Raw genomic sequence first — 144179 nt, forward strand, 5'->3', positions numbered from 1 at the left:
GTGAGCAACTCCTGGAACATAGAACATCTTCGTAAGTTTTTCCCGTAGGGCGCGGTTGCCGGAACCCGTTCCGGCAACCACCTTTTGTACAAGTCTTGCCGCTGTTGCATGTAATCCTTTGTACAAAGCCGGGCGCAGATCCCGTGCATAAGTAAAATCCCATGTGCTCCGCACAGCTTGTCCATTTCATGCATTAGTTCATTTCTTGCATGCGATTATCTGACACTTTGTGCAGCACCTACAACCGGTAAGCAGTAACGAGCCGAAGAGCTCCATATTATTATTTTCTCTTCTTTCTTTTTCTTTTAAAGGAAAAGAAGGTTCCCTCGCACACAAGTTTGCCGGGGGGAAGGAGAAGATTGTGGTGTGGACCAGGCGTCGTTCAAGCAAAGTTTTGCCTTGCCGGGAAGCAAACAACAGAAAAGCTAAGTTGCCAAAGTTTGAGCAATCACTTTTTTAAATTTTTAGAGTTATCTTCCTCGAACGACCCTGCTTTGTATGGAAAACCTGTGCGCGGAGGAACCTACTCGTGGCTAGTTGCGCCCTTACTTTGTTTCGAGTCCGCTCAACAGCTTAAGCGTGCTGCAACTAGTCGCGACAAGGTTTCTTGTCGGAAGCAGTGCTGCCAGCAGGCTGCTGAAGTTCCGCACTCAGCGCTCGCGGCTCGGGCGCCTGCGCCGACAAGTTCCCTAGAAGCGTAGGGTAAAAACATGCAAAGGAAGGAATCTAGTAGAGGAAATAACATTGCAATTGATAACAGAAATAAAGTTATATTACAAAGATAACTTGTCGCAGCTCTAACAGACTGTTCTCATAACATGACTAGCAGCGACAAGGGAAAAGAAGAAATGGGCGGCCTAATCTATGCGTCCGCCCTCGACTCGCTTGATCTCGCTCACCTTGTCCACAATGGGTGCGACAAGGACCTTGAGTGCATCCAGATCGGCGTCAGGCGGCAAGGATCGGAGGACGTTGGTGAAGTTGAGGCCTGGATTACGGAAGGCTACCTTCATCAGCACCTTCTGGAGAACCCCGGCGCAGATTTTGCGCGACTCGTCGGCCAGCTGCTTCGGGATCCTCTCCCGGAGCCGCTGGAGTGCCGTCGCCACGCCCTTGAAGAACAGGCTGAGCTTGGCGCTGGGTTGAAGACTCTCGTCGGAAGGATACCCGAAGTCCTCCATCCCCAGCTGCGCCAGCTCCTCGTTGATGACTGCGGCAGTGTTCACCAGACCCTCGGTCCAGTGCTCCACTGTGTCCCTGAACGAGTTCTGGGTAACTGCAATGCTCTCCAGCAGCGCCGCGAGCCGCTGCGCCTCGGCCGACTTCACACCCTTTCCCTTGTCGGCTTTCGGGCCCATGGCGGAGGTGGTGGAGAAGGTCGACGGCGTGGTGATGCTGGTGGCAATGGGGGGGGGCGGAGCGCTGCTCTCTCGGCTTCGAGAAGAAGGGGGGGAGCGGCGGAGTTCGTGAAGAAGGAGTAGCAGCAACCAGCGAGGGGGAACGAACTGCCCCTGTTTCCTCTTCTTATAAAGAGGGACGGGGCGGACGTTTCGCCCTTCCTAATAAACAACCACCCACGATCTCTCCCACGATGCCGCATTCAACACGTGCCGTTATGGGAAAGCGCGGTGGATACGGAACAAGATTTGGCGTGGCCCAGCCCGCGTGTGCCCGTGCCCTGTCTTGGGCCTGGCCCAACAGCGCTCGGCACCGTGTCTGGCCCAGGCCCGGGGGCTCCTGTCGGTGTACTAGAACAGGGGTACCCTAGTACCCCGAACTTGTGCACGGGCAGTTGCAGCACCCCGCGGCAAGGCTTGCCGGTCCAACGCCAAGACCCTCCAAGGTTCCCTTGGAGCCATCCAAGAGCAAAGTATATAAGCTAAGGAGACAAGACCCCGGCAAGAGGAGCTTGCCGGGAAGGCCGGCCAAGGCACACCAAGGAACTTGCCGCGACGCGCCACGCGCTCCGGCAAGGCGACAAGGCCCCGGCAAGAGGAGCTTGCCGGGAAGACTAACCAAGGTACCTCGAAGCCCGGTGAGCGACAAGCCTCCGGGCCCGACAAGATAGCTGCAGCGGCAAGGCGCTTGCCGCGGCAGGTGGCCACTCTGCGCCCACGCTCCAGCGCATCCACCAACGTGTCGCTCTGGGGGCCTCTCCGGGCGCGCGTGGTGGGAGGCTGTGCAGCCAGCGGTGCACAGTGGCATGCGAAGCTGACAAGATCGCCATCGTGGCGAACGGTGGCGCCCCTAACGGTCCTTTTCTGCACTGTTCGGGCGACTCAGACGGGCATTTAATGCCCTTGTCCCCTACCATCAGAGTTAGGTAGGGTGCATTGTACAAGCAACTGTACCAACTACCTCGCTTTTTACGTTTTTACCCTCCACTGCGTTGCCACCTGTCGGTGACCCCTTTAGCGTATAAAAGGAGGCCCATGCGCAACGTAGAGGGGGTTCGGCCCCGAGGTTCGATCACTTCGACTCGTTTGTAAACCAGAAAGAGACCACGCTCTCTCGAGAGCAAGAACACAAGATAACATAGCCAGACAAGCAGCAGTAGGAGTATTATCTCTCCGGAGAGCTCCGAAGCTGGGTAAACCGCTCGTGTGCCTCGCCTCGATCTGCTCTTTGTGCGATCTCCGCCCCCCGCCGAACCGAAAGTGGCCCGGTCAGCCGGCCCCATAGGTGTTCGAGGGTCAGTTTCCCCCGACAGTTCTTGAAACATTTTTTGGAAAGACGTGTTTCTTCGAAGAATTCTCCTTCATATGTGTCTCGGTTAATATGACGTTCATAATCTTCTTCATTGGGGGGAGGTGGTCTAACACGTGGCGGCACTTCAATCATTCTGGTAAGAAATTCACAAATATTGAAATGGCACCATGAAAATGTGGTTGTGGCTTGCCTTAGTGCAGATGAGGCTCACAAGCTTCCTGGTGATCCTCAAGACAAGCTTCACCTTCTGAAAATGGTTTTAAACACAACAAGAAAATATCAAGAACACTTCTGAAAATCACTAGAAATTATAGACAGCTTAGAAAAATCTCATCTTTGGTGAGCTGCTAGATTTCTTATCAAAGAACACAATGCAAAAAGAATCAATTCATTTGGACTTATGGTTGAAGAGTTATGGCTGTTTGAAGTGTTCTGTAAATTCAAATGAATTTGAAATAGATTGGGGGGTGACATCGAAGGTCCCTCGGGACAGCTTACCAACCGTGATCATCTCTGGATCACAACACACCACCAAATTGGTCAGCAAACACACCACCAAAGTGGTCACACCACAAACACACCACCAAAGTGGTCTTTCTCAAGAATAACTCGTGATCCTTACGGCGATCACAACCACGACCATCATTTGGTCCCAATTGCCTCGATTGCCTTGCTGCCATCCATGAACAATGCAAAGTTCATCGCTTAGTGTGCAATTTTTTTAAATGTTGACTCATGGTTGGACCTACTATGAGGTGTCCGTAACCGTGGACTCGACTATCGATAGATTACACACTCTGCAGAGGTAGCACACTGTACCCACATCACGGAACCCATGGCCTCGCACTCCCATTCGGGTGGACCAACGGCATTCCGACAAAACCCCTCCATTGCCACAGCACTCTCTCGGCCACTCCGACCCAAATCCCCCAACAGCCTGGTCCTGGATGGCCCCGTGTCTACCAAAGACACCCTGACCACCGTCGTGGTCAAAACACTCCCACTCGGGGACACTCCCACTCGGGGACTCGGTACCATAATCTCATCAACGAGCACACAAGATTATGTCTGCTGACCGGGCCAGGGCAAGCACGACATAACCTTCCCTAGATGGAGGTACCGACCAAAGGCCGTGTCAATGGACGGAATCAAGGCCTTCCCACAAAGGCAAATTTGGATGCACTAGAAAGAAACTCGATTTAGTGGCACTAGGACTTAGTCAACGATATGTTCAAGTTGAGTTATATTCAGGTTTAACTTTAAACTAAAAAAATGACCGGTGTCATAGCATTCCATGAAATGCAAAATATCACATACATCACATAATGACCGATGTCATCCTTATACACACCAAGCATAACGTCAACAACTAAATTTACTTTACTAGCTCAAATGACTCACAACTTAACCAAAGTATTTCGCAACAAGTTTTATTAACTTCTTACGCAAGTATTTCAACCATTATGCTTGGTGTGTATAAGGATGACATGCAACGAAACATTATGACTCGAATGACTACATGCATACATCATTCAGACAACTGCGAATATTCAAAGATACTACGGCTCTGCTGGTGCTGCGGCGTCCTCCCCTGAAGTGGTTTCGGATCCTGAAATGACGTGGTTTACGGAAACCCTCGGGGTTAAAGGTAACACGATGGCGCTGCCTCGAGGGCTCTGCCTCAGGGCCAGGGGTAGGATGAAGCATCGGGGCTACAGGGGTAGCGAGAAGTGAGACCCACTCGGCATAAGTACAGAGAGGGCTCGCGGTTGAGACGCCCGTGATACTTGGGGGAGTAACCGGCGAAATACGGGAGCTAGAACTGACTGGGACATAAGGGGTAAATCCCAGGGAAGACGAAGTAGTGGCGGATCTAGCAATGACCAAAGTAGTGGCTAAAACAGTACGAGTCAGCTCTCGAGCCAGCTCGTGCATCATGAGATAGCTAGCAGTGATATAATGAGCAAGGTGGCTAGCAACACTATCAGACTCTAGATCAATGAGAGGGAAACGGACACAACCGTTGTCGTGGAGAGATGGGTAGTAGTAAAAACCTGGGTGGTTCCGCATTCGGACCTCGTTGTAACGAAGCTCGACAAGGACCTCGAATGCAGCAAACTGGACAGCCTGAGAAGTGGTGGAGGCATAACCGCTCCGAGAAGTGCGAGTGTAAGAGCTGGAATCAGAACTAGTTCGCAGAGTGACCACTGCGTGATAATCATATACTGGATCAGCTAGATGCTCCCGGTACACACAATAGACTGGGTCGTCTCCGACAGGGTACAGCCGATGCCACACGTTGCGAAGGAGGTGCGGTGACATGTACGGCATCAGCTGCAACTGGCACGGATACGGCACCGGAGCCATCTACACCCACAACCATTAGCAGGTTACCATAAAAATATGAACTGAATGCATGTGACTCAATAATCAGCACAAATTACTGCCGACGCTCAACTAAAACTTGTATCTAGCGCATCGTAGCCTAGCATGGCCTACAGTCAGCGCGGCTCTGATACCAAGAGTTGTGGCACCCTGGCTCAGAGCGACCGGTTTACCATACATTGCCAGCCCAGAGACCATGTCTTCTCGCAACGCACAACATCTTGGTATAGAATGACAACCACTTTATTGATGCTAACAGAATAGGGTTACATTACAACAGCTGTCGAGGCCAAGCGACACACTCGGTGCGGCTGAACAATATGTACATTATTTAGTGAACATAAATGGGCCTCGATCTGAACAACTACATGACAGTGAAATAAATTTAAACTAAAAAAATTACCGGGTCATAGCATGCCATGAAATGCAAAATAGCACATGCATCACATAATGACCGATGTCATCCTTATACACACCAAGCATAATGTCAGCAACTCAATTTACTTTACTAGCTCAAATGACTCACAACTTAACCAAAGTATTTCGCAACAAGTTTTATTAACTTCTTACAAAGTAGTTCAACCATTCTGTAAGACAAGTAATATGATTAAACAAGTATTTAACAGAACATTTTCTAACAACTTTTTATCAATCTAAGAGGACAACAACATATCTACCTAACATGCATAATAAAATTATTTCTAACAGCACCTCAAATAAATCTTTTCTTGCTTTATCCACTAAACTAGTTTTAACCATTATGTTAGTCAAGCATAACAACAAATCAGTATTTATCAGAATATAAATAACTCCATAATCATTTAAATGCATGGATTAATCCTTTTATTCAGGTAAGAAAATCACAAATATTGAAATGGCACCATGAAAATGTTGTTGTTGCTTGCCTTAGTGCAGATTAGGTTCACAAGCCTCCTGGTGATCCTCAAGACAAGCTTCACCTTCTGAAAATGGTTTTAAACACAACAAGAAAATATCAAGAACACTTCTGAAAATCACCAGAGATTCTAGACAGCTTAGAAAAAGCTCATCTTTGGTGAGCTGCTAGATTTCTTATCAAAGCACACAATGTAAAAAGAATCAATTAATTTGGACTTATGGTTGAAGAGGTATAGCTGTTTGAAGTGTTCTGTAAATTCAAATGAATTCGAAATAGACTGGGGGGTGACGTCGAAGGCGTCAAGCCCAGGGGTGCCAACACTCGTACCGCTTCGCGCGCGTACTGATTGGCTGACTAGCGGGCCCCGCTAGTCAGGTGGGGAAAGAGGGAGAGGGAAACAGAGGGGGTCGCGGCTTCGCCAGAGCTCTCGCCGGCGAGGAGGGCTCCTTGGCCCAAACGAGAGTGAGGGATGGCAAGAGGGGGTTGTGACGCACCTGCCCGTACCCGTAGCGTAGCTAGGGGCGGTTGGACGGCGTTGGAATCAACCTCGCAAGCGGAGGCAGAACGTGGAGGTCGCCGGAGTTGAGGAAGACGGCGAGCAGAGCCCACTCCAGGGGCTCCAAGCAGGCGAGACGGCCTCACCGGAGATAGGCGGAGGCCCTGGAGGGGTCGCCCAGGCTTGGGAGGGGCAGGAGCTACCGCGGCGACCAGAGGGGATCGCCGGCGAGTTCGATCTCGAGGACAGCGGCCCAAGGCCTTCCCGGCCGGGCTCCGGCTTCCTACTCGATCATGGGGTGTGTGTGAGTGTTGGCTGGTGCTCGAGGAGGCTGGGGTGGGCTCTATATATAGGCGAGCGGCGAGGGTGCTACGGGCTCCGCCGTTGGACACCCGTCCATGGCGCCCGACGACGAGCGGCGTCAGTGAGAGGGGGAGAAGGTGATGGAGGTCACGCAGCCACTGTCGGCGGGCGGATACGAGCACAGGATCAAGAGGATGGCGACGAGCACAGTGCGCTCCATACTGTTGGGCTGGCCGGACCTTGCCCGTGCTCGCTACAGCGAGCTCCGGCGTCGGCGAGCACCAGGGACGAGTTAAGAGCATTGAGATGATGATGGTGGCGAAGTTTGGCATGGTTGGGCAGGCGGGGAAGCGAGCACGCGAGCAACAAAGGCTCAGGCGCGTCACAGAGCACGTCGGCTGCATGCCAGCACGCCTGGGCGAACGCGGTCAGCGCGTGAACTATGACATCAGTTTGATCTAAGCAAAAACCCAATGTCTGGCATGTTGTTCATGGTAGTTTCGAGTGTTACCACGATTTGGTTTGGATCCAGGTGCAGTAGAGAAGTTTTCACACATCAAGTAAGTTTCTGGTCAGTAACTTCGTGATGTTACTGTGGTCAAATGGCTTGGAGTTTGAAGCTGTCTTTGGAGGCTAGTGATAAGTTACTAAGGTAAAGATGCACAAGAAATTTCAGGTCAAATGGAGCAAGTAAAATGGTAGTTGCTGTAGAAACCACCATTTCTGCCCAGAATAGAAAAGATTTTCTATAGCAAAAATATTCCCAAAAATGATGAAATATTTTTGCTCACGAAGGTGCACTAGGGTTCACAGAATATTTGTGAATTATCTCAGATTTTTCTGAGCCCTGAAAATTGGGGTTGCTTTGAAGCAAACAGATCTGGCTTAGGGTTTCAGAGAGAAAATGAATATTTTTCTTTTAAGAAAAATATTCCAAAGATTATTTTTGGGTAGGTCAAAAGTGAAATGATGATTTAGGAGGGAAGTGAAGAACTTGGGTAAAAGCCAAGGATGCCCAAGTGTTGAAGTCCACATGAAAAGATTCAGAAACCTCAAGTTTCAACAATTTTCAAATGAAAATCAAGCAAATAAGAAGGGGCAAAACCCAGGCTGTCACACAAAATTCTGCAACCGATCCAGAGCAGAGCATATGGGAATATGAACCCAATCTATGCATACTCGGGCTGTCCATGTATAACGTTGGGCAATTCAAAAGAATCACGGTCATAAATATGCAAATACATGCATATTTAAAGCTGTAACCCTTTCGAAAGGGAGACGCGTAGTGGTCATGCATACTGATGATGGAAGACACCTACAGCTAGCAAGTTTCATCGGCACGAAGACCGAAACAGAGCAAACGAAGGGGGGAGGAGGACATGTCATTTGTACTCACCCACGAACGCAGGGGCGGAGCTCCTCGAACACTAGACCCTCGCAGCGACGAAAAAACTACACATTTAAATCGAAAGATGAGTAACATAGCAATTTTGTTTTTTCCGTCAACCAAACTAAATATTTACAATAGGACGAGCGGGTTAGGGGGTTCCTCGGTGTCGATGGAACCCTAAATAGCAAGTATCATCGGTGCGAGATACATGTGGCGCTCGGTGTTGAACACTAGATCCACATCCCACAAGTGAAGCCAGTGCCCGACATCCCGCAACAATAGTTCTGGTGGTCGATGATGGTCGAACACCTTGGCAATTTTGTCTGGCAGCCTTTGCACTAAGGATTAAAGCCAAGTTTTGAAAGTTCGAACAACCAAACCGACTTGAGTCAGTTTGGGTGTTTCAAGTTTCAACACTTGGCTTTTAATCGTCATCGCAGAGGATGCAAGACAAATTCGCAATGGTGTTTGACCGCCATCGATGCTGAGAACTGTTGTTGTGGGACACCGAACGCCAGCGTCACTTGTGGGACGTGGATGTAGTGTTTGACACCGATGGCCACATGTATCTCGCACCGACTATACTTGCTATTTAGGGTTCAATCGACACCGAGTAACACCCTAACCCACTCGACCTTGGGTGCCCCCTTTTCCTACTTCTTTTTTCATCTTTTACTTCTACTTCTTTTTTCATCATCATCTTCTTCTACTACTTATTGTTCTTTTCTTCTTCTTCTTCTTCTTCTTCTTCCTCTTCCTCTTCATCTTCTTCTTTTTGTTCCTCTTCCTCTTTTACTTTTTTTTCATCTTTCTTGGTTATTGTTAAAAAAAGAGAAAAACCAAACAAAACTATAAACTAAATGTAACCTAAAATAAACTAGTTAACCTAAACTAACCTAAACTAAACTAAACTAACATAAACTAAAATAAACTAACCTAACCTAACATAAACTAAAGAAACATAAACTAAATCTAAAAAAACTTACCACGACGAGGGGCGGGGCGGCGCGGCCGGGCGGGGTGAGGCCGGGCGGTGCGGTGCGGCCGGGCGGCGACGGGACGGGGCCATGCGGTGCGGTGAGGCCGGGCGGCGGCGGCTCGGGACGGGGGCAAGGCGGCCAGCGACTCATGACGGGGGCCGTGCGGCTGGGCTGGCAGGGCAGGCGGGGCAGCACGACCGGGCGACGGCGGCTCGAGACTGGGGCGGGGCGGTCGGTGTGGGGCGGCCGACAACGGGTGTGGCGCCTGACGGCGGCGGCTCGGGCACGTGGGCGGGGCGACCGGCGACGGGGGTGGCGCAAGGCAGCGGTAGCTCGGGCACGGGGGCGAGGCGGCTGGCGATGAGGGTGGCAATATGGGTTAAGAGCGTCGGCGGGGGTGAGGGGCGGTGACGGCTCGGGCAGGGGAGAGAGTGAGCAGACAACGAGAAGGGTGGGGTGGCGGGGCGCTGGCCGGTTTTTAGTTAGGTCACAGCTCTTCGCCGTCTGCTAGCAGACGGCAAAGAGCCTAGCTAACAGACGTTAGATTGGCCACTTTCCTTGCCGTCATCTAGAAGACGGCAAAGAAGCTTTGCCGTCAGCTAGCGGACGGCAAAGAAGCTTTGCCGTCTGCTAGTGGACGACAAAGAAAGTAGCCGTTCGGTGTTTCTCGCTAGCGGACCATCCTCCCTCTTTGTCGTCTGCTAACGGACGACAAAGCTTCTAAGTCGTCCGCTAGCTGACGACAAACATTATCTTTGGCATCAACTCTTTCTTTGCCATCAGTTTTCCTTTAGCTGATGGCGAAGAGCTTATTTGCCGTCAGCTAGCTGACGACAACGAGTTGGCTGATGGCAATGTTCCTGATTCCATTAGTGACTTTTGCGATGTAATATGACTTTAAATGTATGCATAGACGCATGCTATCCCTTTCTTTTACTTTGCTCTTTCTCCTTGTATAGTTGAGGACCCTACGCATGCTATAAATTTGTCGGGGCAGACACTAGCAGCAAGTGCTTTGGGGACGGGTCGCTTGCAACCTGCTGGTAGTATTGCCATCGGCAAGCTACCCTTCGACGTTTTCAATGCAACCACCTGAACTGTTGAGCGGACTTGAAACAGACAAGCGCACGAATGATTACGGTAGGATTCTATCGCGGGATATCCACGACCAGCTATGGGACTAGGAGGCCCCTTGCTGGTTCGGCAGGGGGACATTGCGTTGCACAAAGAGCAGACCAGCAAACGGCAGCACGACAGAGATCACACAAGCAATTTACCCAGGTTCAGGCCACCGCGAGGCGTAAAACCCTACTCCTGCTTTGGTGAATTGATGGTGGAATGGAGGTGGTGAAGCATAGTACACTTTCCTGGCAGGGGTTGCCTTAGGGCGGTAGCGACTATGCGTGTATGGGGGTCTGGGTTCATCAACTTTCCAACCCTTTGTATTGTTCCCATGGGCCTCCTTTTATAGATTAAGGGGTCACCTCAACGGCAAAGTAGTCATTATGCACTGATATGATAGCAAATAGTGCTATCATAACTAACTTTGCGGGCTGACAGGGCGCATTAAATGCACTTATTAGTGTCACATCACTGGTTGTCTGGCAAGGCTTGCTGGGCTATCTTTCCAGATCCGAGCATGTTCTCTTAACACATCGCAGGATGCGTGTCATCTGTGGGTTTCTTCTGTAGGAAATGGCTGCCACTTAAGCACGTTGTTGGAGTGGCAGTTTTGCTTCCGAGCCCCGGTAGGTCCTGTCGGGGTGTCTTGGTCGTCTACTTCTGGGGGTGGCCTCACCCCTTGCCGGGCTCACCTGCCCGGCAAAGGAGGCCTTCTCTTGGCGATACCCTGTTGTTCTGGTTTGGCCTTAATCTCCCTAAGCTGCATGATGGATCCTCGAATCTCTTGGTTTCTTGTATCCTGGCTTGGGTTGGCGCACCAACCTTGCTCTGTGCCTGTGCACAGTCTGAGTAACAGACCCAGGGTTTGTTGCACCGATAGAAACCCCGGTCCTACCCGAACACGCTGCTGAGCGTCCTCGTGGTAGGGCCTAATAAGTGCACATGCAGGGTTGCTGAAGGGGTCGGCCCCTTGAGGTTTTCATTGCTTCTTCATCAGCCTTGATTTCGTGCTAGTTTCCAGTTTCCCCGTGCGTGGTGCGTAATGCCGCGGGGGAACTTTAATCGTGGCTTGTGGACTGGACTCGCCCCAGGATCACGGGGCGGAAACCGCCATCCCACTTGCTCCCCATCCCACATGCTCCTACCACATGTTCCGCATGCATTGGTCATGGTAGGTGGTGGATGCAGAGGGCACAAGGAGGAGTGCCACGGCTGAAAATCGAGCGTTGATGGTTGGAGTAGAGGGTCGGCCTTGATTCCCAAAGCTGCCAAAGGTGCAGAGAGGCCGCATTTGAGGAGCAAGCTGACCATTTCTTGTGCGAGGGGCCAACCCCCTGGCTCATCTCCTCTATAAAAAGAGACAAAGGAAGTACCTCTCTATACACACTTCTCCTTCTTCTCTGCAATCCTTCTCTCCTAGCCATGGTAAGAGGGCGAGGGTGTAGTGGTGTTCCGGCGGCGGTGACGAGGGCTTCTACTCGGCAGCCCATCCCTCCTCCTCCGAAACCTAAGGTGGAGGAGCCCGCCGCAAGAGGAGGAAGGAGGGGGTGAGGCTGAAGCCGCCGCGGTGCTCAAGGAGGAGGAGGGCGGGGTGGCACCTTGGCTGCTCCCCCAGCGATGGCTCCTCCTCTGATGGAAGGCCACATCAGGGACCAACCTCGAGAGTTCATCATTAGGTTGTCTAAGGCCTTGTGTGGTCATCTTTGTCTTACAACTCCCTTTGTGCGGGAGATGGAGCTCGAGAAACCACGCGCTCTGTGGCTGCACATGAGGGGTTGTGGAAATGGCGGCATGTGGGTTGATGTCAATTTCTCTGCCCCTCACGTGATGTATCTCTGCCGTGGTTGGAAGACTTTTTCCCGTGCCCATGGCTTTTCGGAGGGGCACGTTCTCCAATTCAAATAAATGGAGAGCGGCTTGCCATCTGTCAAGATCTTTGTGTGCTTGGGAGGTCGCTTAGGGGTGCTGCACGGAGAGCTTGACCGACGATGAAAGCTCCTCCTTGAGCGAAAGTGACAAGGAGGACAGTGACGGCGATGACGACGACAGCGGGCGGGGGAGTGACAACTCTGACTCCGGCTGATTGTCGCTCACACCATCTTCATCAGGCGGCGGCACCATCATCTGCTTCTATGTCTCCTCCTCAGCAATGCGATTTGCCAGGGAGTTAGATCGAGGGGTGCGGATGGTGCTACCGGGCTCCTCCAGCAGGTTTCCAACTGGACCCCAGCAGGCTTCCTCTCGGGCTGCAGCTCCATTAGCCCTGCCGAGTCCTGCTAGGCCTGGTGATGGTGGTTGATGGGGCCGCCTTCCGCCGTGCTCTCCATCGTGGCGTTCCCTCACGCTCCCGTTCCTGCTAGGCTACCTCTCCTGGAGCCCGACAGGAGCGGGATGGGCTCCTGCCCAGGCGTTCCTTCTACCCTCCTCGCCATCGATGGCCATGCCTAGGAGGAGAGGGACGAAAAAGGGCATTACGGAGCAGTTCTCTTTTTTCAATCTTAAATCTACAGGCAATTACCAAATTGTAATTCAACTAAAGTAATCCCTCGAGTCCATCTTTGTGTTCTGTAATGCTTGTACTTGTATTAGCATATGAATGAAAAATATGAACCTTGCCGGGAACTCGTGCATGTGTATGTCCATGCCGAGGCGAGATGGCCCTTTAATGTAAATAAACATGTTTTCCCAGGCAGGCTATCCTACCGGCACCCTCTTTGTCTGCCGGAGAGGTACGTCTCCCGGGGAACAGACAGAGGGGCCAGCCTCCCACCAACTTCTTTTATCAAAAAGGTCACTACGACAATATAGGCTGAAGCGATGTTCGACCAAACATGGGAGCACCTTAGTTTCAAGAGGGTGGTGAGGTTTCTCTATGCACAAGTTATAGCTTACAGAACACTAATGGACAACAGGGTAGACCTTACTGTTTGGTTGTCGTGGATTGCTGTGCTGCGGCATCTCCTCAACTCCTTGACGAAGCCAAGTTCATGGCAGGAACCTGCAACTTCATGTAGATGAGAAAGAATGCAGGATGCGATCTTGTCTATATGCATATGCAAATGCTCATGAAATGCTTATGCAGTGATCTTGGTGTGCTCATGCATGCATTCAATCCTAGTTGGCGGCCCCCCTACAATACTTCTTTATTTTCTCTTGCACGGGGTCATTGCCCCGGCTTCGTACTGTAGGCGTCCCGGAAACGGCGGTACCCAGACTTTCCTGGCTGCGGCCGACGGCGTGCCTCCATCAGTGGCCCGGTACGGCCCAGTTCCGGCAGCAACAACACAAGACCCTCGCGAGGGGCCAAGCCTCGCTAGGCGGACGACGCCAAGACCTCCCAGGGGGGCGGCCTCACTAGGCGGGCTCCCAGGGAGCGGAGAAATCAATGCAAGGTGCACCTCGCATGGTTCACATGATGTGAGCCATGATGACCAAGGCCAGGCGGGCGCCAGCGGGCGTAGTGTACCAATTTCCCCTTTGGTGCCAAGGAGGGAAGCGCAGGCGTGGAGTCACGAGGAATCCATATTGGTGCAACAAGACCAAGACCACCGGGACGGCAGGACGCAGGTCATCGCGGGGCACACTACAACGTCACCACTAGAGCCTTTGCAGGAAAAGACTACTTTTGTCGGGATAACTTGTACTAGTTGTCTCCCATTGAATTTTGCCATTGTGGGATCCCTTCCCGCCTACATTTGGGAAGAGGACCAATGCCACTATAAATAGGACTTAGCCACCACCCGAGAGAGGGACCAAATTTCCTCACACCCACTAGCTCATTGATCTCAGGAACACCTTACCTCTTGAGGCTGTTCAACCACTATACTAGTTCATCCTCACCCTCTCGAGGCAATCCACCACAAACCTGAAGTTGGGTATTACACCGCAAGGTGGCCCGAACCAGGATAAACTGCTGTGTCTCTTGTCCCTTGGGTTCATCGAGCTAGGCTATGGAATTATTGAGCTAGCAGGTTAGAGAGAAGGAGTTCTTCATACACACCCCGGTGTTCAAACCTCTCAAGGGTCTACGGAGCCTAGGATCCGACATTTGGCGCGCCAGGTAGGGGTGCGTCGAAGCTCCGCCTTCCCGTTCGCTCCTTCTGCGGCTTCGTCTCCTTATCCAGCTTCCATGGCAGGCTCCGCCCTTCGGCTAGATCGACCAGCGGGCGCGGAGGTGCCGAGGGCCTCCGAGCCTTCACCTCCGCTTTGCGGCGGGTGAGGTGGCCGCCCAAATTCAGGCCGGATCTGCCGCCCCGATATGACGGCGCCGCGGACCTGGCAGGCTTCTTCCAGGCGTATGAGGAGGCCATCTAGGTGGAAGGCCACAATGACAACGACATGGCTAATTGGTTGCCCATGGGCCTCACGGGCGTACCATGCACCTGGCTTCTCAGTCTGCCGGAATCGTCTGTGGCCTCCTGGGAAGAGCTGCACGGCCTCTTCATCGCGCACTTCGCATCATGAGCGCCCCATGCCTTCGCAGCTCTCCTCAGTGGTTCTCAGGTGCTGCCATTGGACCGCCATATCAAGCAGTTTTTTCGTCAAGCAGGGGCCGCCTGCGCGTGACAGGGAACTCCTCCGGGGTCGGCGACACCCGAGGCCGACCTCACTTTTGACTCAAGAGACCATCCTATGACCACTGCAGGCACAAGTGCACTCCCGATGCTCTGCACCCCCACCGTTTGTAACATGTCGGTAACCAAGACTCTCATCGATGGTTGAGCCGGACTCAATGTGCTCTATGTGGAAGCTTTTGGTTTGCTCCATGTATCGCACGGCCGGCTCCGCGCCAGCAAGCCGTTCTTTGGGGTCTTCGACGGCTCCACTAGACCCTTGGGGCAAATCCGCCTCCCCGTCACCTTAGGGACCAGCGACAACTACCGCACCGAGCTCATTGACTTCAACATCACCCGTATCGGCCTCCGGTAGAACGCCATCCTTGGGTACCCGGCCTTAGAGAAGTTCATGGCAGCAAGTCACCTCGCCTGCAATCTCATGAAGATGCCAGGAAGCAGCGGCGTCCTCACCGTGGCCGGGGACACCAAGGATGCACTAGCAGCTCTCAAGCTCGCCTTTAGGGCCGTAGGAGAGGTCCCCGAGGCCCTCGGGGCTGAGCCGGTGAAGGCGCTAGTCAATTTTTTGCGCGCGAACAAGGAGGTGTTCGCATGGGAGCCCAAGGACCTGGCTGGAGTCCCAATGGGGGTGATCGAGCATCACCTGAATGTGTGCCCCAATGTATGCCCAATGATGCAAAAGGCACGGCGGCAGTCCATAGAGAAGTAGTCGTTCATTGTCCAAGAAACCCGCAAGCTGCAAGATACGAGTGTCATTCGGGAGGTGCGATACCCAGAATGGCTGGTGAACCCGGTCGTAGTCCCTAAGAAGGCTGGGAAGGAACGCATGTGCGTCAACTTCACCAACCTCAACAAGGCGTGCCCTCAAGACCCATTTCCACTGCCACGCATCAAAGAGATCATCGACTCCACTACCGAGTGCGACTTGATGTGCTTCCTGGACGCATTCTCAAGGTATCACCAAATCAAGATGGTGGTGCAGGATGTCGAGAAGACGACCTTCCTGACCCCGTGCGGGGTGTACTACTACACCTGCATGCCCTTTGGGCTACGTAACACCGGGGCAACCTTCCAACGGCTCATGCACATCGCTCTGCGCCAGCAGCTCGGGAGAAATGCTGAGGACTACGTCAATGACATAGTGGTGAAATCTCGGGAGCCAAGCACCCTCATTGAGGACCTAGAAGAGATGTTCTCCAGCCAACGCAAGGAGGACTTGCGGCTCAACCCAGATAAATGCATGTTTGGCGTCCCCTATGGCAAGTTGTTCTGCTTTCTGGTGTCACACGGTGGGATCGAGGCAAACCCGGAGAAGGTCAAGGAGATAGAGAGGATGAGCCCACCACAGACCCTTAAGGAAATGCAGAAGCTAGCAGGCAGTGTGACCGTGCTAGGGCGCTTCATCTCCGAGCTGGGGGAGCGCGCCCTCCCATTCTTTAAGTTAATGAAGAAGAAGGGGTCGTTCGAGTGGACTCCGAAGGCCGATGCCGCATTCCAAGATATGAAGAGATACCTCACCAGCCCGCCGATGACGGTGGCGCCGCGCCCACTCGAGCCCCTGATGCTTTACCTGGCCGCCACGCCTCACTCAGCCAGCGTGGAGCTGGTGGCCGTCAGGAAGGAGCACCAGTCCAAGGGCCTGTCACACGACTCTGCATGCTTGGTCAAGGCGATGCAGCCTCAAGGCAGCACTCCTCAGGCCATGGCTACGCTAACAGGCGACCAAGCGCCTGAGGCCCTCTAGCCTCATGAGGCGTCTCAGCCATAGGAGGTCTCGGACTACACCGACGATCCTGCCCTCATCAAGCACCCGGTGTAGTTCATCAGCATGGTACTGCGGGACGCGCGAGCACGCTACCCCATGACGCAGAAGCTCTTGATCGCACTTCTCATCGCCTCGCGCAAGCTGTGCCACTACTTCCGAGGACACCCCATCAAGGTCGTTTCAGCCTACCCACTAGCGAGGGTACTCCAGAGCCCCAATGCTACAGGTAGAGTCACCGAATGGAACATCGAACTACAAGCACCTCAGCTAGAGTTCAGCACCACCAGGGTCATCAAGGGTGCTGCACGCACCGACTTCGTGGCAGAATGGACCGATGCCCCAGGACCAGAGGCAGGTGGGAACCGGAAACTCTCACCAGGGAGCGAATAACCATACGGCTTCGTCATGTACTTTGAAGGCACCTTCACATGGAAGGGTGTGGGGGCTGGAGTCGTGCTCATTTCGCCTACTCAAGACAAGCTCTACTACCCCGTGCAACTCTGCTTCCAACACGGCGAAAAGGTATCCAACAACACCATGGACTACGAAGACTTGATCGTCGGCCTCAAGGTCGCAACCGCTTTGGGCGTGAAGCCCCTCACCACAAAGGGCGACTCCCAGATCCTCGTCAACTTCTCCAACAAAGTGTACGAGCCAAAGGATGAACACATGGAGGCATACCTGGAGGAGGTACGCAAGATGGCGAAGCAATCCCTAGGCCTGGAATTGCAGCATGTGCCGCGTGGCATGAACAAGGAAGTCGATGACATCGCCAAGAGGGCATCCAAGCGCCAGCCTCTGGAGCCCAGTGTCTTTGATGAGCGGCTCTTCAAGCCTTCAACAGCCCCTCCAGTTGCGGAGCCAGCACTGCCTCAGGAGGAGCTCCCGCTAGCACCAGGCTCAGGAGCCCCGGCCTGCGGCCCGACCTTAGGAGCACGCCTGCTGGACCGAAGAATTCAAGGCATACCTGCTTCAGGGGACCCTACCGGAGAAGGAAGAAGATGCTGAGCGCGTAGCTCGGCAGGCCACAGCCTACTGGATTCGGGACGGTGAGCTTTACTGAAAACGAACAAACATTGTTTCCTTGCGATGCATCTCCAGTGAACAGGGGGCGAGCTATTAGCCGACATCCACGATGGAGACTGCGGGCATCACTCATCATCGTGCACCCTCGTGGGCAAGGCATTCCGCAGCGGATTCTACTGGCCCACAGGGCTCAGCGACGCGGCCGAGCTGTTGAGGTCCTATGAAGCCTGCCAGTTCCACGCCAAGAAAATACACCGGCCCGCCCAGGGCCTTTAGGCCATCCCACTCTCGTGGCCGTTTTCGGTCTGGCGGCTGGACATCTTGGGTCCGTTCCCTCGAGTGACCGAGGGCTACCGCTACCTCTACGTTGCAATCGATAAGTTTACCAAATGGGCGGAGGTGGAAGCAGTCCGCACCATTCCGGCCGGCTCGGTGGTCAAGTTCATCAAGGGTCTTGTGGGCCGTTTCGGAGTCCCTAATCGCATCATCACCGACAATGGCTCGTAGTTCACTAGCAATCTCTTCAACATATTGTGCTAACCTTGGAACGTAGATATGCTACACCTTAGTGGCACACCCGAGGAGAAACGGCCAAGCTGAGCGCGCCAACGCGGAGGTCCTGAGGGGCCTCAAGACAAGAACCTTCAAGAAGAAGCTCGAGGCCTGCGGCAGGGGCTGGCTCGATGAGCTCTAGTCCGTGATGTGGTCCGTCCGCACCACCGCGACCAAGCCAACCGGCGAAACTCCATTCTTGCTCGTCTATGGAGCTGAAGCGGTTCTCCCACATGAGGTTAGGCATCGCTCCGAGCGGGTCTTGGCATTTAAGGAGGCACGCTATGATGCCATGCGGGGGATGGACCTCGTGCTGGGGGAGGAACGCCGCCGTCAAGCCTCACTCCGGGTAGCAAGGTACCAGCAGGCGCTGCTGCGGTATCACTACCGTAGCGTCCGCTCCAGGACGCTCGAGGTGGGAGATCACATCCTACGGCGGGTGCTCTCCAAGGAAGGGCTCCATAAGCTATCACCCAGGTGGGAGGGCCTGTTTAAGGTCGCCCCTGATGTCTACTACACAACCTTCTTCTTGTAGATGTTGTTGGGCCTCCAAGTGCAGAGGTTTGTAGGACAGTAGCAAATTTCCCTCAAGTGGATGACCTAAGGTTTATCAATCCGTGGGATGCTAGTATGAAGATGGTCTCTCTCAAAAAACCCTGCAACCAAATAACAAAGAGTCTCTTGTGTCCCCAACACACCCAACAATGGTAAATTGTATAGGTGTACTAGTTCGGCGAAGAGATGGTGATACAAGTGCAATATGGATAGTAGATAATGGTTTTTGTAATCTAAAAATATAAAAACAACAAGGTAGAAAGTATTAAAAGTGAGCACAAATGGTATTGCAATGCTAGGAAACAATCCCTAGGGTTCATAATTACACTAGTGCAAGTTCTCTCAACAATAATAACATAATTGGATCACATAACTATCCATCAACATGCAACAAAGAGTCACTCCAAAGTCACTAATAGCAGAGAACAAACGAAGAGATTATTGTAGGGTACGAAACCGCCTCAAAGTTATTCTTTCTGATCAATCTATTCAAGAGTTCATACTAGGATAACACCTTAAGACACAAATCAACCAAAACCCTAATGTCACCTAGATCCTCCAATGTCACCTCAAGTATCCGTGGGTATGATTATATGATATGCATCACACAATCTCAGATTCATCTATTCAACCAACACAAAGAAGTTCAAAGAGCTCCCCAAAGTTTTTACTAGAGAGTCAAGAAGAAAATGTGTGCCAACCCCTATGCATAAGTTCACGAGGTCACGAAACTCGCAAGATGATCACCAAAACATACATCAAATGGATCATGTCATATCCCATTGTCACCACAGATAAGCACATGCAAGACATACATCAAGTTTTCTCAAATCCTTAAGGACTCAATCCGATAAGATAACTTCAAAGGTAAAACTCAATCCATTACAAGAGAGTAGAGGGGGAGAAACATCATAAGATCCAACTATAATAGCAAAGCTCGCGATACATCAAGATCATGCCACCTCAAGAACATGTGAGAGAGAGAGAGAGATCAAACACATAGCTACTGGTACATACCCTCGGCCCCGAGGGAGAACTACTTCCTCCTCATCATGGAGAGCACCGGGATGGTGAAGATGGCCACCGGAGAGGGATTCCCCCCACCGGCAGGGTGCCAAAACGGGTCTAGATTGGTTTTCGGTGGCTGCGGAGGCTTTTGGTGGCAGAACTCCCGATCTAGGTTTCTTTCTGGAAGTTTGGGGTTATATAAGAGGTGTTGGAGTCGGGAATAAGTCAGGGGGGTCCCCGAGGAGGCCACGAGGTAGGGGGCGTGCCCAGGGGGTAGGGTGCTCCCCACCCTCGTGGTGGCCTCGGGACTATTCTGGCACATCTCTGGTACTCCGTGGGATTCTTATGGTCCAAAAATGATCTCCGTGAAATTTCAGGTCAATTGGACTCTGTTTGGTTTTCCTTTTCTGCGATACTCAAAAACAACGAAAAAACTGAAACTGGCACTGGGCTCTAGGTTAATAGGTTAGTCCCAAAAATCATATAAAATAGCATATAAATGCATATAAAACATCCAACGTTGATAATATAATAGCATGGAACAATAAAAAATTATAGATACGTTGGAGACGTATCAAGCATCCCCAAGCTTAATTCCCGCTCGTCCTCTAGTAGGTAAATGATAAAAAACAGAATTTTTTATGTGGAATGCGACATAACATATTTATCAATGTATTTTTTTCTTTATTGTGGCATGAACGTTCAGATCCGAAAGATTCAAGACAAATGTCTAATATTGACATAAAAATAATAATACTTCAAACATACTAACCAATAAATTATGTCTTTTCAAAATAACATAGCCAAAGAAAGCTCATCCCTACAATATCATATAGTTTGGCCATGCTCCATCTTCGTCGCACAAACTGCTCTCATCATGCACAACCCCGATGACAAGCCAAGCAATTGTTTCATACTTTAGTATTCTCAAACTTTTTCAACTTTCATGCAATACATGAGCGCGAGCCATGGACATAGCACTATGGGTGGAAAAGAGTATGATGATGGAGGTTGTGTGGAGAAGGCAAAAAAGGAGAAAGTCTGACATTGATGCGGCTAATCAACGGGCTATGGAGATGCCCATCAATTTATGTCAATGCGAGGAGTAGGGATTGCCATGCAACGGATGCACTAGAGCTATAAATGTATGAAAGCTCAACAAAAGAAACTAAGTGGGTGTGCATCCAACTTGCTTGCTCATGAAGACCTAGGGCATTTGACGAAGCCCATTGTTGGAATATACAAGAAAAGTTCTATAATGAAATTCCCACTTAGTATATGAAAGTGACAACATAAGAGACTCTCTGTCATGAAGATCATGGTGCTACTTTGAAGCACAAGTGTGGAAAAAAGTATAGTAGCATTGTCCCCTTTTATTTCTTTTTTTATTTGGCCTTTCTTTTTTTTCTCTTTTTTTTGGCCTTTCTTTTTTTCGGGACAATGCTCTATTAATGATGATCATCACACTTCTATCTATTTACAACTCAAAGATTACAACTCGATACTATAACAAAATATGACTCTATATGCATCCCTCCGGCGGTGCACCGGGATGGGAAATGAATCAAGTGTGACATGTATGATAAATTATGCAAGGTGGCTGTGCCACGAACATACTTTGCCACAACCCTGTTCCCCATGGCGTTAGCTTTTTCTGTCCTCGCGGGACGCCCTCGAGTAGGCTCGTGACCTACGCACCCTCTTAAAATCCATGCCCCTCGGGTACTGCGACACGGTGCACTAAGCCACGACGAGCCCATACCTAAGGGATCACGGGGGGAAGAACAAGACGCCCGACCAAATTTTCTAACAATTCCGCAGCTTTAAGACGTCTCTGGAGACCAGTGGCCCCGGAGCCACCACCAAGAGGGCCTCCTCAGATAAATGAAGCATGGCCCTCACGAGGAGGGAAACTACTGCGGGCGTATCAAGCTAAGTTATCCTACCATAACTATTTGGAACATAAGCACCACAACATAACGCCAGAATAATAAACATAGCATAGTAACATAGGTATCATGGTTCACCACACGCCCCATCAGGGCGCTTCACTTTTTTGAAAGCAGGAGAAAGGGAAAGGTTAAACCAAAGTGGTCCCCACGACCGCAGCGGCTCACGAGGCCTTGCTCAAGGGGCCTCCTAGACTCAGCTCAGCTTGAGCCCTCCTCACGCTTCACCGAAGCGTGGCGACGGGACGACCCGCCACCGTTCTCAAAGCGAGCCCGACGGCGTGGCTGCTGGTCGTAGCCACCACTGCAGGTGCTCTCGCTAGAGAAGGAGCCGCCGCCACTGGAAGAACTATGGCTGTCACCAAGGGCGAGCCCGCCCTCAGCGTCATCACGATCGTCGTCAAGGCGAAGCTCGTCGTCGCCGTTGTTGTCTTCAGGGCAGCACCCTGCACGGTGACCGTCTTCCCCAAAAACCCTCACGAAGAGGGTCGCGACGCCGTCATACTTGAAGTGAAAGGTGCACCTCCCGCTCAAGCCGCTTGCGCGGGCGAACGTCTGCCAGCCGCGGGTCAGGACCATGCTGTCCGTGGCGAAGACCTCGACCGCAACCCACGAGGCCTTGCTGCAGCAGCCGTCGACCTGCAACCAGAGGCCATCAAGACCGACGGCCAACAGATCGCCAGCGAAGGAGCGTGGAAGCTGGAGCTAGGTGCCGGCCGGCTTCTCCGACCACATGATGAACTCAGGGAGCACATCAGCCAAGTGGAAGCGCAACCTAGGAGGTCATGCGACCATCGCGCCTCCCCTCCTTGCTAGGGCTACCTCGCCCCAGCGACACCCACCACGAGAAGAAGCGCAGCCGCGGCCGGCCAGGGCATGCCCGCGACCTCTAGGAGCCACCGCAGGGGTCACAGCATGCTTGTGCGGGCGGCCCCGCCCTCTCTTAGGAGAGGCGTGTGAGGTCCCTCCTTGGGGGCCTTCCCCTTCTCGGCAGCAGAGAACTTCTTCATCGACGCCGTGGGAGCTACAGCAAGATGGAGGGACCATGAGGAAGAAGAGTAAGTGGACTGCGAGAAGACAGAGATGAGCAATGGGGCTCCACCCCTTCCCTCATTTATAGCGAGGAGGAGGCCAACCGCCAGCCACTGCTACCTCTTGAGCATTGCGTTGGTTTTCCCGTGAAGAGGAAAGGATGATGCAGCAAAGTAGCGTAAGTATTTCCTTTAGTTTTTGAGAACCAAGGTATCAATCTAGTAGGAGACTACACGCAAGTCCCTCGTACCTACACAAACAAATAACAACCTCACAACCAACGCGATAAAAGGGGTTGTCAATCCCTTCACAGTCACTTACGAGAGTGAGCTCTGATAGAGATAATAATAATAAGATAAATATTTTTGGTATTTTTATGACATAGATAAGAAAGTAAAGATTGCAAAGTAAAATAGATTGGAAACTTATATGATAAAAGATAGACGCGGGGGGCATAGGTTTCACTAGTGGTTTCTCTCAAGATAGCATAAGTATTATGGTGGGTGAACAAATTATTGTCGAGCAGTTGATAGAAAAGTGCATAATTATGAGAATATCTAGGCATGGTCATGTATATAGGCATCACATTAGCGACAAGTAGAACGAAACGATTCTGCATCTACTAGTATTACTCCACACATCGACCACTATCCAGCATGCATCTCGAGTATTAAGTTCATAAGAATAGGGTAATGCATTAGGCAAGATGACATGATGTAGAGGGATAAACTAAAGCAATATGATATAAACCCCATCTTTTTATCCTCGATGGCAACAATACAATACGTGCCTTGCTGCCCCTGCTGTCACTGGGAAAGGACACCGCAAGATTGAACCCAAAGCTAAGCACTTCTCCCATTGCAAGAAAGGTCAATCTAGTAGGCCAAACCAAACTGATAATTCTAAGAGACTTAGAAAGATAACTAATCATACATAAAAGATTTCAGAGAAGAATCAAATATTGTTCATAGATAAACTTTATCATAAACCCACAATTCATCGGATCTCGACAAAACACACTGCAAAAAGAGTTACATCGAATAGATCTCCAAGAAGATCGAGGAGAACTTTGTATTGAGATCCAAAGAGAGAGAAGAAGCCATCTAGATAATAACTATGGACCCAAAGGTCTATGGTAAACTACTCCAACATCATCAGAGAGGCTATGGTGTTGACGTAGAAGCCCTCCGTTCTCAATTCCCCCTCCGGCGGAGCTCCGGAAAAGGCCCCAAGAGGGGATCTCCTGGGTACAGAAGGTTGCGGCGGTGGAAATAGGGTTTCGTGGTGCTCTTGGATGTTTTCGGGGTATATGGACATATATAGGAGGAAGAAGTATGTCGGTGGAGCTATGAGGGGCCCACGAGGGTGGGGGCGCGCCCAGGGGGCAGGCGCTCCTCCCTGCCTCGTGGCCTCCTCGTTGATTTCTTCAAGTCCACTCCAAGTCCTCTGGATCATGTTTGTCCCAAAAATAACTCTCCCGAAGGTTTCATTCCATTTGGATTCCGTTCGATATTCCTTTTCTGCGAAACACTCAAATAGGCAAAAAACAGCAATTTGCACTGGTCTTTGGGTTAGTAGGTTAGTCCCAAAAATAATATAAAAGTGTATAAATAAGCCCATTAACATCCAAAACAGATACAATAATAGCATGGAACAATCAAAAATTATAGTTATGTTGGAGACGTATGAAGCATCCCCAAGCTTAATTCCTGCTCGTCCTCGAGTAGGTAAATGATAAAAACAGAATTTTTGATGTGGAATGCTACCTAACATAATTCTCAATGTAATTTTCTTTATTGTGGCATGAATGTTCAGATCCAAAAGATTCAAGACAAAAGTTTAATGTTGACATAAAAATAATAATACTTCAAGCATACTAACTAAGCAATTATGTCTTCTCAAAATAATATGGCCAAAGAAAGTTATCCCTAAAAATCATATACTCTGGCTATGCTCTATCTTCACTACACAAAATATTTAAATCATGCATAGTCCCAACGACAAGCCAAGCAATTGTTTCATACTTTTGATGTTCTCAAACCTTTTCAATCTTCATGCAATACATGAGCGTGAGCCATGGACATAGCACTATCAGTGGAATAGAATGGTGATTGTGGAAAAGACAAAAAGGAGAACATAGTCTCACATCAAGTAGGCGTATCAACGGGCTATGGAGATGCCCATCAATAGATATCAATGTGAGTTAGTAGGGATTGCCATGCAACGGATGCACTAGAGCTATAAGTGTATGAAACTCAACAAAAGAAACTAAGTGGGCGTGCATCCAACTTGCTTGCTCACGAAGACCTAGGGAATTTTGAGGAAGCCCATCATTGGAATATACAAGCCAAGTTATATAATGTAAAATTTCCACTAGTATATGAAAGTGACAACATAGGAGACTCTCTATCATGAATATCGTGGTGCTACTTTGAAGCACAAGTGTGGTAAAAGGATAGTAACATTGCCCCTTCTCTCCTTTTCTCTCATTTTTTTATTTGGGCTTTTTCTCTCTTTTTATGGCCTTTTTTTCTTTTTTTTTCGTCCGAGTCTCATCCCGACTTGTGGGGGAATCATAGTCTCCATCATCCTTTCCTCACATGGGACAATGCTCTAATAATTATGATCATCACACTTTATTTACTTACAACTCAACTCAATTCTTAGAGCAAAATATGACTCTATGTGAATGCCTCCGGTGGTGTACCGGGATGTGCAATGACTCATGAGTGACATGTCTGAAAGAATTATGAACGGTGGCTTTGCCACAAATAAGATGTCAACTACATGATCATGCAAAGCAATATGACAATGATGAAGCGTGTCATAATAAACGGAACGGTGGAAAGTTGCATGGCAATATATCTCGGAATGGCTATGGAAATGTCATAATAGGTAGGTATGGTGGCTGTTTTGAGGAAGGTATATGGTAGCAGTGAAAGTTGTGCGGTACTAGGGAGGCTAGCAATGATACAAGGGTGAGAGTGCATATAATCCATGGACACAACATTAATCATAAGAACTCACATACTTATTGCAAAAAATTATTAGTTATCGAAACAAATTACTACACGCATGCTCCTATGGGGGTAGATTGGTAGGAAAAGACCATCACTCGTCCCCGACCGCCACTCATAAGGAAGACAATCAATAAATAAATCATGCTCCGACTTCATCACATAACGGTTCATCATACGTGCATGCTACGGGAATCACAAACTTTAGAACAAGTATTTCTCAAATTCACCACTACTCAACTATAATGACTCTAATATCACCATCTTCATATCTCCAAACAATCATCAAGTATGAAACTTCTCATAGTATTCAATGCTCTTTTTATGATAGTTTTTATTATACCCATCTTGGATGCCTATCATATGAGGACTAATTTTATAACCAAAGCAAATTACCATGTTGTTCTAAAGGACTCTCAAAATAATATAATTGAAGCATGAGAGATCAATAATTTCTATAAAATAAAACCACCACAGTGCTCTAAAAGATATAAGTGACGCACTAGAGCAAAATTATCTATCTCAAAAGATATAAGTGAAGCACATAGAGTATTCTAATAAATTCCAATTCATTTGTGTCTCTCCCAAAGGGTGTGTACAGCAAGGATGATTGTGGTAAACTAAAAGGCAAAGACTCAAATCATAAAATATGCTCCAAGCAAAACACATATCATGTGGTGAATAAAAATATAGCCTCAAGTAAAGTTATAGATGAACGAAGAAGAAAGAGGGGATGCCATCCAGGGCATCCCCAAGGTTATGCTTTTGGTTGTCCTTCAATTTTACCTTGGGGTGCCTTGAGCATCCCCAATCTTAGTCTCTTGCCACTCCTTATTCCATAATCCATCAAATCTTTACCCAAAACTTGAAAACATCACAACACAAAACTCAACATAAAATCTCATGAGCTCCGTTAGTATAAGAAAACAAACCACCACTTAAGATATTGTAATGAACTCATTATTTATTTATATTGGTGTTAAACCTACTATATTCCATCTTCTCTATGGTTCATACCCTCCGATACTAGCCATAGATGCATCCAAATAAGAAAACAACACATGAAAGACAGAATCTGTCAAAAACAGACAAGTCTGTAGTAATCTGTAGGTTTCGAATACTTATGTAACCCCAAAAATTATGAAATAAATTTCTGTATGTGAGGAATTTATCTATTAATCAACTTAAAAAATAATGAACCTAATCGCGCTCTCCAGTAAAAAAATGGCAGCAAATCTCGTGAGCGCTAAAGTTTCTGTTTTTTACAGCAAGATCGCAAAAACTTCCCCCAAGTCTTCCCAAAGGTTCTACTTGGCACAAACACTAATTAAAAACATAAAACCACATATAAACAGAGGCTAGATGAATTATTTATTAGTAAACAGGAACTAGGTTGCCTCCCAACAAGCGCTATCATTTAACGCCCCTAGCTAGGCATAAAAGCAAGAATAGATCTAGGTATTATCATCTTTGGTATGCAATCCACACGTGGCTCTCATAATAGATTCATAAGGTAATTTAATTTTCTTTCTAGGGAAGTGTTCCATGCCTTTCCTTAATGGAAATTCGAATATAATATTCCCTTCTTTCATATCAATAATTGCACCAATCGCTCTAAGGAAAGGTCTACCAAGAATAATGGGACATGTACGATTGCAATCAATATCAAGAACAACGAAATGCGCAGGCACATAATTCCTATTTGCAACAATAAGAAAATCATTAATTCTTCCCGTAGGTTTCTTAATAGTGGAATCCACAAGATGCAAATTTAAAGAACAATCATCAAATTCATGGAAACCTAACACATCACACAAAGTTTTTGGAATCGTCGGAACAATAGCACCCAAATCACATAAAGCATAGCATTCATGTAACACCCTCGATGCGACTATAGCTCCCACGTGTCGAGGCACGACTTAGAGACATAATCGCATTGAAGGCATATGTCGCAAGTTAGGCAATCTTCACAACATCCCATGTAATAATAATAAAAGGGGAGATAACATAGTTGGCTTACACTCGCCATGTCAATCAAGTACATAAATAACATTTCATCATCCAAACACTCATGGCCCGACTACGGCGCCAAAATAAAAGAGAACCCAACATGCCACAACGGTCCCAATCACCCCCAACTGGGCACCACTACTGATCATCGGGAAAGGAAACGTAGTATCGTTGAGAGTCTTCGTCGAACTCCCACTTGAGCTCACACGCGTCTCCTGGAGCGGAATCATCAGGCCCTACATCTGGTGTAATAGTAATCTGTGAGCCACAGGGACTCAGCAATCTCGCACCCTCGCAATCAAGACTATTTAAGCTTATAGGTGTGGCAAGGTAAAATATGAGTGGAGCTGCAGCAAGCGACTAGCAAGTATGGTGGCTAACTTATTCGCAAAGGAGAGCGAGAAGAGGAGGCATGGCACGAGCGAGAAACTAGCGAATAACCTGCGCAAACATTACTCCAACACCGTGTCCACTTCCCGGACTCCACCGAGAAGAGGCCATCACAGTAACCCACTCAGTTGATTCATTTTAATTAATTAAGGTTCAAGTCATCTACAACCGGACATTAGCAAATTCCCATCTGCCCATAACCACGGGCACGGCTTTCAAAAGTTCAAATCCCTGCAGGGGAGTCCCAACTTAGCCCATGAAAGCTCTCACAGTCAACGAAGGAATAGACCTCCTCCCAAGACATTCCGATCAGACTCGGTATCTCGGTAATTCAAGACACTTCGACAGGTTAAAACAAGACCAGCAACACCGCCCGAATGTGCCGACAAATCCCGATAGGAGCTGCACATATCTCTTTCTCAGGGCACACTCAGATAAGCAATCCGTACAACTAAAACCAGCCCTCGAGTTTCCCCGAGGTGGCGCTGCAAGGGGCTCTAGTTTGGACCAACACTCAAAGGAGCACTGGCCCGGGGGGGTTAAAATAAGATGACCCTTGAGTCTGCAGAACCCAAGGGAAAGAAAAGGCTAGGTGGCAAATGGTAAGACCAATGTTGGGCATTGCTGGAAAAGCTTTAATCAAGACGAAATATCAAGGGGTTCCCATTATAACCCAACCGCGTAAGGAACGCAAAAATCCGGGAACATAACCCCGATATGACGGAAACTAGGGCGGCAAGAGTGGAACAAAACACTAGGCGAGAGGCCGAGCCTTCCACCCTTTACCAAGTATATAGATGCATTAAGATAACATGGCAATATAATGATATCCCAACAAGTAAATAAAAGATGTCCCAACAAGGAACGGCCTCCAATCTTCACCTGCAACTAGCAACGCTATAAGAGGGGCTGAGCAACGCGGTAACATAGCCAATCAATGGTTTGCTAGGACATGGTGGGTTAGAGGTTTGACATGGCAATTTAGGAGGCTTTCAAGCAAGTGGTAGGCATCGTAGCAATGGCATAGCAAAAGAGCGAGCAAACTAGCATAGCAAAGATAGTAGTGATTTCGAGGGTATGATCATCTTGCCTGCACAGTTGTCAGAGTTGACTGGATCCTCAAAAGAAAACTCAACGGGCTCCTCGTTAGCGAACTCGTCTCCCGGCTCTACCCAAACAAGACAAACAAGCAACAAGGATACAATCAACCACGTGCAAACTCAAACAACACGATGCAAAGATGATATGCTATGCGGGATGCGATGCGGGATGCAAAATGCAAGATATGACAGGAAATGCATGAAGCTGGCCTCAACTTGGAAATCCAAGTGTGCCACTGGAAATATGGGATGAAATCGCTTGAAAACGATATAAAGAACGCCGGAATCGGAGTTACGGTTTGGAAATGGCAAGCGATTCAAAATTGACACCGGTCTGTGATTTACAGCAAGTAGGCATCTAAATGCAACGAAATGAACATGCTACAGCATCCAAACATAACAACAAAATACATGGCAGGGATGCACACAAGATGCTTAACAAAAGTCTAGCACTGAGCTACGGCCCATTCATCCATTAAGAGGTTCAAACAAGCATGGCAAAAACGCAAATGGAAAACAGATTTCAGACTTAGTGAAATTAACACTTGTCTGAAATTTCAGATCATATAGCCCTCTTCGGAGCAACAAAACAACATGCTACAGGACCTGAACATGAAAAAGAAAGACATGGCATGGAGCTACTCAACAAGCTTAACAAAAGTCCCTTAGTGACCTTGAGCCAAAAGGGATCACAAAATATACTAACAAGCACACAAACATAGCAAAAACATAATCAGTTTTCAGACTTAGTGAAAACTGGGACTTGCTGAAACATAACTCACGAAGGCATGTTTACGAGCTCGATGCACTCACCACGGTGCAAGTCATGGCAAGACAAGCATACATCCATCAAGAAGGCACAAAATAAAAGCTAGACATGGCAAGAACAATGGCATAGCATGCACGGGTCAACTACAATAACATCGGCAAAATCGCAAACAAGTTGACGATCTGCCCAGATTCGCAATGAAGCAAAAGTAGAGCTCGATTGACTCAAGCTAGGGTGCTCCAAAATTGCAAACAAAGACATGGATGGATAGAGCATAACAAGATTAACAAAACTCCCTTACTGATCATCCTCAAAAGAGGCATGGATCACTAGGAAATAGCATGAACATATGGCATCATGAACTAAATAATCCCAGACTTAGTGAAAACTACTAAGTCCCTGAAAACAGATTTACCGGGTGCCTCACTTTGCAAGCTTGCACAAGTCACCACACACATCACAAAAATGCATGGGTTGAACCTATGGAAAGAAGACAAAATCCTTAACAAAATATATGAAGGACTCACGGGCATATCATGCACACAACAATCATGGCAAAAATGACAAAAGTCCAAGATGAACTAGCAGATTTGACAATTAACTCACGAAGGCCTCTTCTAACAGCATTTCGGGCATCAAGATGAACTCAAATGAAAATGATGCAATGGAATGAAATGATGTACTCATCGATACGAACATTTTGATATGCTATATGTCCAAATCGGAGTTACGGATGCGGAGATATCACAGGTCAAAGTTGGCATAAAAATGATGGGAGAGGGGGAAAGTCAACCCTAGGGTTTTTCAGATCTGAGATCCGAAATTACTGTAGCAAGGCACGCGTCCCGAGGTTCGTCGATCGGAGAGGAAGAAGACCGGGGCGGCCGGATCTCTCGCCGGAGATCGCGGGGAGCCGCCGGAGATGGTGCGCCGGCGAGGGGAGGACGCCGGGGACGCGGTGGCCGCGGGCGGCGGCTGATGGGGTTATGTACCTAGGGTAGGGTCATGGACCTGATCTAAGTACCTTACCCAAAGACACCCTTAGAAGAAGTCGCCTTCCAGTCGACCAACGAGAGTCACACTCGACTGACTTGAAGGACTCGACCACGAAGACTCACTCGACCACCAGAAGGCCAAGAGGCACTCTGCACTGCAACGGCCTGTAATCAAGTAGACTTTATGATAGTAAAGGCACTTTATGTGGGGCGTTACCAGTAACGCCCCAGACTTAACTCACCTTAAACCCTCTCCTACGTGGGCTGGCTGGGGTCTTGGCGCACTCTATATAAGCCACCCCCCTCCACAGGCAGAAGGGTTCGGCACCTTGTAACTCATATACTCATAATCCACTCGACCGCCTCCGGGCTCCGAGACGTAGGGCTATTACTTCCTCCGAGAAGGGCCTGAACTCGTACATCCTTTGTGTTTACAACCTCTCCATAGCTAGGACCTTGCCTCTCCATACCTACCCCCCACTCTACTGTCAGGCTTAGAACCACGACAGTTGGCGCCCACCGTGGGGCAGGTGTTTTAGCGATTTTGTGGAGAAGTTGCGATTCTTCCGAGTACTTTCATCATGGTGTCTGCTGGAGTTTTGGTCGAGGGTCAAGAGATCCGTCTCGGCACTCTCACCTTCATCGCCGACGACTCCGCATGGCTCCAGGAGGCTCCACTCGACGTAGATGCGCTCCCCGTCCGCGGTGCGACGCATTTTCGCGCTTATGTCCGCGGCGTTCTGCTGCGGCAACCGTCGACCCAGTATCGGTCGGCTCCTCCATCGTCCACCCTCCCGGTCTCCCGCCAGCGCAAGCGCTCGGGCCGGTCGAGGCTTCAGCGATGGGTGAGGCACGCGGTGGCTCGTCAATCGGCCACCACCCAAGTTGCGGCAATCGAGCCCGACGAACCTCTCTACGGCTTGTTCGACCTGTCGACTGGCTCCGTAGAGACTGCATCCGAGTGCGGTAGCAGTGATCCAGCGGCGGAAATCTTGATGGTCGACGGGCCCCACAGTCCCCCTGGCTTCGCCCGTGGTGGTGGAGCAGGTGACGGCGGCGACCCTACGCGAGGCTACGAAGAGTACCAACCCGAGCCACTCGACTCTCTGCAAAGAGAGGAACTTCGCCGCAGGAACGAAGATCCCCTGCGTATTCCCATCACAGGAGAAACCCCCGAGGCTCGTGCCTTGGAGGAGGCGCGTCTGGCCAATCTGGCCGAGCGCACTCGACTGGAGAACCTTCAGCGAGCACTCGACGAGCGCGCGCGGCAACGAGTTCCCGACAACAGTCGACGTCAACTCTTCCCGCCGACTCAGGTATATCGAACCCCAATTCAGAATTTAGCAGCTGCGACCCGTATAGCAGAGTCCATCCAACCTTCGCAGTCGGAAGCTGGCAGAGGTTTGCTGCAGATCAGGGATCTGCTCCGGGCAGCAGGAGATCAGAATTCAGCCGTGTCTCAGTCGCGCAACAGAATTCACAGTCGATCCGTCACTGTGAATACGGTTCAGTCGGCTCATAGCCCCAGATCGCCTCCGCGGCGTGAAGGGCGCGAGAATCGACGAGATCAATATGGCGACAGACTCGACCGAGATGATAGGCGTCGAGTGCCCTATTCCCCTCCGAGGGGTGGGTCTTACGCTCCTCGGCAGCCAGATGATAGGCGTCAGTACAGTACGGGGCGTAGGGTTCCAGTCGACCCCAGAGAACCAGGCTTCGACGCGCGATCCATTATCGTGCAAGGGTTGGTTGACCGGAACAGAGCCCATCGAGGTGGACTCGACAGAGATGCACCCACAAGCAGTCGAGTGCATGTTTCTGGTCCTGAATGTTTCAGCAGAGCTATCAGAGCCGCAGTTATCCCTCCCAATTTCAGGTTGGCAACAGGAGTCAGCAAGTTCACTGGTGAGTCTAAGCCTGAAACTTGGCTTGAAGACTACCGAGTGGCAGTTCAGATTGGTGGTGGGAACGACGAGGTGGCCATGAAGCATTTGCCCCTCATGTTGGAAGGTTCTGCCAGGGCATGGTTGACTCAGTTACCTCCTAGCAGCATTTACACTTGGGAAGACCTGTCCCGAGTGTTCGTCAGGACATTTGAAGGAACTTGCAAGCGACCAGCTGGATTAACAGAGTTGCAAGTCTGCGTGCAGAAGGCCAATGAGACTCTCAGAGAGTATATTCAGAGGTGGATCACTTTGCACCACACTATGGAAAATGTGTCTGATCATCAGGCAGTCTGCGCCTTCAAAGACGGCGTCAAGAACAGAGAACTGAGTTTGAAGTTTGGTCGAACCGGTGACATGACCTTGAGTCGGATGATGGAGATTGCTACCAAATACGCCAACGGCGAAGAAGAAGACCGACTCCGAAGCGGCAAGCACAAGCCGAGTCAGTCGGAAAAAGGAAACACCAGTCGGAAACAGAAGCGGAAGGCTGAACCGGCAGCTCCTGGAGAGGCTCTGGCCGTGACTCAAGGAAAGTTTAAGGGGAAACCAAAAGGATCCTGGAACCCCAAGAAGGTAAAGGATAAAGAAGGGAACGACGTGATGGATATGCCATGTCACATTCACACGAAGAAAGACGAAGAGGGGAATATCATTTACCCGAAGCACACCACTCGCCAATGTCGACTCCTGATCCAGCAGTTTCAGGGAAAACAGTCTAAGGACAAGGAGAAGGAGTCGGACAAAGCTGAAGACAAGGAGGACAGTGAGGAAGGATATCCGCATATCAACTCCACTCTGATGATCTTTGCAGATGTGGAAAGCAAGAGTCGACTGAAAGTCATTAACCGAGAGGTGAACATGGTTGCCCCAGCGAAAGCAAATTATCTGAAATGGTCTCAAACACCCATCACATTCGACCAATCTGATCACCCGACTCATATTGCCACCCCTGGGAGGCAAGCTTTGGTGGTCGATCCAGTTGTCGAAGGCACTCGACTGACAAAGGTGTTGATGGATGGTGGAAGTGGGTTGAACTTATTGTATGCAGACACATTGAAAGGTATGGGCATTCCGATGTCCCGACTGAGCACTAGTAACATGAGCTTTCATGGAGTTATACCAGGGAAGAAGGCCGAGTCACTCGGCCAGATAGCTTTGGACGTGGTGTTTGGTGATTCGAAGCATTTTCGCAAAGAAAAGTTGACGTTTGAGGTCGTGGATTTTCAGAGTGCATATCATGCCATTTTGGGGAGACCAGCTTATGCACGGTTCATGGCTCGACCATGCTACGTGTACCTCAAATTGAAGATGCCCGGCCCCAAAGGAGTGATCACTGTCACCAGTGACCGGAAAAAGGCAGAAGGGTGCTTTCAGAAGGGCTCCAAGATCGCCGATTCCCAGGTGACAGCGGTCGAGTTCGAAGAATATAAGCAAAACGCAGACCCGAGTGACTTGCTGCGATCCAAGAAGCCCGCCACAGAGTCTGCATTCCAGTCGTCTGGGGAGACGAAGCCTGTTCATATTCACCCGACCGACCCCGATGCAGCTCCGACCCGCATCTCCACAACACTCGACCCAAAATAGGAAGAAGCGCTCATCCAGTTCCTCCGTGAGAACTGGGACATTTTCGCATGGAAGCCCGCTGACATGCCAGGTGTTCCCAGGGGACTGGCTGAGCATCGCTTAAGAGTCGACTCATCTGCAAAACCAGTCAAAGAGCATCTTCGGCGGTCCGCCGTCCAGAAGAGAAAAGCCATTGGTGAAGAAGTGGCTCGACTGTTGGCGGCAGGATTTATCCGAGAGATATACCACTCCGAGTGGCTCGCTAATGTCGTCATGGTTCCTAAGAAGGACAAGTCGCTCCGAATGTGCATTGATTTCAAGCACATCAACCGGGCCTGCCCGAAAGATCATTTTCCTCTCCCTCGCATAGATCAAATTGTTGACTCGACCGCGGGATGCGAGAGGTTATCTTTTTTAGATGCTTACTCCGGGTACCACCAGATCCGTCTGTACGGACCCGACGAGGTAAAAACAGCTTTCATCACTCCATTCGGGTGCTTCTGCTATATCACCATGCCATTCGGCCTCAAGAATGCCGGAGCCACATTTATGCGAATGATTCAGAAGTGTCTACTCACTCAAATCAGTCGGAATGTGGAAGCATATATGGATGATATCGTTGTCAAGTCGCGAAAAGGTTCCGACCTGCTCGCTGATCTCGCCGAAACATTTGCCAACCTCAGAAGGTACGATATCAAGCTCAATCCATCAAAGTGCACATTTGGAGTTCCTGGTGGCAAGTTACTCGGTTTTCTCGTTTCCGAACGGGGAATCGACGCTAACCCAGAGAAGATTGGCACTATTCTCCGAATGAAACGCCCTGTGCGAGTGCACGATGTCCAGAAGCTTACTGGATGCTTGGCCGCATTAAGTCGATTCATCTCACGACTCGGTGAAAAGGCATTGCCTCTTTACCGACTGATGAAGAAGACAGACAAGTTCGAGTGGACTCCAGAAGCTGATGCAGCGTTTGCCGAGCTAAAAGCTCTGCTCTCCACCCAGCCGGTGCTTGCTGCTCCAATCAGCAAAGAGCCTCTGTTGCTCTATATCGCAGCCACAGGACAAGTCGTCAGTACTGTGCTAACGGTCGAGCGGGAAGAAGAAGGAAAAGCCCTCAAAGTTCAGCGCCCAGTGTATTATTTGTCTGAAGTCTTGACTCCATCCAAGCAGAGATATCCTCATTATCAGAAGCTTGTATATGGAATATACATGACCACAAAGAAGGTTGCTCATTATTTCTCTGATCATTCCATCACAGTCGTCAGCGACGCTCCACTATCAGAGATTTTGCACAACAGGGATGCAACTGGTCGAGTGGCCAAATGGGCGATTGAACTTCTTCCCCTTGATATCAAGTTTGAGGCAAAGAAAGCCATTAAGTCCCAGGCAATAGCAGATTTCCTCGCCGAGTGGATTGAACAACAGCAGCCGACTGAAGTTCACTCGGAGCATTGGACCATGTTCTTTGATGGCTCTAAGATGTTGAATGGTTCCGGTGCTGGGGTTGTCCTGGTTTCCCCCAGAGGAGATAGGCTCAGATATGTGCTCCAGATTCACTTTGATTCCTCCAACAATGAGGCAGAATATGAGGCCCTCTTATATGGGTTGCGCATGGCCATTTCACTCGGCGTCCGTCGCCTGATGGTCTATGGCGACTCGGATTTAGTGGTCAATCAGGTGATGAAAGAGTGGGACGTGAGAAGCCCAGCCATGACTGGATACTGCAGTGCAGTGAGGAAGCTGGAAAAGAAGTTCGAGGGGTTGGAGCTCCATCATATACCCCGACTGAAAAATCAAGCAGCTGATGATCTAGCAAAGATAGGTTCCAAGAGAGAAGCCATTCCGAGTGGTGTGTTCTTGGAGCATATACACACTCCGTCAGTCAAAGAAGATCCTTTCACCGAAGAAACTCCACAGCCCAAGAGTGCCACAGATCCGACTGAAGTTGAAGTCCCAGCGGTGGTCGACTTGATCATGGAGGTTTTGGTGGTCATTCCCGACTGGACGATTCCGTATGTCGCATATATCCTGAGAAAAGAGCTTCCGGAGGATGAGGAAGAGGCTCGACAGATCGTCCGTCGATCTAAGGCCTTTACCGTTATCAAAGGACAATTATACAGAGAAAGCGCGACTGGAGTTGGTCAGAAGTGCATAACACCAGAAGAAGGTCGACTCATCCTCAATGATATTCACTCGGGGACCTGTGGTCATCACGCGTCCTCTCGGACCATCGTGGCCAAAGCATACCGAGCCGGATTTTACTGGCCAAAGGCGAATGAGATGGCAAAAGAAATAGTCGATAAGTGCGAGGGATGTCAATTCTACTCGAATATGTCACACAAGCCTGCGTCAGCTCTGAAGACCATCCCACTCTTCTGGCCTTTCGCAGTATGGGGATTGGACATGGTCGGTCCTTTGAGAACAGGACGAAGTGGCTTCACGCATGTACTGGTGGCAGTCGACAAGTTCACCAAGTGGATCGAGGCTAAACCAATCAAGAGCCTTGACACCGGTACTGCTGTTAGCTTCATCAGGGAACTAATATTCAGATATGGAGTCCCACACAGCATCATTACGGATAATGGGTCAAACTTTGACTCAGAGGAATTCAGAGCTTTCTGCAACTCCCAGGGCACACGGGTCGACTACGCTTCAGTCGCCCATCCGCAGTCAAATGGACAAGCAGAGCGAGCTAATGGACTGATTCTTAAGGGATTGAAACCTCGACTGATGCGTGATCTCAAACACGCGGCTGGAGCTTGGGGCGATGAACTTCCCTCAGTACTCTGGGGACTGCGGACCACACCTAATCGGTCGACCGGAAGAACTCCATTCTTCTTGGTCTACGGAGCTGAAGCAGTCTTGCCGAGTGATCTTCTCCACAATGCTCCTCGAGTTGAAATCTACAACGAAGCAGAGGCTGAACAAGCGCGGCAAGACGCAGTCGAACTTTTAGAGGAAGAAAGGGAGATGGCTCTGATCCGCTCGACCATCTATCAACAAGATTTGCGTCGTTTCCACGCCAGAAATGTGAGAGGTCGAGCCTTCCAGGAAGGAGATTTAGTTCTCCGAGTGGATCAGCACAAACCACACAAGCTTGCTCCTTCTTGGGAAGGTCCCTTCATCGTCACCAAGGTTCTCCACAACGGGGCGTACCGTCTTTACAACGTCGAGCATAATATCGACGAACCCCGAGCTTGGAACGCGGAGCTACTCCGCCCATTCTACACTTAAGTTTTATCACTCGGATGAGTTGCAATAAAGTACTTTTGTAGTTCATGGACCTCAAAATAATAGTGTCATAGTCCCTCCATAATTTCTGTCACTTTTTATTTTTGTCCACATAAAATTCCCCCTCAGTGGGTGACTTAGCTGCGAATCCGTTTCGCCTAAGTTTGTAAAAATCCTACCGAGAGGTGAGCCAGACTCCCACTCGGAGGCTTAGCCGCGAATCCGTTTCGCCTAAGTTTATCAAAATCCTACCGAGTGGTAAGCTAGCCTTCCACTCGGAGGCTTAGCTGCAGTCCAAGGACTCGCCTAAGTTTATCAAAATCCTACCGAGTGGTAAGCCAGCCTTCCACTCGGGGGCTTAGCTGCAGTCCAAGGACTCGCCTAAGTTTATAAAAATCCTACCGAGTGAAGAGCAACCCTCTCACTCGGGGGCTTAGCTGCAGTCCAAGCACTCGCCTAAGTTATAAAAATCCTACCGAGTGAAGAGCAACCCTCACACTCGGGGGCTTAGCTGCAGTCCAAGCACTCGCCTAAGTTATAAAATCCTACCGAGTGAGGAGCAACCCTCTCACTCGGAGGCTTAGCTGCAGCCCTGTGCTCACCTAAGTTATAAAAATCCTACCGAGTGAAGAGCAACCCTCTCACTCGGGGGCTTAGCTGCAGTCCAAGCACTCGCCTAAGTTATAAAAATCCTACCGAGTGAAGAGCAACCCTCTCACTCGGGGGCTTAGCTGCAGTCCAAGCACTCGCCTAAGTTATAAAAATCCTACCGAGTGAAGAGCAACCCTCTCACTCGGGGGCTTAGCTGCAGTCCAAGCACTCGCCTAAGTTATAAAAATCCTACCGAGTGAGGAGCAACCCTCTCACTCGGAGGCTTAGCTGCAGCCCTGTGCTCGCCTAAGTTATAAAAATCCTGCCGAGTGGAGAGCAACCTTCTCACTCGGAGGCTTAGCCGCAGTGCTAGCCTAAGTTATCGAAATCCTACCGAGTGAAGAGTAAAACCTCTCACTCGGGGGCTTAGCCGCAGCCCAGTGCTCGCCTAAGTGGACTAAAGAATAAGTCGATTGCAGTAAAGGCGCCTTGCTTTGAACCTGCAAAAGACATTTCGAGCCGAAGGCAATCGTATTCAAGCACCAAATTCAAGTTTGAATCGATATCTAAAGCAACCGAAAGTGCTCAGGCGTCAAGCCCGTTAAGGTTTGTCGGTTACAATTCCACTCGGCATACCGAGGCAAATTTAAAGCGTCGAGCCAGAAGAAGTTTTTTACCCCTCCGGTGGAGGGCTGGAAGGTGCAACGAATTCATCAAGGTCAATTCCGTCGGCGATCCGAGTGGCAGCTGCAAGGAAAGTTTCCATAAAGGACCTGAAGTCGTGCTTCTTGGTATTGGCCACCCGAAGGGCCGCCAGCTTCTCTTCTCGCGCATCTTTGCAGTGAACTCGGGCCAGACACAGAGCGACATCTGCACCACACCGAGCCGAGGACTTCTTCCACTCCTGCACTCGACCAGGGATCGTGTTCAAGCGGGCCATCAGCGACTCAAGGTCATTCTGAAGTGTCTCCTCAGGCCAGAGCATCGAGTCGATGCGCGACGTGGCGGCCTTCAGCTTTGCGAGATAGTCCACGACAGCTGCAACACGGGACTCCAGTCGGAAAACTTCCATGGCAACTTCGTCGTTCACCGGAGAATTGACGGGGTCGAGGTTTGGCTCCAGCCGGCTAGTTTCTTCTTCAAAGTTTTGACAAAATTCTGCAAGGGTGATCACTAAGTCAAGGGGATGGTCGAATGGAAAAATCACAATTGGAAATGTCTGCCAAGCATAGAGGTTTACCTTCAAGCATAAGAAACAGCTTCTTGGCAAGTCCACTCAGGAAGGCCTCCAGATCAGTTTTCTTCCCAGTCAATTTGCTGACTTGGTCGGTCAGGGCAGCTTTATCAGTTTTCAGTCGACTGACCTCCTTGTTGGCAATCCCAAGAGCAGCTTTCAGATTGGTATTGTCTTGTTCAAGCTTGGTGACTGAAGCTAACTTCTCGTCAGCAAGCTTGATCTTCTCAGCTAGCTCAAGGTCTTTCTTCTGTTGGGCCTCCCTTACCTTACCTGCAAGTTACAGCAAGATCAGATTTTGAAACAAGCAAGGGGAAAAGCAGTCGTCAGGGTCTCACCAAACATACCTTCGGTCTCCTCCTTTGCCTTTGTCAGCTTCTCCTGAACCAGCTTCAAGCTCAGCTCGACTTGAGTATGCTTGTGTTCCAGCTCTGAGTAGCGAGTCACAAGATCACAAGAGTTCTGCGAAGAACCAATCGACTAAATGTCAAATATAATTCACTTCCGAGTGAAAAAGGGAAAAACACACGTTTCTAAGACTACAACCGAATACAAGCATTCGACCGTAGTCTCGGGGACTACACCCAGTGGGTGCACTCAGCGTGCCCCCACTAATCCTGTTGAAGACAAAGTCGACCAGTCGACCTCAAAAAAAAGTGCGAGATGCATTCTCTAAGACTGTGATCAACTGCAAGCAGTCGACCACAGTCTCGGGGACTACACCCAGTGGGTGCACTCAGCGTGCCCCCACCGGTTTGTGAAATCCAGTCGACCAGTCGACTGACAGAAAGATTGACATCATAAAGCCTAAGGCCGACTGCCAGCAGTCGACCTTAGCCTTGGGGACTACACCCAGCGGGTGCACTCAGCGTGCCCCCGCTAACTTGGAGTTTATTCGACACACCCACTGGGTGACTACTATAAATTCCAGAAAGGAAAAGTTTTTGGTAACATATCCAACAGAACAAACAGTGGTCGACTGACCTGGACATTGCTTTGGAGGGCAGAGCTGGCGTCATAAGCTGCCTGGCTCGCATCTCGGATGGTCTTCAACTGCTCCATCATGATTCCCGCCTGGCGTATCGCCTCCTTCGCTGCGCCAGCTTGGTCCTCTGGGACGTGGTGCGTCGTGAAGAGGGAGGGCTGTTGAGCACTCATCAGTGGATTTGCGAAGGACACCGTGTGTCGAGTGGTGTTCTCTTCCTCCACAGTCAGAATCTCAGGCGCCGTCACATCCTGAGGCACCTTACTGGCGGACGCTTTCCGACTCCTCCTGCGCTTCAGCGGCTCTTCATCCTCATCATCATCAGGAAGATTGATAACAGTATTGGGTGGAGCTGCGGAGAAGAATCAGGATCAGAGATCGCGAGTCAGTCGACTAAGAACGGCGTTAAGAATACAGTACCTGGGTTCGAAGTTGCTGCGTCCTCCATCTCGTGGTCATCGGCCCGGGCCGAGGTTTCAGAAGTAGCAGCACTGCAACTCCAAAGGATCAGTCGACTAACTTCAGCGTCGACCAGAGACAGAGTTCACACAAAATAAGAAAATATGAGCAGCACGGTTACCCTGATATGGTGGGGATGGACACCTTCATCTTCGGCAGGAGCTTGATCGGCTTCGACGAGGCCGCCCTGGGCTGCTTCGGCGCCTTTTCAGTCGGCACCGGAGAGGTGGTCCGAGGGCGCTTGGTCGACTGAGTGGCGGTCGCAACCCCCTTACCACGTTCGGTCGAAGGGTCGTGGACAAGCTTCGACCGCCTTTCTGAGCGCGGTGGTACGACCTCCTCCTCCTCTTCTTCCTCGTCCTCGACGTCATCTTCATCACCGTCATCATCATCATCGTCGTCATCATCCTCTGCAACATCCGAGTCCCATTCCTCCTCTTCCTGACTCTCGCCCCCGCTCGCCTCGCCCTCCTCAGTCGAAGCTTGTGCCCCATTGGGCATCGAGTACAGCTCGGTGAGGGCCTAGCAGATGTCCAGACAAGGATCAGTCGGTCAGTCGGCAGGGTAAACAGAAATGAATGCGACAAGAGCGCAGTGGAGAGCAGGGCAAGTGTACCTTGTTTGGGTCGCTGTTGTGGTCGAGTGGAGGAATCCTTCTGGCTCCGCGTGGGTTATCCTTGTTTCCGGTAACGGCTGCCATCCATCTTTCCAGAGTGACGTCGTCGACTGCTTCTGGATGGACTCTAGTCTCGTCTTCGGTCCCACAGTACAACCACATGCAGTGGCTCCGGAACTGAAGGGGCTGGATGCGACGCCTGAGGAAGACCTCCAGGAGGTCCATGCCCGTCACTCCCTCCCGAACCAACTGCACCACGCGCTCCATCAACATCTTCACGTCAGCTTTCTCCTCCGGAATCAGCTTCAGAGGGGAGGGCTTGTTCACTCGGTCCATGGTAAACGGAGGGAGTCCACTCGACTGCACTGGCGTCGACTGGGCCTGGCAGTAGAACCAAGTCGACTGCCAGCCTCTGACGGACTCGGGAAAAGTCATGGGCGGGAAGGTGCTCTTATTCCTCACCTGGATCCCCAGACCCCCACACATTTGGACGACTCGGGTTCTCTCGTCACCTGGGCTCGCCTTCTTCACGGTCTGAGAGCGACACGTGAATATATGTTTGAACAAGCCCCAGTGCGGTCGACAGCCCAAGAAACCCTCACACATGGACACGAATGCAGCAAGATAGGCAATGGAGTTTGGGGTAAAGTGGTGAAGCTGCGCTCCGAAGAAATTCAAGAAGCCATGGAAGAAAACACTCGGCGGCAAGGAAAACCCACGATCAACATGAGTAGCCAAAAGCACACACTCACCCTCTTCTGGCTGAGGCTACCACTCCTTCCCCGGAAGCCTCGCAGCTCCGTGAGGGATCAAGCCCTCGTTGGCCATGTCGAGGAGGTCCTTCTCTGTGATGGTCGACTGGATCCAGTCTCCTTGGACCCAGCCCTTCGGCAGGCGGGATCTGGACGAGGACCCTCCGCGGCTGGTGGATCTCCCCTTCGCCTTCTCCGACGCTGACGCCTTCTTTGCGCGCTCCAGCGCCGCCGTCTTCTCCTTGGCCATGGTTGCCGGCGAGATGCGCAAAGGGAAGTGGTGCGGGGGCGAGAGCGAGCACGCTGGGCGGAGAAGAAGGAAGCAGAGAGAGGGAGAGAATGCTGAGGCGCAGCACAGAAATCCTCGCCGGGCACATTTATAAGGTCCCTTCCGAGTGGATGACAGGTGGGCCCGTCGATCTAATCATATCTGGGAGCAGTTATGCAGACGGGATACGTGGCGAAAAAGGCGGCGCGGAGATCGAGGCGTCTATGCCCCGTCCCATCCGAACGCCGCGGTCCGCCCCGCTTCGCGCGCGTCCCCAAATTTCGCATCCCGCGGAATCCGCGAACAACAAATCAGTCTGTCAGACGCGGTGTTTCCGGCGATCCGTCGCTCGGAGATCGTCGAAGCCCGAAAGATCACTCGACGCAAAAATAGAATGGATCGAGTCGACTGAAGGCAAATTGCTCCCTGTCGACGGAGAGATTCTTTGGTCCAGGACAACGCACGACCAGGGCACAAAGGTTAATCGGAAACAACATCAACTCCTTCCTCACTCGAAGCCTCAATCCATTCGGGGGCTAATGATGGGGTTATGTACCTAGGGTAGGGTCATGGACCTGATCTAAGTACCTTACCCAAAGACACCCTTAGAAGAAGTCGCCTTCCAGTCGACCAACGAGAGTCACACTCGACTGACTTGAAGGACTCGACCACGAAGACTCACTCGACCACCAGAAGGTCAAGAGGCACTCTGCACTGCAACGGCCTGTAATCAAGTAGACTTTATGATAGTAAAGGCACTTTATGTGGGGCGTTACCAGTAACGCCCCAGACTTAACTCACCTTATACCCTCTCCTACGTGGGCTGGCTGGGGTCTTGGCGCACTCTATATAAGCCACCCCCCTCCACAGGCAGAAGGGTTTGGCACCTTGTAACTCATATACTCATAATCCACTCGACCGCCTCCGGGCTCTGAGACGTAGGGCTATTACTTCCTCCGAGAAGGGCCTGAACTCGTACATCCTTTGTGTTTACAACCTCTCCATAGCTAGGACCTTGCCTCTCCATACCTACCCCCACTCTACTGTCAGGCTTAGAACCACGACAGTGGCTGGGCCGGGCGGCGGGCGGTGGCGCGCGCCGGTGATGCAGCGAGGCGGCGGAGAGGTGGCGGAGAGGCGGCTGCCGACGATGGAGCTCCGGGCGGGGCGGATCGGCGACGAGGAAGACACCGCGGGGCGGCGGCGCGGTTCCACGGGCCAGGGGGGCGGCTATGGGCCCGAGCGGGCTCCGGCGGCGGTGGGAGGCGCAGCCACTCAGGCTGCGCCACGTGGCGGCGGTGGGAGGCGCCCGGACATGTCCGTCGGTGGGCGCTTTGTTCGGCGGCGCGCGGGATCCAATTTCCTAGGGTTTGAGGAAGGGGATCCGCGAATTTTCGAGGGGGGGTGTTTAAATAGACATAGAGGGAGTTAGGAGAGTCCAAATGAGGTGCGGTTTTCGGCCACGCGATCGTGATCGAACACTCTAGATGATGGAGCAGAGTTTGGTGGGTTTGGGGCCAAATTGGAGGGGTGTTGGGCTGCAACACACACGAGGCCTTTTCGGTCCCTCGGTTAACCGTTGGAGTATCAAACGAAGTCCAAATGGTACGAAACTTGACAGGCGGTCTACCGGTAGTAAACCAAGGCCGCTTGGCAAGTGTCGGTCCAATCCGGAAATGTTTAATCCCCACACACGAAAGAAAGCTAGAATTGACCACCGGAGGAGAACGAAGCGCCGGAATGAAAAACGGACAACGAGGAAAAAGCTCAAATGCATGAGATGAACACGTATGCGAATGCAATGCACATGGTGACATGATATGAGATGCATGACAACAAAAACAACACACGGAGACGAAGACCCGAACCCGAGGAAATAAATATAACTTAACGCCGAAAACAGCAAGAGTTGGAGTACAAATTGGGAAAGTTATATCCGGGGTGTTATAGTCTGCCCAGCCTGAGTGGAAGAAGCAAAAAAAGAAGAAGAAGAAGGATCATTTGTTCTCATACCACCGTTGACTGCCCGTAGTAGACAGCGGTCTCGGGGACTACACCCAGTGGGTGCACTCAGCGTGCCCCCACTGGACCAAGATCTCACTCGACACGACCCATCTACAATCGAGTGGAAGAGCTACATAGCTACGAAAAAACACCCAGTGGGTGTACAGATGCAAGGCACAGACCCATGATAGATGCACATTAAAGGTTCCAAAACGGACATATTACGAATAATAAAGTAGCGGTTTTCAGGTAGCATATCCTAATAGAGCAAGGATCAAGCTGGAAAATCTAATCAGAAATCAACTTACAATCCCACTTACTCAGACATTGCTTGGAGGGCAGAGCTGGCGTCGTAGGCGCCCTTGCTGGTGTCATACACCACCTTCAATCGTTCCATCATCAGACCCACCTGGATCATGGCTTCCTTGGCAGCTCCTACTTGGTCCTCCGGGATGTGGTGCATAACAAATGGAGTGGATGATGGAGCAGATGACGTGGCCGGTGGGGTTGGAGCTTGAAGTTGCTCAATCGAACCAGAAGTATGAGCAGTCGACACCGAGGGTTGGTCAGTCGACAGAGGATCGGCAAAAGAGACAGTGCTCGTACTGGATCATCAAGTTGTTGAACTGCATGCTCAGATGTCGGGCGAGGTGCTTTGTTGGCAGGTACCCTCCTACTCAAAGCTCTACCCCTTCTCCCTGTACTCCATTGAGGTACATCCTCATCGTCATCATCTGGAAGCTGGATAACATTTGTCGGCACTGCAAAACGCTCAACAGTAAGATCTTAGTCGCCCAACAGAAACAGTTGATAGAGTAAAAGCATGACTGTGGAATCATACCTGCCCAAGAAGCGCGTCTGCGGTCTCCGCATCACCCCGCTCCTCGTCAATGTCCATAGATGTTGCAGAAGTAGCAGCACTGAAAGTTCCCAATTTCACTCGGTCAACCAAGTAAAGAAGTTCACAGTGGTAACAAAAAGACACGGAAAAGAAACACTTACGTTGAAGCAACGGGCACGGGCACCTTGATCCTGGGCAGGGCCTTCCGAGGCTTCGGTGGAACAACTTTGGCCTGCTTCGCTGCCTTCTCTGTTGGCTCTGGGGTTGAAGTTCGAGTGCGCTTCGGAATCTTCACGCTCGGCGGAACTGCTTTGCCACGTCCTCCCGCAGGGTCTTGCGACTGTTTGGAGCGTCGTTCAAAGCAGGGCGGCGAATCGACTTCATCGCTACTACCAGAGTCCTCACTGTCATCCTCACTGTCATTTGCATACTCATAATCAGCGCTCTCACCATCACTCTCTACTCCTTGGAGCTGCTCCCCGTTCGGCATTGAGTACATTTTGGTGAAAACCTACAAGACACAAGTTACAAGTATCAGTCGGATTCAAGAACAATTGTGTACTGAAAAAACACTCAGTAAATCAAGCCTGACCTCGTCTGGAGCATTGTTGGCATCAAATGGCAAGATTCTTCTGGCTCCATGAGGGTTGTCTTTGTTGCCAGTGATGCTTCATAGCCATTGAGCCACCGTCTCCTCGGCGACCTCCTCCGGGTGGACCCGAGCGGTGTCATCGATGCCCAAGTACATCCACATTGGGTGGTCACGAGCTTGGAGAGATTGAATGCGTCGACTGAGAAACACCTCCAGCGGTTCCATGCCAGTCACACCCCCCTGGACTAATGCAACGATCGCGCCGACTAACATGGACACCTCACCCTTCTCTGCCGCGGTTACTTCCAGTGAAGAAGGTCGGCGGAGTCTATCTAGAGTGAAAGGGGGAAGGTCGGTCGACTGACCGCGAGTTAGGATGTATTTGCAGTAAAACCAAGTCGACTGCCATCCTCTAACTGACTCGGGAAAGGTCATGGGGGGAAGTACTCCTACCTCTCGTTTGGATCCCTAACCCCCACACATTTGGATAACGTGCATCTTTTTGTCATCTGGGCTGGCTTTCTTCACCGACTGAGATCGACAAGTGAAAATGTGTTTGAACAGGCCCTAGTGTAGCTGATACCCAAGGAAGTTCTCGCACATTGAAACAAATGCGGCAAGGTACGAGATTGTGTTGGGAGGAAAGTGGTGGATCTGAGCACTGAAGAAGTTCAAAAAAACTGAAAGAATGGATGTGGGGGCAGGGAGAAACCTCGGTTGACGTGGGTGGTGAGGAGGACATGCTCACCCTCGCGCGGCTGGGGCTCAGATTTCCCCTCTGGCAACCTCCGGGATCCATGAGCAATCAAGCCATCGTTGGCGAGATTTTCTAAGTCTTCCTTCACGACGGTAGAGCGGATCCAGTCCACCTGGATCCAACCAGGGGGCAGACCGGACCGCGACGATGACCCCCGAGCCGTCTTTTTTTCCCTTCATCATCGCCTTCTTCGCACGCTCCAGAGCCGTGGTCTTCTCCTTCACCATGGCGGCGGAGCTCGAGAGGAACAGGCGAAGGCGTGGGGGCAGGAAGAGGCGAGGCAGAGAAGCGGCGAGAAAGGGGAACGAATGGAGTGCACAGTACCTCGCATCGGCAACGCCGCTTTTTATGGGCCCGCTTCCGAGTGGCTGACCTATGGGCCCGAGCAATCCTATCGCATCTCTTAACAGGCGCTGGCTCGATACGTGGTGAAAAAGGCGGCGCGAAGAACGAGGAGCCCCTATCTACTCGCTCCGCTTACTGCGCCACTCCCCGTCCCACGCGCTTCTCCAAAATTTCGAACCCCGTGAGATCCGGAGACCGCACAGTCGACCGCATCAAAGATATCATGTTCCAATTTACTCAAAGATTAGCATCATAATTCCCTCGGTGATCTCAGAAGCCAGAATTGATCAAGGCGACTGATGCAGGGTTAAAGTATCAGTATGCTTTCAAGACCTTGATGAAACGCCTTTGAAGCATTGAATCAGGTCGGAACCAACTTCACCCTTCTTCACTCGGACCTCAATCCATTCGGGGGCAAATGATGATGACATGTACCTAGGGTAGGGTCTTAGGCCTGGCCTAGACACCCTACCCAAGGACACTGCCCTAAAGTCAGGGACATACGGAGTTCAACAGAAGATACTGACTGAAATCACCATGAAGTGTAATCCACTCAACGCAAGATTCCACTCGATATCCCAATTCCACTCTGCCATATTAACATCACTCGACCATATAAAGAATCACTCGGAGTACAGAAGGCCTAAGGTCACCCCAGGATGGCAACAGTCAGGCATTCACTCCGTCGCCATAAACATCATTAATAGCAGGTGTTACCAGTAACGTCCCAGTCTTAACTCACATTGAACCATGTGTAACCGAGGGCTGCGAGGGGCCTGGCGCACTCTATATAAGCCACCCCCCTCCTCTGGCACAAGGGTTCACACCACCTATAACTTTCACACATATCCAGTCGACAAGCCTTCCAAGGCACCGAGACGTAGGGCTTTTACCTCCTCCGAGAGGGGCCTAAACTTGTAAACTTGTGTGTCGCCGTAGCTAAGACCTTGCCTCCTCTTATGCACCTTATACTCTTACTGCCAGACTCATTCCCATGACAGGGGGCGCGTCCATTCATGAGGGGCGGGGGGAAGAGGAGGTTTTGGTGCGGGGGGAAGGGGCGATGATGCTTCTGCTTCTACCAAAAGATCGATAGCGAACGCTGATCTACTAGATAAGATGGATGTTACCGAGGATAGTAAAAGAAGCCCGATCAATCAGGGGGAGAAAAAGAAGATAATGAAGACCTTGTGTCTAGTGCAAAGAAAATTCTGGACCTTACTAATGCCGTTGTGAGTGCAGCAGCCATAAATGCAACAAACGCACTTTCGGGTAAGGAGATTGTACCGCTGGGTGGGAAGGGTGTTCCACCACTTCCACCAGTTTATGTATCTCCATGGAAAACTAAACCAAGCCCCCGCAATTTCTGTGTGATACAAACGCAAATTAACAAGTGGGTTGAAGGTTTAACAAGGAGTTTGGATTTTCATGGATGTTTTGCAATAAACAACGAAGGAAGAAGTGGGGACCATATTTGGTTTCATTCTAAACTTAGTTCACGGACAATTCTAGTTTTCTAGCACATGCTCCCTCTATTTCAATTTATAAAGCACACATGCAATCCGAGATGTAACTTTGAACATAATATTTGAGTCATGAATTACCATGACAACTTCTTCTGAATATGAATTTAATGATGTAATGTAACACATATAACCCACATTTCATTGATCAAATTGATGGTCAAAGTTGACTCTAAAAATTGTTTCCACCTTATAAAATGAATGGAGTACGTGTTACACGGTGAATATTTGGGGCCGCTATACCAGTTTATTTTTGTTTCAGGTTTTTCCTTTTTGAAACCGCTATATATTAAATTATTGTTATGACGATATTACAAATAAGGTGACATCAAGACCAGCACCACCTACTGGGGAGAAGAATACACCCTGCCCCCGAAACATAGCATACCTATTTAATTCCCCCCTCCTAAATACACAGATTAACAATTATATAGAGTTTACAAATAGTAAGTTGAGAAAAATGTGGTGAAGACTGTCATATCTGCCCAACTTGGAAAGAGGCTCTTCAGTTCTTTCGTGCTATCAACAAGAAACTGGTCTAGTACAGCCACATCGATTCTCAGTGGTTCGGAAGAGTTTGCCTGCAATTATTTCAGAAAGCTGCTTATTATTTCAAGTAAATGAACTTTAAGCTATACGTGTCAGTATAATTTACTTCAGTCACAAACGAAACAATACTCCGTTTGTTTTGCTATATGTCATGTTTATTCGTAATTGCTGTTTCACGATAATTGTTTTTTTTGACTGTGGTTTCACGATAATTGTGCCCATCAATTAGATAAAGAAAAAGGGTTGTTAATTAGGAGTACTACTACAGGTCAGTTGGACAGGTTAAATAAATTGGACAGTTTGGTTGACAGGTAAAGTGAAGTGGAGGAAGCACCTACTACTATGGGTGATGACGAAGCCTATATCATTACCTCTAACCAGAAAGACCAATTCTCATTACTTTGTCCAGTAAGTCGACAGATATATGATGGTGGTCCACCGCTTACAGTTTGAGGAGCTGATGAAGGTAACCACAATAAAGTATTAGCCTCTTGATAGCTAAAAGAAGAAAAAGTAAATGAATAGCAGGGAGTAAATATAAGCACCTGGAAGTGTGTTGTCAGCAAAAGACCAATTCGATAATGGACCAGTAATATTGAGCGAAGTGGTCCAAACCTCTGATAATGAACTGACACATATAACATATTAAAAAATGGAAAAAAAAATGTGACATCATGGTTTAAAGATTGCTTTCTTTAGTTTTTATGTTTGGCACCATGGTAGTTAAATTTTTACCCAAGTGAGAGCTGTAGATGCATCCGTCGGTTCCAATTGTTACTTGATGTCTTCTGAACAACTAGCTGGGGAAAATGCTGGTGGTGCTTTCTAATCTCTTCAGTCTGTGCAGGAAACTTCAAACTTCCAGAGAACAAGAAAGGGACAGGATATAATGCCTGCAAAATAAGACAAACTCAAGCAAATACTAAGAACAAAGGATAGCAAAATCTTTCATTTATGCATGTATTCTAGAAAATATATTCAACCTCCTACACTACTTATTGGTCATCCTATTTGTGATGAATGATCATCCTGTCCTGTTTATCACAAATTTTCTACATTAACTAGGGGTCCCTCATGCAGGCCCAGATAATGCTCCACCACAAAAGGCAAAGCATATTTACTAACCTAACAATAGATTGCTGCAATAGAAGGTACTTGCAAGGATTTGCCTGGATGTCACATTATCAATGTTTTCGAGAAAATTTACTTACCACCCACGTGCTTCTATCAGATCGATATTTTTCTTTTAAGGATAACTCTGAGTTATCTTTTAGCCATTTTGCTGCCTCAGGTGCGTTGTTGAAAACAAACTCCAACGAATTAGCATCAACCACAGAGAAACCATAGTTTGACTCCACAATGTTACTAGCATCTGAAAATGTCATCAAACATGCAGCATAAAGGAATACTATCATAGTTCCTAAGTTCAACATCTGGTCGACAGACCACAGATATCCATAAGCTAAGGTAATTCTTCATTTCTTCTTGCATCCATATTAAAGCATAAGAGTGCAGACGTAGAATACCAGGAGACTCTTGTTATGATAAAATAAAGCATAAAAACATGTAGCCCACAAGCTGACAGAAGGGTTTTTGTAGCAGATATCTTATATGCAGAAAATTATTGTCCCAGCAAAATATTCATGGGCGTTTGAAAAGTCAGTTGAGTTTTCAATCACTAGAACTTTTTGAAAGAAAAACTTGATATCAGTTCTTGATTGAGACACGCCATGTTTTCAGTTTTTGATTTAGTTCAAGAAGACCAAATGATAATCAAAATCAAAACATTGCTTAGTAGCAACCAAATACAGATATGCCTTCTGAAAGGAAATAAACCTTCCTTCTTACAGTGACTCAACTAGTATTATACAGTCTTCCTTAGCTTTAGGGTTTGTAGTCTCCCCTTATTCTGTCGCAAATCTCCCTTTCCACTGTATATACTCTGTGCTTGCAGATCCATCACCCTCGAGCCGCTACGATCGTGGACTGGATCTGGGAGATATGGGAGCTGGGAAAGGGAGGTGGAGAGAGGGAGGTGGGAGGCACGATGGCCACCTGCAGGCGCGTTGCAGGGAGTGGCAGTGATGGCTCAGGGAGTTGCGGCAGCAGGCTGATGGAGGGTGAGAGCCGGCAACAGGTGGTGGGAGCAGCAATGGCGGAGTAGGCAAGCGAGCTGGGGTTTGTGGAGACAGGACTGAGGGAAGAATGGACCGCAGGGGCCTAGAACCGGCGGGTAGGGCCGTAGCCGAGTTTTTTAGGGTCCCAGGGAGGCTTCCGAGGGCCAATGCGGCGGGGGGGGGGGGGGGGGGATCTGCCGTCTATCCGTGGTGACAGTCAAAGCATCATGCGGTTAGAACAAATTACATGAACGTGAATCCCTCGGTACATTTTCCTTCATTTTACTGTCCGGGCCACTCACACAGTTTTCAGTTCAAAAAACTATACAACCATTGATGATTATTTTTCTGATGATTCCAGTAGCCCACAAAGAAACAAACCTGTGACAAAGGTGTGTTGAAGCACAACTCGTTTTGGTGCTCCGGTGCTGTAAGGAAATACTTGGGATGAAACAGCCATAGCAACCACTGTAATTTGCAAAAAGCCATGCAGAATGGATGCTTTGGCCAACCAACAGCTAACAATAGGTGCTAATGGACCAAAACACCAACCCACTACCAATCCAACCATGGCTCCAACAATAATATCAGGAACAAAATGTCCTGCAAAAGACCATATCATGATTAAGTAGTCCCTAATATCAATAGATGACAATTGCTAGAGTTAACGACCAGGCATCATAGCAAAGATAACAGCATTTTCAAGCTTATGATATCAGATTAAATTTCCCTTGTGTATCAAACAAAATCAATTGGCATGCGGCTGATCAATGGAATTATGGTTTTCAACTATTCCCAACAAACTTCGTGAATGGCAACAACCTGGAGAAATTCTAAAGTGAAATCAGATAGAACCATAAAATTACTAACCATATGGTTTTGGAAGAGATCCCATCATTCCCATCTTTTCAATCAAAAACTGGATAAGGAACCCTCCATAGTAAAGACAATACAGGAGACACGGGATCATTGGTATCACATATCCAAACAATGACCTGCACATTATTTGTCAATATCACAAGCATAAACAGATCCTAAAAGCATATAAAACAATAACATCACGGAGATCAACATTTCAGTAAGCAAATATATGGTTCGCAAAAACTACTTTTGTGTAAACATCACGTATAGTTTTTTTTTCTCGAGAAAACGCAAAAGACTTTTGCGTTTCATTGTATTGGAAAGAAGGGGTTTGGTACAATCCTCCTAGGAGGCAGATTTACAAGGTGAGTACAGGCACACTAGTGGACATCCCAGGTCTGTGGCAAGATGGCCCGGAGCCCTAAGGCTCCAGCTCTGGCCCAGAGTGCGGCCTCTTAATCCTAGCAGTCAGGGAGGTAACCGATGGTGGTGCGCCCTCAAACATGCATCCATTGCGATGCTTCCAAATCATCCAAGGGACGAGCAAGGCAGCGGAGGCCAATCCCTTGTGCATAGGTTTAGGGGTGTCATGTCTTGCAGAGCGCCACCAGTCGTGGAGAGTGGCATCATCATTGGGCAGCAGGCAGGAGAGGCGCAGCCATGAGAGGATCTCGTGCCACACTTCGCGGTTGAAAGGGCACTCCAGGAGAAGATGATGAATCGTCTCCGGAGCCTGATCGCAAAGTGGGCAACGCTGTGGGTGCGGCAGGTTGCGTCGCGCTAGGCGGTCGGCCGTCCAGCACCGGTCGAGGTTGGCAAGCCAGTGGAAGAAGCGCACCCGAGGCGGTGCCCAGCACTTCCAGGTAAGCTTCCAAGCCTGGCATCTGGTGGAGCCATGAAAAGTGGCAAGGTATGTGGACTTGGCGGAGTACTCGCCGTTCGCGGTCCACTTCCAGCGAATGCAGTCTGGTGCGTCGCTGAGGGAAGTTTCAGCGAGCATGTGCCAGAGGCGTAGGTATTCTCCAATCTCCGGGATGCCAATCATGCCGTGGATGTCCGTGGCCCATTGGTTCGCATGAAGGCCGTCCGCTACAGTTCTGGACTTGCGACGCCGTTTGGGGATGAGAGCATAAAGGAGAGGCGCGATCTCGCGGATCGCACGCCCGTTTATCCATCTGTCCTCCCAGGAACAGGGTGTGTTGGCCATTGCCAATAGTCATGGTAGTGGAGGCGAAGAAGAGCGCGCGCTCCTCGGGCGCGAATTGCAAGTCAAGGCCGCTCCAGGCCCTGCTATCATCGACTCGGCTGAGCCATTGCCACCGTATGCGAAGGGCGAGGCCGGTGCGCTCGAGGTCGTGAACGCCGAGGCCACCGAACTGGATAGGCCGACAGACGCGCCGCCAGTTGACGTGGCAATTGCCACCATTGGCCTCGGCGCGGCCAGCCCAAAGGAATCCTCTTTCAATCTTCTCCAAGAGTTTGATGGTCTTCTTTGGCGGCGCAAGCACAAGGAGCTGATGTATGGGGATCGCGCTCAAGACAGCCTTGACGAAGGCAAGGCGGCCGGCTTTGTTCATGAGCCAAGCCTTCCAGAAGGGTAGCTTCCCAGCGACCTTGTCGACGACGGGTTGGAGCTGGGCAGCAATGGGGCGACGCAGCGTGGGCGGGATGCCCAAGTAAGTGAGCGGGAATTCGACGATGGGGCATCCCAGGTGCGCGACAACATGAGCAGCGTCCACGGTGTCACAGCGGATGAGGGCCGTAGCGCTCTTCTAGAAGTTCACGTGCAGGCCGGAGGCGCGCCCAAAGAGCTGCAAGATCTCCTTCACCGCCGCAATATCATCTGGCGAGGGGTGGCACTGGCACAGGAGAATTACGTCGTCCGCCGCGTAGAGGGATATGGTAGGAATGGTGCGCGCGGGTGGAGCTGCTGCATGACCCGGAGCTCGACCATTAGGCAGAGGTCGACGAATGGGCGCGCATCGACGCGGCTAGGCCTCGATCAAGCTGCCCGAGATCACCTTGGTGATAGGCGTTGGGGACGGGTCGGCGGGTAGCACGCGGCCAACAAGCGCGGCAATGGCCGTCAACACGGCATGAGAGAGGGGCACAGCAAAGACCCCATCGTATGCCTTCATGGCCTCGGCGGAGATCACTTGATCGGTGCCGATGATGCCAAGGGTGCGCAGTATCTGGACCTGCACACAGCGCTCAGCGGTGGGCGGCACGCCGGGCTTGGCCTTCGCAACGGTGGCAGATCGTCCGCGGCGCGGCGAGAAGTTCAGGGGCTGCCGGCATCGTTTGCGCGCAGGGTTGGGGAGGGCAGAGCAAGTCTGCTTTGTTGCCGCGGCGAGGAAGTCTCCAAGGGTCCAGGAGCTGACAGGGGCCGGCTGTCTGGTTCGTTGCAGAGTGATTGGCGGCGTGGCAAAACGCCCTGCGCTACGCATGTGAGGCGCATGGGACACAGGGGTGGATTGCGGCGTCGACGGGCTTGAGGAAGCGGGCCTGCTGGCATGGGCATCAGGAGGCGTGGGCCTTTGCAATATGCGTCTGGGTTCCTGGGCCGCGGGGGAGGGGTAGCCCAAGTCAGCGTCCCCGATGGCGGCGGCAGGAGGGGGCGAAGGCACGATGAATGGAACCACACGACCCGCGTCCCGCATAGCCGAGGAGGGAACGCGTATCCGGGTGCAGCCGCTCAACCCAACAGCCAGTCCCAAGGATGTGCTCGGCCGTGGACAGGTGCCATGCCTGAGCCGGGATGCCGCGAAGCTCGAGATGCACAGAGAATGCAAAGCTCCCAGTAGTGGCGCGGGCGAGCTTGCACCAAGGGCGGAGCAGCAGGGTAAAGTGGGCGGCGTTGATGAGGTGGTCGCCGGCCATCCGGTCCATGATCAGCCGCGAGGAGAAGATGATGAGAAAGTCCTCCGAGGCGTGCTTGTGTACAGTGAAGTCGCTAGGCTGCAGGTCGAACATGGCATGCAAGGTTGCCTCCACGTCGGCCGAGGAGACAGAGGGCCTGGTGCCGGTGATGGTGGCCACCATGCCGCGCGCAAGCACCTCCTTCATCTCGATGGTGACACGCGCCGGCGTAGAGGCGGGCGGCGGGGGCGGCGATGGGGTGTTGCGCGGCGGAGCGGCGTGGCGGGGGAGTTGGGGGGGGGGGGGGGTTGCACGGCAAGGTGTCCGGCCCACGACGGTGAGCCGACGGAGGCTGCGCACGGTGGTCACCGGGCAGCAGCGTCTCGCAGCAGCTGGACTCGTGGCCGGAGATGAGGCAGCGACGGCAGCGCACGGGGTTGGTGCAGGCCCGCACCCGGTGTCCGGCCTCCAGGCACCTGAAGCACAGGCCGGCGACTTCCTCGGGCGACGGGCTGCGACGGCGGCGATGGGAGGGAGGAGTGGCCGCGCGTCGCGCGCGCGAGCGACGGTTCCTCCGCCGCGGCTGCTGGAATCTATCGGCGTCGAGCACGGGGCCTCCATTGATGCGATGGACCTCCGAGCGTGGTCCCAGGCGAGCGGCGGCCAGAACGCGAGCGGCCGGCGTAGTCGAGCGGAACAGCACCAGGGCCGGGCGCGGCGCGGCCGGCGAGGGGGGAGCGCGGGGCCGGCGGGGTGCTGACGACCTCGCGGTAGGAGCGCGAGTCAGAGGACTCGCCCGCAGAACCGCTCTAGCGGATGCGACCGTCGGGGCTAGAGTCGCCGGAACGGGCATCGGCGGAGGCCATGGCCAGGGAGGAAGGGAAGGGTAGGAGGGAAGGCTACCGGCGAGGATTCGACGGCGGCGAGGCTGGTGGTGGGCTAGGCTAGGCTAGGGAGCGGGTAGGGGAGCATGAGCGGAGCGCCATCTCTCACATTCAATAACCATGTCTTCATGACTCGGTTCACATCACGTATAGTAACAATGGTAAAAAAAAGTTAGCATCCCCATGTAGATTACTAGATGAATATGAGGTGGCTGCATTTTGACATAGAATAAACATCAAATGAAGAGATGACGAGTGGTGATTGTCGCCATTCATTATATCTAAGATCTGAGTTTACAACTGTCATTAGTGTTGAGTGCTCGTCCACTAGTTGTTGTTCTTTGCTGATCCTTTTCGGCATCTAATGTGAACGGCTTTCTGCGCAGCCCCATCTGCATACACGATGACTTTTGCATATTTGTCTCGTGTGTGCTTCCTACCTTCTAGCTCTCTAAATATTCTGCTGTGTCCACCAAATCCGTTGCTCTTCCGTGTTTCTCATGCCATGCGAGTCCACCAAACTTTTGTGTCAGCCTTCTTTTTCTGGTCCTGGTCCTTTCTATACAACTTTCGTGGCCTACATGGTCCTTGTTGTTTTCTACAGGAATTTAGTGGCTTCTTTCTATGCCCATTCTCTTGCCGCCAAGCTTCTTATGCCGCCGGTTTTCTTAGGTTATGATTTTGTGTGCAATGTTTCATTCCTTGATGTGTCATCTTCTTTTGACACCCATCTTCTCTTGATACTTGCCTTGTATCTTCTACTGATGTGGTGTCTTCCTCTAATGCGCTATCTTCTTAGTTATCCCCTTTGGCTTGACTCAAACAGATTTTGAAGACTCTTCATGCTACGACAACACTCTCAGCACACGGATTTTGGATTATCATTTTCGGGAAAATCTAAATAGTAGACGTACGCACAAACATTCTCCCGTGCAACGGCGCAGAGATATGTGTGCCTTCAATCGTGCAGCTAGAGACAGCATACCGCGGGCACACATCGTGTGATTGGGGCCACCCTATTGACGAGGGGGTTTATCTTTCCCTCAGTTGGGTAATTTGTCCCTTCAGGTGAGCGCCCGACTTGCCCAGCCGCACTAAGCTTTCTCTTCTGTTGCAGCGGTTGGTTTTTGCAGGTGGTGCTTGGTTTCCCAAGGTAGCCAAATTCGTAATCGCCGACGAGCTGACGAGGAGGGGGTGGAGGGGAACCTGGGGTTCTCAAGCGAGCACCTGCTGGTTGTGCTCACATCACCCTGCCTCAAAGCGTGGACAGCTGCGATATTTGGCAACGGATTGGCACAAAAATGTCATGCTCGGCAAACATATCGGCAAGCTTGATTCAACTAATCTGGCAACTATGGATAACTAACTAATATGGCAACTAATAGCAACCAATCTAGCCACTTCATACAATTAATCTGGCAACTGATAATAATTAATCTGACAACTTCATACAACTAATCTGGGAACAGGGCGGGAGCTGGGACGGAAAGATTGGGAACTAATCTGACAACTAATATGACAACTTGATAACAAATAATGTGGCAATTAGATAACACTAATCTGGGAACTATGTTTTGCTCCAGCAGAGCCTTTTCATTTTTTTTAAATTTTCTCTGCTGCCGCCAGAATCTGCATTTGCCTGAATGTGCTCGACCAGAGCTTCTTTTTCTCGTCCTTTGTGTGTTTTGTCTCATGTCCCCAGTGTTTCTCGCCTGTCTTTGAAGAAGATGCAGAGGATCGGAGGGTGACAGCGATAGGGGAGAGATGGGTAATCGTAAGGGAGTGTATAGAGGAGAGATTTTAGGCAAGTGCACGCGTGGGCTAGGATCAGCAACAGGCGGCCCAATGAACTGCTGGAGGTAGAAATAGATGTTCGGTCGCGAGCGCATAGCTAGAGGCAACCGCACTGGAAGAGTCATGTGCAGCACTGCTGTGTAGTTCAGACCATCATTTTTTTTCTAGTGTTACACTTCTTCAAATGCAATGCTATTGCATACACTTTGCATTTGAGCGGAGGTATTAAGGAGTATTAGTATTGGTCTAGAAGTCCTTATTAGGCTATGTCTTTTTCCTTGTACGCATGTGGGCACGAGCGAGGCTTGATATTAGCGAGTGTTTCCAGCTATCAATACCGAGGCCACCCAAACAGCTGAATACCACTTCACGGTTCCGACCCTGAATACCAACATCCAAAAGCAGTATAACTGGCCTTCTGATATTTCTAGGGACGGATTGCCACAAACAAAAAGTTGTGTTTATTATTAAAGTGAAGAAGCAAAATTGTTAATGCCATTATTGCAATAAACACAATAATTCAACAAGATAAAATAGTATAAGAGTACGGTTACTTAGGTGATTGTTGGCCCAACTGCTTCCTGCTGATGCCAGAGATAAATCGCCCAAGAAGAAGGGACATGGAAATAAAAAATGTTAGAAAACCTCCACTCAGCCCAGCTAGCATGTAAGCCTGCACCAAATGATATAGCAACAGCCCAAAGCAGGTGTTAGGCGAGAAAACTTTTTGTCTACAATAAATATGTTAGAAATTCAAACAAGTTTGGAACATATGAAGATTAACTAAATTAATTGCTCTGTAGTTGCAATGATGTGGTCTTATCCTCCACAATATGCATGTTTCACATTTGTGTTGTGCTTGTGCATGAAGAAGTCAACAGTATAACATGATTCAACTAGTATTTCTACAAACAAGGCTTCTGGTTGTCGACCAGTAGTGCTATACATGAGAAATAGGTTTGCCATATACAGGATGCACATGCCAAGTCCCAAGTTGCCCACTGAAAACAGAAAAAAATGTCGATCCACAAAGAGATGTTCAAACTTTAAATGTAAATTTAAAATTCTACTCACTCCGATCCAAATTAATTGACGCTTGCTCAGTACAAAATTAGTACAACTTTATACTAAATCAGCGTCAATTAATATGGATTTGCTTGTATTTAAGCAAATGGGATTACTATTAAAATAATGAACATAAATCCTTTAAGGAGGAAAGAAGAAAACTTTCTTAACAGTTCATCGCCTCTTACTTGATTGGTCTTATAGTATTTTTTTTCTAGGTAACAATGCATCAAAAAACAGGCAGTGGCACATTCAGATATTCGTATGATGACATTTGAGCAGTGTAAAACCAGTAATGCATCGCCAATCTTCTCGTGGAAGTGAGTAGAGAGAGGGGTGGTGCCTAGGTTCAGGCCCCTAGATGGGTGATGGCTGTCTGGCTATCTTTCTTGATCAATAAGAGAATTACAATTGTGTCTACTAAACCACGTGATAGGTACGAGGCTCCTGCGTGACCCTTCCCATTGGCTGGGCTTTGCCTGGTCCTTATATAGCCATATAGGTGGATGAAGGTCGATAGTTTGGTAGCTATCTTCATGGGATACGATATAATCAAGTGACCCATAGTTTAGGGGACATATCTCCCACAGCTATAGGATCCCCAAAATAGCGTCCATGTACTTTTATCCCTTACGAGTGCCTACTCAGGCATAGTGGGGTGTGCGACCCGGAAGCTCCTAGACAACGGACCGGATTCACCCGTAAGGCATCCTCCTTCGAGTGGGTACCCTTACTCACCGAGAATGCCTCCGTCAGCACTCAAAACGAGGTTGTGCTTTGGTAATCGACTCGAAAGTGGGCCTTCCATGCTGCGGGCTGTTGTGGCCCCGGTTCTTCTCACCTCCTTGAAGAGCAAGAGGAAAAGGGTGATCTCCGATCAGTCTTATTCTTCTTCATCGGGAGATGCTCCGAGTCTGTCCTTGTCCAACCATAAAGCTCCCACCAACCTCTGGAGTGTCACTAGCTTCTAGGTGGCCCAGCCGTCTCTTACACAAAGGGCTAGTTAAATATGTTACATATACGACAAGCGTACCTCGGAGTGGAGCGGTAAGTTTCCGATGTTCCGCGGGAAGAAGAATCTGTTTAGCCACCTCCGATGAAAAATTCTCACCCGAGGGATGTTGAGACGAGTCCCTCAGGTGGCCAGCCAACACCTCCCAGCGAGGGCCAGCCAGCGGTACTCTTGCTGCCAACCCCTGGGTTGATCGCCTGTTTAGAGGCGACCAAGGCGGTACTCTTGCTGCCAAACCCTGGGTTGGTCGCCTATTTAGAGGCGGCCAAGGAGGTATTGAGGGCACGGCCATTGTCTGGCTGCGCGGTAGTTACTCTGGTACCTCAAATCGTGGAGTCCCTGGAGCACCAGGTGGCTGGTCTCTGAGTGCACAAAGATTCACTAGAGCAGGAGTGGTTCGCCTTTCAACCTGTCTACACAGAAAAGAACAAGGGGTCCAGCAGTTGTGATGTTCCTTGGAAACAAACAGCGGCTTGAGGCCCTAACGAAAGAAATGGCTGATGCCCATAGCTTCGCCGCCTTCTTGTCTGAGCACCTGGCCGACGTCCTTAATTACAAAGGGAAGTCATGGGCACTATGGTGAATCTCCCTGACCTTCCGCTGAGGACAAGGGAGGAAATGGCGGTGCCAACGGAGGCAAAGTACGCGGCTTTGTGCACCTTCCCAGAGTGCAGCATGATCATGTCTGGAACACATGCCAAAACATGCTCGCGAACTACTTTGCTCTCTTGGAAGTGTTTCGCCCAAAGGCTTGTCCAGAGTTCCTTCATTGCACCGAGCTCCCAACAGACTTCCCTGACCGGTGGCGAAGGCAGCGAAATTCATCTCCATGTCTTTCGCGATGGAAGTGTTGCTCTCGTTTCTCGGGGGGAAATGACTCTTGTGAAAAATCCAAGAAGAGAATGCCTCCGCAACATGGGCGTTTCCCATGCTCTTACGAGGGCAAGTTAGGTAGAAAAATTCTTCTGTTTAAGGGTAATACAAACTTACTGAAATGGTACTTCCCTTCCTCCAGCCCCTACCCTTTCTCCAAGGAAGTTCCGCCTTTGGGTGAAGGATACACAAGAGCAAGGAGGCTTTCAGACGTAGAATTTCCTAGGTTGATCAATGCTCCAGCTCGATAGGTATATTTCACCATTGGAATTGGTAATGTGGTATGCCCCGGGACGCAGTTGCTTGACTACCTCTAAAGGCCCTTCCCACCTTGATAAGAGCTTGTTGTTGCGCTACGGTCATGTATCCATAGGACAATATCACTTCGCGAATTTTCAGGAGACTTTTTCTCATGGTATCGACACAGTGCATGTTGGTATCCCACAGAGCAGATCATGTCCATGTCCCGCTGCTCCTCAAGAAAAATTAGGTCATCCACTTGCTGCTAGGGTTCTTTGTCCTCGTTGAACATTTGGGCACAAGTGGACCCGAATTTATCCCATGAGTGAACACAGCTTCAACTCCATACGCCAGTTGCAGATATGATACAATTAACCCCTTGGCCTGTTCAACCAGCAGTTGTTCTAGGGACGTGCCGCTGACACAAAGCACAACTCGGTTCCCATGTCGCCGTGGAGATAAAAAAGCAAAAAGGCTCCGAATTGGGCCCGTTTTCGGTTATGGTGCGGGGCTAGGCACCCCATAGTGGGTTACCACATTCTTGCCAAAGAAGCGTATTGTGGCGACCATGGTGGGGTTGGTGATTGGTTCCGCCTCAATCCACTTGGTGAAGGTATCAACCGCCACAAATAGGAACTTGAAATGGGTTGAGGTATAAATTCGGAACTCGGGTCACGAAGGGCCACGATAGGGGTATCGTTTGCAGTACTTGAGCGAATTGGTAAAAAAATTCGGACGTGATATTGACAAACCCTACATTTCTTCACAGGTTTGCTTGCATCACAAAGGGCCATAGGCCTGTAGAAACCTTTTCTGAAGGCCTTCCATACCAGGGTTCAGAAGGAAGCATGAGCTCAGTACATCCCACCATAGATTTCATCGAGTAGATTTCTACCATGTATCTGAGAGATGCACCGCATGAGCACTTCGTCTCGTCCACTTTGATAGAGGACGTTGTCCAGAAGGGCCATCCACGATTCTTCACTATCAAGCGGTGCCACAAGTCGCCCCGCGACACCTTTTAGCACATCAATCCCTAGTGATGGCCCAGGTCGTCGATAGGTCTCATGGACAAATCTAGGACAAGAATTTTGGGACATAGGGAGTACATCGCTTGCTTGCGGTATCGACGGCTTGAGGAGCTTCTCTATGAAGACCACGAGGTTTCCTCAAGTTCATGCGGAAGTCAGTCGCGTGAGTTTGTTGACGTGGTGATTTTCGCATCTTGGAATACGCCTAAAATCCAAGCCGACAACCCCTATTCCAGCTTGCGAACGTCCCAAAGGTATGTTACCATGGTCGGGCTCAAGATTTGATACTCCCTGCGGGCTTGTCTCACCAACTCTTGGGAATCTCTTTTCAACAGCAAGCGGCGGACACCAAGGGTGTGTTTGGTTCCAAAACCAAGTGGAATGTCAGGGAACCATTGAATGATTCCATCTTGACGTTTGGCAAGAAGAGAATGAGGTAGGATGGAATGGTTCCTAGGGGCAGAATGCCAAAATTTGATCGATCACCTTCTCCAGCCTCCGCTACCAGCTACTCGGTCTACTTCTCCAGCCTCCCACCTCACCCGCCTCGTGTTCCTCGACAAAACCCCGTGGGCGTCGTGAGCCTCCGTCTAGGAGGCATCCCCGCCCCAGCCGCTCCCCGTTGGCTCAAGCAGGTGAGGCGGGAAGTCGGGTACGAGGAGAGCGGGAGCGACTGGTGGAGATCGTGTGGCTGAGGCGCAGAAGGTCGCGAGCGACGACGGGGTCCCTAGCGTGCAACGTCTGAAGTTCGTGCGGCCGAGGCGCAAAAGGTTGCGAGCGACGACGGCGTGCAGAGGCGTCCACACGCTGGAGAGGAGACCAAGGAGGTGAGCGAGAGAGACGAGGTGTCGTCCGCCCGATTTGGAGAGACCACTCAAAACTGCATACACAGGGAATATAACATTCTCTGGAATCGGTTGGTTCTAGTTCCTTTGATGATCCAGACACGAGAATGGGTTCTAGGGACGGAACCGACACATGCCGTTCCACTCCTATGACAGAAGCCAAACACACCCCCAAGGTAAAAAGCTACTAGTAGACCTGCCAGCAAACTCCCATATTCGCCATGTTGTTGGTGGCCGTGAAGTGGAGCTGGATTGCGTACCAGATGGAGTCTACTTGTGAGGAGATGAGTACGATACCAAGCCCTGCTCCGCATAGGTTGACCAACCCAAAAATGAGTGTTCAAAGGTCATGCTGGATTTTCTCAAGCAGTCGAGTACAAAATCAGTGAGTGCTTACGACTTGATGGCAGTATGGGAGGCGAAACATACGAAAATCTGTCGAGCCCCGCCACCCATTTCAATATCCTCCGAGCTTAGAGCATCTCCACTCGCGCCCCCCACAGGCCCCACAGGGCAAGTTTTTTCGCGCCGACGCCGAAAAAAAACCCCAGTCGCGCCCCCAGGACGCCGAAACATATTTTGGTCCGGCGATTCCAGGCGAACCCAGCGCATTGGGGGGCGCTTGGGGGCTCCGGCGGAAGGAAAAACCGCGCCTGGGCCACCACTGTCAGCCAAAAAGCATCTTGCACGTCCGACGCCCAGGACGAAGAGCATCTCATGGTCCTCGCCGCTCTGGCCAGCCTGTTCGCGAGCAATGCAAAGCCGCGGCGAGGTGGCGACGCCGGGCCGGCTAAAGGCAAAGCAGAGGCATCGACTGGAAGGCTATTACTTGCTCTACGCCGACTACTTCGCCGACGCTCCATTGCACGGCGAGAAAGTATTTCGGCGCCGTTATCGGATGAGCCGAAAGCTCTTCCTCAGGATTGTGAATTCCATCTATGAGTTCGACAGCTACTTCAAGTGCAAGAAGGATTGCACCGGCACACTTGGATTCACCTCACTCCAGAAGTGCACGGCAGCTACGAGGATGCTTGCATGCGGAGCTCTCGGTGATTCACAGGAGGACTATGGACGCATGGCCGAGTCCACGACCATTGAGTGTTTGTACAAGTTCTGCAGGGCAGTGGTGGCAGTGTGTGGACCTCAATACTTGCGATCACCCAATGCTGAAGACACTGCTCGAATCCTAGCATAGAATGGAGCAAGAGGATTTTCTGGGATGCTTGGAAGCATCGACTGCATGCATTGGACATGGAAAAAACGTCCATTTGCTTGGCAAGGGATGCACAAAGGCGCCAAAGGAGGTTGCAATGTGGTACTTGAGGCAGTGGCCACACAGGACCTTTGGATTTGGCACTCCTTTGGTATGCCAGGAACTCACAATGACATCAACGTACTGGAGTGCTCAAATGTCTTTGCCAAGCTTGTTGAAGGTCATGCTCCTGCGGTGAACTTCGAGGTCAATGGGCGCCACTACAACAAGGGATACTACCTAGCATATGGCATCTATCCAAGATGGTCCACATTTGTGAAGACTATCGCAAACCTGTGCCAGGAGCCAAGAACACCTACTTTGCCAAGTGTCAGGAGGCTTGCAGGAAGGATGTCGAGCGGGCATTTGGTGTGCTCCAATCTTGATTTGCTCTTGTCCGGTACCCCGCTTAGACCTGGTCGAAAGATCACATGTGGGAGGTCATGACTTGCTGTGTCATCTTGCACAACATGATCATTGAGAGCGAGCAGGAAGAGCCAGTGTTTGACATTGAACCATATTACGGGCAGGGTCCTCTTGCCCAAGTTGATCACCAGCTACCGGCAACCTGGACTGCCTTCCTCAATATGTGTCAGGAGATCCGAGACCCGCAGGTGCATCAACAACTGCAGCACAATCTGGTGGAGCACATATGGAGGCTCAAGGGCAACGCCTAGCTCGACGTGTGATGAAATATGAATTTTTATTTGTTGAACTATTTGATTTGCATTGATTTGTTGAACTATTTGATTTGTATTGATTTTCTATGATGAACTATGTGATAAAAATTAGCTTCTATTGAATTTGTGCCGAAGCACACCGAATATGGGCCCAAAGTGGGCCAATTTGCGGCGAAAGTAGGCCAATTTGTGCCAAAAGTGGGCCGAAATCGACGACTGGGGGCGATCTTGGGGGGGGGGGGCTGGGAACCCGAGGAGTTTCCTAGGGTTTCCTAGGATCTTTGTCAGGTTGATCTCTATACTGCAAATGAGATCTTAAAACCGAGGAGTTTCCTAGGGTCGACTCCAAAGACACATTTCTTGAGGTTGAGTTTGATGTGGTTCCTCCTTAGGTTCTCAAATGTCTCATTTAAGTCAGGTAGCAGGTCGCTCTTTTTCTAGGCTTCACCACCAAGTCGCCAATGTACACTTCCATGTTTTGCCTGATTTGATCTTCGAAGGTGTATCTCATGGCACGTTGATAGTTGGTGCCTCGTTCTTGAGTCAGAAGGGCATTTTGACATATCAAAAGGCCCCAAAGGGGTGGTGAACAATGTTTTTTCCTCGTCCTCTGGCTTCATAGTCGCTTGATGGTAGGCGAAGTATGCATGTAGGGGACAAAGAAACTCACATCCCGACGTCGAGTCAATTATCTCACTCATCCGAGGGAATGGGTAGGAATCTTCGGGACAAACCTTGTTGAGGTCGGTAAAGCCCACACACACATCCTCCCCTCGCCATTAGAGTTCGGGACTAGCACTGGCTTAGCTTAGCATAGCTTAGCAGTCTGAGATTTTGATGTCGCCCTAAGTCAATCAACTACCTCTTGTATGACAACCTTCCTATCAAGGGCGAACCTCCGGAGCTTCTATTGCATTGGTTTGGCGCCAAGAAAAACATGGAGATGATGCTCGACAACTTCTCGTGGGTACGCAGGCATGTCAACTACAATCCAAGCAAATACATCTCGATTGGCCTTGAGGAACGCATAGAGCTCCTACTCACATCTGTTGCCTAGCGTTGCCCCAACATTCACAAACCGGGTCAACTGGGAGGCGGTGCAAACTATCTGACCTCTTCGTGTCCAGTCATGGCCGCCTTTGCTCTAGATTGCTTCTTCATGCTAGAAAAAATGACAATCATCATGATCTAGACGAAGGTTGCCCGGAAAGTCATCTTGGTTGGTGGAGAATCGCCTAAGGCGATCCGCGCAGGCCCCAAGGTGGGTGCCAAATGTGGATAATAAAATGTATCGCCGATCGTACGATCTGGAGATGGTCCTGGAAGTGAGTAGAGAGGGGCGGTGCCTGAAGGGATCTCATCGGTGATGAAGGTGACCGATGGTTTTACCTACGTTCATGCCCTCAGATGGGTAATAGCCCTATGTTCTGCCTACATATCTTCATATTTATCAATAAGAGAATCATAATGATGTTTTCCAATCTACTAAGCTAGGTGACGGGCATGGGGCTCCTGGGTGACCATTCCCTTTGGCATGGCTTCGCCTGGTTTGGTAGCTATATTTGGGGGATACGATATGATCAGGTGAACCAAAGTTCTGGGGGACATCTCTCCTACAATGCAGAATCCTCGAAATAACACTCTTCTCCTTATCCGTTACAGGTGCCTACTTGGGCACAGTACTCGTAAGCCCCTAGACACTCGGGACGATGATATGATTTGTGTTCATCTGTAAGGCGTCCTCCTCCAGGTGTGTATCCTTACGCACCACAATAACCACTGGTAACCAGATGGTGATGGGACCCCCCCCCCCCGGTGAACATTCCCTTTGGCATGGCTTCGCCTGGTTTGGTAGCTATATTTGGGGGATACGATATGATCAGGTGACCCAAAGTTCTAGGGGACATCTCTCCTACAATGCAGAATCCTCGAAATAACACTCTTGTCCTTATCCGTTACAGGTGCCTACTTGGGCGCGGTACTCGTAAGCCCCTAGACAGTCGGGCCGATGATATGATTTGTGTTCATCTGTAAGGTGTCCTCCTCCAAGTGTGTATCCTTACGCACCACAATAACCACTGGTAACCAGATGGTGATGGGACACCCCCCCCCCCCAAGGTGAACATTCCCTTTGGCATGGCTTCGCCTGGTTTGGTAGCTATATTTGGGGGATACGATATGATCAGGTGACCCAAAGTTCTGGGGGACATCTCTCCTCGAATGCAGAATCCTCGAAATAACACTCTTGTCCTTATCCGTTACAGGTGCCTACTCGGGCGCGGTACTCGTAAGCCCCTAGACACTCGGGCCGATGATATGATTTGTGTTCATCTTTAAGGCATCCTCCTCCAGGTGTGTATCCTTAAACACCACAATAACCACTGGTAACCAGATGGTGATGGAACCCCCCACCCCTACCTCATGCGTGCGTGCACATACACACATCTCCTACATTAAAAGTAAACAAAAGAAGAAGAGTTGACAATTGGACAGTGAGACAACTAAGATAACCTTTCATGGGTACCTCTAAAGCCTCAACTATAAAAAGAGCTGGAGATGGTCCTGGAAGTGAGTAGAGAGAGGTTCCCATGAAAGGTTAAACCAGGTTTTATGTAAAGTTTATGAGACAACTAAGATAACATAACAAGTAACAACCACACTCAAGGTATTGCTAAGAATCATCTTGAGAAAGTCAGATAGAAATTAAGTATTAAGCAACAGCATAAATGAAAGTGAAGGTGCTAAAAAACTTACCAGAGTTACTAGAGAATAGAGACCAAAAGCACCCCAAAAGTGTGATTGCTCTGATAGCCCCTAAAATATAAGAACCAAGTTCTTTTAATTGAAAGGTATAAGCTACTACCAACATGGCAGTTTCACTGGATGACAACCAAGAGCATTGAACATAAGAAAATATCATGACTAATTTCCATGTGCTTTACTGTCAAAATCAACAAGTTACATGTAACTGTACATCCTATTAATGAAACAGATTATGCAGATTTGTCAATGTTCTAAAACCTTATAGCTCATACAAACTGATTTGCCTCACAAATAAAAGTACCATTATTCATTGAACCCTAATTGTCTCAGCATAAAAAGTAACATAGGCACTCTAATTTTACTCTGCAATCGAGCTATAGAACAGAAGCAATTGACTTGACTAAAATCTAATTCTCCTGACTGAAAGATTATATACAGAAACACAGCTGAAAAGATAGTTGTGTGCAATGTTTGGTCAACAGAAAAGAACTAGCATGCAAGCCGAACTACTATTTTAAATCGACGAAGTCTACATTTCCATATTTAAAATTTGTGGAAGTTTTCAATCAAATTTGTAAAAAAAAACTAAAAAAATCTCTTAGTGTTTTTTTCTTCATGGCAGTGACATAAACGAGCAACAAACGACATGTCACATCCAAGTCACCCAAACCCGCTTGTGAAACCATCTGAGGTTTAAAAGCACACTGTTTCAAAAGTTCGATACTACAACTCTGACGGTTTTTAGACTGCGTGAAAAGTGGAACTTTTCTCTTTTTTATCAATTACTAGCACAATATACACGCAACATTTGTGTTCTTCATCATCAATGCCAAATGGCTTAATATACAAGCATGCAAAGTGCAAACAAATGAAACGGCAGAAGCATAATACAAACTACATGCTCTGTATAAGAAAAATACCCATATGATCCTCGGCAGCAATAAACCGACCAATGATGCCGGGACAAACATAAAAAATGCCAAACAAGGGTGAGCAAACCTGCATGCACAAAATTAACAAATATAAACATGTAAACTTTAATTGGAAATAACATGAACTAAATGGAATTAAAAGGAAATGTTCACTTTTAAGTATTTCAAAAAATAGCCCATGTAGAAAAAAATATGATTTTTAGGGCCCATGTTTTAAGTCTGAAGGTGGTCAAATAAAGTTATTGAAGGATAAACCAATGCCTCAGGTTTCCAACAGGACAGGAGAAACATTACTATTGCACAACAAGCATAGATTGGGTGTATGTCCTTGCAAGCAGCAGATGATAATGAGGCAGCGTCATAAAGGAGAGATAATGCAATATGAAAAGAGCAGTGGGAGACATAGGAGGATAATGCAATATGGAAGAGCAGTGGGAGACATAAGACAAATTATGGTAGGATAGCCCATGCCAACCACGCCACATGGTTGCTGCCTTATCCTAACTTGTATGAGGAAAAAAAAATTGCATGCTGAAGTTGCCAAATAATTGGAATAGAAGTGACAACAAAAATGAAAAGACATCATAGTAAGTCCAGAAAGATCTCATTGTTACCAATTCATTGCATTCTTTGTGAACAACAATCTAAGGCCTGCAGTCATAGCAGGAACGACTATTGCAAGGATGACACCAAATGCATGAAGCAACATTCCTGCGAGTGCATGTGAGATACAGTTACTGTTGGCCAGCATGATACTGTTAAGGAAGTACAGTACAAAATCTGAATCTTACTTTCTCATGTTATTTTTCAACAAAACATGGTAATTCTGTGTCTATTTAAGTGAAATAAGAAACTTTAAACGGCTTTGCTATTTGATTATATTGTGCCCCAAACTGGAATCCTCTACATTTCTACAAAATGGTCAGTACTATGATTGTAAATACTGACCAGGCTAAGCTTTTATCCCAAGCCAAAAAACAAAGGAATTCAAAAGAATTCTAGAAACAAATCCACATGTACATGTATATGTTTAATACGTATATGTAAGATGTCATTGGTAGATTTACTATTTGGTATTTGCCATTATAGATCCACATATATTAATAACTTGCATAGCCCACAATAAAAATATTTATTACTGAAATTTTACATATAGTAGGTAGGACACATACATGTGGATATAGGAACACTAAACTAAGTGTGAGTGTACAATAGTTTATTCTACCCCCCTAGTAAGAAGTACACAAAATATAGTAACATAGTATACAAAATATAGTAAGTAAATTACCAACTTGGATAGTAAAAAAATTATTCCGGCATTACTACATTTTGTACACTGTTTTACTAAATTTTGTATATAGTGCTACTAGGGTTGTGCCTGATGGGCACGAGGAGGAGGTTAGCCTTGATGGGCAGGTGGTGTCTCAGGAGGACACCTTTCGATATTTGGGGTCAATGCTGCAGAAGGATGGGGATCGATGAAGATGTGAACCATCAAATCAAAGCCGGATGGATAAAGTGGCGCCAAGCTTCTGGCTTTCTCTGTGACAAGATTCAGCCTGCAATATTGTATGGCGATGAGTGTTGGCCGACTAAAAGGCGACATGTTCAACAGTTGTGGAGACGCGCATGTTGAGATGGATGTGTGGCCACATAAGGAAGGATCGGGTCCAGAATGATGTTATACGAGATAGAGTTGGGGTGGCACCGATTGAAGAGAAGCTTGTCCAACATCGTCTGAGATGATTTGGGCATATTCCACGCAGGACTCCAGAAGCTCTAGTGCAGAGCGGACGGCTAAAGCGTGTTGATAATGTCAAGAGAGGTCGGGGTAGACCGAACTTGACATGGGAGGAGTCCGTAAAGAGAGATCTGAAGGACCGGAGTATCACCAAAGAACTAGCCATGGACAGGGGTGCGTGGAAGCTTGCTATCCATGTGCCAGAACCATGAGTTGGTTGCAAGATTCTTATGGGTTTCAACTCTAGCCTACCCAACTTGTTTGGGACTAAAGGCTTTGTTGTTGTTGTTGTTGTTGTTGTTGTTGTGTTACTAGGGGTATAGAATAAGCATTTTACACTCACGTTATTCAATATACATCTCAAACAAATTAATTATACCTCTATGATTTTTAGTATACCGTATTAATTATTCAAAGATACCTCAATACAAGTTTTACAAAATAAAAATCATCAGAACCCTTAGTTTAAATAATATATCATTTGTACATACAAAAAAGCAGTTTATGTGCAAATAAAATGAAATATACGGTTTCAAATGAAAATTTTCATATAACCCACTTTGGTATTGTAGAATTGATATTTTTCTCTATAAACTTGGTCAAAGTTAGAGAAGTTTAGCTTTTTGAAAAACTAATACACCTTATATTTTTAGCAAAGGGAGTATAAAACAACACTATTCTAAGTGTGAGTGTAGAACAGAATTGTTATTCTACACCCCTAGCAAAACTATATACAATATCATGTAAAGTAGTAATTCTGAAAGAATTGTTTTGCTATTCAAGTCACTAATTTACTAAATTGTTATGAAAAGTACTATATTTTGCACACCGATCACTATATTTTGAGCACATTTTACTAGGGGTATATTCCACACTCACGCTTAGAATAGTATATATATATATAGTGGCTATTGTAAGTTTTTTTTACTTATATCATGGTTTTCTTATGCCAATATGAACGGAACTATTTGCATATCAAATGTAAATTCTTAATGAAACGACATAAGAAAACCTCGGGTGCAAAATAACTTATTATGCACCCTGGGTGATGAATGGCATTATATCCTTTCAAGGCACATGTCACAACATCTACTCCCTCCGTTCCTAAATATTTGTCTTTTTAGAGATTTCAAATGGACTACCACATACGGATGTATAGACATATTTTAGAGTGTAGATTCACTCATTTTGCTCCGTATGTAGTCACTTGTTGAAATCTCTAGAAAGACAAATATTTAGGAACGGAGGGAGTAGTAGGTAAAGTATGATATCACACCATTTCAGAGTACATTTCAACCACATACCTCTTGCTAAATCCAGAACAGTCTGAAACAATGATATCATGGTAATATTTGGGAAGCTCAGGAACAATGGTGTAAGAAGGAAAATAGCTACAGGAAGACTGTGAATAATCAGAGACACATCACGTGGATAAAAGATCTGGACATAAGAATAAATATGTTAGTTTAGTCCCAAGAAAATGAATGAATTTCATGCTACATATCCTTTAGTGGCGTATATTGTAGCTACATTTTACAATGTAGGGAAAGTGAGGAAATGAACTTGTTTAGAACATTGATATCATAATATCATTATCGTTCCAATTTGGAAGAATAAAGTCAATGTACCATGAACCAAGTCAAGTAATCAAAGAAGATAGCTCTCAGATCGTCGATTCCCTCATTAACAGCTTTATTGGATCTCTCGCTCTCTTTTAGCAGCATCGGAGAATTTGTGAAAGCCTTTACGAGGTTGAATAAATTTTCACCGCGCGCTTGAATACTTCCAGGACTGAAACAGAAAAGCCAAGTATACAATAATAATTACTGTATTTCATATGAAAAGTTAGAAATTTCATCAGGCCGGGAGTTTAATACATACAGCAGGTTTTCCAGTGTATCATAAGAAGTATGATAAAAATAACCACCAAGAACAAAGATAATATCAAGTCCTGGGATTTTTGCTACGTCTTCAGCAAATATCCTATAATCTGTATCACCTGGAATTATTCCAAACATATCCTGCATGTACGAAGCACAGTCCATTTCATTATAAAATACTCCCTCTGTTCACAAATATAAGATGTTTTGGATATTTCAATATAGACTACATACGGATTGAAATGAGTGAACGAACACACTAAAACGTGTCTATATACAATCGGTTAACAAAAAAGTTAGAACATCTTATATTTGTGAACGGAGGGAGTACATCCGATACATAACTAATATTTTATAATATTATGCAGGTGCACCATAGCTAATATTTGAAGAAATATGTATAGATTTTGTCCTTGGTGCTCCGGGATGAACCTTTCCTTATCTATGATGCAGTTTTTCGAGTAAACGCAAAATGATTTTTGCGTTTCATTGCATTGAAAAGATGGGAGAGAGTACATGCCTCCTAGGAGGTTATATTTACAGAGTCCTAGCGCCTTATCAGTGGACATCCCAGGAGGTGGGCAAGACAACCCGCAGCCCCTGTGCCCCAGCTTTTGCCCAACATTTGGCCTTGTCTTTAATCCTATCAACTAGCGCATCTATCGAGGGTCTTGCATTGTCGAAGACGCATTCGTTCCTCTGTTTCCAGATCATCCAGGGGACGAGCAGTGTGATCGATTGCAGAGCTTTGCGTAGTGTAGGAGGGGTCTGTGCCTTCGCACGCAGCCACCAGTCCATCATGATAATTTCGTTGGCTGGCGGTTGGGCAGGTATATGCGCCCAGTCCAGGATGATGTGCCAAGTCTGCTTAGCAAATGGACACGCCAGGAGCAGGTGTTGGATGGTCTCCGGGTCTTGGTCGCAAAGGAGGCACCTAGGGTGGTGCTGCAGGCCGCGGCGGGCCAGCCTCGACGCCGTCCAACACCGGTCCTGGTTAGCAAGCCAGTGGAAGAATTTGACGCGGGGTGGCGCCCAACTCTTCCAAATCAGCTTCCATGAATGGCAGCGCGTAGATCCCTGGAATGTGGCAGCGTAGCAAGACTGGGCCGAAGTATGTGGCGCTTGCTGTCCATCTCCAGAGCAGCCGGTCGGGTTCGTCTGAGGGTGAAATGCTGTACTGCCTGCCAGAGCATCAGGTACTGGACAATCTCGTGTATCCCGGGGGTCCCCTGGATATCGCGGGCCCAAGTGTTCCCGTCCAGGCCTTCTGCCACTGTTCTCGTCTTGCGTCGCCACTTGGGGATGCATTGGTGTAGAATCAGGGGAGAGAGGGGTGGCGGCTGGGATAGAAAGATGGCCTGGTATTGTATTCTATTGGAGTTAGGGTTTCCTGTACAAGGGGGCAGCACATATATAGGCTGCAGGGTTACATGGGCCACATGGGCCACATGGGCCACATGGGCCATAAGCGCGCACACACACACACACTGAAATACAGATAAGACACAGCCCAACACTCCCCCTCAAGAGGGATGATAGATATCTATCATGCCCATCTTGTCACAAGCAAGATTGTTCTCCCTGGTTCCCAAACCTTTTGTCAAACAATCGGCGACTTGTTGTCCAGAGCTCACATGAGTTATCTTGATGATTCCTGCATCCAGTTTCTCTTTGATAAAGAATCTGTCTATCTCCACATGTTTTGTTCTGTCATGTTGCACTGGATTATTAGCAATGCTGATTGCAGATTTGTTGTCACACCACACATTCAGAGGATCTTGTCTGAGCACTTTCAGCTCAAGCAGAAGGCCTCTTACCCATAACATCTCACTCAGCCCTTGAGACATTGCCCTATAATCAGCTTCTGCAGTTGATTTTGACACCACCGGTTGTTTTTTGCTTCTCCATGATACCAAATTTCCACCAACAAACACACAATAGCCAGAGGTTGATCGTCTATCATCAAGACAGCTAGCCCAATCAGCATCGCTATAACCGTCAACATTCAAATGGCCATTACTCTTGAACCAGAGTCCCATACCAGGGCTGCCCTTTAGATACCTCATGATTCTATAGACTGCATCAAGGTGTCCACTTCTGGGGTCATGCATATATCTACTTACTACACTTACTGCATATGTAATATCTGGTCTAGTGTGACACAAGTACAGAAGTTTGCCAACCAATTGTTGATATTTTGCTTTGTTAACTTGTTCACCCATCTGTGCTGTCAATTTGTGATTTTGTTCAATGGGAGTTGGGGCTGCTCTACATCCAAGCATTCCCATATCACTTAGGAGCTCTAAGGTATACTTCCGCTGAGACAGGGCTATTCCCCTCTTTGATCTTGCAACTTCGATACCCAGGAAATATTTTAGCTGACCAAGATCCTTAACTTCAAATGCTTTGCCTAGGCATTTCTTTAGTCTTCCAATCTCCTCTTCATTGTCTCCCGTTATTATGATGTCATCCACATATACTGCAAGAATAGTAATCTGTTGCTTGGAATGTTTATAGAAAACAGTGTGATCTCCATTGCATTGTTTATACTCCATACTGCAAACTGCTTGCCTGAACCGATCAAACCAAGCCCTTGGCGATTGCTTCAAACCATAGAGAGATTTTCTCAATCTACAAACCTTCCCAACAGTCCCAGGTGTAGAAAGTCCAGGAGGAATTTCCATGTAGACTTCCTCTTGTAGATCTCCATGTAAAAAGGCATTTTTTACATCAAGTTGGTGTAGTGGCCATCCAAAGTTAGCTGCACATGAGATTAGAATCCTCACTGTATTCATCTTTGCAACTGGGGCGAATGTTTCGTCATAATCAATACCATACGTTTGGCTGTACCCTCTGGCTACCAGTCTTGCCTTGTAAGCTCAACCTTACCCTCAGGATTCTGCTTCACTGTGAAGATCCACTTACAACTGACTGCCTTCTTCCCATATGGAAGATTTGCTAGCTCCCATGTTTTGTTCTTTCTCAGAGCCTCCAACTCTTCCCTCATGGCTTCACACCACTTTGGATCTTGTCTTGCTTCTTTCCAGTCTTTAGGAACAATCACGGCTTGAAGTGATGCGACAAATGCTCTAAATGAAGGTGATAGGGCTTCATAGGACAGACCCAGTGCATAGAAGCTCCCACACAAGGTGGGGTCTGGGGAGGGATTATAGGAACCTAGTCTTACCCCTGCAAAGTGCAATGCAGAGAGGCTGGTTCGAACCCAGGACCTCTTGGCACAAGTGGGGAGGACTTCACCACTGCGCCAGGCCTGGGCTTCATAGGTGACATAATTACTGATGTCATGCTCAAGATTGCCCTTGCTCAAAGTTTTCCTTGCTACTTCCTTCTTGAGAGCAATTGGCAGGTTAGGTGATGCTTCTTCAGTACTTGAATTTTCATATGACTCCACTTCAGATGAGCTTCCTGTCGCTTGAGTTTCTTCTGACTGCTCCCCCTGTTCCATAGTTTCTTTTGACTGCTCCTCATGCACTTGTTCCTCCACACCTCTCTTCCTTCTTGTATACACCTGAGGATTCCTTTCCTCATTTGGTCTCTGCCACCTCTGCTGTTCAGCCCCATCAACTACAACTGGAATGAAGGATCCCACTATTTTCGGGGTTGGTATTGGCTGCTCCTTGTCGCCATTGGTGCTGCACTCACCACTCAAGTTGCACTCCCCCTCTTGACCACCCTGCATAGATTGTGAGTGGTCAAGTTCTTCGAATAAAGTGCTGAGATCTGTCTTCTCACCATAGAAAGGCTCAGATTCTCGAAAGGTGACATCCATACTTACAAATGTGCGCCTTTCAGCAGCACTCCAACACTTATAGCCTCGCTGCCCTGCAGAATATCCAACAAATATGCATTTTACAGCTCGTGGATCCAGCTTTCCCACTGCTGGTCTGTGATCTCTAACGAAGCAGGCGCACCCAAATAACTTCGGAGGAACTGAGAATTTGTTCTCCCCAAATAGCATCTCACATGGGGACTTCATACCAAGCATTTTTGAAGGCATCCGGTTGATCAGGAACGTTGCAGTCATGACAGCTTCACTCCACAAGAATTTGGCACATTCATGGTGAACATAAGTGATCGAGCCACTTCTAAAATGTGTCGGTTTTTCCTTTCTGCAACACCATTCTGAGCAGGGGTATCTGGACATGATGTTTGGTGCATTATGCCTTGTGCTGACAGGAAACCCCCAAATTGCTTGTTTACATATTCAGTTCCATTGTCAGATCTGATCACCTGCACCTGCACATTGAATTGGTTTCGCACATAGGCATAAAACTCCTGAAAACATTGGAATACCTCATCTTTATGTCGCATGAGGTACACCCAAGTCATGCGAGTGTGGCAGTCTATAAATGTCACAAAATATTTCATTCCACTAACAGAAACAACAGGACATGTCCACACATCAGAGTGAATCAGCATAAACGGGGATATACTCCTTAGCCCCTTACTCAAATATGAGATTCTTGTGTGCTTTGCATATTCACATGCATCACACACAAGCTTACTCTTGTCTACTCCACGCATTACATCAGGAAACATCTTACTCATCTTATCAAAAGCCATATGCCCCATGCGACAGTGATGGATCATCGCCATTGTCTCACTTACTCCAACTAGTACAGCCAAAATAAGACTAGCACCAGACCTAGACACATCACGATCCATATACCACAATCCACTACGCCTGGTTCCTGTCCCAAGTTTCCTTCCAGTCATCCTCTCCTGAATCAAACAAATTTTCTTATCAAGAGTTATTCGGCAATCTATCTGATCAATCAAAGCACTTAGAGAAAGCAAGTTCACAGGAAAAGCTGGAACATGTAGTACATCAGATAATTTAATAGTGGGTGTACATTGAACTGATCCAACTCCTTTAATCGGTTGTGAGGTGCCATCAGCAGTTTGTATTGTTTCACAATGTGTAATTGGGTACTGAGTATATGATTCAAACTCAGTTGAGGTACCCGCAACATACTTGGATGCTCCAGAATCTAATATCCAATCTGGAAGGAAATCATGTGTGGATATAGATGCATTTGCAAAGTTACCTTCCCCTGTGTAGACAAAGTGGGCAAAGTTCCCGAAGGTGTTGTCCTCCTGGCTTCTACTCTTCGACTCCCCTTGAGAGGTTGTTGACGTCCCTTCTTCTTGCGTTGCCAAGTTAGCCAAGTTTGCTTTGAAGCCACTGGAATAATTCGAACCCCTCGAGTTACCTCTGCCTCTAACTCCCCGGTATCCACCTCAGCTGTAACCTCTTCCCCTACCACGTATTTCTCTGCATTGCGCTGTGCAATTGATGCTTATGTGACCTTTCTCTCCACAGTTGAAGCACTCTCTTGTCTCCTTCCATTCAGACACAGTAAATGCTGAGCGAGATGCATTCGCTTCTCCAGTCCTGGTCAACTTCAACCTGACCTCCTCCTGTGCCATTGCTGCAACTGCCTCCTCAAGCGAGGGGAGCTTTGGCTGATGAAACAACCAAGCACGCCTTCCTTCAAATTATGAGCTAAGTCCCTTCAAGAATTTCGTCACTCTCCTACGCTCTACCCACTTCTTAGTAGCAACTATACATTCTGAATGTGGTAACTCCAGTGGATCATAGTGGTCTAAGTCAGCCCACAAATGCTGCAATTCTGCTACATACTCCATCACCGACTTATCCCCTTGTTTTAGCTCATTTACTCTATCCTCAATCTGCGCCATAAGCATTATGTTCCCTTTCCCGGAGTACAATGTTTCCAGGGTTTTCCATACCTCAGCTGCATGGGGAAGAGTCTCCACGGCTGCTGCAATGGATGGGGTCAAGGAGTTCAGCAGCCATGCCACCACCAGAGAGTCAATGACACTCCACTTCTTCCACTCTTCACTTGCCCTGTTCGCCGGTTCATCTACTTCCCCTCTGACATAGCCTTCCAGCCCCTTTGTCCTCAATATTAGCAATGCCCTTCTGGACCAACTTAGGTAGTTTGTGACCCCTTCCATCTTGATTTCATTTGGCATCAGTTCTATTTTCTGTATCACCTCAGGCTGAGGAACAAGCGCACCTGGGGAAGCCACACCCTCTGCCTTGACAGTGATGAGCTCAGCTAGCTTCTCCTACGCCTTTACCAACCCCTGGTTGTCCCCCATCTTTCCAATCTTGAATCACACCACTAGCAACCTCCAGCAACCACTGCTCCCCACTTTCACCTCTCTACTACCTCCTCCCCTCAGATCTGGGATTCCACCTCTCCTTCTTCCACACAAGCCTTCTCCTCTCAGACAATCGCCAGCAAGCACAACCAGCCAACCACCATCACCACTGCTGGGATTGGGAACCCAAGCTCTGACACCATGTAGAATCAGGGGAGAGAGGGGTGGCGGCTGGGATAGAAAGATGGCCTGGTATTGTATTCTATTGGAGTTAGGGTTCCTGTACAAGGGGGCAGCACATATATAGGCTGCAGGGTTACATGGGCCACATGGGCCATAAGCGCACACACACACACACACACTGAAATACAGATAAGACACAGCCCAACAATTGGTATAGCATGGGGGCTATCTCACGGACGGATTGGCCGTTTATCCATCGGTCGTCCCAGAAGAGTACTGTCCGGCCATCGCCGAGCATCATAGTGCTGGCCATTTATCCTTTGCTTTGTTGTTCAGGGGATGTTTGGATAAGAGGCATTTATTTTTTAGGAGCCGCCATAATTATTGCACATTTTAACTAAATACCAAAACTCTTCAAAAATACCACCAATCCAAACAGGCTCCTCTTAGCCTATAACCTGAAGCTAGGACAAGCAAACCTTTCATGTGCAACTAATTTTGCAACACCAAGTACATAAATTGGAAGTGAAGACAAAAGATAATTAAGTAAACCATTTTAGAAGCTTGTATGGAAGTTCGGAAACAAGAACCTGAGCAACACTATTTGCCATTGGATACTTTGCAGTCTGAGCATAAATACGAGAAGGCCAAGATCCCGGTCCAGACTGACAAACTAAATCTGGTGAGGGAAGATAAACGGCCAGGATCATATTTCATTGCAAAATCAACACATTTAAGCCAGACATCTTTATAATATGGAGTAAATTGCCAAAAACCACAACAATTGTGCACAATGCATAAAATAACCACCGTTTTCATAAAAGTTTGCAGATAGCACCGTTTTTTGGTCATTTTTTTGCCAAAAACAATAAATGGTGAATTGAGCGTGTTTCTGACAGAAAACCTGACATGCTGGGCCCACTGTAAGTGATGACATTGCACTAAATCTTCACACTGTTTGATTCTCACGTTGAGTTAGATGAAGGGACCACCCATCAGTTCTTCACTGCCCCGCCTCTCTGATCTCCTTGGTGACATTCCTACGAGCACTTGGTCAACACCATTGGCTCCTCCCTCCAACAGATGCGTCACCAGCCACGGCCGACGAGGTTGAGGATGGCGACATGCGTTAGTTCTAGCACGGCGACGGCAAAGGCAGTGGTGAGATGCTGCGCTCTCGTATTCATGGCCCGGCCAGCTAGTTTGAAAGGGGCGCGTACGGTGCACGACAGAGCTCCGGCCTGAGCACAGCGAGCATGCGTCAACGCCGCAAGCCACCGCAGCACCTACTCGTGCCAAAGGCCACCGCGCCGCCTTGCTAGCCGCCACCGTACGTGCTTTGCACAACACAGCCATCCATGCTCGGTCAACCCTGTGCGCTGCAGGCTCGAAGCAAGCACCGCATGTACAGCGTGCTCCGTGGCTGCCGCGCCGCTGCGTCTCGCTGGCGCGTTGCCGCCGTCATCTTGCTCCCCGCCACCATGTCCGCCGTGCGCACCCGCATTGCAAGCATCCACAGGATGGCCACCCCCCATGCCTAAATGCATCCATCACCGCGCCGCGTGCTCGGCTTCGCCGCCACGTCAACATGCTCTGCCGTGTGCCCCCGGCACCGCGAGCTTTGCCATGGCCTCGTGCTCGTCGCGGTCAATGGCGGACCCGGGGGCGGGGGCAGGAGGGGTCACGGCTCCCCCTACATCCAGAAATGTTTTGAAGACCCCAGCTTAGCTATGTATAGAACTATGTGTCCTCTCCTATTTCTCTCTCCCAAACAGCATTTTGGTGAAATAGAGTAGATGCATGCTCACAGATGATCCTACTAAGTAGTGAAAAGTGAATGCCTTTTTGACTTTTGCTCCCATTGCTTCAGCAGTTGTCACACACACGCAAACGAGTGCCCTTGCTTATTTTTCATTCCTGTGGCTTCTCCTGTCTTCCTGTTCTGCGCTTATGTAGGACGACAAGAGAGGCAAATTATAGGTGGACAAGGCAAATTATAGGCTAGGCTCGCAAGGAGCGACCTAGTCCACTTGGGCTCATACCTAAGTAGCCCGTGGTGCTTTGAGATTTTTTCTACAAAAATATGCCTCCCAAGGACAAGTCCAAGATGGCCTCGTTTTTCCAGTTCAATGTTCGGCCCCCCTTACGTATAATTCCTGTCTCCGCCGTTGGTCGCGGTAGTGCTGCGCACATCCCGCGCATGGCTGCTGCCGCACGCTGCTGCAGCGCCGTCACGCCTGGCTGGCCAGGTTAAAAGCCGCGTCGCTCAGCCCGTGCTAGAGCTGCCTGCCCACCCGTGCTTAGGCGCCGCCGTGGAACCCTAGTCGTCGATCCCCCCTTGTGGGCTGTGGCAGTACGGGTGTGGGCCAGGCCGGGCCAAGCAGGTGAACTGGAAAAAGAAAGAAAGAAAAAGTTAATGTCCGTCACCCATGGCAGTTTGCCTTTGCCACTTTGACCTGACAGGTGGGCCCGGAGTGTCAGGTTCGCTGTCAAAACATGGTCAACCGACGGATCAGTGTTTTCGGCAACGCGTTTACTGAAAAGGTGCTATCTGCAAACTGTTATGAAAACGGTGGTTTTGTGATGCATTGTGCCCAATTGTGGTGGTTTTTGGCAATTTACTCATTAATATGATTATGACTTCTTCACACTAACTAATCTCAATCTTTGTGAACAAATATTCTTTACATACGACAAGGCACCTGGCTACTACTGACTATCCTAGAATTAAAGTAAATGCAGACTTCAATCATTGTAAACTTGAAAATCTAAATTATTAGGATCAAGTGTTCAACGGACTAAGCTGATGCCCCATTTGCACAGGACCAATCTCTACAGAAGCAACATGAAGGCAATAACTCAAAATGGAACAACAATTCCTGTGAGGGGAAAACTAAACATCTATAGAGAGGCAACAGAATTATAAGTTGTCAATGAACAAGGACTGCACAACTATACTGAACTTGGACGCAGAAACAAATTAGGGCATTACAGTCTCAATATGTATTCAATCCGAATATGCTACTGCTACTATTATAAGAGAAAAGAACACTAGAACTAATGTGTATTAGAACTACCAACTAAGTTACTGAAGTATACAATCATAATAGCACGACCTCTTGGTAAGCAGTCATTAGATCATACAACAATTATAGTACGTGGATATCATTTCCATAAGGCAGCATCGATAAAATGAAGCTTGTTTCCAGCTCTTGAATTGACTTGAGTTTTAAAATACAAAATTTCAAACAACTAAACAAGAGATAAAGTACAGAATAATACCAGCACCACCACTTCCAGAAGCTTCGATATTAATGAAAGCACCAATTGTGCTGCTCCATTTATGTGTCTTCATAAAACCATGCGAACCCTGGTTAACAGCATCAAGGATAAGCGCAAGTTGCTTCATTGAGCTACACGGACAATCAACATATATGACATGACATGAGTATCCTTTTATGTATTTATTTTGAGTTTGACTTAATATGCTTACCATGTTCTAATTAATAAGCAGAAATTAATATCTGGGGCAGTTTTGTCTGTTTCAACCCCCCGCGAGGGGAAAAGTTACAGAGCTTGCCAGTGCACCATAATTAGCTTAGACTCATACGCTGCAACTATTAATAGCACCTTACTATGGACCAGTTCAGATTGCCCTCAGCTGAGTCATCACAAGATATTTTGATCGAAGGAACAAAATCACACAACTACCTTTTCAATTCATGGACTATGTAGTAGTTTTGCGCATGTAGTCTAACAGTTTGGTGATGATTGACAGTCACATACCAGAAGAAAAAGTTCCTCAGCACCATTGAAAAGGAAAATGACTGGCCGAGGAGGGACCCACCCAGACTCAAGCATAAGTCGTGATAGTTCAAGCATAGATGCTGGACAAGAAATATTACAAACACAAATCATGCCCCAATGAAAGTCTGCACAGTAAGAATCACATTTGTTCAGACAAATAAGAGGTTGTACTTACCAACACAGGAACCACAGTCTGCTGCACCAGGTGATCCAAGTGGACTGTCGAAATGTCCATTCACCAAAAGGGATGGTTCATCCTCTTCTGAAACATTTGATGAAATCCTGTAATTAATTGTTATATCTTAGAAATAATTTGTTTAAATTATATGGTTCATGAGGAAAAATATAGCCAAAATTAACAAAGGTTGTCTCGTCAGTTGGCACTTTGTAATACCACAACGAAAGTAGAAGTGGCTCATGAGTGTTCCTGGCAGCTCAATCCCACAATTGAAAGTTTAGACATGCTAGAGCAGCACTCTATGATGGCTGGGTACCACAATTTTTGTGAAAGATGTCACTAAGCATATTACTATTGGACTCTCCTTGATTGAGTTCATCATAAAAATCAACCATGGCTGCTACATAGATCGCTCCAGTCTAAATTGCACGAGGGCTCATGCATGGCTGCTAATCTACGCATGAATACAATAAAAAATGCGTGCACGTATTAATCATCTTTTGCAATGGGCAGCACCCTTATAGCTAGGCCCATGGACTGTATCCAGCCTGTATAAGAATCGAATCGGCAGAACACGTCCCGTGTTGCCTATCGTCACCAAATAATTAAATTCACATGTGTGAATCGGTTTCAAGTCCTGGTGCTTTTATTCAGAGTTTTAAAACAGCTAGTTGCTAACATCCTCAAGAGATTTTATGGAAGGCTATTGATACGTTCAGCGGTAGCAGCACTGCATGGACGTCCCCTTCTAGACTTCTAATAAGCTAGCATCAGCCTATAGAAGATTATCACCATTCACGCTGCGAGGGGGGCACTATGGAAGATGCCTATGGAAGATTATCACCATTCACGCCAAGGGCACTATGGAAGATGCCTCGGACCAGCCATCGCCACGTTTACTGCCAATGTGGGCCATGCCATTGGCACACCAAGGGACGACACAGACGACGAACTCATGTGGGATTCAGCCAAGCATAAAACACGTCAAGGCCCTCGTCTAAAACTTGCCAAAGGACATGATGGGATTACACTGAGTCGCCAAAAAAACAGTGTGATGTTGTAACACCGCGTAGACGCCAAGGCACGTTCAGCACAGGGGCGGAGACAGGGGGGGAGCACTCCCCCCCGGCCCCCCTAACGATACAACACATATAGTGTATGCAGCAGTATATATACAAATGCTAATTACCGTATATGGCTAATCGAATTAGTACTATAATAAGGCCCAAAGCCAATTCTTAGTTGTGCCCTGTATGTGCCGAAGCCCGAAACAGCCCATGCGGCATGCGCCACGTTTTTTAGCCAGTTAGCGATCAACCGCAGTACTGCATCACGCCGCCGCTTCGAACCTAGCGAGCGACTGCAGGTCTTAGATCGATTCCACGCCGCCGCTCGCCGCGATGCCAGTCACCAAACGCTAAGTACAGACAGCACCATGAGGGGGCCGTGCTAGCCATGGGCGCCGCTGCCCCAGCCTGTGTTAATCTGGCCGCCATGTCGATACTCGACATGTTCCACTGGAGTTTCTTGATCACGGTATTTATTCGTCACTCAAATCTGAAGGTATTACTTTACTTTTGTTGATGGACTGCTACTGTAGCCTATTAGTCTGGTTATTAATTGGTTCACCTTCATAAAGGGAAATTGATTATTTACTAATTACATGCGTTCTTGCTTTTAACGGGAGATTACTTTCTTTGAAAAATTAACGGTCGTTGTCTGGAAAGATGTTTGTGGAAAGGTTCTTCCAACAGGTTATCAAATTTTTTAGTGAGCTTCGTAGTCATGCATATAAATTTTATTGATTGGGATGAAGCCTTTTCTGGTTCCCAAACATAAATTGCTTACTGAGACTTGTTATTTTTTATCTTTTGCAATAAGCTGCAAGGTCACCTTGCGGTGGACACGCTCCGTACAGTGCATTGACTAGTTCATATTAGAACGGTGTAGAGCGAAGCGGAAAGAAATTGGTTCGCGCATTGAACCCCTCTTGCATTAGTCCATGTTTTATGTCTCGTGTAGTGGAGTGTTTTTTTTCTTCGCCCCCCTCATGTCCAAATCCTAGCTCCGCCCCAGATTCGACACATATCACCTTGCAACGATTTGCTGAAAGGCAACGCCACGCGATGACAACATCATCCAATAAAGAGAGCAGAGTGATGAGGCCCCCGTAGCCACGACAGCTCAACTTCAAGAAACACAAGAACCAATAACTAGAGCTCACACACTGCCAACTCAAATATTAGGTACTTCCGTTCCAAGGAATTCTTTCTGGTGCTTATGAGAATATGAAGATGCTGCCTAAATCAAATGTAGTACTTGGGAATAAAGGACCTAGCATGGACAAGTGGGACACACACTGAGTATGAACAAGCATGGCAATGGCATTAACCATAGAAGGAGTGAAGGCGGAGCTTCAAGTGGAGACCAGGCCTGACATTGCGTATGTCATGGGTGTGGTGAGGTAAGGAGTGGGCATCTTGATACAGTGCACAGAATCCTGAGATACTTGAAGGGCACTCCGAGAAAAGGTTTGTGGTTTGCGAAGAGTGAACATCTTGAGATGGATGGCTATAGTGATTCTGATTTTGCTAGTTGTCAAGATGATTGAAGATCAACTCAGGCTATTGTGTGTTTGTGGGAGGAAATTTGGTGTCATGGAGAAGCTAAAACAGCGAGTTGTGTTTAGATCAACAGCATAAGCCGAGTATAGAGAGCATCTACACCAATATAAAAAGAGCGAGTTGTGGAGATCCAACAATCTCGCCCATTCAACCGTATCTATCCAACGGTCTACGTCGCTCCAGTGTTTAGCGTTAGACCTGTGTAGCACTAAACATGTTTAGCACCCTCCGCTAATTAATACCATACCTAATATCAACGTCAGCATTAACCAGGTAATATCTTTCCTAATATTAATGTGCAATACAATTAATGTCTTGCCTAATATTAGTGTGCATTGCACGTACACAATTACTAGTTATCACAAGGGTTGGAGTGAGATGCTCTGGGTGAAGAACCTACTGAGCGAGTTGAAACCTCTGAGGAAGGGATCCTTGAGAGTATGGTGTGACAATCAGTCAGTTATAAGTGTTGCCAGTAACCCAGTTCAACATGATAAAACATGTGGAAATTGATCGCTTCTTCATTAAGGAGAAAATTGACACTGGGATCATCAGCCTTACTCATGTACACTCTGGGCAGCAGATTTGCTTGACAAAGGGACTGACATCAAAGGACCGTAAGTTGGCATGTGACAAAATGGGGTTGATAGATATCTACCACCCATCTTGAGGGGGGGGTGTTGAACCGGTATGGGCCTTGCTCATCTTCACTTAAGGCCATGTGGCCCAGGCCCATGGCCATGACCTAGAAGCGGTTGACCTAGACGCTAGCCAGTGTCTGAAGGAGGCGCCACCACACACACACACAACACAGGAAAGGTTCGATCCCTCTCGATTCAACACTTTATTATTTTATTTTACATTGTTTCTTCCATACAACTGGTAATGTTCCGTTTTAGTTAATAGCTTGAAGACTGAAAGGGCAAATAGAAGCATATAAATAAGAACAGACATGCATGAAAATTAGGCCCCACATGGATAAAAATATTAAGATAAACCGTATTCGATAGTTTTTAGGTTATCTCAGATTGCAACTGAAAAACTGATGATGAAGTAGAAATAATGGTATGACAAGGAAAAAGGACATGTAATATTAAGTACCTCATAACAATATTTTTATGATTTCTGTAGCCTAGAGTTACTCTGTGGCGCAAAAACATCATGCTGAAAGAGCCACTGACAATTGTTTCTTCAACATCTATCCTGAAAGAGAGAAAAGGCAGACACAATAAATGATCATAAAAGGAACAAAACCAAATAAAACTCATTCTTTCAGATGAATAAATTTCACACCCCATTTCTCTTATTTACCTGATATATTGAACGCTTACTATTGACTACCTAAAATTGATACAATATGGTCAGTCGATACAACGCTAACTGCCTATACCACCCAATAGTGTCAAGTCCATTACAGTGACATGGCCATTGGGGACAGGATAGCCATGACTTTAGAAGAGCCAGGGTGAACTTTTAGTATAGCAGAAAAGATGGCATGGCATACTTCAGCATTTAACTTAAGTAACAGCATCTTCGCTCCCTGCACATCTCTCTTTGTCACTATTCACTTACCCCTTTACAGATGAACATGGCAGAAGACGACAAAATCACTTCCCTAGTCTCCTATTTTTTCCTGAGCCAGTGAATTAAATTTGTTTTACAAGATGTCATTCTTATGGCATATAGCCATATGCACGCTCTGTTTCTAAATATAAGCCAATTTGGCAGTTTAAATCAAACTGCCAAAACGTCTTTTAGGAACGGAGGTAGTACTATACAAGGTGCTCATTGCCGAACAACTATATAAGAATCATCTCCTTTAATGCAGTCATCTATGTAGGTGGTTAGACTGTTGCTTTCTCTATTAGTTTGGAGCAAATAATTATGTAAGTATGTTAAACATTGATGTCTCATCAAGCAACAATGTGTCAAAATAGATCTATCATCTATCATACGCGTAAACAAATACAGCATAATTTTCTTTTGTTGAGCACCACCAGTCACTTGTACAAGTCATTAAAGCAAGTTGTGTTATGTTTTATATATTACTTAATTTGTAGTTGGCAACGTGCACTTAAAAAACCCTGCTCGGCCAGATGCCTAAGCCAATCATCTTCCTCTTCAAAGTCTTTGTGCTCTGTTATTCATCTTACATGGCTGGGTGCTTCTCAGGGCAAACAGAAAATTCATAGGAGTAAACCCCTACCTGGTACCTCTCGGCGACTTGGGCTATTTGCCCTAGTTTACTCCAATGGTAGCTCTGCTCCTGGACAGTAGCCCAGTTGGTTTAATTTAAGCCAACTCTGTAGGTAGAGTTCAGAAGCGAACTCCTGCTCCAACGTACTCCCTCCGTCCCAAAATAAGTGACTCAATTTTGTACTAAGTTGAGTCACTTATTTTGGGACGGAGGGAGTACGTGCCAATGCAATGCTAAAAAAGGTGGGAGAAGCGGCCATTGTTCCAATGATAATTCGAGGCCAGAAAATGTATCTGGTCCAACTCAATTGTCCTGCTGGGACCGCATCTTTACGTACTTGTTCTGTTAGTAAATGAAGTATAGGAAGGACCGCTGAGGCACGGACTAACCGCTGAGGCACGGACTAAATTTAGTCCAGACATCAGGAAGTACTGCGAATCCTACCAAACAAACATTTTGTTCCTCCAGACTTCAATTGATCTCAAATTCTCAATTAATGCGTGGTTGAGGAATCAGGATACCCCATGCAAAGCCCATGGACCCACACCCGAGACTGCCAAAACTGATTACCCCTAATATTTCGCAGTCAGAGCAAGCATTCCAACAAACACGACATGGACGATTCAAACAACGACATGGAGAAAGGAAAATGGAAAGGAAGGTTTAAGATTCACCTGTACTCCGGCCCAGCATGCGCAGCAAGCCCCTCGAGCTGCCCCTTGATGTACTGCGCGGCGGTCTCCAACCCCGGTCTCCCCTCCTGCAAAAGAACTCTACTCGTCACATCTCATGGCAGACCGAGATGACCCGAACCGAGACTACTAACAAACGCAAGGTAGAAGGCGGACCTGGCGGCCAGGGATATCAACGACGAGGCGGCGGAGGTGCTGCAGCACGCGTCCCTCGGAGAATTCGTCTGGCGACGCGTCGCTGTCCAGCGGGGCGACGTGGCGCATGTGGATGACGCGGTAGACTAGGAAGGACATGAAGCCGTAGAGCACAACCAGGGCAAGCAGCACGCGCGGGGCCCCCGCAGCGGCGCCAGCGCCTGCGGCAGACCGCCGGGGCGACGGCGGGGTGACCATCGGCCGTGTCTCGGTGGGCGGCGCCGCGGCGTTTGTCGTACGGAGGGTTTTTCTTCTTGGTCACGGCTCGGTTCGTCAGTTCGTGGATTTTCTGTTGTTGCTGTGAATTATGTGGTTCGGCCCTGGATCTGGACGCCTTGTGGGACGGCCGGGTGGGTTGGGCTGCTTTTGGAGTTGGTGGCGGCTTTTGCGATTCTATGTAAATGTTCTGTGGTATTATTTTCATAAATTACCCTGGGAGTGACCTTAAAAACCTTATTTCGTCGTCTGGCTTCATTCGCATCAGACTCGTAGTGTCTCATTTGCACGTTGCCGCGCCCCCAGCAAAAGCGGCTTTGACCGACGCCGACGACCGGCGGCCAGCATGGCAACCACCACACGCGTCAACCCGGAAGGCGTGATTCGGCCGGATGAGCCGAGTTTCTACACTAGACCATGTTCTCGCAGTAATCAGACTGTATGATAACTGCATCCAGCTAATTCGGATAATCTGATGTGCTCCTGCAACACGCACGTCTATTTGGGTCAATAAGCTTGTGAGATCTGTCGGGATCAGAGCTCCACGGACCCAAATAAAGTTCGAACTCTGGGACATGTGCGAAGGATCTAGCCAAACTACAGCTCTCTCCTCACTGCCTCATGGCTTGGCCTCGCCGAGTTCGATCGAGCGGGAAGAAGAAGTAGACACAATGGTTTACCCAGGTTCGGACCATCTTGCGGTGTAAAACTCTACTCCTGCTCTGAGTCAGGTACAAATATAGATGTAGAACATGAGAGACTTGGACTCTATCTTCTCTTGGCCCAAAAATGACGTGAGAGGACTTTTTAAACAACACATAAACTTCTCGTTTCCCCTTATCTTCATATGTAGATTGTAGTCCCATGCACCTACAATTAGACATGGCACAAAAATTTGTGAAATATTTTTGCCCTGAATGATATAAATAAATTATTGCATAGTTTGCATTACAAATCATCTCACAAATATACATGTATGCAATATTTTTGGTCGTATTCAAGGTAGTCATGTTCTCATCATCCTTCCCTTCTTGAAAATAAAGCCGTCATCGGCGTTGCTTAATCTGAAATGTGGCTAACAAAAAAAACAAGGTGTACATGTTGTATATGTATATGTCATCCATTTTTACTTCCTTTGACTTTTGCATATATATCACATGTATACATAAGTAACTTTCATAGTTCATAAAATGTAAAGCCAAAATATTATCACAAGTAGTAGAAGTCATGAAAATATTGTAAGACAATTTGCACATATAAGTGAAACTCTTATTCATATCAAAGGATTGAAAATGTTCATCATTAAACCATCCCAACATTAGTGAATAACCTTACTTGCATCGAATTTACATAGTACAACATACTTAAATAAGCAAACATGCAATAAGCCATTTGACACAGAATCATCACCAAGATTAGAGGTCATATCAAAATCATTAAATATTGGTTCTTTTGCATCAAAAGTTAATTCATTGGGTGCACTCAAAATTGTTGGTATTTTAACTGTTTGATCACATGACGCATTCATGACAGTAACAAGATTCTCTAAAATAGCTGGTGTGCTCAAATCAATAGGTAACTCAGCACATGATGTATTCAAGTTAACTAGGCATGCATCATTCTCGTGTGAAAGTGGAAAATATGTACATTTGTCATTACCTCTTATGATCAACTCAGACTATGTAGGCACTCTTGGTGGTGATGTGTCATATGGTGGAGATGATGTAGTCCTTGCAACAACGGATGTGGTTATCATGGTACGTCTAGTAGTTGAAGAAACATCGGTATCAGCACTTGGAATGTGCATTGTGCGCTTGTTCCCCTTGTGGGCAACACGTCGTTTTATTTCCTGTCCAACTTTGCAAGCAAGACGAAACAAATGGTCCATAGGATAACACTTTTCATGAATTAGTATCTCTTGAATATCACGGTTTAATCCTCCCCAAAATATATCCATAAAATCTTCTTCACTTTCTTCTAAAAATGAGTGCAACAATGTAGTTTGTAAATCATCATAATATTTTGTTACCGTGTCAGTGCCTTGTTTTAAATGTTGTAATTTTTTAATCATGCCACGAGTATAATAAACATCAATGAATCTATCTCTCATGACAAGTTTTAAATCATCCCAAGTAGTAGGTATAAAATCAGGGTTTAACCGACAATATTCACTGCACCAAAACTAAAGCAAAGATACCGAAAGTACTAACTGCAGCTTGAAATTTTCCACGCTCATCAAAATTATGGAAAGCAAATATAGCATTTATTTCATACTCCCATTCAATATATAAATGAGGCCTAAAACGACCAGTAAATGGTGGCATTGAAACATTAACCTGATTATGTGCATTCTGATATTGTTGCTCCTCTTGTGACGGTTGTTGTATTTTCTTAGGTGGTGGCAAATCTCCCACGATCGATGAAACCCAAGAACTAAGAACTTCGGAACCTGCCATGATTAATAGGAACAAGAAACAAAATTTGAGAATAATGTTCCTATGAACTACTAGGATGTGATGGTAAAGCACTCACAGTAAAGCAAATATCAATATCTTACAAGTTCTTACCATGCAGCAGGTGGTGACAGGCAACCAGCGGTGTCAAATAAACTCCGAAGATTGAGTAAAGCGATTGCCAAAGGGAACGTACATATACACAGGGTAGAAATATGTGGAGCTAGGAAGGCTTAAATATTTGGTAGGAAAAGATTAGCAATAATCAATTCAGAGATGCAACTTAACGACGGTACTGTGCTGGTCCTAGGCTAGATTGTATTAGAGACGCGAGCCTAGAACACTAATGAGGTCACGGCGTAGCACAACTAGCATCAATAAATGATATGAAGTAGCTCTGGACAACAAGATAAAAGTGAGAATCACAATAGCAGTAAAGATAATGATGTGAAACAACTGACAAGCAGGATATACTAACAACTTTCTCTCCAACTTTCCTCTGGAAAATTTGTGCCAATTTTTTGATAATTTTTCTCAAGAATGGCACTGACTCAAGCTTTCAAACGCAAAAAGAATAACTCAATTCCGAGTTGATATGTGAATGAAATATGTCCTAGAGGCAATAATAAAGTTGTTATTTATATTTCCTTATATCATAATAAATGTTTATTATTCATGCTAGAACTGTATTAACCAGAAACTTAGTACATGTGTGAATACATAGACAAACAGAGTGTCCCTAGTATGCCTCTACTTGACAAGCTCGTTAATCAAAGATGGTTAAGTTTCCTGACCATAGACATGTGTTGTCATTTGATGAACGGGGTCACGTCATTAGAGAATGATGTGATGGACAAGACCCATCTGTTAGCTTAGCATAATGATCGTTTAGTTTTATTGATATTGCTTTCTTCATGACTTATGCATATTCCTCTGACTATGAGATTATGCAACTCCCGAATACCGGAGGAACACCTTGTGTGCCATCAAACGTCACAACGTAACTAACTGATTATAAAGATGCTCTACAGGTATCTCCGAATGTGTTTGTTGAGTCAGCATAGATCAAGATTAGGATTTGTCACTCCGTGTATCGGAGAGGTATCTCTAGGCCCTCTCGGTAATGCACATCACTATAATCCTTGCAAGCGATGTGACTAATGAGTTAGTTGCGGGATGATGCATTATGGAACGAGTAAAGAGACTTGCCGGTAACGAGATTGAACTAGGTATGATGATACCGACGATCGAATCTCGGGCAAGTAACATACCGATGACAAAGGGAATAACGTATGTTGTTATGCGGTTTGACCGATAAAGATCTTCAAAGAATATGTAGGAGCCAATATGAGCATCCAGGTTCTGCTACTGGTTATTGACTGGAGATGTGTCTCGGTCATGTCTACATAGTTCTCGAACTCGTAGGGTCCGCACGCTTAACGTTCGATGATGATTTGTATTATGAGTTATATGTTTTTGTGACCGAAGTTTGTTCGGGGTCCCGGATAAGATCACGTACATGATGAGGAGTCTCGAAATGGTCGGGAGGTAAAGATGCATATATTGAGAGGTTATATACGGGCACCAGAATGGTTCCGAAGAGGTTCGGGGATTTTTTGGAGTACCGGGAGGTTACCGGAACCCCCGGAAAAGTTAAATGGGCCTAACGGGCCATAGTGGAGGACAGGAGGCAGGACACGGGAGGTGGCGCGTGCCCCCCTTGCCCAATCCGAATTGGACAAGGGGAGCCCCCCCCTTTTCCTTCTCCTTCTCCCTACTTTCCCCTTTCCGCCTCTTCGTTGGAAGGAAAGGGGGGCGAATCCTACTAGGAACGGAGTCCTAGTAGGACTCCCCCTCATGGCGCGCCACCCCTGGCCGACCACCTCCCCTCCTCCTTTATATACGGGGGCGGGGGGCAGCCCAAAGGTACACCAAGATTTCTCTTAGCCATGTGCGGTGCCCCCTTCCACAGTTTACTCCTCCGGTCATAGCGTCGTAGTGCTTAGGCGAAGCCCTGCGCGGATCACATCACCATCACCGTCACCATGTCGTCATTGTCGGTGTCAAAACTGGCAGATCTCGAGTAGGGGGTCCCGAACTGTGCGTCTGAGGTTGATGGTAACAGGAGATAAGGGACACAAAATTTTACCCAGGTTCGGGCCCTCTTGATGGAGGTAATACCCTACGTCGTGATTGATTATATTGATGAGTATAGGGGTTACAAGAGTTAATCTACCACGAGACCGTAATGGCTAAAACCCTAGAAGCCTAGCCTATATGATTATGATTGCCTCTACGGACTAAACCCTTCAATTTATGTAGACACCGGAGGGGACTAGGGTTGTACAAAGTCGGTTACAGAGAAAGGAATCTTCATATCCGAACACCAAGCTTGCCATCCACGCCAAGGAGAGTCCGATCCGGACACGGGTGAGAGAATCTTTAGTCTTGTACCTTCATGGCCCGACAGTCCGGCCCATGTCCAACAGGCCGGACGCCCGAGGACCCCTTAGTCCAGGACTCCCTCAGTAGCCCCTGAACCAGGCTTCAATGACGAGGTGTCCGGCGCGCAGATTGTCTTCGGCATTGCAAGGCGGGTTCCTCCTCCGAATACTTCAAAATAGCTTTCGAACACAAAGAACGTGTCCGGCTCTGCAAAACAAGCACCACACACAACCGCAGAGAGTATAATATTTCACGAGTCCAATCCGCTGATAACTTTTTGTAGCGTGACACCACATCACCACCCGGTCATTATTTCGAACCATTTTCTGGCCTGCCGCTTCATATTTTGAGATGTGATTTTATTGGCACGTCTTGTCAAAGCAGAGATCATGTCCCCTTATTACGGGATTCTCATCAATACGGGCGCGGGTAAGCCAACCATGCGCGTGCACGACCCTTGGGAAACAGGCGAGATTTAAGGCTAGTGGGGGAGGCGCTTGATATTTGATGCCTTTATAAAGGGATAAGGACTCACCCCCTTTCACCCACGCCTTCTCTCTCTGCCTACCCACTCTCGAGCTCCAGCGCCCAAGTCCTCATCCTTTCAGCCTCCAAAAAGCACTCCAGTCATGTCCAGATATGGAGCGCAAGGCAAGTGGATGGTGTCCTCTGTCAAGGAGAAGGACATCACACAGCTTCGGGAGGCTGGATATTTGGCCAAGGAAGTCGCCCATCGGCTTCCGACCGAGGGACAGATCGTCCCTACCCCGGAGCCCCACGAGAGGGTAGTTTTCATCCCTCACTTCGTCCGCGGGCGGGGGTTTCCACTCCACCCATTCGTCTGTGGACTTATGTTCTATTATGGGGTGGATTTCCATGATCTGGCCCCCAACTCCTTCCTCATCATCTCGGCATTTATTGTCGTGTGCAAGGCCTTCCTCCGCATCTCACCCCACTTTGGATTGTAGTTGTAGATCTTCAATGTGAAGCCGAAGGTGGTAGACGGCCAACATGCCGAGTGCGGAGGCGCCATGGTGAGCAAGATGCCCAATGTCGTGTTGCCCAAAGGCACTTTCATGGAGACTGTCAAAGGGTGGCAAAAACAGTGGTTCTATGTCACAGAGCCCCGCGACACCACCTAGGCCGAAGCCCTCGAGTTCAAGTCCGGGGCCCCAATGCGGCTCACCTCCTGGCTAGAGAAGGGCCTAAACCGGGCCTCGTTGGACGAGCTGACAGCGCTGCTGTAACGCCCCATGACCGATGTGCCAGGTGTCTTCTAGTTATTCGCTGTTGTTGCGTTGTCATTGCTTGCGTGTCATGCATTGCATATCATGTCATCATGTGCATTTCTTTTGCATACATGTTCGTCTCATGCATCCGAGCATTTTTCCCGTTGTCCGTTTTGCAATCCGGCGCTCCCACGTCATCCGGTGTCCCTTTCTACCTCTTTTCGTGTGTGGGGGTTAAACATTTCCGGATTGGACTGAGACTTGCCTAGTGGCCTTGGTTTACTACCGGTAGACCTCCTGTCAAGTTTTGTACCATTTGGACTTCGTTTGATACTCCAATGGTTAACCGAGGGACCGAAAAGGCCTCGTGTGTGTTGCAGCCCAACAGCCTTCCAAAGTGGCCCAAAACCCACCTAAACCTCCTCCATCATCTCGGTCGTTCGATCATGATCGCGTGGCCGAAAACCGCATCTCATTTGGACTCTCCTAGCTCCCTCTACCTATAAATATGTGGCTCTCCCCGATTTTTCGCGCAGTCCAAACCCTAACTTCGTCCTCCCTGCGCCGCCGGACACTTTTTCCCCGCCCGGATATGTCCAACCGCCGCCCTCCAACGAATCCGCCACCGCCACTTGTCCTCACGCCGCCTTCCGTCGCCGCGGCCCGCTCGGCCCGATGCGGGCCCCGAGCCCATCGAGGCGCCCCGCGCCTGGAGCGCCCGATGCCGCCGCCTTCTCCGCGTCCGGTCGTCGAAGCAGCGCCGGCCACCGCGAGCTCGCCGCGCCATCCCACCGGTGGCCCGCACCTCGCCGCGGCACATCGCCCCGCCGCCACTTCCCCTCGTCGCCGGCGCCGCCCATCACCGTCGTTGGTCCGCTCCCCCGTCGTCCGGCCTCCCTCGTCGCCGGCGCACCTTCCCCTCTCCTCCGGCGAACTCATGGCACCGGCAGCCACTGTTCCGGCGAGATCCGCCGCCGCCTCGATCCGCGTGCAAATCTGGATCTAGACGAGAGGTTGACTTTTCTCCCCGAAACCCTAATATTTTGCTATTTTCATCATGCCATAACTTTGCATCCGTAGCTCCGTTTTGCGCGTGTAGCATATCAAAATGTTTGTCTCAGAGAATACATCATTTCATCTCATTGCATCATTTTCAAAATGTAAGTCTGAAACATGTTTATCAATTGCACTTTTGCCATGCTTGTTTGAACCTGTTAATGGATGAATTGGCCGTAGCTCAGTGTTCCTCTTTTGTCAAGCATCATGAGTGGATCCCTGCCATGTATTTTGTTGCCATGTTTGAGTGCTATATCATGTTTAACTTGTTGCATTTAGATGGCTACTTGTTGTTTATTGCAGACCGGTGCCATATTTGTTTTGCTTGCCATTTCCAAACCGTGCCTCCGATTCCGGTGATCTTTATATCGATTTCAACCGAAATCACCTCACCTTTCTAATGGCACACTTGGATTTCCATGTTGAGGCCAGGTTCAATCATTCCTTGTGAAATCATGCATATGCATCGCATACAGCATCTCGCATATCATACCATGTTCATGTGTGGTTTGTTTACTATGTTGTGTGCTTCTTTCCGGTGTTTGCGTCTTCGGGTTGGTTCTGGTAACGTGCGTTTGTGAGGACCCGTTCGACTACGTCCATTTGTCTTCTTCATGGACTCGTTCTTCTTCCTTGCGGGATTTCAGGCAAGATGATCATACCCTCGAAATCACTTCTATCTTTGCTTGCTAGATGCTTGCTCTTTTGCTATGCCTATGCTGCGATACCTACCACTTGCTTATCATGCCTCCCATATTGTGAACCAAGCCTCTAACCCACCTTGTCCTAGCAAATCGTTGTTTGGCTATGTTACCGCTTTGCTCAGCCCCTCTTATAGCGTTGTTAGTTGCAGGTGAAGATTGAAGTTTGTTCCTTGTTGGAACATATTTACTTGTTGGGATATCACAATATCTCTTATTTAATTAATGCATCTATATACTTGGTAAAGGGTGGAAGGCTCGGCCTTATGCCTGGTGTTTTGTTCCACTCTTGCCGCCCTAGTTTCCGTCATATCAGTGTTATGTTCCCGGATTTTGCGTTCCTTACGCGGTTGGGTAATAATGGGAACCCCTTGACAGTTCGCCTTGAATAAAACTCCTCCAGCAATGCCCAACATTTGTTTTACCATTCGCCACCTAGCCTTTTCTTTCCCTTGGGTTCTGCAGACTCAAGGGTCATCATTATTTTACCCCACCGGGCCAGTGCTCCTCTGAGTGTTGGTCCAAACTGTCAGCCGCCGGTGGCCACCAGGGGCAACTCTGGGCTGGCCTACCGGAAGTTTGGACAATCTGAGTGTGCCCTGAGAATGAGATATGTGTAGCTCCTATCGGGATTTGTCGGCACATTCGGGCGGTGTTGCTGGACTTGTTTTACCATTGTCGAAATGTCTTGTAACCGGGATTTCGAGTCTGATCGGGTCGTCCCGCTAGAAGGAATATCCTTTGTTGACCGTGAGAGTTTGTTATGGGCTAAGTTGGGACACCCCTGCAGGGATTTGAACTTTCGAAAGCCGTGCCCGCGGTTATGGGCAGATGCGAATTTGTTAATGTCTGGTTGTAGAAAACCTGAAGTAGACCTTAATTAAAATGCATCCACCGCGTGTGTAACCGTGATGGTCTCTTTCCGGCGGAGTCCGGGAAGTGAACACGGTGTTGGAGTTATGCTTGACGTAGGTTGTTCTAGGATCACTTCTTGATCATATTTTTCTCGATCGTGCTTTGCCTCCTCTTCTCGCTCTCATTTGCGTATGTTAGCCACCATATATGCTAGTCGCTTTCTATAGCTCCACCTCATACCTTTACCTTACCCATAAGCTTAAATAGTCTTGATCGCGAGGGTGTGAGATTGCTGAGTCCCCGTGACTCACAAATACTTCCAAAACCAGCTTGCAGGTGCCGATGAGTCCGTGCAGATGACGCAACCAAGCTCAAGGAGGAGCTCGATGAAGACCTTGTCCTTTGTGTTGTTTCGTTCCAGTTGATCAGTAGTGGAGACAAGTTGGGGTCGATCGGGGATCTGTGTAGCATTTGGGGTAGTCTTCTTTTATTTTGGCTCCGTAGTCAGGCCCTGATTGTATTTGGATGATGTAATGCTTTATTCATGTATTTGTGTGAAGTGGCGATTGTAAGCCAACTATGTATCTTTTCCCTTATTGTATTACATGGGTTGGTTGTGAAGATTACCTCATTTGCGACATTGCTTTTAATGCGGTTATGCCTCTAAGTCGTGCTTCGACACGTGGGAGATATAGCCGCATCGAGGGCGTTACAAGTTGGTAATCAGAGCCTTCCCCGACCTTAGGAGCCCCCTGCTTGATCGAATAGCTGGCGTTGTTGAGTCTAGAAAAATGTTTTGAGTCTTTTAGGAATTATATATATCGGAGAGTTTAGGATTTCTTTTTACTCCCAGTCCCTTCATCGCTCTGGTAAGGCATCCTGACGTAGAGTTTTGACTCTTCTCTTCTCAAATTTCACTAATATTTTTTAGGATCACGCGGGTATCTTGGAATCGTTCCGATGGATTTATGACGAGAACATTATTCTTGGTGCCTCCTGTCATTTAGGGGTTGTGGCAGTGTCCCGGGGAGTTGAGCTCCGAGGTGTTGTCGTCACAATTTTATCGTTGCAGTTCTGGAATACCTGAGTTTAGTTTCGCCGACATCGAAAATCTCTTTTATGCAGTTGTTGGTGAGATAACCTCGACGCCACCCAGTACTGGGGCGGGAGTTCGGGAGTATTGCCATAACTTGTATAACGGATGCTTTTCAAAGGTTGAGGTAGACGATTTCCGAAGGTTTCTTGGTTATGTGTTGAAGGATGGATACAGCTGGATGTAGGATTTGCTAGTTTTGGGTGAGATATTATGCTTCCCCTGTATCCCCAACACCTGATTGCATAACCGGAAAATTTCGGGAGTTTATAAGTGGGAATTCAAGTAGCTCTTAGAACATCTGTCGGATTGACAGATGTATGATATGAAATTGGGGTTCGACGTCTAGTGGTCCGCCTATCCATGGTTGGTTTTACAATGGTCTCGTTGTGTCTTAAAGAGTCCTTGGCTATGCCGACTCGGGGACGCTTCGTATGTCATGTGCACTGCCTTGTACATGACGGTGCTGTACGATCGAGCCCGTGTAGGCCCTACCACGAAAACTTCGGACGAAATCTCTATCATATGTTTGTTCTGGCTTATTCCGCAAGCCAGTCCTTTGTTGTATTTTGAGTTGTGGTATTCGAGTTGCTTCGAAGTCAAATGTTGATTCCATACCTTTTTTCCAAGCGGTGTTCTCATATTCCTATGTGAATACAAATCCTTCTTGATCATCGAGTTTGTCATTTCAATTTCTTTGAACCGGTGTGCTTCTCTTCAAATGGATCCAATCTTGTCAACATTCACATGATCAATTATCAGTTCTTTTCAACGGTGTTTGTCTCGTCCGTCCCCAAGTTGCCTTTGTTTTCCCACCCGCCCACCCTTTTTCTTCAAGGACTTAGACTTCTAATCAAGTATCCATCTTATTGGTGCGAGGCCTCTTCATTCCTTTTCCGTCAATGTTCTTACCCGGTGGTTTCCATGAAGATGTTCTACTAGCTCATCATTCTTCGTTCTTTTTTCTTCTCCGGTGGAACCAATTAAAGCTTTTGGTGTTGATCATTTCCCTTTTCCCTCGTTTCCAATGCTTTCTCATGCCGGTGCAATTCTTAATCATTCACCTCTCGCTATTCAGTTGTTCCGGAGTGCTGAAGATATCTCGGAAGGCTCGCCTTTTCCTTCAGGATCCGTTCAAACCTAATTCGAGGTTGTTATCTCATTCAAGCCATTTAATTCAACCGGGGCATTCTCTCTTTTAAATCATTCTATGATGTATCTTTTCAGTGGGCCCTAACGCACAGGTCTTTTTCCAGGATCTTACCTGACTCTTCTTATTTTTCCGGAGTTATTCTCAAAAAAAATTCTAAAGTTTGATGTAAGAATGATTTATCATCAGTCAAATGTTTTTCTCCAAGATCTATCAAATTCTTTTCATCATTGGTTCACCTTTTCTATTCTTCATTCCGAAGTGTCTAAACAATTCTTGGTGGTGTTTCCCATCGTAATTCTCAGATTTTGAAGACAGAACAAGATTTTTCTCTCAATCTTACTTCATTCTTTTCAAGATTTGTGATTCTAGCTTGTTGCCATCCTCTCATAATTGTACTCGATTGTGAGAATTCTTTTCACCCATCCGGAGCTATTCAAGAGTCTTCTCAGTGTGTTATCCAGAGTCCATCAATTCAGGTTTATTCATTCTTAGCTGTCAGCTATCATTCTCCAAATTTTGCCGGTGATTCGTTCAAGTGATCTTTAATCGGCTCGTGATCTCTTCGTTCTCATGTATCTAAATCCTCTCAAGCATCTTCGTTCATTTTATAATTCTTCCCGGTGTTTCTTTATGTTTTATTCATTTTTTTTCAATTCTTATGGCGGTTCGTTCAAGAGATTTCTTCCTTCGTGTATCATATCTATGCATTCGTGCTTTTCAAATTCTACCGGTGGTTCGTTGAAGACCTTCTCAAGTTTGCACTATATCTCTCTTAATCTTTCTACGAGGATAAGTAGTATGCCAAATCCGTTGCTTGTCAGCAATTAAATTGTTGAAGGATACACATAACATAATTCTTATTCTTGTTCCATCCAAGTGATTAATTCATTTTTCCGGAGTGGTTCATCATATCATATGCTCAGTTCGAGATGCCTTGTCTTTTCTTTCCCGGAGTTCCAAGCTCTAATTATCACGAAGATCCATCTAAATCATTGCAAGGGTTCACCTTGTGTTTTCAATTTCTTTTTCTTGTTATTCTTTTCTTACCGGAATTTCTTCATGGAGGCTATACATGATGGTTGATCAAGGTTTTAATTCTTTCTCGAAGTGCTCATCAACATTCTTTTCTAAGGATCTCAAGTATTCTTCTTCGTGCAATCCGGAGTGTAATTCTTTCTTTCGTATCGTTGAAGGTGGTATTATGTCATTCTTCAGAATTTGAGTTCATGTTTCATGATTCACATGTTGCTAAGAATAAGGTATTTTAAATCCATCAACCTCTTCCTTGGAGTTATCTTGGATTATATTTCACCTTAAGCCTTCCCTAAGGATGTTTGCTATTATGGTGCTTATAAATGATCCAGGTTCTTCATTTATCCTTTCCGGTGCGATATACTTTCTTGTCAAATTGTTCATATCAATCCAATTCTTTTCCCGTGAGTGGCAGGTTGTCACCTCATAATTTGAGATGTATTCCATAAGACCATATCAAGCTTATTCTTTTCGTTGTTGGTTTTCCAACAACTCCGTTCTAGCTTGTTGTAAGCGTGCTACCTCGAGATCTTGTTTTCCTTCGTTCATCCCATTCCATTCTTACTTTTGTTACGGAGGCATTGCGATGTTGCTTTCTTCAACCATCATCTCGTTTCATCTAAGATCATGTTCTTTCCTGTGCTTATCCATCTAACCGGAGTGTTGTGTCATCTCTTCTAGTTCTTTTCATCTTATCAAGTCTTTCATCTCTTTTCAACCGAAGTGCTGTCCGAATTTGTAATTCCTTGTTTCTCTTCCCTACCGGAGTGCTTTCAACTTTGTTCTTCTTCGTTGCATTCTTTCTTTATATGGTTTAAACTTTTCAAGGTTCTTTGGTCTCACTCGTTTGTCAAAGAAGCAACTTAGTTTTACCTCTTATCTTTCTCTTTCGTTTTCCCTCCGGTGCCATTCTAGATCTCGGGACGAGATCCTCTCGTAGTGATGGAGTGTTGTAACGCCCCATGACCGATGTGCCAGGTGTCTTCCAGTTATTCGCTGTTGTTGCGTTGTCATTGCTTGCGTGTCATGCATTGCATATCATGTCATCATGTGCATTTCTTTTGCATACATGTTCGTCTCATGCATCCGAGCATTTTCCCCGTTGTCCGTTTTGCAATCCGGCGCTCCCACATCATCCGGTGTCCCTTTCTACCTCTTTTCGTGTGTGGGGGTTAAACATTTCCGAATTGGACCGAGACTTGCCAAGCGGCCTTGATTTACTACTGGTAGACCTCCTGTCAAGTTTCATACCATTTGGACTTCGTTTGATACTCCAACGGTTAACCGAGGGACCGAAAAGGCCTCGTGTGTGTTGCAGCCCAACACCCTTCCAAAGTGGCCCAAAACCCACCTAAACCTCCTCCATCATCTCGGTCGTTCGATCACGATCGCGTGGCCGAAAACCGCACCTCATTTGGACTCTCCAAGCTCCCTCTACCTATAAATATGTGGCTCTCCCCGATTTTTCACGCAGTCCAAACCCTAACTTCGTCCTCCCTGCGCTGCCGGACACTTTTTCCCCGCCCAGACATGTCCAACTGCCTCCCTCTGACGAATCCGATGCCGCCACTTGTCGTCGCGCCGCCTTCCGTCGCCGCGGCCCGCTCGGCCCGATGCGGGCCCCCGAGCCCATCAAGGCGCCCCGCGCCTGGAGCGCTCGACGCCGCCGCCTTCTCCGCGTCCGGTCGCCGGAGCAGCGCCGGCTACCGCGAGCTCGCCGCACCATCCCACCGGCGGCCTGCACCTCGCCGCGGCACATCGCCCTGCCGCCACTTCGCCTCGTCGCCGGCGCCGCCCATCGCCGTCGCCGGTCTGCTCCCCCGCCGTCCGGCCTCCCTCGTCGCCGGCGCACCTTCCCCTCTCCTCCGGCGAACTCATGGCACCGGCAGCCACTGTTCCGGCGAGATTCGCCGCCGCCTCGATCCGCGTGCAAATCTGGATCTAGACGAGAAGTTGACTTTTCTCCCCGAAACCCTAATATTTTGCTATTTTCATCATGCCATAACTTTGCATCCGTAGCTCCGTTTTGCGTGTGTAGCATATCAAAATGTTCGCCTGAGAGAGTACATCATTTCACCTCATTGCATCATTTTCATTTGAGCTCATATTGTTGCCCGAAATGCTGTTGGAAGAGAGCTATTTGAGTTAATTGTCAGATCTGCTGCATCAAATAGCTATTTGTCATTTTTGCCATGATTGTTGTGTGCATGATATGCTCCTGAGCTCTACATGTATTTTGTTATATGTTATGCCATATTTACAGAGGTGCTATCCATGTATTTTTGTGATGTGTGTGGTGACTAGCACAAGCTTGCAAAGTAGTGCATTCGTTAATGCTGATTTCAGGGACTTAGAATTTCACTAAGTCCTTGATCTGTTTTTATCAATATGCCATATGTTCATGTTGTTTCCTAGTGATCCGTGCCTCTTTTGAGGATGATCAGTAAGGATGATTTGTTGATATTGTGGTGCTCTATCCATCCATGTCTTTGTTTGCATTTATGGAGCACCCTAGCTTGAGTCAATCGAGCTCTACTTTTGCTATTTCGTGAATCTGGGCAGATTGTCTACTTGTTAGCGATTTTGCCGAGGATGTTGTTGTTGATCCGTGCATGCTATGTTGTTGTTCTTGCCATGTCTAGCTTATATAACATGTATTCTTGATGGGTGTATGCTTAGTTTGTCATGCCATGCTCTGTAGTGAGTGCATCGAGCTCGTAAACATGCCTACTCGTTAACAGATTTGCATGCTCCAGTTTTTCACTAAGTCTGTAATCTGATTATGTTTTTGCCATGTTCACATGCTTGCAATTGTATTTTCTGATCCCTTTTGGCTCAAGGTCACTAAGGGACTTTTGTTAAGCTCTTTGAGTAGCTCCATGCCATGCTTTACTTTACCATGTTAAGTTCCTGTAGCATATAGTTTTCATGCTCCAAAGTGTGCTACCTGATCTGAAATTCCAGGCTTGTGTTAATTTCACTAAGTCTGAAACCTGTTTATCAATTGCACTTTTGCCATGCTTGTTTGAACCTGTTAATGGATGAATTGGCCATAGCTCAGTGTTCCTCTTTTGTCAAGCATCATGAGTGGATCCCTGCCATGTATTTTGTTGCCATGTTTGAGTGCTGTAGCATGTTTAACTTGTTGCATTTAGATGGCTACTTGCTGTTTATCGCAGACCGGTGCCATATTTGTTTGTTTGCCATTTCCAAACCGTGCCTCCGATTCCGGTGATCTTTATATCGATTTCAACCGAAATCACCTCACCTTTCTAGTGGCACACTTGGATTTCCAAGTTGAGGCCAGGTTCAATCATTCCTAGTAAAATCATGCATATGCATCGCATACCGCATCTCGCATATCATACCATGTTCATGTGTGGTTGTTTACTATGTTGTGTGCTTCTTTCCGGTGTTTGCTTCTTCGGGTTGGTTCCGGTAACGTCGCGTTTGTGAGGACCCGTTCGACTACGTCCGTTTATCTTCTTCATGGACTCGTTCTTCTTCCTTGCGGGATTTCAGGCAAGATGATCATACCCTGGAAATCACTTCTATCTTTGCTTGCTAGTTGCTCGCTCTTTTGCTATGCCTATGCTGCGATACCTACCACTTGCTTATCATGCCTCCCATATTGTTGAACCAAGCCTCTAACCCACCTTGTCCTAGCAAACCGTTGTTTGGCTATGTTACCGCTTTGCTCAGCCCCCTCTTATAGCGTTGTTAGTTGCAGGTGAAGATTGAAGTTTGTTCCTTGTTGGAACATGGAGATGTTGTTCCTTGTTGGAACATGTTTACTTGTTGGGATATCACAATATCTCTTATTTAATTAATGCATCTATATACTTGGTAAAGGGTGGAAGGCTCGGCCTTATGCCTGGTGTTTTGTTCCACTCTTGCCGCCCTAGTTTCCGTCATATCGGTGTTATGTTCCCGGATTTTGCGTTCCTTACGCGGTTGGGTAATAATGGGAACCCCTTGACAGTTCGCCTTGAATAAAACTCCTCCAGCAATGCCCAACATTGGTTTTACCATTCGCCACCTAGCCTTTTCTTTCCCTTGGGTTCTGCAGACTCAAGGGTCATCATTATTTTAACCCCCCGGGCCAGTGCTCCTCTGAGTGTTGGTCCAAACTGTCAGCCGCCGGTGGCCACCAGGGGCAACTCTGGGCTGGCCTACCGGAAGTTTGGACAATCTGAGTGTGCCCTGAGAACGAGATATGTGCAGCTCCTATCGGGATTTGTCGGCACATTCGGGCGGTGTTGCTGGACTTGTTTTACCATTGTCGAAATGTCTTGTAACCGGGATTTCGAGTCTGATCGGGTCTTCCTGCTAGAAGGAATATCCTTCGTTGACCGTGAGAGCTTGTTATGGGCTAAGTTGGGACACCCCTGCAGGGATTTGAACTTTCGAAAGCCGTGCCCGCGGTTATGGGCAGATGGGAATTTGTTAATGTCCGGTTGTAGAAAACCTGAAGTTGACCTTAATTAAAATGCATCAACCGCGTGTGTAACCGTGATGGTCTCTTTCCGGCGGAGTCCGGGAAGTGAACACGGTGTTGGAGTTATGCTTGACGTAGGTTGTTCTAGGATCACTTCTTGATCATAGTTTTCTCGATCGTGCTTTGCCTCTCTTCTCGCTCTCATTTGCGTATGTTAGCCACCATATATGCTAGTCGCTTGCTGCAGCTCCACCTCATACCTTTACCTTACCCATAAGCTTAAATAGTCTTGATCGCGAGGGTGTGAGATTGCTGAGTCCCCGTGACTCACAGATACTTCCAAAACCAGCTTGCAGGTGCCGATGAGTCCGTGCAGATGACGCAACCAAGCTCAAGGAGGAGCTCGATGAAGATCTTGTCCTTTGTGTTGTTTCGTTCTAGTTGATCAGTAGTGGAGCCCAGTTGGGGTCGATCGGGGATCTGTGTAGCATTTGGGGTAGTCTTCTTTTATTTTGGCTCCGTAGTCGGACCTTGATTGTATTTGGATGATGTAATGCTTTATTCATGTATTTGTGTGAAGTGGCGATTGTAAGCCAACTATGTATCTTTTCCCTTATTGTATTACATGGGTTGTTGTGAAGATTACCTCACTTGCGACATTGCTTTCAATGCGGTTATGCCTCTAAGTCGTGCTTCGACACGTGGGAGATATAGCCGCATCGAGGGCGTTACAAGTTGGTAATCAGAGCCTTCCCCGACCTTAGGAGCCCCACTGCTTGATCGAATTAGCTGACGAGTTGAGTCTAGAAAAATGTTTTGAGTCATTTAGGAATTATATATCGGAGAGTTTAGGAATTCTTTTTACTCCCCAGTCCCTTCATCGCTCTGGTAAGGCATCCTGACGTAGAGTTTTGACTCTTCTCTTCTCAAATTTCACTAAAAATTTTAGGATCACGCGGGTATCTTGGAATCGTTCCGATGGATTTGTGACGAGAACATTGTTCTTGGTGCCTCCTGTCATTTAGGGGTTGTGGCAGTGTCCCGGGGAGTTGAGCTCCGAGGTGTTGTCGTCACAATTTTATCGTTGCAGTTCTGGAATACCTGAGTTTAGTTCGCCGACATCGAAAATCTCTTTTATGCAGTTGTTGGTGAGATAACCTCGACGCCACCCAGTACTGGGGCGGGAGTTCGGGAGTATTGCCATAACTCGTATAACGGATGCTTTTCGAAGGTTGAGGTAGACGATTTCCGAAGGTTTCTTGGTTATGTGTTGAAGGATGGATACAGCTGGATGTAGGATTTGCTAGTTTTGGGTGAGATATTATGCTTCCCCTGTATCCCCAACACCTGATTGCATAACCGGAAAATTTCGGGACTTTATAAGTGGGAATTCAAGTAGCTCTTAGAATATCTTTCTGACAGATGTATGATATGAAATTGGGGTTCGACGTCTAGTGGTCCGCCTATCCATGGTTGGTTTTACAGTGGTCTTGTTGTGTCTTAAAGAGTCCTTGGCTATGCCGACTCGGGGACGCTTCGTATGTCATGTGCACTGCCTTGTACATGATGGTGCTGTATGATCGAGCCCGTGTAGGCCCCACCACGAAAACTTCGAACAAAATCTCTATCATATATTTGTTCTGGCTTATTCCGCAAGCCAATCCTTTGTTGTGTTTTGAGTTGTGGTATTCGAGTTGCTTCGAAGTCAAATGTTGATTCCATACCTTCTTTCCAAGCGGTGTTCTCATATTTCTATGTGAATACAAATCCTTCTTGATCATCGAGTTTGTCATTTCAATTTCTTTGAACCGGTGTGCTTCTCTTCAAATGGATACAATCTTGTCAACATTCACAAGATTAATTATCAGTTCTTTTCAACGGTGTTTGTTTCGTCTGTCCCCATTTGCCTTTGTTTTCCCACCCGCCCACCCTTTTTCTTCAAGGACTCAGACTTCTAATCAAGTATCCATCTTATTGTTGCGAGGACTCTTCATTCCTTTTCCGTCAATGTTCTTACCCGGTGGTTTCCATGAAGATGTTCTACTAGCTCATCATTCTTCATTCTTTTTTCTTCTCCGGTGGAACCAATTAAAGCTTTTGGTGTTGATCATTTCCCTTTTCCCTAGTTTCCAATGCTTTCTCATGCCGGTGCAATTATTAATTATTCACCTCTCGCTATTCAGTTCTTTCGGAGTGCTGAAGATATCTTGGAAGGCTCGTCTTTTCCTTCAAGATACGTTCAAACCTAATCCAAGGTTGTTATCTCATTCAAGCCATATAATTCAATCAGGGAATTCTCTCTTTTAAATCGTTCTACGATGTATATTTTCAATGGGCCCTAACGCACAGGTCTTTTTCCAGGATCTTACCTGACTCTTCTTATTTTTCCGGAGTTATTCTCAAATTCTTTTCTAAAGTTTGACGTAAGAATGATTGATCATCAGTCAAATGTTTTTCTCCAAGATCTGTCAAATTCTTTTCATCATTGGTTCAACTTTTCCATTCTTCATTCCGGAGTGTCTAAACAATTCTTGGTGGTGTTTCCCGTCATAATTCTCAGATTTTGAAGACAGAAGAAGATTTTTCTCTCAATCTTGCTTTATTCTTTTCAAGATTCGTGATTCTAGCTTGTTGCCATCCTCTCATAATTGTATTCGATTGTGAGAATTCTTTTCACCCATCCGGAGCTATTCAAGAGTCTTCTCAGTGTGTTATCCAGAGTCCATCAATTCAGGTTTATTCATTCTCAGCTGTCAGCTATCATTCTCCAAATTTTAGCGGTGATTCGTTCAAGTGATCTTTAATCGGCTCATGATCTCTTTGTTCTCATGTATCTAAATCCTCTCAAGCATCTTCGTTCATTTTATAATTCTTCCCGGTGTTTCTTTATGTTTTATTCGTTTTTTTTAATTCTTACGGTGGTTCGTTCAAGAGTTTTCTTCCTTCGTGTATCATATCTATGCATTCGTGCTTTTCAAATTCTACCGGTGGTTCGTTGAAGACCTTCTCAAGTTTGCACTATATCTCTCTTAATCTTTCTACGAGGATAAGTTGTATGCCGAATCCGTTGCTTGTCAGCAATTAAATTGTTGAAGGATACGCATAACATAATTCTTATTCTTGTTCCATCCAAGTGATTAATTCATTTTTCCGGAGTGGTTCATCATATTCTATTCTCATTTCGAGATGCCTTGTCTTTTCTTTCCTGGAGTTCCAAGCTCTAATTATCACGGAGATCCATCTAAATCATTGCAAGGGTTCACCTTGTGTTTTCAATTTCTTTTTCTTGTTATTCTTTTCTTACCGGAATTTCTTCATGGAGGCTATACATGATGGTTGATCAAGGTTTTAATTCTTTCTCGAAGTGCTCATCAACATTCTTTTCTAAGGAGCTCAAGTATTATTCTTCGTGCAATCCGGAGTGTAATTCTTTCTTCCGTATCATTGAAGGTGGTATTATGTCATTCTTCATAATTTGAGTTCATGTTTCATGATTCACACGTTGCTAACAATGAGGTATTTTAAATCCATCAACCTCTTCCTTGGAGTTATCTTGGATTATATTTCACCTTAAGCCTTCCCTAAGGATGTTGCTATTATGGTGCTTATAAATGATCCAAGTTCTTCATTTATCCTTTATGGTGTGATATACTTTCTCGTCAATTTGTTCATATCAATCCAATTCTTTTCCCGTGAGTGGCAGGTTGTCACCTCATAATTGAGATGTATTCCATAAGACCATATCAAGCTTATTCTTTTCGTTGTTGGTTTTCAACAACTCCATTCTACCTTCTCCTAAAGCTTGTCAAGCTCTTTGTGGCAGAATTGGCTTTTCTTCTCCATTATCCTATTCCAATTATCTATCTTCTATTCTTTTGTTCCGGAGGCATTGCGATGTTGCTTTCTTCAACCATCATCTCGTTTCATCTAAGATCATGTTTTTTCCTGTGCTTATCCATCTAACCGGAGTGTTGTGTCATCTCTTCTAGTTCTTTTCATCTTATCAAGTCTTTCATCTCTTTTCAACCGAAGTGCTGTCCGAATTGGTAATTCCTTGTTTCTCTTCCCTACCGGAGTGCTTTCAACTTTGTTCTTCTTCGTTGCATTCTTTCTTTATATGGTTTAAACTTTTCAAGGTTCTTTGGTCTCACTCCTTTGTCAAAGAAGCAACTTAGTTTTACCTCTTCTCTCTCTCTTCCGTTTTCCCTCCGGTGCCATTCTAGATCTCGGGACGAGATCCTCTCGTAGTGGTGGAGTGTTGTGACGCCCCGAGACCGATGTGCCAGGTGTCCTTCCTGTTATTCGCTGTTGTTGCGTTGTCATTGCTTGCGTGTCATGCATTGCATATCATGTCATCATGTGCATTTCTTTGCATACATGTTCGTCTCATGCATCCGAGCATTTTCCCCGTTGTCCGTTTTGCAATCCGGCGCTCCCATTCATCCGGTGTCCCTTTCTACCTCTTTTCGTGTGTGGGGGTTAAACATTTCCGGATTGGACCGAGACTTGCCAAGCGGCCTTGGTTTACTACCGGTAGACCTCCTGTCAAGTTTCGTACCATTTGGACTTCGTTTGATACTCCAACGGTTAACCGAGGGACCGAAAAGGCCTCGTGTGTGTTGCAGCCCAAAACCCTTCCAAAGTGGCCCAAAACCCACCTAAACCTCCTCCATCATCTCGGTCGTTCGATCACGATCGCGTGGCCGAAAACCGCACCTCATTTGGACTCTCCTAGCTCCCTCTACCTATAAATATGTGGCTCTCCTCCGAATTTTCGCGCAGTCCAAACCCTAACTTCGTCCTTCCTGCGCCGCCGGACACTTTTTCCCTGCCCGGACATGTCCAACCGCCGCCCTCCGACGAATCCGCCACCGCCACTTGTCCTTGTGCCGCCTTCCGTCGCCGCGGCCCGCTCGGCCCGATGCGGGCCCCCGAGCCCATCGAGGCGCCCCGCGCCTGGAGCGCCCGACGCCGCCGCCTTCTCCGCTTCCGGTCGCCGGAGCAGCGCCGGCCACCGCGAGCTCGCCACGCCATCCCACCGGCGGCCCGCACCTCGCCGCGGCACATCGCCCTGCCGCCACTTCCCTCGTCGCCGGCGCCGCCCATCGCCGTCGCCGGTCCGCTCCCCCGCCGTCCGGCCTCCCTCGTCGCCGGCGCACCTTCCCCTCTCCTCCGGCGAACTCATGGCACCGACAGCCACTGTTCCGGCGAGATTCGCCGCCGCCTCGATCTGTGTGCAAATCTGGATCTAGACGAGAAGTTGACTTTTCTCCCCGAAACCCTAATATTTTGCTATTTTCATCATGCCATAACTTTGCATCCGTAGCTCCGTTTTGCGCGTGTAGCATATCAAAATGTTCGTCTCAGAGAGTACATCATTTCATCTCATTGCATCATTTTCATTTGAGCTCATCTTGTGCCCGAAATGCTGTTGGAAGAGAGCTATTTGAGTTAATTGTCAGATCTGCTGCATCAAATAGCTATTTGTCATTTTTGCCATGATTAATGTGTGCATGATATGCTCCTGAGCTCTACATGTGTTTTGTTATATGCTTTGCCATCTTTACAGAGGTGCTATCCATGTATTTTTGTGATGTGTGTGGTGACTAGCACAAGCTTGCAAAGTAGTGCATTCGTTAATGCTGATTTCAGGGACTTAGAATTTCACTAAGTCCTTGATCTGTTTTTATCAATATGCCATATGTTCATGTTGTTTCCTAGTGATCCGTGCCTCTTTTGAGGATGATCAGTAAGGATGATTTGTTAATATTGTGGTGCTCTATCCATCCATGTCTTTGTTTGCATTTATGGAGCACCCTAGCTTGAGTCAATCGAGCTCTACTTTTGCTATTTCGTGAATCCTGGCAGATTGTCTACTTGTTAGCGATTTTGCCGAGGATGTTGTTGTTGATCCGTGCATGCTATGTTGTTGTTCTGGCCATGTCTAGCTTATATAATGTGTATTCTTGATGGGTGTATGCTTAGTTTGTCATGCCATGCTCTGTAGTGAGTGCATCGAGCTCGTAAACATGCCTACTCGTTAACAGATTTGCATGCTCCAGTTTTTCTCTAAGTCTGTAATCTGATTATGTTTTTGCCATGTTCACATGCTTGCAATTGTATTTTCTGATCCCTTTTGGCTCAAGGTCACTAAGGGACTTTTGTTAAGCTCTTTGAGTAGCTCCATGCCATGCCTTGCTTTGCCATGTTAAGTTCCTGTAGCATATAGTTTTCATGCTCCAAAGTGTGCTACCTGATCTGAAATTCCAGGCTTGTGTTAATTTCACTAAGTCTGAAACCTGTTTATCAATTGCACTTTTGCCATGCTTGTTTGAACCTGTTAATGGATGAATTGGCCGTAGCTCAGTGTTCATCTTTTGTCAAGCATCATGAGTGGATCCCTGCCATGTATTTTGTTGCCATGTTTGAGTGCTGTAGCATGTTTAACTTGTTGCATTTAGATGGCTACTTGCTGTTTATCGCAGACCGGTGCCATATTTGTTTTGCTTGCCATTTCCAAACCGTGCATCCGATTCCGGTGATCTTTATATCGATTTCAACCGAAATCACCTCACCTTTCTAGTGGCACACTTGGATTTCCAAGTTGAGGCCAGGTTCAATCATTCCTAGTAAAATCATGCATATGCATCGCATACCGCATCTCGCATATCATACCATGTTCATGTGTGGTTTGTTTACTATGTTGTGTGTTTATTTCCGGTGTTTGCGTCTTCGGGTTGGTTCTGGTAACGTCGCGTTTGTGAGGACCCGTTCGACTACGTCGTTTGTCTTCTTCATGGACTCGTTCTTCTTCCTTGCGGGATTTCAGGCAAGATGATCATACCCTCGAAATCACTTCTATCTTTGCTTGCTAGATGCTCGCTCTTTTGCTATGCCTATGCTGCGATACCTACCACTTGCTTATCATGCCTCCCATATTGTTGAACCAAGCCTCTAACCCACCTTGTCCTAGCAAACCGTTGTTTGGCTATGTTACCGCTTTGCTCAGCCCCTCTTATAGCGTTGTTAGTTGCAGGTGAAGATTGAAGTTTGTTCCTTGTTGGAACATGGAGATGTTGTTCCTTGTTGGAACATGTTTACTTGTTGGGATATCACAATATCTCTTATTTAATTAATGCATCTATATACTTGGTAAAGGGTGGAAGGCTCGGCCTTATGCCTGGTGTTTTGTTCCACTCTTGCCGCCCTAGTTTCCGTCATATCGGTGTTATGTTCCTGGATTTTGCGTTCCTTACGCGGTTGGGTAATAATGGGAACCTCTTGATAGTTTGCCTTGAATAAAACTCCTCCAGCAATGCCCAACATTGGTTTTACCATTCGCCACCTAGCCTTTTCTTTCCCTTGGGTTCTGCAGACTCAAGGGTCATCATTATTTTAACCCCCCCGGGCCAGTGCTCCTCTGAGTGTTGGTCCAAACTGTCAGCCGCCGGTGGCCACCAGGGGCAACTCTGGGCTGGCTTACCGGAAGTTTGGACAATTCTAAGTGTGCCCTGAGAACGAGATATGTGCAGCTCCTATCGGGATTTGTCGGCACATTCGGGCGGTGTTGCTGGACTTGTTTTACCATTGTCGAAATGTCTTGTAACCAGGATTCCGAGTCTGATCGGGTCTTCCCGCTAGAAGGAATATCCTTCATTGACCATGAGAGCTTGTTCTGGGCTAAGTTGGGACACCCCTGCAGGGATTTGAACTTTCGAAAGCCGTGCCCGCGGTTATGGGCAGATGGGAATTTGTTAATGTCCGGTTGTAGAAAACCTGAAGTTGACCTTATTTAAAATGCATCCACCGCGTGTGTAACCGTGATGGTCTCTTTCCGGCGGAGTCCGGGAAGTGAACACGGTGTTGGAGTTATGCTTGACGTAGGTTGTTCTAGGTCACTTCTTGATCATATTTTTCTCGATCGTGCTTTGCCTCCTCTTCTCGCTCTCATTTGCGTATGTTAGCCACCATATATGCTAGTCGCTTGCTGCAGCTCCACCTCATACCTTTACCTTACCCATAAGCTTAAATAGTCTTGATCGCGAGGGTGTGAGATTGCTGAGTCCCCGTGACTCACAGATACTTCCAAAACCAGCTTGTAGGTGCCGATGAGTCCGTGCAGATGACGCAACCAAGCTCAAGGAGGAGCTCGATGAAGATCTTGTCCTTTGTGTTGTTTCGTTCTAGTTGATCAGTAGTGGAGCCCAGTTGGGGTCGATCGGGGATCTGTGTAGCATTTGGGGTAGTCTTCTTTTATTTTGGCTCCGTAGTCGGGACCTGATTGTATTTGGATGATGTAATGCTTTATTCATGTATTTGTGTGAAGTGGCGATTGTAAGCCAACTATGTATCTTTTCCCTTATTGTATTACATGGGTTGGTTGCGAAGATTATCTCATTTGCGACATTTCTTTCAATGCGGTTATGCCTCTAAGTCGTGCTTCGACACGTGGGAGATATAGCCGCATCGAGGGAGTTACAGCTGCAAATGCGCATAAAGAGCATGGTCGACAAGAACATCAAGCTTGTCAATGTGATCCAGGTGATGCTCTTTCACCGAATCCTTCCATGCCAAAGCCGGACCTGCAATTTGTGGGAATTCGATCCGGCTAAGCACCAGACCCTACAACACTTCTTCGGCGTTACACAAGAAGGTATTTGGAAGGTGCTCTTCAAGGCCGACAAAACATGGCTGAAGGAGACCGAAGACCGTGGGTACAACCTGACCCATCCCGCCAGTCTGGTAAGTTTTCTTGTGTTTTCAAGGTGCATCCTTTACTCACATATTCAAGGGGCATGTCTAAGCTTCCCTGTCTTTATATAATTTTTTAGAGCTGGACAAAGAAGGCGGAGCTGATAAAGAGTCCAGCTCCGCTGCCTGAAGATCCTGCAATTCCTCTTCTGACGAAGATGCTGGTTTCGGCACCCTACCAGGCGCCGGAGAAGAAGGACAAGGGGTCCAGAGGTGGCCTTCATCACAAGGGCACTTTGGACATGATGTCCGAAGACGTCGAGACCCAGTCCTCACCTTCCATCGACAACAAGGAGGAGGAGGAAGAAAGCAACTCCCCTCCTGCGGGGGGAGGAAGAAAAGGGCGGCCTCCACGTGTCTGGAGGCCGAAGCGTCCAAGAGGGGCCTCGCGTACGACAGCGCGTCGGACACCGACAACAGCTCGGAGTGGTGCCCCAGGGAGAAGCCCCCGGCCGGATCGTAAGTATTCGAAGGCTCTAACGCACTTATATGCCGGACTCTCTTATTTCGTAATTCTGATGTGTTGAATCACGCGCTGTAGTCCGGTCCACGACAGCTCCCAGCGATCCTCATCGAGAGGTTCGTTGGATCCAAAGGCTATGGACAGCGATTCACTGCCGACAGCCACCTCTCCCAAGGCCACGGACGACGCCGAGGCGGTGTCCCAAAGGATCTTTACGAGCCAGGGAGAGGCACAGAGGGCCATTAGGATTGCGCCGGAGGGCAAAACCTTGGTTGTCGGACACCTGGGGGAGCAAATCCCTTTGGAGACTGGCGATGGGGGCCATATCCAGCGCGGCCCCCAACCGAATATTGTTCTGGAGGCCCATACGGCTCCGGAATCAAGCAGGCAAGGAGGTGCACCTATCCCACTGGTGACCTCTGTCCATCCAGAGGCACCAAATACTCTAAGGGAAGGGCTGAGAGGCGCTTCTATCGTGGAAGAACACCACACCCTCATGGGTACGTCGGTTGAAAGGGTTCAGTCTGTTAAGAGCAGACTGACCGTAGCCTGTACACAAATTCTGACAGGCTTTGAGGTAAGCGACATAATTATGCAAAGAGGAAGTCATAGTATAGACAGTAGCCCCTGTGACTCTGTCCAGTGTTCGGAAAGAATAGCCAAACAAAGGATCAAATAGTTTTTTGTAGGAGACTAACCATATATGTCTATGTGAATAAGCAAGCTCGCTACTATCCGCGACCTCTCATGTCGCTGAAGTCTCCGGACTGAAGCAGAGGCTTGATCAGGCCGAGGGAGAACTCGGTCGTGTAAAAAAGCAGCTAGAAGATAAACAAGGTATGCAATGTCCTTGTGTATATCCGGAAAGGATGGATGATTTGTACTGACCCTAGTGTCATGATATTTATTATTAGGGGCGGAGAACGAGGTGGAGGCCCTCAAGAAGGCGCTGGCCGAGGCCGAGGAGAGAGCAGTGAAGGAACAAGCCGCTCGTGAGAAACACGAGGCTAGGGTTGGCGAGCTCCAGCAGGAGCTCCAGGACGCTATGCAAAAATGCGATTCCTTGGAGGGCCACGTTGCGGATCAAGATTCCAAACTTGCCATGGTCCGCCAAAGTGCACAAGATGCCCGGGCCGAAGCCCAAGGCACCCTCCAGGAGATCCAAGAGGCCAGAAAAATCGCGGCTGGTAAGGTCTTTATTATGCAGAGCAAGTATGTGAAGAAAAGGTTCCTCTTACTGACCCAGATTTGGAGTTCTCCAGGGGCATTTGCGGATATGCCACGCAGTGTTGCCGACGCTGTGGAGTTCTTCCAAGCTGAAGAGGGGAGTTCGACAAAGAAGCTGTTCTGGTCGCAATACCTTGCGCCAGAACATCCGGTACCCTTTAGCGATCAGCTAAAACAACTGGTCGAACTACATAGGGTGGCCGAACTAGCCATGAAGGATTTGATAATCCGGCTATGGCCCGCCGAAGTCATACCCAGCAGCTACTTCGGGCTTGTGAAGCGGGTAGTCAATGCCTGCCCCCGTCTGGACGTCATCAAGCGGTTGGTCTGCATTGAAGGTGCGCGGATGGCCTTCGCCCGTGTCAAGATACAATGGGCGAAGATGGACGCCGTCAAACTCGCGACCGAGGGACCGCCCGCTGGCAAGGAGCACCGCACACCGGAGCGCTATTTTGATGATGTCCTCAAGGGATCCCGCATTGTGGAAGGCCAGTGCTCAAAAGACATTATCTTTGAATGAGTACCTTCATGTTATCCCGCCCTATATGATGAAAACAAGACTTGATGTGTAATACTCCCTCCGTTCCATAATGTAGCGCATATAGATTTCTACAAAGTCAAACTTTATAAACTTTGACCAAGTTTATAGAGAAAACAATCTATATCTACAATACCAAATGTATGTAATATGAAAGTATGTCTTGTGATGTATCTAAGCACATGTATTTGGTATTCTAGATGTATATGATTTCCTCTACAAACTTGGTCAAAGTTTATAAAGTTTGACTTTTAGAAAAATCTATATGCGCTACATTGTGGAACGGAGGGAGTATAATGCTTGTTGTTTATTATTTAAAATTTTACCTCCTATGCGGCCATTTTATTAAGTCTGAGAGTTGGCCAGTCGTCGGCTTCAGCCCCCATGTAGGTAGTACGGGGGTGTTCGGGATGAATCTAAAACACTCTTTATCCAAAAGTTTGGTCCTTGAAGGAGGTGTTTAGTGGAACGAACCAGGCAATCGGACTATGTGGCTTTATCACCCTTACTTAGCCATAGGAGTTTGACAATAGAATTTTAGGCGCATCCCCTAATATTCGTGATTCTGAACTAGGGTGCTGTAAACACCTGATCGGGTAAAGACCGATTCGTGGCATAATGCGGAAAAAACCGCAAAAGATTTCTAACCTCCGAACAGCTGACCGGCTCATGCCGCATCATGACAGTCAGTTTCCGGCTTTCTCTACTGAGGTGCTCATCCAGATAAACCAGGACACAATCGCAGTAGTTCTCCCTTTACTACCCTAGCCGATAGAGCGGAACGTAAGGTAGCAAGCACAGGAGCCGGAAAACCCATCTATTGACCGAAGACATGATTTGTAGCCAATGCATATAATGCTGAAATTCGGGGTGCCGAACTATACTGTAAAAAGTGTTCGGACTTTATTGCCGTAATATGGGGCACAATGAAGCCCCTGGCGTTTTAAGGCGTACCAAAGTGTACGAGTGCAATTGATAAGATTATCAGGAAAAAATGAAGTAGCAAGCTAGTGCCGCAAAAGTTCGGCCGCAAACTGTTTCCATTATAGTTTGATTAATATGTCCAAGCATATTTTGTACAAATAGTGCGATAAGCAACAGTGGTTATTTGACATGCCAAGACCAAGGAGAGCTGCGTACGGGTCCTGAAAGCAGGTAGAATGATCGTTGAGAAGAACATCTAGAGATTCCCCCACACGTGTGTGCTACTTGCCACCTTTTGGTATATCCGTTCTTCGAAAGGACCGATTATGAGGCCATCGAGAGGGGCCTGCGGAAAAGAAACCTGAAAAGGATAAAAAGAGAAGTAAAATTATGTGTGTCCAAGGAAGGTCGAGCCATATTGTGGACCACAGTCTGGTTATGCCTCCGTCTCTACCCATGGTATTTTTAGTGCGTAGTTATGTATGCACGGTACATATGCCGCCACTTGGTCGGGACTGAGACGGAGGTCGAATTGCTAATCGAGCTCCTGGCGAGCTGGACTATCCTGCCGCAGAGTAGTCCGGACTCGTTTGACAGTGTCCGGGAGTATGGCCGCCGAATTAAGGTTCTGCTTGTGGAGGCTGCTCTGTACCTCTGCTACCAGGGCCGCGGTGTGCTCCTCGATATGGAGGGAGCACTCCGTGTTTCCATTGGCTGTTATGACATCGCGTGGTCCGGGCATCTTGAGCTTGAGATAAGCATAGTGCGGCACTGCATTGAATTGGGCAAACGCGATTCGTCCGAGCAGTGCGTGATAGCCATTGCGGAAGGGGACGATATCGAAGATTAACTCTTCGCTTCGGAAGTTGTCCGTAGATCCGAAGACGACCTCCAATGTGATTGAGCCCGAGCGGCGGGCCTCTACACCTGGTATAATTCCTTTAAAGGTAGTTTTGGTGGGCTTGATCCTTGATGGATCGATGCCCATTTTGCGTACTGTATCCTGATAGAGCAGGTTGAGGCTGCTACCACCGTCCATGAGGACTCGTGTGAGGTGGAATCCATCAATTATTGGGTTGAGGACCAGTGCGGTGGAACCGCCATGACGGATACTGGTCGGGTGGTCCCTGCAATCAAAGGTGATTGGGCATGACGACCATGGGTTGAATTTTGGGGCGACTGGCTCTATCGCATAGATGTCCCTGAGCGCGGGCTTGCGCTCCCTCTTAGGGATATGGGTAGCATATATCATGTTCACCGTTTTGATTTGAGGGGGAAACTTCTTCTGTCCCCCTGTGTTCGGTGGACGGGGCTCCTCGTCATCATTCTCACTTTGCGACCCCTTCTCCTTGTCTTCGGCATTTAACTTGCCGGCCTGTTTGAAGACCCAACAACTCCGGTGAGTATGATTGGTTGGTTTATCAGGGGTTCCATGGATCTGACATGGACGGTCGAGTATGCGGTCCAGGCTGGAAGGGCCATGATTATTTCTTTTATATGGCTTCTTCCACTGACCGGACTTGGAGCCACTGAATCCGGCGTTGACCGTCGTGTCATCGGTATTGTCACCGTTGCTTCTACGCTTGTGTCTGCTGCGTCGGGGCTTGTCGTTGCTATTTCTGACTTCCGAAGTGCCAGGTTCGCTTGCATTGTTATTGCTACGGGCTAGCCAGCTATCTTCGCCCACGCAAAAGCGGGTCATAAGCGCCGTGAGGGCTGCCATGGACTTCAGCTTTTCTTGGCCGAGGTGTCAGGCGAGCCATTTGTCCTGGATGCTATGTTTAAAGGGCACTAGGGCTTCGGCATCTGGACAGTCGATGATACTGTTCTTTTTGGTTAAGAACCTAGTCCAGAATTTCCCGGCTGACTCTCCAGGCTGTTGAATTATGTGACTTAAGTCGTCGGCATCCGGAGGTCGAACATATGTACCTTGGAAGTTGTCAAGGAAGGTTTCTTCCAAGTCCTCCTGGCTGCCAATGGAGTTTTCAGGCGGGCTGTTCAGCCAGTGCCAGGCTGGCCCCTTGAGTTTTAGGGGGAGGTATTTGATGGCATGAAGATCATCGCCACGAGCCATATGAATATGGAGAGTGAAGTCTTCAATCCATACCGCGGGATCTGTGGTTCCATCATATGATTCGATATTCACGGGTTTGAACCCTTCTAGGAATTCATGTTCCATTACTTCATCAGTGAAGCAGAGGGGGCGTGCGACGCCTCTATATCGGGCCAGATCCTGACGTAGTTCGGATGGAGTCTGTCTACGATTTTCAGCTCGGACGTAATTGTGCTTGCCATGTTCGGCTTGATAGCCATCGTCGCGTGTCGGGGCACGCCCCCGCGATCCATAGATCGATCTGGCCGGACCTACTTTATTCTTTAGGTCCTGCCACAGGTCATACGTGTATCCCTAAGCAGTTTTGTCTCTGCCTTTACGGCGAGGTAGGACGGGCCAGTGTTCGGCTTGAATTGTCGTTTTGTCCCAGTCACGTGGTGATTGATCAGCCGCATTACGCGTTGATGGTACATGCTTAAGTGCTTCGTCATCGAATTGAGGTAGCAGTTTATGCTTCGGGTAAATTTTGGTTGGGTGCTCAAGGCCGTATTCTTCTGCTGCCAGGACATCAGTCCATCTATCGTTGATCAGGTCTTGATCAGCTTGAAGCTATTGCTACTTCTTTTTCAGGCTCCTTGCAGTGGCTATTAGCTGTTGCTTAAAGTGCTCCTACTCGAGAGGTTCCTCGGGCACAATAAAGTCTTCATCATAGAGGCTCACCTCATCCTCGGAGGGTGGAAGATAATTACTATCCTCCGAGTCTTCGTTTGCAACCTGTTTATCAGGGCTAACTCGCCCATCCTCCCGATTGTCTTGTTAAGAGTTTTGCTCGACGGGGTTTTCTTGGTCTTCAGCATCGTCCGGAGTGTTGTTTTCTCTCGAGCCGGTATTGCTGTCTTTGCTGTGGCGTGATTTAGAGCGGCATCGTTAGCGCTTTTGTTGTATCTCGGGAGGTTTATCTTCTACTGGATTTTTCTCTTTATCACTGTCACCCTCCTTGGGTGCGTCCACCATATACATGTCATATGAAGAGGTGGCCGTCCAGCGTCCGGTAAACGACGGGTTTTCGGCTTGCTCCTCTCCGGCATCATTGTCCATACCATTGATGTCTTCGGAGTCGTAATCGAGCATGTCTGTTAAGTCCTCTACTGTGGCGATGAAGTGGGTGGTGGGTGGGACGTAAAATTCCCCGCTCTCAGCCCCTAGTCCGGGCTGGGCATAGTTCGGACGTTGCTCCTCCGAAATCACGAGGGATCGCATCAAGTCCAGAGTCTCGCTTAAAGGCGAGGTATGTTGAGGGAGGAGAGAATTTGTGGAGTATGGCAGGGAGGGAATTCCTTGGACAATCTCACACGATGGTGACTCCGAGAGTTCGGAGCCGTCGTTCGGGGAAGGGTCCGGCTTAGCGATGGATGCCGGTGACGCTGCTTCCTCTAGCTCTCCCGTACTAGGCTTAGTGGCCACAGATAGTTCGGCAGGTTTAGAAATCCCGTCTTCGGTACTGGCGAGGCGCTCCGGCTCTAAGGCCAGAGCAGAGGTTGGGGTCGTGAATCCTTGGAAGATCAAGTCTCCTCGAATTTCAGCGACATAGTCCAGGTTTCCAAAACTAATCTGGTGACCTGGGGCGTAGCTGTCGATCTGCTCCAGATGGCCAAGCGAGTTGGCTAGCAGTGCGAAGCCGCCGAATACGAAGATCTGGCCAGGGAGAAAAACCTCCCCTAGGGCAGCATCATTGCAGATGATGGATGAAGCCATCGAACCTTCTGACGGCGACATAGTGGAACTCTCAATGAAAGCACCAATGTCGGTGTCAAAACCGGCGGATCTCGTGTAGGGGGCCCCGAACTGTGCGTCTGAGGTTGATGGTAACAGGAGATAAGGGACACGAAGTTTTACCCAGGTTCGGGCCCTCTTGATGGAGGTAATACCCTATGTCCTGCTTGATTATATTGATGAGTATAGGGGTTACAAGAGTTGATCTACCAGGATATCATAATGGCTAAAACCCTAGAAGCCTAGCCTATATGATTATGATTGCCTCTACGGACTAAACCCTCCGGTTTATATAGACACTAGAGGGGACTAGGGTTGTACAAAGTCGGTTACAGAGAAAGGAATCTTCATATCCGAACGCCAATCTTGCCATCCACGCCAAGGAGAGTCCCATCAAGACACGGGTGAGAGAATCTTTAGTCTTGTACCTTCATGGCCCAACAGTCCGGCCCATGTCCAACAGGCCGGACGCCCGAGGACCCCTTAGTCCAGGACTCCCTCAGTCGTGCTGTCGGAACTCTCCCTCGACCCTCTACTGGATCAAGAGCTTGAGGGACATCATTGAGCTGAATGTGTGCAGAACACGGAGGTGCCGTACGTTCGGTACTTGGATCATGAAGACGTTGGATACATCAACCACGTTAACCTAACGCTTTCGCTTTCGGTCTACGAGGGTACGTGGACACACTCTCCCCCTCTAGTTGCTATGCATCTCCTAGATAGATCTTGCGTGATCATAGGAATTTTTTTAAAATTGCATGCTACGTTCCCCAACAATATGAGGAGTCAAAAATTCTAAAACTGGCCTAAAAACTGGAACAAGCTGTGTTCGCGAACTTCAGAGGGAAAAAAGACCTATTTAGAAGCCAATTTTTAGGTTTCAAATATTGAAAAAGCTTCTGCAACTATTTAGATGCAGCTCGTCACTAGGTTTAATTTGAGTACTCACGGAGTCAAAATGGACTTAGTATGAGTTAGATATGCCTATTTTACTGAACAGTGCACAAAACAGATTCCAATCCGAATTCAGCTAAGAGATTGACTCTAGATAGATCCAAAATCTTCTTCTTCTCTCTTTTTTTCCCTCACACTTTTTTCTTTTTCTTTCTCTTATTTTTTTCACTGACATTTTTCTCTCTTTTTCTCTCTATCTTTTTTCTCTCTCCCCGTTTCCAAAACAAACTACATAAGATGCATATTTGATCTAGCGAAGATGTGAACGACCTCAACTATGATTATGACAATGAATGGTGGGGAGTATGTGGTGGAAATTGATGGATGAGATGGTGGACAGTGGAAGGAATAACGATGCGGTGGCGGCGTGACTAATGTGAACAGAACTTGAAACTCTAAATGAACTGGACACTAAGACCGGCAACTCGACACAATGATGCAACTGATAATTCATTAATGCAAAGAATGAAAAGAAAATTGCAAAGACTCAGACTGGCTTGGACAAAGGATAAACGGATCTAACTTTTTGTGTGTGGCTTTTTCTTGGACAATAGGGAAAAAAATAAATCTAATCTAGGGAAAACTGGAAATTCTCACCGAGCAACCTGAAAACTGATACCACTTAATAGAGGCGAGGGTGTCCGATCTTTCGATGAGATGATAACTAACGTGCAACGATGTTGCGCCTTAGCAATAGCTAAACCAACTCCGAGAGGTTATTGACCACACCGGAGCATGATCAACCTGACAACGAAGGTCTATTCCTGCAAGCAATCATAGAACAAGCAAGAATATGATAAAGCAATCTGAATATTGTGAATATATAAAGTGTTGATAAAAGTGGGGATCTAGAAGCGGTGTTGGTCTGGTCGTTGGACACAAATGAAGTACATGAAGTTGAATTGGCTAACTTTTAACTAAACAAACCCCAAGGAAAAAGCTACTAGATGGATCTACTTATATAGGAGCAAGGGGTGGCGGGCAAGGAGGTGGGAGGACGTCCCAAGGCAGCCAAAAACTCACCCTAGGTCATACAAGGCTCATGGGCCCAACTGGAGGTGACGCAACACCTTTGGACTTGTAGTTTGACTCGGATTCTGCTGCAACACAAATTGTTTCGTCGATAACTCAATGCTTCGAAAGAACTTTTAGGGGAATCCAATTGGCTTGGAAAGAGCACAAAATCTACTTTCCAACAAAAAAAGAATAACCCAATTCGGAGTCCGTATGAAAGAGTTCTTGGCATTTTGAGTCAGGTATGTCTGTGTAGTCCGAATGTGAATCCAGAACGTGAGACTTGGACTCTATCTTCTCTTGCCCAAAAGTGACATGAGAGGACTTTTTGAATAGCACATAAACTTCTCCTTTTCCCTTATCTTCATATGTGGATTGTACAAATGTCTCATACACCTGCAATTAGACATGGCACAAAAGTTTGTGAAGTATTTTTGTCCTGGATGACATAAATAAATTATTGCATAGTTTGTATTAGAAGTCACCTCACAAATATACATATATGCAATATTTTTGGTCGTATCCAAGGTAATCATCATCATCCTCCCCTTCTTGAAAACAAGGCCGTCCTCGGCGTTGCTTAATCTGAAATGTGACTAACAAAAGAGACAAGTTGTACATGTTGTATATGTATATGTCATCCATTTTTACTTCCCTTGATTTTTGCACATATGACACATGTATACATGAGTAACTTTCATAGTTCATAAAATGTAAAGCCAAAATATTATCACAAGTAGTAGAAGGCATGAAAATATTGCAACTCAATTTGCACATATAAGTGAAGCTCTTATTCATATCAAAGGATTGGAAATGTTCATCATTAAACCATCCCAACATTGGTGAATAAACCTTACTTGCATCAAATTTACATGCTACGACATGCTTAAATAAGAAAACATGCAATAAGTCATTTGACACAGAACCATCACCAAGATTAGAGGTCATATCAAAATGATTAAACATTGGTTCTTTTGCATCAACGGTTAATTCATTAGGTGCACTCAAAATTGTTGGTACTTCAACTGTTTGATCACATGACGCATTCATGACAGTAACACGATTCTCTAAAATAGCTGGTGTGCTCAAATCAATAGCTAACTCAACACATGATGTATTCAAGTTAACTAGGCATGCATCATTCTCATGTGAAAGTGGGAAAAATGTACCTTTGTCATTACCTTTTATGATCAACTCAGACGATGTAGGCACTCTTGGTGGTGATGTGTCATATGATGGAGATGATGTAGTCCTCACAACAACAGATGTGGTTGTCATAGTATGCCTAGTAGTTGAAGAAACATTTGTATCAACACTTGGAATGTGCACCATGCGCTTGTTCCCCTTATGGGCAACACGTCGTTTTATTTCCTATTCAGCTTTGCAAGCAAGATGAAACAAATGGTCTATAGGATAACACTCTTCATGAATTAGTATCTCTTGAATATCACGGTTTAATCATCCCCAAAATCTATCCATAAAATCTTCTTCACTTTCTTCTAAAAATGAGTGTAACAATGCAGTTTGTAAATCATCATAATATTTTGTTACCGTGTCAGTTCCTTGTTTTAAATGTTGTAATTTTTTAATAATGCCACGAGTATAATAAGCATCAATGAATTTATATCTCATGACAAGTTTTAAATCATCCCGCATAGTAGGTATAAAATCAGGGCTTAACCGAAAATATTCACTTCACCAAACTAAAGCAAAGCTACTGAAAGTATTAACCGTAGCTTGAAATTTTCCATGCTCATCAAAATTATGGGAAGCAAATATATCATTTATTTTGTACTCCCATTCAATATATAAATCAGGCCTAAAACGACCAGTAAATGGTGGCATGGAAACATTAACTTGATTATGTGCATTCTGATGTTGTTGCTCCTCTTGTGACGGTTGTTGTATTTTCTTAGGTGGTGGCAAATCTCCCACGATCGATGAAGCCCAAGAACTAACAACTCTGGAACCAGCCATGATTAGTAGGAACAAGAAACAAAATTCGAGAATAATGTTTCTATGAACTACTAGGATGTGATGGTAAAGCGCTCACAGTAAAGCAAATATCAATATCTTACAAGTTCTTACCATGCAGCAGGTGGTGACTGTTGGGAAACGTAGCATGCAATTTCAAAAATTCCTACGCTCATGCAAGATCTATCTAGGAGATGCATAGCAACGAGAGGGAGAGAGTGTGTCCACGTACCTTCGTAGACCAAAAGCGGAAGCGTTTGACAACGCGATTGATGTAGTCGAACTTCTTCTCGCTCCGACCGATCAAGCACCGAACGTATGGCACCTCCGAGTTCTGCACACGTTCAGCTCTATGACGTCCCTCGAACTCTTGATCCAGCAAAGTGCCGAGGGAGAGTTTTGTCAGCATGACGGCGTGGTGACGGTGATGGTGAAGTGATCCGCGTAGGGCTTCGCCTAAGCACTACGTGAATATGATCTGAGGCGTAAACTATGGAGGGGGGGGGGGCACACGGCTAACAGATGTTGTTGTGTGTTCTAGCGGTGCCCCCCCCCTCATATATATAGGTTGGAGGGGAGGAGAGGCAGCCAAGGGGGCGCCCCAAGTAGGAGGAATCCTACTTGGGCGCCTCCCAGTTCAGCCTCCCCCTTTCCATATTCATCCGGAGGGGGAAGGAAGGAGTAGGGAGGAGAGAAGGAAGGGGGAGGCCGAATCCCTCCCCTTCCTTTCTCTCTTCTCCTCTTTCCTTCCCCCTTATTTCGGCCTACATGGGGCGCACCAGCCCCCTAGGGTCTGGTTTGTCCCCTTCTTAGCCCATTAGGCCCATGTAGTTGTCGTGGGGATGCCCGGAACCCCTTTCGGTGACCCAATATGTACCTGGTACCCCCAGAACACTTCAGGTGTCCGGATATCATCATCCTATATATGAATCTTTACCTCTCGACCATTTCGAGACTCCTCGTCATGTCCGTGATCTGATCTGGGACTCCGAACAACATTCGGTCACCAAATCACATAACTCATATAATACAAAATCGTCATCGAACGTTAAGCGTGCGGACCCTACGGGTTTGAGAACTATGTAGACATGACCGAGACACCTCTCTGGTTAGTAACCAATAGCAGAACCTGGATGCTCATACTGGTTCCCACATATTCTACTAAGATCTTTATCGGGCGTACCATAATGACAACATACGTTTATTCCCTTTGTCATCGGTATGTTACTTGCCTGAGATTCGATCGTCGGTATCTTCATAACTATTTCAATCTCGTTACCAGCAAGTCTCTTTACTCGTTCCGTAATACATAATCCTGCAACTAAATCATTAGTCACATTGCTTGCAAGGCTTATTATGATGTGCATTACCGAGAGGGCCCAGAGATACCTCTCCGATACTCAGAGTGCCAAATCCTAATCTCGATCTATGCCAACCCAACAAACACCTTCGGAGATACGTGTAGAGCATATTTATAATCACCCAGTTACGTTGTGACGTTTGATAGCACATAAGGTATTCCTCCGGTATCTGGGAGTTGCGTAATCTCATAGTCAAAGGAATATGTATTTGACATGAAGAAAGCAATAGCCATAAAACTGAATGATCAACATGCTAAGCTAACGGATGGGTCTTGTCTAATTGCATGTGATCCCATTAATCAAATAACAACACATGTATATGGTTAGGAAACTTAACCATCTTTGATTAATGAGCTAGTCTAGTAGAGGCTTACTAGGGACACTATGTTTTGTCTATGTATCCACACATGTATCAAGTTTTCAGTTAATACAATTCTAGCATGAATAATAAACATTTATCATGATATAAGGAAATATAAAATAACAACTTTATTATTGCCTCTAGGGCATATTTCCTCCAGTCTCCCACTTGCACTAGATTCAATAATCTAGTTCACATCGCCATGTGATTTAACACCAATACTTCACATCTTTATGTGATTAACACCCATAGTTCACATCGCCATGTGACCAACACCCAAAGGGTTTACTAGAGTCAATAATCTAGTTCACATCGCTATGTGATTAACACCCAAAGAGTACTAAGGTGTGATCATGTTTTGCTTGTGAGAGAAGTTTAGTCAACGGGTCTGCCACATTCAAAACTGTAAGTATTTTGCAAATTTCTATGTCTAAAATGCTCTGCATGGAGCTACTCTAGCTAATTTTCTCCCACTTTCAATATGTATCCAGATTGAGACTCAGAGTCATCTGGATCAGTGTCAAAGATTGCATCGATGTAACTCTTTATGACGAACTCTTCGTCACCTCTATAACTGAGAAACATTTCCTTTGTCCTCTTTAGGTACCAAAGGATAATTTTGACCACTGTCTAGTGATCTACTCCTGGATCACTATTGTACCCCCTTGCCAAACTCATGGCAAGGTACAGAATATGTCTGGTACACAACATGGCAAACTTTATAGAACCTATGGTTGAGGCATAGGGAATGACTTTCATTCTCTCTTTATCTTCTGACGTGGTCGGGTTTTGGGTCTTAATCAACTTCATACCTTACAAGTCAGGCAAGAACTCCTTCTTTGACTGATCCATTTTGAACTCCTTCAAAATCTTATCAAGGTATGTATTCATTGAAAGTCTTATCAAGCGTCTTAATCTATCTCTATAGATCTTGATGCCCAATATGTAAGCAGATTCACCGAGGTCTTTATTTGAAAAACTCTTATTCAAGTATTCTTTTATGCTATCCAGAAATTCTATATCATTTCCAATTAACAATATGTCATCCACATATAATATTAGAAATGCTATAGAGCTCCCACTCACTTTCTTGTAAATACAGGCTTCTCCAAAAGTCTATATAAAACCATATGCGATCACCTCATCAAAGCGTATATTCCAACTCCAAGATGCTTGCACCAGTCCATAAATGGATCACTGGAGTTTGCACACTTTGTTAGTACCTTTAGGATTGACAAAACCTTATGGTTGTATCATACACAACTCTTTTTCAATTAAGGAATGTAGTTTTGATATCCATTTGCCAGATTTCACAAAGTGCGGCAATTTCTAACATGATTCAGACAGACTTAAGCATCGATGCTAGTGAGAAAATCTCATCGTAGTCAACACCTTGAACTTGTTGAAAACCTTTTGCGACAATTCGAGCTTTGTAGATAGTAACATTACCATCAATGTTCGTCTTCCTATTTGGAGATCCATGTATTCTCTATGCATGGCTTGCCGATCATTGAGCAAGTCAACCAAAGTTCACACTTTCTTCTCATACATGGATCCTACCTCAGATTTCATGGCCTCAAGCCATTTCTCAGAATCTGGGCTCATCATCGCTTCCTCATAGTTTGTAGGTTTGTCATGGTCTAGTAACATGACTTCCAGAACAGGATTATCGTACCACTCTGGTGCGAAACGTGCTTTGGTTGACTGATACGTGCATTTTGCATCATGTTTTCTTACTATTATTTATGATATTTTTATCCATAATAATGCCTTTTCGAGTAATTCTAATGCCGTTCCTCTCATAATATGCAAGGTATACACAAAGAGGGAGAATTCCGGCAGCTGGAAATCTGGACCTGGAAAAGCTACATCAGGCCACCTATTCTGCACAACTCCAAACAAGCTGAAGCTTCACGGAGATTTTTTATCAAACATATGAATAATATTGGAACAAACAACTACCAGAGGGGCCCACCAGCTGGGCACGCCAGGGAGCCCAGACGCGCCTTGGTGGGTTGTGCTCACCCAGGCCCACCTCCGGTGCCCATCTTCCGGTATATAAGTCATTTTGACCTAGAAAAATAAATAAGGAGAGGACTTTCGGGACAGAGCGCCGCCGTCTCGAGGCGAAACTTGGGCGGGAGCACTTTTGCCCTTTGGCGGAGCGATTCCAACGGGGAACTTCCCTCCTGGAGGGGGAAATCATCACCAACAACTCTCCCATCTTGGGGAGGGAAATCTCCATCAACATCTTCAACAACACCATCTCATCGCAAACCCTAGTTCATCTCTTGTGTTCAATCTTGTTACCGAAACTATAGATTGGTGCTTGTGGGTGACTAGTACGTAGTGTTGATTACATCTTGTAGTTGATTACTATATGGTTTATTTGGTGGAAGATTATATGTTCAGATTCAATATGCTATTAATACCCCTCTGATCTTGAGCATGATTATTGTTTGTGAGTAGTTACTTGTGTTCTTGAGGTCACGGGAGAAATCATGTTGCAAGTAATCATGTGAACTTAATATGTGTTCGATATTTTGATAGTATGTATGTTGTGATTCCCTTAGTGGTGTCATGCGAACATCGACTACATGGCACTTCACCATATTTGGGCCTAAGGGAATGCATTGTGGAGTAGCAATTAGATGATGGGTTGCGAGAGTGACAGAAGCTTAAACCCAGTTTATGCGCTATTCCATAAGGGGCCGTTTGGATCCAAAAGTTTAATGATATGGTTAGAATTTATTCTTAATACTTTTCTCGTAGTTGCGGATGCTTGCGGGAGGGTTAATAATAAGTAGGAGGTTTGTTCAAGTAAGAACAACACCTAAGCACCGGTCTACCCACATATCAAATTATCAAAGTACCGAACACGAATCGAACCAACATGGTGAAAGTGACTAGATGAATTTTTCGTGTACCCTCAAGAATGCGTTGCTTATCATAAGAGACCGTTTTGGCCTGTCCTTTGCCTCAAAAGGATTGGTCTACCTTGCTACACTTTTGTTACCACCATCGTTACTTTCTTGTTACAAATTACCTTGCTATCAAACTACTCCGCTACATACAATTTCAACACTTGCACACATTACCTTGTTGTAAACTACTTGTCATTTCCTTCCGCTCCTCGTTGGGTTTGACACTCTTACTTATTGAAAAGAGCTACAATTGATCCCCTATACTTGTGGGTCATCAAGGCTATTTTCTGGCACCATTGTCGGGGAGTGAAGCGCCTTTGGTAAGGAAACATTTATACAGTGTGTTGAAATTTATTGTCACTTGTTACTATGGAAATCAATCCTTTGAGGGGTTTGTTCGGGGTATCTTCACCTTGACCGGAACCACAATTAGCTACCCCTCAACCTACTTCACCTACTGAAAATATTGAAGATGAAATTCCTTCGGGTATGATAGAACAACTGCTAGCTAATCCTTATGCAGGAGATGGAACGGAACATCCTGATATGCACTTGATATATGTAGAACAAATTTGTGGATTGTTCAAGCTTGCAGATTTACCCGGAGATGAAGTTATGAAAAAGGTTTTCCCTTTATCTTTGAAGGGAAAAGCATTGGCATGGTATAGGCTATGCGATGATATTGGATCTTGGAACTGGAATCGATTGAAATTGGAGTTCCACCAAAAGAAAAATTATCCTATGCATCTAGTTCATCGTGATCGGAATTATATATATATAATTTTTGGCCTCGTGAAGGAGAAAGTATCGCTCTAGCTTGGGGGAGGATTAAGTCAATGTTACATTCATGCCCCAATAATGAGCTCTCAAGAGAAATTATTATCTAGAACTTTTATGTTCGGCTTTCTCGTAATGATCAAACCATGCTCGATACCTCTTGTGCTGGTTCTTTTATGAAGAAGACTATTGAATTCCGGTGGGATCTTTTGGAAAGAATAAACACAACTCTGAAGATTGGGAACTCAACGAAGGTAAAGAGTCAGGTATTAAACTTAAGTATGATTGTGTTAACCCTTTTATGGATACCGATGCTTTTCGAAAGTTTAGCACTAAATATGGACTTGACTCTGAGATAGTAGCCTCCTTTTGTGAATCATTTACTACTCATGTTGATCTCTCTAAAGAGAAGTGGTTTAAATATCACCCACCTGTTGGGGAATGTGGTAATTTCAAAAAAAATCCTATGCACACGCAAGATCATGGTGATGCATAGCAACGAGAGGGGAGAGTGTCTCCCACGTACCCTCGTAGACTGTTAAGCGGAAGCGTTATGACAACGCAATTGATGTAGTCGTACGTCTTCACGGTCGACCGATCCTCAATACCGAACGTACGACACCTCCGCGTTCAGCACACGTTCAGCTTGGTGACGTCCTGCGAACTCACAATCCAGTAGAGCTCGGGGAAGAGTTTCGTCAGCATGACAGCATGGTGACGATGTTGATGAAGCTACCGTTGCAGGGCTTCGCCTAAGCACCGCTACAGTATGACTGGTGTGGATTATAGTGGAGGGGGGCACCGCACACGGCTAGGAGAGATCAATGATCAACTTGTGTGCCTAGAGGTGCCCCCTGCCCCCGTATATAAAGGAGCAAAGGGGGAGGCCGGCTGGCCCTAGAGGGTGCACCAGGAGGAGGAATCCTCCTAGTAGGAGTAGGATTCCCCTCTTTCCTACTCCTACTAGGAGGGGGAAAGGAAGGGGGAGAAGGAGAAGAAAAAGGGGACGCCGCCCCCCTCTCCTAGTCCAATTCGGGCCAGAGGGGGAGGGGCGCGGCCTGCCCTGGCCGGCCCCTGATCTCTCCACTAGGGCCCAACAAGGCACATTAACCCCCGGGGGGTTCCGGTAACCCCTCCGGCACTTCGGTAAAATCCCGATTTCACCCGGAACTCTTCCGATGTCCAAATGTAGGCTTCCAATATATCAATCTTTATGTCTCGACCATTTCAAGACTCCTCGTCATGTCCGTGATCATATCCGGGACTCCGAACTACCTTCGGTACATCAAAACATATAATCTCACAATACCGATCATCACAGAACTTTAAGCGTGCGGACCCTACGGGTTTGAGAACTATGTAGACATGACCGAGACATGTCTCTGGTCAATAACTAATAGCGGAACCTGGATGCTCATATTGGTTCCTACATATTCTACGAAGATCTTTGTCGGTCAAACTGCATAACAATGTATGTTGTTCCCTTTGTCATCGGTATGTTACTTGCCCGAGATTTGATCGTCAGTATCCCAATACCTAGCTCAATCTCGTTACCGGCAAGTCTCTTTACTCGTTCCGTAATGCAACTTCTCGCAACTAACTCATTAGTCACATTGCTTGCAAGGCTTATAGTGATGTGCATTACCGAGAGGGCCCAGAGATACCTCTCCGACAATCGGAGTGACAAAACCTATTCTTGATCTATGCCAACTCCACGAACACCATCGGAGACACCTGTAGAGCACCTTTATAATCACCCAGTTATGTTGTGACGTTTGGTAGCATACAAAGTGTTCCTCCGGTATTCGGGAGTTGCATAATCTCATAGTCATAGGAACATATATAAGTCATGAAGAAAGCAGTAGGAGTAAACTTAAACGATCAAGTGCTAAGCTAACGAAATGGGTCAAGTCAATCACATCATTCTCCTAATGATGTGATCCCCTTGATAAAAAAACAACTCATGTCTATGGCTAGGAAACTTAACCATCTTTGATCAATGAGCTAGTCAAGTAGAGGCATACTAGTGACACTATGTTTGTCTATGTATTCGCACATGTATTATGTTTCCGGTTAATACAATTCTAGCATGAATAATAAACATTTATCATGAAATAAGGAAATAAATAATAACTTTATTATTACCTCTAGGGAATATTTCCTTCAGTATCCCACTTGCACTAGAGTCAAAAATCTAGATTACATAGTAATGATTCTAACACCCATGGAGTCTTGGTGCTGATCATGTTTTGCTCGTGGAAGAGGCTTAGTCAGTGGGTCTGCAACATTCAGATCCGTATGTATTTTGCATGTCTCTATGTCTCCCACCTGGACTTGATCCCAGATGGAATTGAAGCATCTATTGATGTGCTTGGTTCTCTTGTGAAATCTGGATTCCTTTGCCAAGGCAATTGCACCAGTACTGTCACAAACGATTTTCATGGGACCTGATGCACTAGGTATGACACCTAGATCGGATATGAACTCCTTTATCCAGACTCCTTCATTTGCTGCTTTCGAAGCAGCTATGTACTCCGCTTCACACGTAGATCCCGCCACGACGCTTTGTTTAGAACTGCTCCAACTGATAGCTCCACCGTTCAATATAAACACGTATCCGGTTTGCAATTTAGAATCGTCTGGATCAGTGCCAAATCTTGCATCGACGTAACCATTTACGTCGAGCTCTTTGTCACCTCCATAAATGAGAAACATATCCTTAGTCCTTTTCAGGTATTTCAGGATGTTCTTGACCGCTGTCCAGTGATCCACTCCTAGATTACTTTGTTACCTCCCTGCTAAACTAATATCAAGGCACACATCAGGTCTGGTACACAACATTTCATACATGATAGAGCCTATGGCTGAAGCATAGGGAACACTTTTCATTTTCTCTCTATCTTGTGCAGTGGTCGGGCATTGAGTCTTACTCAATTTCACACCTTGTAATACAGGCAAGAATCCTTTCTTAGCTTGATCCATTTTGAACTTCTTCGAAACTTTATCAAGGTATGTGCTTTGTGAAAGCCCAATTAAGCGTCTTGATCTATCTCTATAGATCTTGATGCCCAATATATAAGCAGCTTCACCGTGGTCTTTCATTGAAAAACTCTTATTCAAGTATCCTTTTATGCTATCCAGAAATTCTATATCATTTCCAATCAATAATATGTCATCCACATATAATATTAGAAATGCTACAGAGTTCCCACTCACTTTCTTGTAAATACAGGCTTCTCCAAAAGTCTGTTTATAACCATATGCTTTGATCACACTATCAAAACATTTATTTCAACTCCGAGAGGCTTGCACCAGTCCATAAATGGATCGCCGGAGCTTTCACACTTTGTTAGTACCCTTTGGATCGATAAATCCTTCAGGTTGCATCATATACAACTCTTCTTCCAGAAAACCATTCAGGAATGCAGTCTTTACATCCATTTGCCAAATTTCATAATCATAAAATGCGGCAATTGCTAACATGATTCGGACGGACTTAAGCATCCCTCTGGGTGAGAAGGTCTCATCATAGTCAACTCCTTGAACTTGTCGAAAACCTTTCGCAACAAGTCGAGCTTTGTAGACAGTAACGTTACCATCAGCGTCAGTCTTCTTCTTGAAGATCCATTTATTCTCGATGGCTTGCCGATCATTGGGCAAGTCAACCAAAGTCCACACTTTGTTCTCATATATGGATCCCATCTCAGATTTCATGGCCTCAAGCCATTTTGTGGTATCTAGGCTCATCATCGCTTCCTCATAGTTCGTAGGTTCGTCATGGTCAAGTAACATGACCTCCAGAACAGGATTACCGTACCACTCTGGTGCGGATCTTGCTCTGGTTGACCTACGAGGTTCGGTAGTAACTTGATCTAAAGTTTCATGATCATCATCATTAGCTTCCTCACTAATTGGTGTAGGTGTCACCGGAACCGATTTCTATGATGAACTACTTTCCAATAAGGGAGCAGGTACAATTACCTCATCAAGTTCTACTTTCCTCCCACTCACTTCTTTCGAGAGAAACTCCTTCTCTAGAAAGGATCCATTCTTAGTAACGAATGTCTTGCCTTCGGATCTGTGATAGAAGGTGTACCCAATAGTTTCCTTTGGGTATCCTATGAAGACACATTTCTCCGATTTGGGTTCGAGCTTATCAGGTTGAAGCTTTTTCACATAAGCATCGCAGCCCCAAACTTTAAGAAACGACAACTTTGGTTTCTTGCCAAACCACAGTTCATAAGGCGTCATTTCAACGGATTTTGATGGTGCCCTATTTAACGTGAATGCAGCTGTCCCTAAAGCATAACCCCAAAATGATAGCGGTAAATCAGTAAGAGACATCATAGATCACACCATATCTAGTAAATTACGATTACGATGTTCGGACACACCATTACGCTGTGGTGTTCCGGGTGGCGTGAGTTGCGAAACTATTCCACATTGTTTCAAATGTAAACCAAGCTCGTAACTCAAATATTCTCCTCCATGATCAGATTAGAAACTTTATTTTCTTGTTACGATGATTTTTCACTTCACTCTGAAATTCTTTGAACTTTTCAAATGTTTCAGACATATGTTTCATTAAGTAGATATACCCATATCTGCTTAAATCATCTGTGAAGGTGAGAAAATAACGATACTCGCCGCGAGCCTCAACATTCATCGGACCACATACATCAGTATGTATGATTTCCAACAAATCCGTTGCTCACTCCATTGTTTCGCAGAATGGCGTTTTAGTCATCTTGTCCATGAGGCATGGTTCGCAAGTACCAAGTGATTCCAAAAGTCCATCAGTATGGAGTTTCTTCATGCGCTTTACACTAATATGACCCAAACGGCAGTGCCACAAATAAGTTGCACTATCATTATCAACTCTGCATCTTTTGGCTTCAACATTATGAACATGTGTATCACTACTATCGAGATTCAACACAAATAGACCACTCATCAAGGGTGCATGACCATAAAAGATATTACTCATATAAATAGAACAACCATTATTCTCAGATTTAAATGAATAACCGTCTCGCATCAAACAAGATCCAGATATAATGTTCATGCTTAACGCTGGCACCAAATAACAATTATTCAGGTCTAAAACTAATCCCTAAGGTAGATGTAGAGGTAGCGTGCTGACGGCGATCACATCGACTTTTGAACCATTTCCCACGCGCATTGTCACCTCGTCCTTAGCCAGTCTTCGCTTAATCCGTAGTCCCTGTTTCGAGTTGCAAATATTAGCAAAGAACCAGTATCAAATACCCAGGTGCTACTATGAGCTCTAGTAAGGTACACATCAATAACATGTATATCACATATACCTTTGTTCACCTTGCCATCCTTCTTATCCGCCAAATACTTGGGGTAGTTCCGCTTCCAGTGACCAGTCCCTTTGCAGTAGAAGCATTCAGTCTCAGGCTTAGGTCCAGACTTGGGTTTCTTCTCTTGAGCAACAACTTTTTTGCCGTTCTTCTTGAAGTTCCCTTTACCCTTTTTCTTGAAACTGGTGGTCTTGTTGACCATCAACACTTGATGCTCCTTCTTGATTTCTACCTCCGCAGCCTTTAGCATTGCGAAGAGCTCGGGAATCTTATTATCCATCCCTTGCATATTATAGTTCATCACAAAGCTCTTGTATCTTGGTGGCAGTGATTGAAGAACTCTGTCAATGACACTATCAACCGGAAGATTAACTCCCAGCTGAGTCAAGTGATTATGGTACCTAGACATTCTGAGTATATGTTCACTGACAGAACTATTCTCCTCCATCTTGCAGCTGTAGAACTTATTGGAGACTTCATATCTCTCAATCCGGGCATTTGCTTGAAATATTAACTTCAACTCCTGGAACATCTCATATGCTCCATGACGTTCAAAATGACGTTGAAGTCCCGGTTCTAAGCCGTAAAGGATGGCTCACTGAACTATGGAGTAGTCATCAGCTTTGCTTTGCCAGACGTTCATAACATCTGGCGTTGCTCCTGCAGCGGGTTTGGCACCCAGCGGTGCTTCTAGAATGTAATTCTTTTGTGCAACAATGAGGATAATCCTCAAGTTACGGACCCAGTCCGTGTAATTGCTACCATCATCTTTCAAGTTTGCTTTCTCAAGGAATGCATTAAAATTCAACGGAACAACAACACGGGCCATCTATCTACAATAACATAGACAAGCAAAATACTATCAGGTACTAAGTTCATGATAAATTTAAGTTCAATTAATCATATTACTTAAGAACTCCCACTTAGATAGACATCCCTCTAATCATCTAAGTGATCACGTCATATCAACTAAACCATAACCGATCATCACGTGAAATGGAGTAGTTTTCAATGGTGAACATCACTATGTTGATCATATCTACTATATGATTCACGCTCGACCTTTCGGTCTCAGTGTTCCGAGGCCATATCTGCATATGCTAGGCTCGTCAAGTTTAACCCGAGTATTCTGCGTGTGTAAAACTGTCTTACACCCGTTGTAGATGAACGTTGAGCTTATCACACCTGATCATCACGTGGTGTCTCGGCACGACGAACTTTGGCAATGGTGCATACTTAGGGAGAACACTTTTACCTTGAAATTTAGTGAGAGATCATCTTATAATGCTAACGTCAAACAAAGCAGAATAAGATGCATAAAGGATAAACATCACATGCAATCAATATAAGTGATATGATATGGCCATCATCATCTTGTGCCTTTGATCTCCATCTCCAAAGCACCATCATGATCACCATCATCACTGGTGCGACACCTTGATCTCCATCGTAGCATCGTTGTCATCTCGCCAACTATTGGTTCTATGACTATCGCTACCGCTTAGTGATAAAGTAAAGCAATTACAGGGCGATTGCATTGCATACAATAAGGCGACAACCATATGGCTCCTGCCAGTTGCTGATAACTCTGTTACAAAACATGATTATCTCATAAAATAAATATAGCATCATGTCTTGACCATATCACATCACAACATGCCCTGCAAAAACAAGTTAGAAGTCCTCTACTTTGTTGTTGCAAGTTTTACGTGGCTGCTACGGGTTGAGCAAGAACCGTTCTTACCTATGCATCAAAACCACAACGATAGTTTGTCAAGTTAGTGCTGTTTTAACCTTCTCAAGGACCGGGCGTAGCCACACTTTGTTCAGCTAAAGTTGGAGAAACTGACACCCGCTAGCCACCTGTGTGCAAAGCACGTCGGTAGAACCAGTCTCGCGTAAGTGTACGCGTAATGTCGGTCCGGGCCGCTTCATCCAACAATACCGCCGAACCAAAGTATGACATGCCGGTAAGCAGTATGACTTGTATCGCCCACAACTCACCTGTGTTCTACTCATGCATATAACATGTACGCAATAACCTGGCTCGAATGCCACTGTTGGGGAATGTGGTAATTTCAAAAAAATTCCTACGCACACGCAAGATCATGGTGATGCATAGCAATGAGAGGGGAGAGTGTCTCCCACGTACCCTTGTAGACTGTTAAGCGGAAGTGTTATGACAACGCAGTTGATGTAGTCGTACATCTTCACGATCAACCGATCCTTAGTACGAACGTACGTCACCTCCGCGTTCAGCACACGTTCAACTCGGTGACGTCCCGCGAACTCACGATCCAGTAGAGCTCGGGGAAGAGTTTCGTCAGCATGACGGCGTGGTGACGATGTTGATGAAGCTACCATTGCAGGGCTTCGCCTAAGCACCACTATAGTATGACCAAGGTGGATTATGGTGGAGGGGGCACCGCACACGGCTGGGAGAGATCAATGATCAACTTGTGTGTCTAGAGGTGCCCTCTGCCCCCGTATATAAAGGAGCAAGGGGGGAGGCCGGCTGGCCCTAGAGGGTGCGCCAGGAGGAGGAATCCTCCTCCTAGTAGGAGTAGGATTCCCCTCTTTCAGACTCCTACTAGGAGGGGGAAAGGAAGGGGGAGAAGGAGAAGGAAAAGGGGGGCGCCGCCCCCCTCTCCTAGTCCAATTCGGGCCAGAGGGGGAGGGGGCGTGTGGCCTGCCCTGTTCGGCCCCTCCATCTCTCCACTAGGGCCCAACAAGGCCCATTAACCCCCGGGGGGTTCCGGTAACCCCTCCGGCACTTCGGTAAAATCCCGATTTCACCCGGAACTCTTCCAATGTCTAAATGTAGGCTTTCAATATATCAATCTTTATGTCTCGACCATTTCAAGACTCCTCGTCATGTCCGTGATCATATCTGGGACTCCGAACTACCTTCAATACATCAAAACATATAAACTCATAATACCGATCGTCACAGAACTTTAAGCGTGCGGGCCCTACGGGTTTGAGAACTATGTAGACATGACCGAGACATGTCTCCGGTCAATAACCAATAGCGGAACCTGGATGCTCATATTGGTTCCTACATATTCTACGAAGATCTTTATCGGTCAAACCGCATAACAATATACGTTCTTCCCTTTGTCATCGGTATGTTACTTGCCCGAGATTCGATCGTCAGTATCCCAATACCTAGCTCAATCTCGTTACCGACAAGTCTCTTTACTCGTTCCGTAATGCAACATCCCGCAACTAACTCATTAGTCACATTGCTTGCAAGGCTTATAGTGATGTGCATTACCGAGAGGGCCCAGAGATACCTCTCCGACAATCGGAGTGACAAAACCTATTCTTGATCTATGCCAACTCCACGAACACCATCGGAGACACCTGTAGAGCACCTTTATAATCACCCAGTTATGTTGTGGCGTTTGGTAGCATACAAAGTGTTCCTCCGGTATTCGGGAGTTGCATAATCTCATAGTCATAGGAACATATATAAGTCATGAAGAAAGCAGTAGGAGTAAACTTAAACGATCAAGTGCTAAGCTAATGAAATGGGTCAAGTCAATCACATCATTCTCCTAATGATGTGATCCCCTTGATCAAAAAACAACTCATGTCTATGGCTATGAAACTTAACCATCTTTGATCAATGAGCTAGTCAAGTAGAGGCATACTAGTGACACTATGTTTGTCTATGTATTCACACATGTATTATGTTTCCGGTTAATACAATTCTAGCATGAATAATAAAAATTTATCATGAAATAAGGAAATAAATAATAACTTTATTATTGCCTCTAGGGCATATTTCCTTCACCACGTATTAAAGAAGAAATCAAAGAACCGGTACCAGTTAAAGAAGAAACTATACTTTATAATGTTGATCCCGTTGTACCTTTTGCTTATATTGAGAAACCAGCTTTCCCTGTTAGGATAAAGGAACATGCTAAAGTTTCAACTGTGGTCAACAAAAGCTATATTAGAACACCTAAACTTGATGAAAAAATTAAAGTGGAACCTAGTATTGCTATGGTTAAAGATATCTTGGAAGAAAATGTAGATGGGCATGTTATTTACTTCTGTGAAGAAGCTGCTAGTATTACCAAACCTGATAAAAAGGATAAACATAGACCTGTTGTTGGCATGCCCGTTGTCTCACTTAAAATAGGAGATCACTATTATCATGGTTTATGTGACATAGGTGCTAGTGTGAGTGCTATTCCTTACACCTTATATCAATAAATTATGAATGACATAGCACCTGCAGAGATAGAAAACATAGATGTTACTATTAAACTTGCTAATAGACACTATATCACCAATTGGGATTGTTAGAGATGTTGAAGTCTTGTGTGGGAAAATAAAATACCCTACTTATTTCCTTGTTCTTGGTTCCCCACAAGATAACTTTTGTCCTCTGCTTAAACACAATTTGCCTATTGAAACTCTCGGAGGTCCTCCTCCACGTAAAGGTGATCCTGTGTTTGAATTAAAACAATTGCCAGACACTTTGAAATATGCTTATCTTGATGAAAAGAAGATATATCCTGTTATTATCAGTGATAACCTTTCAGAACATGAAAAAGAAAGATTATTGAAAGTTCTAAGGAAGCACCGAGCTGCTATTGGATATACTCTTGATGAATTAAAGGGCATTAGTCCCACTCTATGTCAGCACAAAATTAATATGGAACCTGATGCTAAACCTGTTGTTGATCACCAACGTCGGTTAAATCCAAAAATGAAGGAAGTGGTAAGAACGGAAATCTTAAAACTTCTAGAAGCAGGTATAATCTATCCTATAGCTGATAGTAGATGGGTAAGTCCTATTCATTGTGTCCCTAAGAATGGAGGTATAATTGGTGTTCCTAATGATAAGAATGAACTTATTCCACAAAGAATTGTTACATGCTATAGAATGGTAACTGATTTTAGAAAATTAAACAAAGCAACTAGAAAAGATCATTACCCTCTGTTGATCAAATGCTTGAAATATTATCTAAGCACACACATTTTTGCTTCCTTGATGGATATTCTGCTTTTTCACAAATACCTGTTTCTCAACCTGATCAAGAAAAGACCACTTTTACTTATCCCTTTGGAACATATGCTTATAGACATATGCCTTTCGGTTTATGTAATGCACCTGCTACTTTTCAAAGATGTATGACTGCTATATTCTTTGACTTTTGTGAAAAGATTGTTGAGGTTTTCATGGATGATTTATCTGTTTATGGGAAGTCTTTTGATGATTGTTTAAGCAATCTTGATCGAGTTTTGTAGAGAAGTGAACAAACAAATCTTGTCTTGAATTGGGAGAAGTGCCACTTTATGGTTAATGAAGGCATTGTCTTGGGTCATAAAATTTCTGAAAGAGGTATTGAAGTGGACAAAGCAAAGTTGATGCGTTGAGAAAAATGGCATGTCCTAAAGATGTAAAAGGTATTCCTAGTTTCTTAGTTCATGCTAGTTTCTATAGGAGATTTATCAAAGACTTTTCTAAAATTTGTAGGCCTCTTACGAATCTTTTGCAAAAGGATATTCCTTTTGTTTCTGATGATGATTGTTTAAAATCCCTTGAATCACTCAAGAAAGCCTTCATTTCTGCACCTATTGTTCAACCACCTGATTGGAACTTGCCTTTTGAAATTATGTGTGATGCTAGTGATTATTCTGTTGGTGCTGTTCTAGGACAAAGAGTTGATAAGAAATTGAATGTTATTCATTATGCTAGTAAAACTCTAGACAATGCTCAACGAAAATATGCTACTACTGAAAAAAAAATCTTAGCAGTGGTGTTTGCTTGTGATAAATATAGACCTTATATTGTTGATTCCAAAGTAATTGTTCACACCGATCCTGCTGCTATTAAATATCTTATGGAAAAGAAAGATGCTAAACCTAGACTTATTCGATGGGTTCTCTTGTTACAAGAATTTGATCTACATATCATTGATACAAAAGGAGCTAAGAACCCCATAGCTGATAATTTATCTAGGCATGAAAATGTGCTTGATGACCCCCTACCTATTGATGATAGTTTTCCTGATGAGTAGTTAGCTGCAATAAATGTTGCTCATAATACTCCTTGGTATGCTGATTATGCTAACTACATTGTTGCTAAATATTTACCACCTAGCTTTACTTATCAACAAAAGAAAAAAAATCTTCTATGGTTTAAGACATTACTTTTGGGATGACCCACATCTTTATAAAGGAGTAGATGGTATTATTAGACGTTGTGTACCTGAGCATGAACTGGGACAAATCCTACGGAAATGTCACTCCGAAGCTTATGGAGGACATCATGTCGGAGATAGAACTGCTCACAAGGTATTGCAATCTGGATTTTATTGGCCTACTCTCTTCAGGGATGCCCGTAAGTTCGTCTTATCTTGTGATGAATGTCAGAGAATAGGTAATATCGGCAAGCATCAAGAAATGCCTATGAACTATTCAATTGCTGTTGAACCATTTGATGTTTGGGGATTTGATTACACGGGACCTTTTCCTTCCTCTAATGGGTATACACATATTTTGGTTGCTGTTGATTATGTTACTAAATGGGTAGAAGCTATTCCAACCAGTAGTGCTGATCACAACACCTCTATTAAAATGCTTAAGGAAGTTATTTTCCCAAGGTTTGGAGTCCCTAGATATTTAATGACTGATGGTGGTTCATACTTTATTCATGGTGCTTTCCGTAAAATGCTTGCCAAGTATGATGTTAACCATAGAATTGCATCACCTTATCATCCTCAGTCTAGTGGTCAAGTTGAACTTAGCAATAGAGAAATAAAATTAATTTTGCAAAAGCCTGTCAGTAGGTCCAGGAAGAATTCTAAGAAATTAGATGATGCACTTTGGTCTTATAGAACAACATATAAAAATCCTATGGGTATGTTGTTGGGGAACGTAGTAATTCAAAAAATTTCCTACGATCACGCAAGATCTATCTAGGAGAAGCATAGCAATGAGACGGGAGAGTGTGTCCACGTACCCTCGTAGACCGAAAGTGGAGGCGTTTAGTAATGCGGTTGATGTAGTTGAACGTCTCCACGATCCAACCGATCCAAGTACCGAACGTACGGTACCTCTGTGTTCAGCACACGTTCAGCATGATGACGTACCTCGAGCTCTTGATCTAGTAGAGGGTCGAGGGAGAGTTTCGTCAGCACGACGGCATGGCGACGGTGTTGGTGATGTGATCCGCACAGGGCTTCGCCTAAGCACTACGACAATATGACCAAGGTGGTAAACTGTGGAGGGGGGCACTGCACACGGCTAAGACAATTGATGTTGTGCCTTTGGGGTGCCCTCTACCCACGTATATAAAGGAGGGGGGAGGAGGAGGCCGGCCAAGGGGGAGGCGCGCCAAGGGGGGAGTTCTACTAGGACTCCAAACCTAGTAGGATCGGCCCCCTTTCCTTCCAACGGAGATGGGGAAAGGGGAAAAGAGGGAGAGGGAGAAGGAAAGAGGGGGGCTGCGCCCCCTCCCCTTGTCCAATTCGGATTGGGGCAAGGGGGGCGCGCCCCACCTAGTGTGGCCTACCTCCTCTCCTCCACTATGGCTCATTAGGCCCAATAACTTTCCCGGGGGGTTCCGATAACCTCCCGGTACTCCGAAAAATCACCGGCCTTTTCGGAACCATTCCGGTGTCCGTATATAACCTTCCAACATATGAATCTTTACCTCTCGACCATTTTGAGACTCCTCGACATGTCTGTGATCTCATTCGGGACTCCGAACAAACTTAGGTCACCAAAACACATAACTCATAATAGAAATCATCATCAAACGTTAAGCGTGCGGACCCTACGGGTTCGAGAACTTTTTATACATCGAGACACATCTCCGGTCAATAACCAATAGCGGAACTTGGATTCTCATATTGGCTCCTACATATTCTACGAAGATCTTTATCGGTCAAATTATAGAATAACATACGTCATTCCCTTTGTCATCGGTATGTTACTTGTCCGAGATTCGATCGTCGGTATGAACATACCTAGTTCGATCTCGTTACCGGTAGGTCTCTTTACTCGTTCTGTAATGCATCATCCCATAACTAACTCATTAGTTACATTGCTTGCAAGGCTTATAGTGATGTGCATTTCTGAGAGGGCCAGAGATACCTCTCCAATACACGAAGTGACAAATCCTAATCTCGATCTATGCCAACTAAACAAACACCTTCGGAGACACCTATAGAGCATGTTTGTAATCACCCAGTTACATTGTGACATTTGATAGCACACAAGGTGTTCCCCCGGTATTCGGGAGTTGCATAATTTCATAGTAAGAGGAATACGTATAAGTCATGAAGAAAGCAATAGCAATAAAACTAAACGATCATAATGCTAAGCTAATGGATGTGTCTTGTCCATCACATCATTCTCTAATGATATGATCCCGTTCATCAAATGACAACACATGTCTATGGTCAGGAAACTTAACCATCTTTGATTAACGAGCTAGTTAAGTAGAGGCATACTAGGGACACTCTGTTTGTCTATGTATTCACACATGTACTAAGTTTACGGTTAATACAATTCTAGCATGAATAATAAACATTTATCATGATATAAGGAAATATAAATAACAACTTTATTATTGCCTCTAGGGTATATTTTCTTCAGTCTCCCACTTGCACTAGAGTCAATAATCTAGATTACATAGTAATGATTCTAACACCCATGGAGTCTTGGTGTTGATCATGTTTTGCTCGTGAGAGAGGCTTAGTCAACGGTCTGCAACATTCAGATCCATATGAATCTTACAAATCTCTATGTCTCCCTCCTTGACTTGATCACAGATGGAATTGAAGTGTCTCTTGATGTGTTTGGTTCTTTTGTGAAATCTGGATTCCTTCACCAAAGCAATTGCTCCAGTATTGTCACAAAAGATTTTCATTGGACCCGATGCACTAGGTATTACACCTAGATCATATGTGAACTCCTTCATC

The 144179-nt window shown here is 46.9% G+C and overlaps 1 protein-coding gene across 1 annotated transcript; it reads right to left on the reverse strand.

Moving 5' to 3' along the window:
• Positions 1–48838: 48838 nt before the first annotated feature.
• Positions 48839–88461, reverse strand: LOC123188597 (endoplasmic reticulum metallopeptidase 1). Its single transcript, XM_044600760.1, has 21 exons — positions 88101–88461; positions 87927–88012; positions 86157–86258; positions 82429–82535; positions 82233–82333; positions 81729–81816; positions 79037–79125; positions 72112–72251; positions 71859–72021; positions 71535–71670; positions 69104–69200; positions 68478–68556; positions 67549–67608; positions 58351–58469; positions 52269–52393; positions 51780–52001; positions 50493–50653; positions 50017–50174; positions 49827–49909; positions 49653–49738; positions 48839–49313 (listed from the first exon to the last, which is right to left on the reverse strand). The coding sequence occupies exons 1-21, from the start codon at positions 88335–88337 to the stop codon at positions 49170–49172; spliced, it is 2583 nt and encodes an 860-aa protein (XP_044456695.1). The 5' UTR covers positions 88338–88461; the 3' UTR covers positions 48839–49169.
• Between the last annotated feature and the right edge of the window lie 55718 nt (positions 88462–144179).

The sequence above is a fragment of the Triticum aestivum genome, chromosome 2A (assembly GCF_018294505.1).
Source record: "Triticum aestivum cultivar Chinese Spring chromosome 2A, IWGSC CS RefSeq v2.1, whole genome shotgun sequence".
Taxonomy (NCBI): domain Eukaryota; kingdom Viridiplantae; phylum Streptophyta; class Magnoliopsida; order Poales; family Poaceae; genus Triticum; species Triticum aestivum.

What these genes read in the sequence shown, in the direction of transcription:
- LOC123188597 (XM_044600760.1), bottom strand. Translation starts at nt 88,337, where the DNA reads ATGGTCACCCCGCCGTCGCCCCGGCGGTCTGCCGCAGGCGCTGGCGCC. An exon ending in GATACACTGGAAAACCTGCT is followed by an intron (nt 72,022 to 72,111) that starts GTATGTATTAAA and finishes TTTCTGTTTCAG; the next exon opens with TCCTGGAAGTATTCAAGCGC. An exon ending in TCAACACACCTTTGTCACAG is followed by an intron (nt 50,654 to 51,779) that starts GTTTGTTTCTTT and finishes TGACATTTTCAG; the next exon opens with ATGCTAGTAACATTGTGGAG.